The sequence below is a fragment of the Nicotiana tomentosiformis genome, chromosome 3 (assembly GCF_000390325.3).
Source record: "Nicotiana tomentosiformis chromosome 3, ASM39032v3, whole genome shotgun sequence".
Taxonomy (NCBI): domain Eukaryota; kingdom Viridiplantae; phylum Streptophyta; class Magnoliopsida; order Solanales; family Solanaceae; genus Nicotiana; species Nicotiana tomentosiformis.
Genome location: NC_090814.1, coordinates 130,560,289 through 130,704,467, shown reverse-complemented (window position 1 = coordinate 130,704,467; position 144,179 = coordinate 130,560,289). Strand labels below are relative to the sequence as shown.

Below are 144,179 nucleotides of genomic sequence, written 5' to 3'. Positions count from 1 at the left end.
ACGTGAGTTGTCCGTGCAGATTATAGCGATTGGGCTATAGGAGACCCTCCGAAGTCTATACACCCCCAGTGAGCGCGGGTACCCATTGAGAGTGAGTGATGAGGGCTGGGAGCCCAGGGAGGGATGGGGGCTGGGAGCCCCGTGAGTGATTGTTGTCCTAAGAGGTTGTACTTGATTTCCATTTGTTGCTGCACTTAGTTGCTATCTGTCATTTTTGTGAAATCTCTAGAAGATTATTGATATACGGATTACATGAACAAGAGCTGTATAAAAATTGATTTGACATTAAACTGCCAGATTTGATAACATGTTTATTCTTTACTGGAATTACTGGAAATGAACCATAACTGTGTAGCTCGTTACTATCTTCAGTTCCTTATTTATTATTATTACTTGTTGAGTTGGTTGTACTCATACTACACCCTATACTTCGTGTGCAGATCCAGGTGTCCCCGGACACAGTGGGTGTTGATCCTTTCGCGCGGTTGATTTTCAGGAGATTTCGAGGTAGCTGCCGTATTTCCGCAGACCTTGTCTCTCCTTCTTTATCTCTTTATTTACTGTATTTGGTCTTAGACTATTATAGACTATACTTTCCAGACTTGTATTCATATTAGATGCTCACCTACTCAGTGACACCAGGTTTTGGGGAGTGTTCGTATTTGTATTTGGGAGATTTTGTATTGTATTTAAATATTATATTTTCAAACTTAAAAGAAATTGTGGTTTAGTGACATTAACGACTTGCCTAGTATCGAGATAGGCGCCATCATGACGGGTGAGATTTTGGGTCGTGATAAGTTGGTATCAGAGCCTAGGTTACATAGGTCTCACGAGTCATGAGCAGGTTTAGTAGAGTCTTGCGGATCGATACGGAGACGTCTGTACTTATCTTCGAGAGGCTGTAGAACCCTTAGGAAAATTTCACTTTCTTGTATCCTATCGTGCGAAATTGTTGATTCCGGAAATTAAATTTTTGTTATTCTATTCTCTCACAGATGGTGAGAACACGTACTACCGGATCAGACGGTCAGCCATCAGTGCCACTAGTTAGGGCCGCGAGAGGCCGGGATCGTGGTAGAGGCCGGGGTCGAGGTAGAGGTCGAGGTGTAGCAGTTGGACCCGCACTTGTAGTACCACCAATTGCTCCAGGTCAGGAGCAGATTCCAAATATAGCTGAGCCGACAGGGCCAGCTCAGGCACCAGTTGTGCCCATTGAGATTCCAGGCCTTTAGGAGACTTTGGCCCAGATATTGGCAGCTTGCACTGGTCTTGCTCAGGTGGTTTCGGCTCAGGCCGCACCTGCCACTTCTCAGGCTGGGGAAGGTACTCATACCCCTATTGTTTGTACTCCAGACTAGGTAGTACAGGGACTTCAGATACCGGGGGCGCTATCAGCCCCGCCGACTGTAGCTGCTTAGGCCCCGGTAGTTCCTGTTATGGCAGATGATGAGCAGAGGAGACTTGAGATATTTGAGAGGCTTCGAGCTCCACCATTTAGTAGTACTGAGTTAAAGGATTCTTAGGGTTTTCTGGATAGGTGTCAGCGGATGCTTCGGACATCGGGTATTCTAGAGACCAGTGGGGTCTCCTTCACTACTTTTTTATTTTTTGGGGCTGCCTTCAGATGGTGGGAGGCTTATGAGAGGCGCATGCCAGTTGATGCAGTACCACTTACATGGCAGGAATTCTCCGTTCTCTGTTTGGAGAAGTTCATGCCGCAGTCTCGCAGAGAGGAGTTGCGCAGGCAGTTTGAGCAGTTACGTCAGGATGGAATATCTGTGATGCAGTATAAGATGAGATTTTCTGAGTTGGCTCGTCACGCAGTCTGGTTGGTTCCCACTGATAGGGAGAGGATTAGGAGGTTCATTGATGGCCTCACATATTAGTTGTGGTTACTTATGACTAGGGAAAGGGTGTCTGGTGCTACTTTTGATGAGGTAGTTGACATTGCTCGGCAGATAGAGATGGTTCATAGCCAAGAACGTGGAGAGAGGGAGGATAAGAGGCCTCGTGGTCCAGGTGATTACAGTGGTGTTCCTTCAGGGGGTCAGTTTTACCGCGGTAGGGGTCGTTCTTAGAGACATGCTCAGACGGGTCATCCAGCTCATCGTGGTGCATCAGCTAGCCACAGTTCTTACAGTGCACACTCAGGTCGGTCTTCATTCAGTGCACTACCAGCGTAGAGTTCTCATTATGCCTCGTCCGCTCAGGCTTTTACAGGTAATTCCTCGGGATATCAGGAGCAGTAGTTCCGTCAGAGGAGGGGTTGTTTCGAGTTTGGGGAATTTGGTCATTTCAAGAGAGAGTGTCCTAGGCTGTTGAGTGGGGCTCCTTAGCAGAGTCCTTGACTGACGGCACCAGTGCCAGCAGTTCTACCACCCGCCCAGCTAGCTCGGGGTGGGGGTCAGGTAGCTAGGGGTCGCCCAAGAAGGGGAGGCCGATCATGTAGCGGTCATGCTCGATTCTATGCTTTTCCTGCCAGGCTAGATGCGGTTGCTTCTGATGTAGTGATCACAGGTATTGTTTCAGTGTGCCACGAGGAGGCCTCTATATTATTTGACCCTGGTTCCACTTATTCATGTGTATCATCGTATTTTTCTCATTATCTAGTTATGCTCTGTAAGTCCTTAGTTTCACATGTTAGTGTCTCTATGCCGGTGGGCGATACTATTATGGTGGACCATGTGTATCAGTCATGTGTGGTAACCATTGGGGGAGTGGATACTAGAGTTGATCTTCTATTGCTCAATATGGTCGATTTCGATGTAATTCTGGGTATGGATTGGTTGTCTCCATGTCATGTTATTCTGGACTGTCATGCAAAAACCGTGACGTTGACTATGCCGGGGTTGCCAAAGGTTGAGTGGAGAGGTTCTCTAGATTATGTTCCTAGCAAGATAATTTCTTATTTGAAAGCCCAACGTATGGTTGGGAAGGGGTGTTTGTCATACTTGGATTTTGTGAGAGATGTTGATGCAGATACTCCTACTATTGATTCAGTACCGGTAGTGAGAGACTTTCCTGATGTATTTCCTGCAGACCTGCCGGGTATGCCGCCCGACAGGGATATTGATTTCGGTATTGACTTAGTGTAGGGCAATCAGCCCATTTCTATTCCTCCGTATCGTATGGCACCAACTGAGTTAAAAGAATTGAAAGAGCAACTTCAGGAACTCCTTGAAAAGGGATTTATTAGGCCAAGTGTGTCACCTTGGGGTGCACCGGTTCTGTTTGTGAAGAAGAAATATGGTACTATGCGGATGTGCATTGATTATAGGCAGTTGAACAAGGTTACAATCAAGAATAAATATCCTTTGCTGCGTATTGATGACTTATTTGACCAGCTTCAGGGAGCGAGGGTGTTCTCCAAAATTGATTTGAGATCGGGGTATCACCAGTTGAAAATTCGGGATTCGGATTTTCGAAAGACGGCATTCAGAACTCGTTATGGCCACTATGAATTTCTCGTAATGTCGTTTAGGCTAACAAATGCCCCGGCATCATTCATGCACTTGATGAACAGTATATTCCAATCATATCTTGACTCTTTTGTCGTAGTATTTATTAATGATATCCTGGTGTACTCACGTAGCCAGGAGGAGCATGCACGACACTTGAGTACTGTACTACATAGGCTGAGAGAGGAGAAACTTTATGCCAAATTCTCTAAGTGTGAGTTCTGGCTTAGTTCGGTAGCATTCTTGGGACACATAGTGTCCAGTGAAGGGATTAAGGTGGATCCGAAAAAATAGAGGCAGTTCAGAGTTGGCCCAGGCCATCTTCAGTTATTGAGATTCAGAGTTTTCTTGGCTTGGCCGGTTATTATCGCCGCTTTGTGGAGGGTTTCTCGTCTATTGCATCGCCTATGACTAAATTGACCCAGAAAGGTGCTCCGTTCAGGTGGTCGGATAAATGTGAAGAGAACTTTCAGAAGCTCAAGACAGCTTTGACTACTTCTCAAGTATTGGTGTTGCCTACAGTTTAGGGTCTTATACTGTGTATTGTGACACGTCACATATTGGTCTCGGTGCAGTACTGATGCAAGACGGTAGGCTGATTTCTTATGCATCCAGACAGTTAAAGGTACATGAGAAGAATTACCCAGTCCACGACCTTGAGTTAGCAGCTATTGTTCATGCCTTGAAAATTTGGCGGCATTACTTGTATGGTGTACATTGTGAGGTTTATACCGATCACCGGAGTCTACAACATCTGTTTAAACAGAAGGATCTTAATTTGTGGCAGCGAAGGTGGTTGGAGTTACTTAAGGATTATGATATCACCATTCTTTGTCATCCCAGAAAGGGAAATGTGGTGGCTGATGCCTTGAGTCGTAAGGCGGAAAGTTTGGGCAGCTTAGCATACTTACCGGTAACAGAGAGGCCTTTAGCCTTGGATGTTCAGGCCTTGGCCAACCAATTTGTTAGATTGGATGTTTCCGAGCCGAATCGAGTTTTGGCTCGTGTGGTTTCTCGGTCTTCTTTATATGATCGCATCAGAGAGTGCCAGTATGATGATCCACATCTTCTTGTCCTTAAGGACATGGTTCAGCACGGTGATGCCAAGGAAGTCACTATCAGAGATGACGGTTTACTATGGATGCAGGGAAGGCTATGTGTGCCCAATGTAGATGGTTTACACGAGCTGATTCTCTAGGAAGCTCATGGTTCGCGGTACTCTATTCATCCAGGCGCCGCGAAGATGTATTAGGATTTGAGGCAACACTATTGGTGGAGACGAATGAGGAAAGATATAGTTAGGTTTGTAGCTCGGTGTTTAAATTGCCAACAAGTAAAGTACGAGCATCAGAGACCGGGAGGATTACTTCAGAGACTTGAAATTCTGGAGTGGAAATGGGAGCGTATTACCATGGACTTCATAGTTGGGCATCCACGGATATTGAGGAAGTTTGATGCGGTTTGGGTGATTGTAGATCGGTTGACCAAATCCGCGTATTTTATTCCAGTTGGTACTAATTATTCTTCGGAGTGGTTAGATGAGATTTATATCCGCGAGATTGTTTGCCTACACGGTGTGCCGGTGTCCATCATTTCAGATCGGGGCACACAGTTTACATCACAGTTTTGGAGAGCAGTGCAGCGAGAATTGGGCACACAAGTTCAGTTGAGTACAACATTTCACCCTCAAACAGATGGGCAATCCGAGCGCACTATTCAAATATTGGAGGATATGCTACACGCTTGTTTAATTGATTTTGGAGGTTCTTGGGATACATTTCAGCCACTTGCGGAGTTTGCTTACAATAACAGTTACCGGTCGAGTATACAAATGGCTCCGTATGAGCCATTATATGGGAGACGGTGTCGATCTCCGGTTGATTGGTTTGAGCCGGGTGAGGCTAGGCTATTGGGTACTGACTTAGTTCAGGATGCTTTGGAGAAGGTTAAAGTGATTCAGGAGCGGCTTCGCACGGTACAGTCTAGACAGAAGAGTTATGCCGACAAGAAGATCCGTGATGTTGCTTACATGGTTGGGGAGAAGATTCTGCTCAATATTTCACCAATGAAGGGTGTGTTGAGGTTCGGGAAGAAGGGCAAGTTGAGCCCTCGGTATATTGGGCCTTTTGAGATACTTAAGAAAATTGGAGATGTGGCTTATGAACTTGCCTTGCCACCTAGTATATCAGGTGTTCATCCAGTGTTCCATGTATCCATGTCCCGAAAGTATGTCGGGGATCCGTCTCATATTCAGGATTTCAGTACAGTGCAGCTGGACGGTAATTTGACTTATGATGTGGAGCCGGTAACTATTTTAGACCGGCGGGTTCGGAAACTGAGGCAAGAAAATAGCATCCGTGAAGGTGCAGGGGAGAGGCCAGCCAGTCGGAGAAGCTACTTGGGAGATTGAGCAGGAGATGCGGAGCAAATACCCACACTTATTTGAGACTCCAGGTAATATTCTAAACCCGTTCGAGGAAGAACGTTTGTTTAAGAGGGGGAGAATGTAACGACCCAGCCGGTCGTTTTGAGTATTATAATCCCGTTTTCCCATTTACTGCTGTAATTGTGAATTACATTTGTTATTTGGCTTGCCGGGGTAATTGGTTTGGGTTCGGTGAGGTTTTGAAATGATTTGGAGCACTTAGTTCCAAGGTTTAGAATTTAAGTTGAAAAGGTTGACCGGATGTTGACTTATGTGTAATGACCCCGGAGAAATTTCGCTAAGGAAATTAAGGTTTGGTAGTGCCGAGGTAGATCAATTAGTACAAAGATTATAGAAATTGATGGCATTCAGAACTCGTTATTAGGCCTATTCGATCAGGTTGGGATCGGACCCATGCCGATCACACGGTGACTAAGATAGAAATAAGTTAAGATAGTTGGAACTCCCGAATTATAAAGTGAAGTATTCTTTTTGTAAGAAAGAAAAAGAAAGGAATTTCTTTTAGAATATTCATAACTGCTACTATGCAATTATTTTAGAATTGTTCTTAGAAGCTTTATGTTTTTCATGCACTCAGAATCTTTATTTGTAATCACTACTAAAAAATAATAAATTTGCGACTGAATAATTCCGACCGATTTAATTCAGTTGCAATTTTCAACTGATTTGGTCGGAAACTTTATTAAAAATACATGTTTATTTTTTTTAAAATTTTTGGCTCAAAATTGTGACTAATTCGGTCGCTCAATTACGTGAAAAATACCGCGAAAATATTTTTTATCGTTTGCCTCTTCTCCCCTCTCTTCTTCTGCCCCCACCCATTCTATTTGTTGATTTTATCCATTAATCTAACTATATTAGATATGATTTCCTTCTCTCTCTCACTCCCCCTCTCCCTCACCCGCTCCATTTCCCCTGTCCTTCCCCGTCCACCCCCCCTCCCCTTCAAATTTTTTGTTCCTAAGTTGTTTAACTTATTTTTGGTGCAGGAATCCGGTGTATCATCTACCCTCCGGTGGTGGTTCGGCAGCAGATCCGTTGGTTCATTTTCCAGGGTTTTTTTGCATTAATTTAGCAAAATAGTATGTACAAATTAGCTATATAATTTGCAATATAGCATAGATATATTAGCAATAATTTTTGCAATATAATATGTATATAGTGATGTTAAAAATTTATTTTCTTAGATTAATTAGCTATTTTTTTATTGTTTATATAAATTGTTGTTTAAAAGTTTTGCAATATTATAATTCTTGTTTATATAAAAAAACAACTAAAGAAACAACTTAAGTGCTAATACTTCGTATAATTTAGGTTATAATAGTTAGAGTTGAAATATATTTTAAAGAGTTAGAATTTATATAAATTCGTGTTATGTTAGTTAAAAAACAACTTAAGTGCTAATACTTCTCTGTTTCGGCTTTTCGCTTGAAAATTCTCCATGCCCTATCTATGTGTTAATTATATTATTTATTATTGAAACGAAATGAAGAAAATGTAATCAATTAAGTATTAAAGTGCTATCATATGCTAATTTGAAATAAATTAGATTAATATTTATGTTTTAGGGCTTTTTTGTCTTACAATTGTTTAATGTACATATTAATATTGAAACCACATAAGTATTATAGTAAAATATATAATTAAACTATTTAGATAACATTTGGGAGAATATAACTTAGTAAGTAGTATAAATAAAATAAATATGTCAATTTCTGCGACCATTATGCGGTCGCAGAATCACTCTGTGGACCGCATAATGGTCGCAAAGTGGATCAGTAGAGGGGCAAGATTTGAGAAAAATCTGCGGTAGTAAAGCTTTGGCTTCATCCTCCAGTACTTTCGCATTCTCGACATCGGCTGTGAGGTCAAAGCCACGAGCATGAATCTCTTCGAGAGTCTCTCTCCAAGACTGGCTCTTAGCATGCTCGGCAACGCTGGATAATCGAACCTGAGCAGCATCGGAAATTTCCTTTGTTCTAGCGTTAGCGGCTTCAGTATCGGCTCGGTAGACAGCCATGACCGCCTCCGCCTCGGATGTGGCCTTTGCAAGCTCAACAGCCAACCGAGCCTCGAGTTATTCAATGTTCTTGGCTCGGGCCAAGCTCTCCTCCTTCACGCTTCGAAGTTGATGCTCAACCGAAGATAGCTGGGCTCGAGCCGTATCTCTCTCCGAGGCGAGGCGGTCCATGCTCTGCTTCCACCCCAAAGTCTCTGTCTCTTTCACCTTAGCCTCCTCGCAAAGCTGCTCAATCTTTTCGGCCTTCTGTTGAACCTACAAGATCTAAGTGTTAGCCACCAATATCAAATTAATATGTCAAGCTCCTTGAAAATTTACGTTACCTGCTCGATGAGATTGGTCTGCTCTTTATGAGCTCTTGCCAATTCGGCTCGGAGGTCCCTGATTTCCTCTTCTTTTTGCACATAGAGGAGTTTAAGGGCGTTTCTCTCATCTGTAAACCTTTTGAGATCAGCCTCACACTGGTTCAGCTCAGCTCGGGATTTGGAAAAAGCTTCTCGATGGAGCGACACAACCTATGGAGAAAGGAAGGAAATCAGACAAAAGGAAATAAAAACAAACGCAAACCTAATAACGGGGGTTGAAATTTACATGGCTTAGGAGTCGCTGAACCTCATCAAAAATAATCGTTGCATCCAGGTCGGAAACGTCATCGACCCCCGTGAAACAACCACAGAATAAGTGAATCCGAGGGCGGAGGAGATGAAGATGAAGCTCCCGAGGAGGATTAGGCACTCAGAAGTTTTTCTCCTTTTTTGGATTTTTGTGTAAGATCATGAGTGGTCTTTGTAAATACTTTTGCATATATGAAAGATCCTTTTTCTTTCCGATTTCTCTGATTTCTGTTTCATAAAAAACTCTGTTTTGCTTTCGCCTCATGATAATACTGATAAAATTTGACTCACTTTGTTATCTTGTGAAATTTTTGTTGAAATCGGATTGCTATAGTCTCTATAATCGAGTGAGCACTTTCTCAAACTCGGAATTTGGTTAAGCGAGGGCGGGTCCTCGAGCTCAACAATGTAATGGCCCTTAGGCTCTTGAATCGGGCCGATATGGCCTCGAAAGAGTGGCTTTTTCCCCTTTTTTTGGCTTAAAAGTTTTAATAAAAATTTGTTATGCCTTAGCATAAATTTGTTCAATTTTGTACCTCTTAAGGTTTTCTAGGGTTGATGTTATCGAAACCCTATGTAAATTTGCCGAGGGTAGCGCTTTTTTAACCGGTTTCATGAGAATGTTTGAAGGCCTGCTTGATTACAGAATTCGGACGTCTCCAAACCGTGTTAGTTTGGCCGTAGCCTTTAACTCGATATCTGCCCACTGGGCTTGTTTCTCGATTATACTTCAAGCTTGTTTGAAGTATCAGTCCCCGGATGAGTGGTCGTGGCCTATAAAATCGAGGATCGCCTTTTTAAGATTTCGAAGTTGATTTTCGGATGGCAATCCCCGAATACGAGGTTAATTGCTCAAGCTTTAGTTGCGATTGGCTTTTGAGCCAGTTTCTGTAATATATCGTAAGTACAAAATTGTAAAGTAGAAATCTTACTAAGGCATGGAACATCTGGTAAGGAAAAAGTACTTCTTTCAATAGATCATTCATGTGTACATGTTTTACCATTAGGGCTCAGGCAATATACGAGGGCACGGTTCGTTTGACCGTTTGGACTTTTACAGAATATTCCTATCGAGACACTGCTGACACGATGCGTCTTCCTTGAAGACATAACATCCGAGGGTGATGCCCCCCCAATTTTTGAGGTTGATACTATGCAACCGCAGACCTATTTTGCGGTGCATTATGCGACTGCAGAACAAGTATGCGGACCGCATAATGACCGCAGACCGGGTCAGTAACGCCCAGCTTTGGAGGCCAAATTATGCGGCCGGTATGCGGACCACATACCTGTTATGCGATCGCATATGCGACCGCATAATTGCATCGGAGCTTCCATTCTTTCTAATTTTTGACCCGACCCAACTTCGATTTATAGCCCTTGAAGCTCATTTTTGAGCCAAAATCTGATATTTTAGAGAGAGGTGAGAGCATTTTAGAGAGAGAAAGTGAAGACTTAGTCATTTATCAATCAATTCTTGTTCAAGTTTTGAAGATTTCACAAGGATCTTGCTAGGGCTTCAAAGAGGTAAGAATTTCTTTTCTCAATTCTTCAATTTCGTGTTTGGAGTAAAAATGGGTGATTTATAGTATGATTCCAGGGTGTAAGAGTATTATGTATACATACCAATAAGGTTGTGGAAAGATTGTTAAGTTCAAATGGGTAAGGATTGGGTTGAAAATGGTAGAAATCTTCATAGGCTTTAATTGAAGATTTGAGGTTTGAGTTGGTGTCAGATTTTAGTGAAATTTGTATGGTTGGACTCGTGGTTGGATAAGCGTTCATATTTTGTAACTTTTGTCGGGTTCCGATACGTGGGCTCCACGAGCGATTTTTGAGTTAATTTCAAATTTTATTGGAAAACTTAGTATCTCCTTATGGAATTAATTACAATAATGGGTATTGACTGAATCAAATTAATTGTGGCTAGATACGAGGCTTTTGAAGACCAATTTTTGTGGAAAGGGCATAGCAGAATAAAGAATTACACAGTTTGAGGTAAGTAACAGTTTTAAATCTGGTCCTGAGGATATGAAACCCCTGATTTTTGTATCATGTGATTATTTTGGAGGTGACGCACATGCTAGGTGATGGGCATGCACCGAGGGGATTGTGACTTGGTCCGTCCCGTGGAAACTGTAAAGTTGAATAACTTGTTGATAATTATGTGTTCTCTAATTGTTGTGGAGATTTGACTATAAGTCAGGTTAGAAACTATGTTTAGGCTATATGTTGGTATTGTTGGGACCCACTGAGGTCTTGTACATGTTGAATTATTTGCTTAAATTATTGTTTTGTACTCAGTCATAGTTACTTGATTATTTTGTCTCAGTCTCTATTGTTCATTATTGATGTGTCATATCATTGTTGTTTGGATTGATTTCATGATTGTTGAGAGCCCTAGAGACTGGAGAGCTTTATGACTGAGTTTGGCCGAGGGCTTGATTGTGAGATATTATACTATAGCACGTGAGTTGGCCGTGCAGATCCTTATATTATACTATAGCACGTGAGTTGGACGTACAGCACGTGAGTTGGCCGTGCAGATCCAGATATTTATATTATGGCATGTGAGTTGTCTGTGCAGATTATAGCGCTTGGGCTGTAGGAGCCCCTCCGGAGTCTGTACACCCCCAGTAAGTGCGGGTACCCATTGAGAGTGAGTGATGAGGGCTGGGAGCCCAGGGAGTGATGAGGGCTGAGAGCCCAGTGAGTGATTGTTGTCCTAAGAGGTTGTACTTGATTTCCATATGTTGCTGCACTTAGTTGCTATCTGTCATTGTCGTGAAATCTTTGGAAGATTGTTGATATACGAATTAAATGAATGGGAACTGTATAAAAATTGATTTAACATTAAACTGCCAGATTTGATAGCATGTTTATTCTTTGTTGGAATTACTGGAAATGAACCATAATTGTGTAGCTCGTTACTATCTTTGGTTCCTTATTTATTATTGTTACTTGCTGAATTGGTAGTACTCATACTACACCCTGCACTTCGTGTGCAGATCCAGGTGTCCCCGGACACAGCGGGTGTTGATCCTTTCGCGCGGTTGATATTCAAGAGATTTTGGGGTAGCTGCCGTGTTTCCACAAACCTTGTCTCTCCTTCTCTATCTCTTTGTTTAATGTATTTGGTCTCAGACTATTATAGACTATTTTTTCAAACTTGTATTCATATTAGATGCTCATGTACTCAGTGACATTAGGTTTTGCGGAGTGTTCGTATTTGTATTTGGGAGATTTTGTATTATATTTAAATATTATATTTTCAAACTTAAAAGAAATTGTGGTTTAGTGACATTAACGGCTTGCCTAGTATCGAGATAGGCGCCATCACGACGGTGAGATTTTGGGTCGTGATAGTTAAGTTATTGGGAGAAGATTTTGTTATATGTCATCTTTTTAAAAACGGATATATGGAAAATTATTATGTCTGGACTGCTCATGGGGAAAATCTTGATAGCTTAAATGATGGTGATTTTCATAATTCTTTTGGTGGTGAGGAGGGTAGTCCCGTAGTGGATAATAATGTCGAAAATTCTAGATTCAATGACATGCTGAGGGATGCCTTTGAGATGTTCCCGGGAGCTCAATCTGAACCAAATGATGAGGCTAAGAAGTTTTTCAAAGAGTTAGAGGAAGCTAGTTGTCCGCTGTATGAAGGCTCAATGCATTCCAAGTTGTCTGTTGCTATTCTATTACTTCAGATTAAGTCGGATAGTTCTATTTCTCAATCGGGCATGAATTCTATCATTGGGCTTATGAATGAACTTAATCAGTGTAGCATTGACCTACCCAAAGATTTTTACACGGCAAAAAAATTAGTTTCCAAGTTGGGTCTTTCATCAGAGAGGATTCATTGCTGTGAGAATGGTTGCATGTTATTCTATAAGGATGATGTATCGCTAGAGATTTACAAATTTTGTAACAAGCCTCGTTACAAGGATGCCACAAATGATAAAAAGAAGAAGACCCCGGTGAAGGCGATGCACTACTTACCCCTTATACCAAGGTTAAAGAGGTTGTATGCATCAATGAGCTCTGCTCCTCATATGAGATGGCATTATGAGCATAGAAGAACAGATGTTGTTCTATGTCATCCTTCAGATGGAGAAGCATGGAAGCATTTCGATAGGGTGTTCCCTGACTTTGCTAATGAACCAAGAAATATTAGGTTGGGATTATGCGCTGATGGATTTACTCCATTTGCAGTCTCTGCTGCACCATGTTTGAGAAATAGACTTGATCGGCATGACGATGGAGGCATCGATCCTTCATATCCACCATTTTCCATATTCAATCAACCAGGTAAAGGCGGTCCAAAACGTTGTTCAAAATGACTTTTGAGTGAGATGGAACTAAAGTCAGCTACAACACATGTGCTTTTGAATTGCCCAGAGGTCCAACCTTACTATAAGTAAGTATACATTTATGTTATTACCGACATATATTAAAGATTCATCATCGTTTTAAGTAATGATATTTCTTATTTTGTCGGACAAGGTTTGTGGGTACATATGGGCAAGAGCTTGTTTATCCAATGTTTTCAGAATGGTTTAAAGAATTTGTAAGTGTTACTTAATTTTTAATATGGTCTTATTAACGGTAAATTATAATAAGTTATATGTATTTAAATCAGGTAATTCTAAATTATTTTACCCTTTATAGGTTCATAATCCAGTTAATGGCGTAAATGACCAATTTTTGCAAGATATAGCTTGGGACCTGATCCCAGAGTCAGAAAGATGTCTAAGTATTATATCAATGGGTACAAGTTTCATACAGAAGAATGGTCTAAGGGTAAGAAAACAAATAGTAGTGGTGTGTGTGTGAAAGCCGATGGAGATATTGATTATTATGGTGTGCTTCAAGAGATCATAGAATTTGAGTATAAAGTGGGTTGGCCGAAGAAAACATTGGTACTATTTCGGTGTAAGTGGTATGATCCAACACCAAATAGAGGTACGAAAGTGCATCCACAATACAAAATTGTTGAAATAAAGTACACAAGGAGGTATAGGCTCTATTACCCATTTATTATTGCACAAAATGTGAAACAAGTATATTATGTACCTTATCCTTTGTGTAAGAATAAGTCTGCATGGCGGGTAGTGGTAATGTCACGACCCAAAATTTTCCACCAACGGGACCGTGATGGTGCCTAACATTGACCTTGCTAGGCAAGCCAACGTTAGAGAATCATTAAACCAATTCCTTATTTTCATTCAGTAATTAACAATAATTAACTAAGATGAAATATAATAAGTGCGGAATATCATAAAAACTTTATAAATTACTACCACCCGGATCTAGAGTCACAATTCACGAGCATTCTAGAATTTACTACAAGTAATAGTCTGAAAGAAATACAACTGGAGGATATGTTTCGCGCTTGTGTCATATACTTTGAGGTTCTTGGGATTCGTTCTTGCCCCTTGCAGAGTTTGCCTACAACAACAGTTACCAGTCTAGCATTCAGATGGCTCCCTATGAGGCATTATATGGTAGGCGGTGTCGGTCGCCAATTGGGTGGTTCGAGCCGGGAGAGGCTCGGTTGTTGGGCACAGACTTAGTACAGGATTCCTTGGATAAGGTCAAGATTATTCAGGATCGACTTCGCACAACTCAGTCCAGGTAGAAGAGTTATGCTGACCGTAGAGTTTGTGATGTTGCATTCCTGGTCGGAGAGAGAGTGTTACTTTGGGTATCACCCATGAAGGGTGTAATGAGGTTCGGAAGAAGGGCAAGTTGAGCCCTAGGTATATCGGACCTTTTGAGATTCTGGAGAGATTGGGAGAGGTAGCTTACAGGCTTGCGTCGCGACCTAGTTTAGCAGTTGTTCACCCGGTATTCCATGTGTCCATGCATCGAAAGTAACACGGTGATCCGTCCCATGTGTTAGATTTCAGCTTTGTCTAGTTGGACAAAGATTTGACTTACGAGGAGGAGCCGGTGGCAATTCTAGCCCGGCAAGTTCGGTAGTTGAGATTAAAGAGTTACCCTTTAGTTCGATTGCAGTGAAGAGGTCAGCATGTTGAGGCAGCTATTTGGGAGTCTCAGTTCGACATGCGGAGTAGATATCCCCACCTTTTCACCAGCCCAGGTACTTTTCAATGTCCGTTCGAGGACAAACGGTTATTTTACAGGTGGAGAATGTGATGACCCAAAAGGTCATCTTATGTTTTAGATCGAATATGCGCTCTTAAGCCTTAAAAATCTCATTTTTACCCTCCTCAATTTGCGTGCGCAGTCCGGGTTTGTTTCCGGAAAATGTTTATGTTGAAAATTGATAAAAATAAGAATTTATGCCTTAAAAGTTAATTTTAGTAAACTTCGATCAACATTATTTGTAAACAGGTTCGGATCCGTGTTTTGATGATCCCTGTGGGTCCGTATCAAATTATGGGACCTGGGCGTATGCCCGTAATCGAATTCGGAGGTCCCTAGCTCAAGTTATGAATTTTTGATAAAAACTAAAAGTCTGAAAATTAATTATTTTTAAGAATTGATTAATGTTTGGCATTGTTAGTGCCGGGTCCGTATTCTGGTTCTGGAGCCCGGTACATGTTCATTATAAAATTTAAGACATGTCTGTGAAATTTGGTGAGAAACGGAGTTGAATTGACGTGTAAAATTAAAGTGTTCTTGATAATTTCATTTGATTTGGTGCTAAATTTCGAGTTCTAGGAGTTATTTTGGCGATTTGATCGCGCGAGCAAGTTCGTATGATGTTTTTAGACTTGTGTGCATGTTTGGTTTAGAGCCCCGAGGGCTCGGGTCAGTTTCGGATAGGCCACGAGATGTTTTAGACTTTGAAAATCTGGTAATTTGCTGCAGTAGGTGTTCTGGCATGTCCTTCTTCGCGTTCGCGAAGGTACTCTCGCGAACGCGAAGAGTAAATTGGGCAGCTAAAGTTTTCTTCTTTGCGAACGTGAAGGCTTTGTCGCGAACGCGAAGGCTTTGTCGCGAACACGAAGCGATGGGGACGTTATCCTTCGCGAACGTGACCAGCTCCTCGCGAACGCATAGCGTTAGGCACACCTGGGGGAGGGTTGGTCGTTCCTTCATCTCGAACGCGAGCAATTCCTCGCGAACGCGAAGGCCAGGGGGGAGTAACCATCGCGAATGCGAGTAGAATCTCGCGAACGCGAAGGCTTGGCAGCCAGTACCCTTCGCGAACACGACAGTGGCCTCGCGAACGCAATGCACACTGTCGCCCAGTGCATAAAACAGAATCAAACGCGGGTTTAAGCCATTTCTACAACATTTTTCAAGAACCAAACGGGTAGAGGCTATTTTCAAGAGTCATTTTCTTCCCCAAAGTGTTGGTAAGTGATTCTAAACCATTTTCTTTCAATTACCCATTATATTTCTTGAATTATCAACCTAAAATCTAGAGTTTTCATGGTAGAATTAGGGGTTGGGGTAGAAACTAGGAATTTCGAAAATTTGGGGATTTAGACCTCAATTTGAGGTCGGCTTCAAAAATCAATTATATATTCGGGCTCGGGGATGAATGGGTAAATAGATTTTGGTCCAAACCTCGGATTTTGACCAAGCAGGCCCGGGGTCAATTTTTTCGTCTTTTTGGAGGAAAATTTGAAAAATTTTAATTTATGCAATATAATTGATTCCTTTAGCAATATTTGATATTATTGAGTCGTTTTTGAATAGATACGAGTGGTTTGGAGGTGAATTTTAAAAGAAAAGCTGTGATTGAGAATTAAGTGGCCTTCGGAGCAAGGTAAGTGTTGTGTCTAACCCTGACTTGAGGGAATTAGGAACCTTAGATTACTTCCTAAGTGAAATTCATATGAGCGGGGTATATGTGAGGTGACGAGTACTTATGCGCCGCCAATTTAACTGTTTTACATGTTTCTCTATTTTTCTTATATTGTCTCATTCCTATGCCTAATGGATACGTGTTATACTAGTGTTGTTCAATTTAACGTTCTTATCATGTTTACGGATTTTCTGGTGATAATTGTGTTTTTATTTCAAAGTTGAGATTGATATTATGGAACCAAATGTTGAAGTAAGGTTTGTACTTGTTATTCTATCTCCATGTTGTTATTTATGCATTGCATTATGGTAAGGGAGAGTGTTAATACACGAAGGGTGATGCCGTGCCATATTGTGATTGTTAATGCATGAAGGGTGATGCTGTGCCATATTGTGAGTGTTAATGCACGAAGGGTGATGTCGTACCATATTGTGAGTGTTAATGCATGAAGGGTGATGCCGTGCAATTATATGAGAGTTAATGCACGAAGGGTGATGCCGTGTCGTTTCTATTAATTTTATGGTGAGATTGAGAGTAAAAGCATGAAGGGTGATGTCGTGTATTTTTTCCTTACTGTATTCACTAGTCCTGTTGATTCATGGTATATTGACTGCTCCGGTGATTCTATTGTAGTTCTTTATCTTGTATTCCCCTCAGTATGTTCCCCTCCCGACATTTCCTATTTAGTTCTTCATTTCTATTATTTGTATATACACTGTTAAATTGTATAGGTTGATTTGTAGGTACCTTGCCTTAGCCTCGTCACTACTTCGTCAAGGTTAGGCTCGACACTTACCAGTACATGGGGTCGGTTATACTGATACTACACAATTACTTTCTGTGCAGATTTTGATACCGGCTTGGGTTGATCGAGATTTCGCTATTGGTCAGTTGTCCGAAGACTCAAGGTAGATCTATCAGCGTTCACAGACCTTGAAGTCCCCGTCTATCTTTTCTGTTCTACTGTTACTTTCATTCAATCTGAATAGTACACTCAGACTGCCCGTCCGTCTGAGGATGGAATGCTGTGCTCAACTCAACCCGCGTACCAAACTCACGATGTACTGCCTTCCAAAAGTGCGAGGTAAACTGCGTACCTCAATCAGAAATGATAGACACGGGCACACCGTGAAGACGGATGATCTCCCGAATATAAATCTCTGCTAACCGCTCTGAGGAATAGGTAACTGCCACAAGAATGAAGTGCGCTGACTTGGTCAGCCTATCCACAATGACCCAAACTGCATCGAACTTCCTCTGAGTCCGTGGGAGTCCAAAAACAAAATCCATAGTGATACGCTCCCACTTCCAGTTAGGAATTTCTAACCTCTGAAGTAAACCACCAGGTCTCTGATGCTCAAACTTTTCCTGCTGGCAATTTAGGTACCGAGCTACATATGCAACTATGTCTTTCTTCATCCTCCTCCACCAATAATGTTGTCTCAAGTCCTGATACATCTTGGCAGTGCCCGGATAAATAGAATACCGGGAATTGTGGGACTCCTCAAGGATCAACTCACAAAGTCCATCCACATTAGGCACACAAATACGACCCTGCATCCTCAAAACTCCATCATTTCCAATAGTAACCTGCTTGGCACCACCGTGCCGCACTGTGTCTCTAAGGACAAGTAAATGAGGATCGTCATCCTGCCGATCTCGGATGCGCTCAAACAAAGAAGACTGAGCAACTGTACAGGCTAGGAGACGGCTGGGCTCAGAAACATCTAACCTCATAAACTGGTTGGCCAGGGCCTGAACATCCAATTCAAGCGGTCTCTCACCAACTGGAATATATGCAAGGCTACCTATACTGACTGACTTTCTACTCAAAGCATCGGCCACCACATTGGCCTTCCCGGGATGATACAATATGGTGATATCATTGTCTTTCAATAGCTCCAGCCACCTTCTCTACCTCAAATTGAGTTCCTTCTGCTTGAACAAATACTGCAAGCTCCAATGATCAGTGAATCCCTCACATGGCATGCCGTAAAGATAGTGCCTCCAAATCTTCAGCGCGTGAACAATGGCTGCCAGCTCTAGATCATGAACAGGGTAATTCTTCTCGTGAACCTTCAGCTGCCACGAAGCATATGAAATAACCTTGCCACCCTGCATTAATAACGCACCTAAACCAATACGATATGCATCACAATATAATGTATAAGATCTTGAACCTATGGGTAACACCAATACCTGTGCCGTAGTCAAAGCAATCTTAAGCTTCTGAAAGCTCGCTTCACACTCGTCCGACCACCTGAACAGGGCACCTTCTGGGTCAATCTGGTCAACGGGGCTGCTATGGATGAAAAACTCTCCACAAATTGACGGTAATAGCCCGCCAAACCTAGGAAACTACGGATCTCTGTAGCTTATGTGGGTCTAGGCCAGTTCTAAACTGCCTCAATCTTATTAGGATCCACCTGAATACCCTCTACTGTTACAATGTGACCCAAGAAAGCAACTGAACTCAACCAAAACTCGCATTTTGAGAACTTAGCATATAACTGGCTGTCTTTTAGAGTATGAAGAACGATCCGAAGGTGCTGCTCATGCTCCTCTCGACCGTGGGAGTAGATCAAGATATCATCAATAAACACAACCACAAAGGAATCCAAGTAGGGTTTGAACACCCGGTTCATCAAATCCATGAATGATGCTGGGGCATTTGTCAGCCCAAATGACATCACTAGAAACTCATAATGCCCATACCGAGTCCGAAAATCTATCTTAGGAACATCGGATGCCCTAATCCTCAACTGATGGTAGCCAGATCTCAAATCAATCTTTGAAAACACCTTGGCACCCTGAAGCTGATCAAATAAATCATCAATCCTCGGCAATGGATATTTGTTCTTGATGGTGACTTTGTTCAACTTCCAATAATCTATACACATCCTCATCGATCCATCTTTCTTCTTCACAAAAAACACAGGTGCACCCCAGGGCGAGATACTAGGTCTAATGAAGCCCTTATCAAGCAAATCCTGCAACTGCTCCTTTAATTCTTTCAACTCTGGCGGGGCCATGCGGTATGGCGGAATGGAAATAGGCTGAGTGCCCGGAGCCAAATCAATGTAGAAATCAATATCCCTGTCAGGTGGCATCCCCAACAGGTCTGCAAGAAACACCTCCGGGAACTCACGAACAACCGGCATTGAATCCATGGAAGGAACCTCCGCACTAGAATCGCGGACATAAGCCAAATAAGCTAGACACCCCTTCTTGACCATATGCCGGGCCTTCACATAAGAGATAACCCTGCTGGCAGAATGGCCAAGATTCCCTCTCCACTCTAATCGAGGCAACCCCTGCAAGGCTAAGGTCACCATCTTAGTGTGACAATCTAATATAGCATGATAAGGTGACAGCCAATCCATACCTAGTATGACATCAAAATCAACCATGTCAAGAAGTAGAAGATCTACATGAGTCTCAAGACTCCCAATGGTGACCACACACTAACGATAAACACGATCTACAACAATAGAATCTCCCACTGGTGTGGACACATACACAGGAGCATTCAAAGAATCATGAGGCATAACCAAATAAGAAGCAAAATAGGATGACACATAGGAGTAAGTAGATCCCGGATCAAATAGAACTGAAGCGTTTCTACTGCAAACTAAAACAGTAGATGTGATAATAGTGTCAGATGACTCAGCCTCAGGCCTGGCTAGGAAAGCCAAACACCGGGGATGGGCCCACCACCCTGAACTATGTCTCTGGGATGGCCTCTAACTGGCTAGTCTCCACCTCTAACGGCCTAACCTCTACCTCTAACAGTTTGCCCTCTACCTCTGGCTGCCTGACCCCTGCCTCTGGCTGGCTGAGCAGGTGGTGTAATAACTGGTGCCGGAACCATGGCACGAGAACCCTGATACTGTGAGCTGCCCATTACCCGAGGGCAAAATCTAGCAACGTGCCTCAGATCATAACAAGTATAACATAACCTCGGCTGCTGTGACTGCTGACCCTGTCGGCCTGAATAACCACCTGATAACTCTGGAGTGGAGGTGCACTAGAAGGAGCTGGTAGTGCACTGTAGACTAGCTGGTCGGAATAATGCATCTGAGGCCACGACCACCTGAGGCACCGTGGGATGCCTGAAGCATTGAATAAAACTGCCTAGGAGGATGGCCTCTACCAAACGTACTCCTGCCTCTAGATGAGGCACCACTGAACTCACCGGAATGACGAGGTCTCTTGTCAGACCCCTGACCTCCCTGATTAAGAACCATTTCGACCCGTCTGGTAACATTAGCATCCGTCTGAAAAAAAAATCTCTCTCCCAGTCTCCTTAGCCAGCTACAATCTGATAGGCTGAGCAAGTCCATCAATAAACCTCCTCACCCTCTCTCTCTCTCGGTCGGAAACAAAAGAATAATATGATGGGCCAAATCCACAAAACAGGTCTCATACTGAGTAACAGTCATACGGCCCTACTGGTGACGTTCAAACTGACGGCGACACTCCTCTCTCAATGTGATAGGCAAAAACTTCTCTATGAAGAGCTGAGAGAACTGGTCCCAAGTAAGAGCAGGCGACACAGCTAGTCTGGTCAAAAAGTAATCTTTCCACCATTTCTTGGCAGATTTAGTCATCTGAAATGCAACAAAATTGACCCCATTGGTCTCCACTATACCCATGTTCCGTAGAACCTAATGACAACTGTCAAGATACTCCTGGGGATCCTCTGAAGGAGCACTACTGAAGTGCACAGGAAAGATCTTGATAAACCTGTCCAATCTCCATAAAGCCTCAGAAGACATAGCTGGCCCGTCTCCGACCTGTGCCGCAATAACCGGCTGAACTAATCAGACTGGCTGAGCTACTCGAGCCTGATACTGGGGAGCTATCTTCTCCGGAGCGGGAGTGGTGGGTGTTTGGACTCCTCCTCAAGCGTGAGAGACTACTGGTGCCATGGGAAATGCGCCAGTCTGGGACACACTCTCCATAAGGCCCACCAAATGGACCAAAGCATCCTAAAGTACGGGGGAGGCAATGAACCCCTCCGGAACCTGAGCTGGTCCGGTAGGAACAGTCTGGGCTAGTACCTCTTCGTCAAGCTATATCTGAGGCTCCACTACTGGGACTGCTACTCGGGCTCTAGGCTGAGCCCTGCTCCTGCCTCGGCCTATGGCACGACCTCGGCCTCGACCTCTGCCCCGCGTAAGAGCTGCCACTGGAGGCTCTGGCTGATGCTCAGCTGAGGAAGCGGTACGTGTTCTTGCCATCTACTAGAGAATAAGAGTAGAAGAGTTCAATCAATATTGAGAAAGCAAAATCGCACGATAGAGAAGAATAGAAGTGAAACTTGTTCCTAAACTTCATAGCCTCTGGAAGATAAGCACAAACGTCTCCGTAATGATCCTCCATACTCTACTAAGCTTGCTCGTGAATCGTGAGACCTAGGCAACCTAGTTCTCTAATACAAACCGTCACAACCCGAAATTTCCCACCGACGGGACCGTGATGACGCCTAATATTTCAGTTGCTAGGAAAGCCAACATTAGAGAATCATTAAACCAATTCCTTATTTCCATTCAATAATTAACAATAATTAACTAAGATGAACTATAATAAGTGCGAAATATCATAAAAACTGTATTAATTACTACCACCCGTATCTGGAGTCACAATTCACGAGCATTCTAGAGTTTGCTACAAGTAATAGTCTGAAAGAAATACAGCTGTCTGAATGAAAGAAATAGTAGAACAGAAAAGATAGATGGGGACTTCAAGGTTTGTGAATGCCGACAGATCTACCTTGAGTCTCCGGACAGCGGACCAATAGCAAAATCTCGATCAACATGAGCCGGTATCAAAATCTGCACAGAAAGTGCAGAGTGTAGTATCAGTACAACCGACCTCATGTACTGGTAAGTGTCGACCCTAACCTCGACGAAGTAGTGACGAGGCTAAGGAAAGGCACCTATAAATCAACTTGTACAATTTAACAGTGTATATACAAATAACAGAAATGAAGAACTAAACAGGAAATGTCGGGAGAGGAACATACTGAGGGGAATACAAGATAAAGAACTACAACAAAATGATCACCGGAGCAGTCAATATACCATGAATCAACAGGAATAATGAATACAATAAGGAAAAATGCACGACATTACCCTTCGTGCTTTTACTCTCAATCTCACCATAAAATTAATAGAAATGGCACGACTTCACCTTTCGTGCATTAACTCTACTATCATGGCACGGCATCACCCTTCGTGCATTAACACTCACAATATGGCACGGCATCACCCTTCGTGCATTAACACTCACAATATGGCACGACATCACCCTTTGTGCATTAACACTCACAATAGGGCACGGCATCACCCTTCGTGCATTAACACTCATAATATGGCACGACATCACCCTTCGTGCATTAACACTCTCCCTTACCATAATACAATGCATAAATAACAACAGGGAGATAGAATAACAAGTACAAACCTTACTTCAATATTTGGTTCCATAATATCAATCTCAACTTTGAAATAAAAACTCAATTATCACCAAAAAATCCGTAAATATGATAAGAATGATAAATTGAACAACACCAGTATAATACGTAGCAATTAGGCATAGGATTGAGACAATATAAGAAAAATAGAGAAACATGAAAAACAGGTAAATTGGCGGCGCATAAGTACTCATCACCTCACATATACGCCGCTCACATGAATTTCACTTAGCAAGTAATCTAAGGTTCCTAATTCCCTCAAGTCAGGATTAGACACAACACTTACCTCGCTATGAAGGCCACTTAATTCTCAATCATAGCTTTCCTTTGGAATTCACCTCCAAACCACTCGTATCTATTCAAAAATAATTCAATAATATCAAATATTGCTAAAGGAATCAATTATATTGCATAAATTAAAATTTTCCAAATTTTCTTCCAAAAAGACAAAAAAATCGACCCCCGAGCTCGCTTGGTCAAAATTCGAGGTTCGGACCAAAATCCATTTACCCATTCATCCCCGAGCCCGAATATATAATTGGTTTTGGAATCCAACTTCAAATTGAGGTCTAAATCCCCAAATTTCTGAAATTCCTAGTTTCCATCCTAACCCCTAATTCTACCATGAAAACTCTAGATTTTAGGTTGATAATTCAAGAAATATAATGGGTAATTGAAAGAAAATAGTTTAGAATCACTTACCAACACTTTGGGGAAGAAAATGACTCTTGAAAATCGCCTCTACCCTTTTGGTTCTTGAAAAATGTTGAAGAAATGGCTTAAACCCGTGTTTGATTCTGTTTTACGCACTGGGCGACAGTGTGCATCGCGTTCGCGAGGCCACTGTCGCGTTCGCAAAGGGTACTGGCTGCCAAGCCTTTGTGTTCGCGAGATCCTGCTCGCGTTCGTAATGGTTACTCCCCCCTAGCCTTCGCGTTCGCGAGGCATTGCTCGCGTTCGCGATGAAGGAACGACCAACCCTCCCCCAGGTGTGCCTAACACTATGCGTTCGCGAAGGGTAACGCCCCCATCGCTTCGCATTCGCGACAAAGCCTTCGCGTTCGCGAAGAATAAAACTTCAGCTGCCCAGTTTACTCTTCGCGTTCGCGAGAGTACCTTCGCGAACGCAAAGAAGGACATGCCAGAACACGTGCTGCAGTAAAATATCAGATTTTGAAAGTCCAAAACATCCCGTGGCATATCCGAAACTCACATGTGCCCTCGGTGCTCCAAACCAAACATGCACACAAGTCTAAAAACATCATACGAACTTGCTCGCATGATCAAATCGCCAAAATAACACCTGGAACTCTAAATTTAGCACTAAATCAAATGAAATTCTCAAGAACACTTTAAAGTTCATATCTTCTCAACTGGACTTCCGAATCACGTCAAATCAACTCCGTTTTCACCAAATTTCATAGATAAGTCTTAAATATTATAATGAACCTGTACCGGGCACCAGAACTAGAATACGGACCCGGCACTAACAATGCCAAACATCAATCAATTCTTAAAAATAATTAATTTTCAAACTTTTAATTTTCATCAAAAATTCATAACTTGAGCTAGGGACATCCGAATTTGATTCCGGGCATACGTCCAGGTCCCATAATTCGATACGGACCCACTGAAACTGTCAAAATATGGATCCGGGCCTGTTTACCAATAAGGTTGATCGAAATTAACTAAAATTAACTTTTAAGGCATAAATTCTTATTTTCATCAATTTTCAACATAAAAACTTTTCGAAAACATGCCCGGACTGTGCACGCAAATCGAGGAGGGTAAAAAAAAGAGATTTTTAATGCTTAAGAGCGCAGATTCAAGTTTTAAAACATAAGATGACCTTTTTGGTTATCACAGATAAAATCTATACAGTCGGTAGAGTTGAAGTTGAGAATGCATTGGATGTAGCATACCAAAATGATATTTCAACTGTTGAAACACTAGTGGATGGTGAATTAGCAGATGAATTACAGGATAACAACGGCCTATACAAAGAATTTGATCCTTCGGTCCTATGATCAATTTTAATTGAGCATGGTAAGGGAACATCGATGGAAAATGAGGACGAAGATTCAATTGATGAAAATGAAACAAGCGATGAAGAATCATATGATGAAGAAAATGAAAATGAAACAAGTGATGAGAATTAAGATATTTATGTTTTTATAACTTGTTTAGTATTTATATGTTATGATGTGCATCATCGTAATATGTAATAAAATTACTTTATATTATTAATGACTTCTTCATTTTTTATGTTTATATTGTTATATTTATTATGTATACTTTATGTTTATATTTGTTATGTTAAATTTTTTTACATGTAAATATTTTATATGCATTACACAAATGGATTCTCGCGGTAAAGAAATAAAAAAATCTAAGAAGAAAAAACACACTTTACCTAGACCAACTCAACTTCCTCCACCAACACAAAATATGAGCCCTCCTCCTATGCCTCCTCGTCCTTCCATGCCAGCTTCACAGTCATCTGACTTTTTCAAAGTCCCTCCACCGCTTAGCTCACTTCAGTATTACTACATGCCTTATCATGGTGGCTCAGCTTCGACCACCATTAATTTTATACCCACGTCTTGTTTCTCATCTTCTTCCCCGCGTGATCCTGCTAGTTAGTTCGGTGGCTCACCACCGATTGCATCTCCAAGCCATCATAGTAGCCATCATGGTGGTTCATCTTTTGTGCCTCATATATCTCCCACTCAATTATCATCTCCATCATCATCCACTCCAAGTATATCTAACTTGGATATTGGAGGATCTCACGCAGCTGCATCCCCATCTACTAGTACTTCTATAGTTGATGGTACCGTGAGACAGTGTACTGGAGGGACTGTACAGTGCGATCATCTTCATCGGCTGGTTATCGTTCCCTATGGCGACGGGTGAGTTTTCCTTCAATTTCCTTTTAAAAACTTTCAATAAAATTTTGCATATAATGAATCTAATGACGTTTTATATGTTAAATTAAATGCAGATTTTTGCCATCCTTTCAGGCCGCGCATATGGTGATGGAATCTATGAAGCCATTTTTTCATGAGCCGTAGAATTCATGGAGACAGATACCGTACCAGATCAGAATGAATATGTGGCAACAATTTAAGGTAAGAGTAGATTAATTTTTTTTAATACTTATCCTTATTCGTCTAATAATATTTATTCAATTTTGCAGGTTAGGTGTGTATGGCAGCCAACACTTGAAAATCTGGTGAATGAGAACTTAGAGAAGAGAGCACAGAAGCGGATATCGAATTCACATCATGTTGCTAGGAAAGATGGCAACAGGCCTGATTGGATACGTGAAGATGTCTGGAATCAACTTTTGGCGAAGTGGAACACCCCTGAGTGGAAGAAGAAGAGTCAACAGGCAAAGTTAAACAGAGCTTCTACTAAGGGTGGATCATTGCATACTGGAGGTTCTATTAGTTTTGCAGCCCATCGTTTGAGAATGGTAATTTTATTTTAAAATATTCTTAGTTTTACAAGTATGCAAATTGAACATATATATATATATATATATATATATATATATATATATATATATATATATATATATATATATATATATATATATATTACTTCTTAATTTTCAGGAAAAGGAACGTGGGGCAAATGTGAATTATGCTGAGGTCTTTGCGGAGACCCACAAGAAGAAGAAAAAGGACTACACAAGAGAAGGATGGATCGAACCGCGTGCTTCAGAGACATTTGTATGATCCCAACACCAAAACTATATTATTTTTTCTTGGTTTATTTTATTTATATAACGTGTATTATTTTTATTTCAGGACAAGTATCATATTGGTCTTCATGCATGGCGAAAAACTCAGCCCGAAGGAACTCAGCTGACCCCCGAGGATATGAATGCAATTTGGACACAGACGGCTGGTGGCGTGAATAAAGGTATAAATATTATGTAATTATCTATTTTGGTATTAATTTGAAAGTTGCTTTTTTGTTTTTTTACTTCTTTTACTTTCTTTTCTTTTATTTCTCACGAAAATAATAAATAAAGGTTGAGTCTACGGGATTGGAGTACAGCCATCCTCCAGTTTCCACCAGCAACATTATTCAGTGGGGCATCGGTTTCCCAAGAAGACATGGAAGATATGCGTCAAAAAGTGGATCAAATATCGCAAGAATTTCAAGCAACTCAGACTTTGATCCAAAAATTATTAAAAAAGAAAAGCAAGAAAGGAGCTGCAATGAGTACTCTGAGTCTGAGGAGGAGACTGATTCTCAATAAGCTATTTTAATGTTTTAGAGTTGAAGTTAGAGACAACTTTGATAGTTGGTTGTTTGATATTTGGATTGTTATATTAGGTTTTTGGTTAATTGTTAGGTGTTTGGTTGGCTGTTTTCTTTGGCATGTGCTGTAATTAGAAATACAACATGATTCTGCTTAAAAATTCCCAGATTTGCGACTGAATCAGTCGCAGATTTCACCAGAAATTACCTAGATTTGTGATTGATTCAGTCGCAAACTGAAAATTTCTAACAATATTTAATTAAGATTTGCGACTGAATCAGTCGCACATGTAGAATTTTTGAATTTTTTAATTAATTAATAATTCAAGATTTGCGACTGTTTCATTTGAAATAATTAATTTAAAATTAATTTTATTTTTAAATTTTTTGACAAAATCGGTCGAAACATTAAGTTTGTATTTGTGTTTTATTTCTGGCAAGCGACTGAATCAGTCGTAAAATCAGCGACTGATTCGTTGCAAATTACTTTAATTCAAATATCCCATATTATTCAATTTGCGACTGATTCCATCGCAAATAAATTGCGACCACGTGTTTTCCGACTGACACTTTTCAGTCGGAAATCCGTCGGAAAAATATGATTTTCCAACTGATTTGATGGTCGCAAATTTGTTGGTTTTTAGTAGTGAATGTATATTTTATTAAAGTTTTGTCCCCTGTCGTCGAGACTCACTGAGTACAATGGATGGTACTGATGTTCTCTTTTGGGAACCTACGTTTGTCTGCGGTACAACGTAGGAACCGGTTTTGCAGGCGTGCAGGCTACAGGTTAGGATTTTCCTCTCTTCCATTGCTTTTGGTAAGCTCTGCTTTTGTTCGTAGAGTAATCCTTTGAGTCATCTTTATTTAGTTATTTCTTTATTTACTTGGAGAACTAGCCAGGCAATCTCATGTCCTGAGCAGTGCGTCCGTTTATCAATTGAGAGTTCATAGACACAGTTGGTGGGTTAAGATTCAGATATTTTTGATAATAACTTAGCAGTATTTTAGTAGTTACTACGAACAAAGTTTGGGAGTTGGTTATTTTAGATATTCAAATTAATTAAAAGTATTTGGTTAAAGTAATGCCTTGTTGCATATAAAATTGGAGGTTATAATAGTTTTATTAAGTGCAGATGGTTCGCCCGGTTAAATTTAGCGATCGGGTGCCGGTCACGACTTGTTCAGAAAATGGGTCATGACAAACTTGGTATCAGAGCCTCAGGTATATGGAGTCCTAGGGGTCTATGATGCCGTGTCAGTAAAGTCTTATTTATGGGTATGAAGCGTGCCATACTTATAAGTAGGAGGCTTCAAGCATTTAGGAAAAGTCTCATTTTTGCATACTTTAGATTGTGCAGTAGAGCCTACTCAAAAGAAATTATCTAATGTATTCGTTTCTCCAAAACTCGCAGAAATGGCTCGTACTCGCAACTCCGACACTGACACTCACTATGCTGCTCAAGAAACTATTGCTACTATTGTGTCTCAAGGTAGAAATAAGAAGGCTTCAACTAAGAAAAGGAAGGGTAAATCCACAAAGGTGGTTCAAGTACCCCGGGTTGAACATGAAGAAGGGGTGGAGCATGATGAGCCAGTACCTCAGGATCCAGTGCTGCCCCCAACAACAGTTCTGGCTCAGACAGCTATATCTCCAGAGGTGGGTCAGATGTTTAATGCTGTTAATAGTGCTATGGAGATGTTTAAAGCCTTCATGTCCAACCAAAACAAGAGAAGAGATGAGATTCCACCTCAATCAAATAGACAGAACAATTCTGAGTCCTCAAGAATGAATGAATTTTTAAAGCTGAGTCCTCCATTGCTCCGTGGTACTATAGTTGATGAAGATCCAATGTTATGGCTGGAGGGTGTCAAGAAAGCCCTCCGAGCGATGAAGGCATTTGATGATGAAGCTATGGAGCTGGGTGCCTACCAGCTTACAGATGTGGTTGGCGCCTGGTTTGAGATGTGGGAAAAGGAAAGAGATGAAGATGATGGTCCGTCTACTTGGGAAGAATTTGAAGAGGCCTTAATGGCTAATTTTATACTAGAAGAGGATAGGAAAGCTAAGGCTACATAGTTCGAGCAACTCAAGCAAGGAAATAAAAGTGTGCAAGAGTACTACATGGAATTCATAAGTTTGGCTAAGCATGCCCCTCACATGGTTAAGACAAAAAAAGAAAATATCCGCAAGTTTGTTGGTGGTTTGGCTTACCACATTAAGGATACGACATCAACTACAACGGTATGAATGATAGCTTTCTCCTCTGTTGTGGGATTCGCCAAGCACTTAGAAAAAGACAAACAACAAAGGAGAGATGAAAAAGAGCATAACAAGAAAGCCCGGACAATAGGCGGGTTCAATGGTACATCCAGAGGAGGTGGAAGGGGTTCCTCCAATAAGGAGTCATTACCACCATCTCAGTCCAGTTATTAGTCAGGTGGTGGATCTTCTTTAAGACGTACTCAGAGTTATGGAAACCAGTCTCGACAGAATCAGAATTTTAGGACATCATCCTCACATAGCCAGAGTCATGATGAGCAGCATTCACAATAACAAGGCCTTTATGGAACATGTAAGCGGCAACATTCAGGTCAGTGCAAGCTCGGGTTTCATGATTGCTATCATTGCTGAAACAATGGTCATATAAAGGCAAACTGCCCAAAGTTGCGACGTAATTTCAGTGGGGGATCAACTTGTCCTTCTAGTTCCTCAGCTACTATAGTTGCACCACCTCAGGCTCATGGTTCTCATAATCAGGTCGGGCATGGAGCAGGCAGAGGTGCAGATCGCATTACTCAGGGAGGGGGACAACCCCGTTTGTTTGCTACACTTGATCGTCAGAGTGCAGAGGTATCTGCAGAAGTTATTACAGGTATACTTCTAGTCTGCTCACATAATGCTTATGCCATAATTGATCCAGGATTCAACGTTTTAGTACGTGACTCCATACTTTGCAATTAACCTCGGGCTAGAACCTAAACAACTTAGTGAGCCATTCCTAGTATCTACTCCAATTGGCGAGTCAGTGAAAGCCACAAGAGTCTATAGAGGTTGTATAGTTTCAGTCCAAGGTCAAAACATCGAGGCAGATCTCATAGAGTTAGAAATGGTGGATTTCGAGCTGATCATGGGCATGGATTGGTTGTCTTCCTACTATGCCATGTTAGATTGTCGTGCCAAGATAGTCAGGTTCCAATTTCCAAATAAAGAAGTCTTAGAGTGGAAGGGTAGTTCAGCATCGCTTGTAGGTAAGGTTATTTCTTATTTTAAGGCACAACGAATGATCGGTAAGGGGTGTATTGCCTATTTGGCTCACATCATTAATCCATAATCAAAACCACCAGGTCTTCAGTCTGTACCAGTTGTTAGAGAATTTCCAGAAGTTTTCCCAGATGACCTTCCCGGACTTCCTCCTAAAAGAACCATAGAATTTGGCATCGATCTCATGCCAAGAACTCAGCCCATATCTATACCTCCTTATAGGATGGTTCCAGCAGAACTTAATGAGTTGAGAGAACAATTGAAAGACCTTCTTAACAAGGGCTTCATCAGGCTGAGTGTTTCACCGTGGGGGTGCCCCAGTCCTGTTTGTCAAGAAGAAAGATGGGTCTCTCAGAATGTGCATCGACTATCGGCAGATGAATAAAGTTACCATTAAGAACAAGTACCCAGTGCCAAGAATTGATGATTTATTTGATCAACTTCAGGGTGCAAAGTACTTTTCAAAGATAGACTTGAGGTCGGGGTACCATCAGTTGAGAATCAGAGAAGTGGATATATCTAAAACAACCTTTAGAACTCGCTACAGGCACTATGAATTTCTAGTAATGTCCTTCGGGGTGACAAATGCTCCCGCTGCATTCATGGACCTCATGAACAAAGTTTTAATGCCATTACTTGATACCTTTATTATCGTGTTTATAGAGGATATTTTGGTATATTCTAAGAGCAAGTATGAGCATGCAGACCACCTCAGGATAGCCTTGCAGACCTAGAAGGAGAATGAGCTTTATGCCAAGTTTTCAAAATGTGAGTTCTGGTTGCAGTTAGTGGCATTCTTAGGCCACATGGTATCTAGTGAAGGCATAAAAGTAGACCCTCAGAAGACAGAAGCAGTGAAGAATTGGCCAAGGCCAACAACGCCAATCGAAATTAGGAGTTTCTTGGGGTTAGCTGGCTACTAGAAGGTTTGTATAGGGGCTTTCCTTACTTGCAGCTCCATTAACTAAGTTGATTCGGAAAGCAGTTAAGTTCCGGTGGTCAGACGCTTGTGAGTAGAATTTTCAAGAGTTAAAGAAGAGGTTGACCACTGCACCTGTATTAACCTTGCCGATAGGTTCGGGTCGGTTCACAATGTATTGTGATGCCTCCAGAGTTGGTCTCAGTTGTGTTCTTATGCAAGATGAAAAGGTTATTGCTTATGCTTCTAGGCAGTTAAAGAATAATGAGAAGAACTACCAACACACAACTTGGAGCTTGCAACAGTGGTGTTTGCATTAAAGATATGGTGGAACTACCTTTATGGCGAGCATTCTTAAGTGTTTACAGATCACAAAAGCCTCCAGTACATTTTCAAGCAGAAAGAATTAAATTTGAGATAGAGAAGGTGGCTCGAGCTATTGAAGGATTATGACATCAATATCCTTTATCACCCGGGCAAAGCTAATGTGGTAGCAAATGCACTTAGTAGGAAGTCAATGGGTGTCATGGCCCATCTTGCTGTAATGACCCGGCCGGTCGTTTTGAGTATTATAATCCCATTTCCCCATTTACTGCTCAAATTGTGAATTACAGTTGTTATTTGGCTTGCCGGGGTAATTGGTTTGGGTCCGGTGAGGTTTTGAAATGATTTGGAGCACTTAGTTCCAAGGTTTAGAATTTAAGTTGAAAAGGTTGAACGGATGTTGACTTATGTGTAATGACCCCGGAGAAATTTCGCTAAGAAAATTAAGGTTTGGTAGTGCCGAGGTAGATCAATTAGTACAAAGATTATAGAAATTGACGGCATTCAGAACTCGTTATTGGGCCTATTGGGTTGAACAATACACCGATGTGTAAAGGAAAAGTTTGTCGGAAAAGGGTCATTTCTGCGACCACTATGCGGTCACAGAATCACTCTGCGGACCGCATAATGGTCGCAAAGTGGATCAGTAGAGGGGCAAGATTTGAGGAAAATCTGTGGTATGCTATGCGACCGCAGACCTGTTTTGCGGTGCATTATGCGACCGCAGAACAAGTATGCGGACCACATAATGATCGCAGACCGGGTCAGTAATGCCCAACTTTGAAGGCCAAATTATGCGGCAGGTATGCAAACCGCATACCTGTTATGCGATCACATAACTGCGTCGGAGCTTCCATTCTATCTAATTTTTAACCGGACCCAACTTCGATTTATAGCCCTTGAAGCTCATTTTTTAGCCAAAATATGATATTTTAGAGAGATGTGAGAGCATTTTAGAGAGAGAAAGTGAAGACTTAGTCATTTATCCATCGATTCTTGTTCGAGGTTTGAAGATTTCACAAGGATCTTGCTAGGGCTTCAAAGAGGTAAGAATTTCTTTCCTCAATTCTTCAATTTCAGGTTTGGAGTAAAAATAGGTGATTTATAATATGATTCCTGGGTGTAAGAGTATTATGTATACATACCAATAAGGTTGTGGAAAGATTGTTAAGTTCAAATGGGTAAGGATTGAGTTGAAAATGGTAGAAATCTTCATAGGCTTTAGTTGAAGATTTGAGGTTCGAGTTGGTATCAGATTTTGGTAAAATTTATATGGTTGGACTCGTGGTTGGATGAACGTTCATCTTCTATAACTTTTATCGGGTTCCGATACGTGGGCCCCACGAGCGAATTTTGACTTAATTTCGGATTTTATTGGAAAACTTAGTATCTCCTTATGGAATTAATTACAATAATGGGTATTGACTGAATTAAATTAATTGTGGCTAGATACGAGGCTTTCGGAGACCAATTTTCGTGGAAAAGGCATAACAGAATAAAGTATTATACGGTTTGAGGTAAGTAACAGTTTTAAATCTGGTCCTGAGGGTATGAAACCCCCGATTTTTGTATCATGTGATTATTTTGGAGGTGACGCACATGCTAGGTGATGGGCGTGTGGGCGTTCACTGAGGGGATTGTGACTTGGTCCGTCCCGTGGAAACTGTAAAGTTGAATAACTTGTTGATAATTATGTGTTCTCTAATTTTTGTGGTAATTTGACTATAAGTCAGGTTAGAAACCATGTTTAGGCTATATTTTGGTATTGTTGGGACCCACAGAAGTCGTGTACATGTTGAATTATTTGCTTAAATTGTTGTTTTTACTCAATCATAGTTACTTGATTATTTTGTCTCAGTCTTTATTGTTCATTATTGATGTATCATATCATTGTTGTTTGGGCTGATTTCATGATTGTTGAGAGCCCAAGAGATTGTTGAGCTTTATGACTGAGTGAGGCTGAGGGCCTGATTGTGAGATATTATACTATAGCACGCGAATTGGCCGTGCAGCACGTGAGTTGGCCATGCGGATCCAAATATTTATATTATGGCACGTGAGTTGTCCGTGCAGCACGTGAGTTGTCCGTGAAGATTATAGCGCTTGGGCTGTAGGAGCCCCTTCGAAGTCTGTACACCCCCAGTGAGTGCGGATACCCATTGAGAGTGAGTGATGAGGGCTGGGAGCCCAGTGAGTGATTGGTGTCCTAAGAGGTTGTACTTGATTTCCATTTGTTGCTGCACTTAGTTGCTATCTATCATTGTTGTGAAATCTCTGAAAGATTGTTGATATACGGATTACATGAATAGGAACTGTATAAAAATTGATTTGACATTAAACTGCCAGATTTGATAGCATGTTTATTCTTTGCTGGAATCACTGAAAATGAACCATAACTGTGTAGCTCGTTACTATCTTCAGTTCCTTATTTATTATTGTTACTTGCTTAGTTGGTTGTACTCATACTACACCCTGCACTTCGTGTGTAGATCCAGGTGTACCCGGACACAGCGGGTGTTGATCCTTTCACGCGGTTGATTTTCAGGAGATTTTGAGGTAGCCACCGTGTTTTCGCAGACCTTGTCTCTCCTTCTCTATCTCTTTGTTTACTGTACTTGGTCTCAGACTATTATAGAATATATTTTTCAAACTTGTATTCATATTAGATGCTCATGTACTCAGTGACACTAGATTTTGGGGAGTGTTCGTATTTGTATTTGGGAGATTTTGTATTGTATTTAAATATTATATTTTCAAACTTAAAAGAAATTGTGGTTTAGTGAAATTAACGGCTTGCCTAGTATCGAGATAGGCGCCATCACGACGGGTGAGATTTTAGGTCGTGACACTTGCGGTACAAAGGTGAATTTTGGGCTGAGAAATTCAAAAACTAGCAAATGATGGAATTAGATTGGATGAGACCGAAGAAGGAGGTATAACTGCTTATGCCTTAGTGCAATCCTCTATTGTTGCGCATGTTAAGGCTAAACAAGATGAAGATCTGTACTTAGCGAAGTTAAAAGAAGAAGTCAGAAACAAAGAAATCACTGCTTTCACTTTCGAAAGTGATGGTGTTTTGAAGTTGAATGATCGGTTGTGTGTGCGTGATGTAGATGGTCTTAGAAGGTCCATAATTGAAGAAGCTCACAACTTGAAGTATTCTATCCACCCAGGTTCTACCAAAATGTATCCTGACTTGAAAGAGTTGTATTGGTGGAAAGACATAAAAAAGCAAGTAGCAGATCATGTGGCCAAATATTTGAATTGCCAGCAAGTCAAAGTCGAGCATCAGAGGCCTGCTGGCCTAGCTCAAGATATAGAGATACCACAGTGGAAATGGGAGATGATTAATATAGATTTTGTAGTAGGTATGCCTCACACATACCGTAAGCATGATTCAATTTGGGTTATTGTAGACCGATTGACAAAATCCGCATATTTCCTACCAGTAAAGACGTCGGATTTCGTAGAGCAGTATGCGCAGTTCTACATCAACGTAATAGTTCGATTGCATGGTGCTCCAGTTTAAATCATATCTGACAGAGGCCATCAGTTCACGGCGTATTTTTGGCAGGCATTTCAGAAAAGATTAGGTATCAAGGTCAATTTGAGCACCACTTTCTATCCACAGACCGATGGCCAGGCAGAAAGGACCATTTAGACTCTCAAAGATATGTTGCGAGCATGTGTTATAGATTTTGGAGGTAATTGGGATGATCACTTGCCACTTATAGAATTTGCTTACAATAACATCTATCAGTCCATCATTGGTATGGCTCCTTATGAAGCGTTGTATGAGCGAAGGTGTAGGTCTCTAGTGGGTTGGTTTGAAGCAGCAGAGGTGCCGTTGATCGGTCCAGAGTTGTTTTGTGAGGCCTTAGAGAAAGTTCAGCTAATAAGAGAAAGGATGAAAATGGCTAAGAATCGTCAGAAGTCCTATTCTAACAAGAGGCATCGTGACTTAGAGTTAATGGTTGGTGACAAAGTGTTTTTGAAAGTTTCACCAATGAAAGGAGTTATGAGGTTTGGTAAGAAAGGGAAACTTAGTCTTAGATTTATCGGACCTTATGAAATTATAGAAACGAAGGGGAAAGTGTCTTATGAACTAGCATTGCCCATTGAGTTGTCCTCTGTTCATCCTATCTTTCATGTGTCTATGCTTAGAAAGTACATTTATGATGAGTCACACATAATACCTGCCGACACCATAGAAATTAAAGAAGGCTTGACTTATGAAGAGGTACTTATAGAAATTCTTGATAGGCAAGTAAGAAAGTTGAGGTCAAAAGTTTTGTGGAGTAATCATGATTCAAAAGAGGCTACGTGGGAGGTCGAGGAAGATATGAGGAAGAAGTATCCTTATTTATTTGAGGAACAATATATATAAACCTAGGTTTGGCTTGGCATTTATATCTCATTTATTAAATATAAGTTAACATGTATTTTTGTCCTTGCTAGATTATACTTAGTTGTTGAAGTAATTATGTTTCTATCACGGTATAAGGTTAGTGGCACGTATAAACCAATCTTTTAACGGATGGCATAGATAGGCCATTTCTGTTAGTTGAGTGACATTTTTAGGCCTTTTCCGTAATATATACTCCAAGTGGCAAAACCAAGAAACAGAGTTGCAGAAAACAAATGTTGACACCTAAATAGATTCACAAAAAGTTTATCTATTTTTATGTATTTTAATTAAACTCAACAAACTAGTCTTGGTTTTTTAAAAGAAAATAGCACTGTAGCAATCCTCTTGATGAAGACATAGTGTCGGAACACGCATAGCACTCTTTTATTCGAATGGCGAAAGAAATAACAGAAAACATAGTACATATATAGTTACTAGTAGTACAGATTTATTTTCATCTGGACTGGAAAACGAAAACTAGATCAGGTTTGGAAGTAAAAACACTGAATAACATTTTGGAACTCACAAGACTTGAATTTCTTTAACGTCTTTGTTAGGCCTCTCAGTTCTAGGAATAGTGAGGGTCAAGACACATCTTTCATCTCAGCCTTGATCTCATCAACTTTTGCATCTTCAGGAAGCACAATGCTATTGTCGTAGTATCCATAGCTTCTTGTGTGGCAATATTTTCAAAATAAATGAGTCCAAGTGTCATGACTTAAACCAAGTGTCACTACCCATAGAAAGAAACATTGGAGTAGCAATTTGTAAAGGAAGTAAGGACAAGTGTATGGACACTTGTCTATATTTAAAACTATTTATAAGCCTATAAATAGGCACTCATTCCCTAATGATGATGCAATAGAAATGCTTCCTTTTTCTACTTCTTCTCTCCCTTAAGCCTTACGCCTCTGTTCTTTCTTTCCTTTATCTTTCTTTCCAATTTAGTTGGTCTTATTCTTTTTCTTATTTGATGGATTTGAAAATTTAATTTTGCTGATTCTTGTATCTTCTAAATAAATAGAGATATACTTGTTTAATTCTGAGAAAACATTTCACATTGCTGAAATAGTTTCTTAGGACAGTGTCCAGCACGACTCAAGCCAATTCGTGTATCTGCTTACAAATAATATTATTGCAGTATTATTATTGTTATTTTCCGGTGTCATTTCCCTACAATCTAAGAAACTATTGCAAGTAATACTATACATTTAATGCATTAAAGTTATTTGCTTTTTGCTGAAGTGTTGTGCTTTAGATTTTGGTTGGTTATTGTGGTGCCTCCTTGCCGGAGTATGAGCAATTAGTTTATGAGTTGTGTATGGTGCCTATGAATGACCTGTTATGATATATTTAGTTGTGGTTGGTGTAGTTGTGGTATTTGTGACAGGGATAGTTTTTTGAATAGTCCCATTTACACGGGAGACTCTGCCGAAATGTTTGAAAATTTAGGGAGTTAGCCAAAATTTTGAGTCCCTTGGGAAAGGGAGTAGCGCTAAGAAAACTTAAGAAGTTCAAGTGAGTAGTGCTAGCAACATTCAAGGACGAATTTTTTTAAGGAGGGAAGATTGTAATACTCCACAAATCTATAAAAGTTTCAACACACGCTAATTATAGTATTTATTTTTTTAAAATCTTGCCTTGAGTGCATAAAAATTATACTTCTATTACGAATTTAAACCCTTGTGATTGATTTTGTTACTTCTCTATTTATAAATAATTGGATATACAATTAGGGGAATATTAATAATTTTAATATTATTAATTATTAAAAATAGGTATAATTAAATACTAGTTAAGTCAAAAAATAAAAGGAAAAATAATTAAAAAAAAGGACGTGACAGCTTTAGCCCATAAAGGGGTGTGCAAGGCAAAAGGAGTAAACAAAAGGCTTAATGCCTTAAACAAAACAGAACGCCTCACGTTCTGTTTACTCACACACATCAAAAGGGCTTAAAGCCTTATACGAAATAGAGGCAGCCACGAAATTTCTCACGCACGAAAAGTTCTAGGGTTCTTTACAAGTTATTAATTCTTCAATTCAGATATATAAAATTCCCTATTGTCAATTATCCTACAGTAGTAGTAGGTAAGAATCAAATAGTTAATTACCTTCTTTCTCTGTATCAACATTAAATTTTATATTTAGGTCTGAAACTTTGAAATTAAGTAAAATGCATTTCAATTACATTTTGAAGCCTTTTTTTGTTTGAATTAAATAGGTAATCACAACTGACAGCGGAAACAAGTATGAATACAACTACCACCCAAGACTGGTAGTACTGAGTCACGAACTCTAACTGAATACATGAAATGATCACGAGGACCGAATACACAATATTGTTTGATTAAAAATTAACAGTACAATGAAATAAAAAGACTTCAAGGGACTGCAACGACTAATCAGCTATATCTTGAATCCTTACGATCCCGCTTTTACTCTGCTCAAGTCCGATATCTTCAATACCTGGCTCTGCACAAAAATATATAGAAGTGTAGTATGAGTACACCACGGTCGGTACCCAGTAAGTATCAAGACTAACCTCAATGGAGTAGAGACGAGGTACAGTCAAGACACCCACTAGTCTAATAACCTGTGCAATATAATATACAAAATAATAGGAAACAAATAACATTAAGGCAACATCAAACAACCAATGATATGCACAGTAAGACAATAAAATTACTATTTAATATCGCTCAACAATTAATAAATACAATTACACCCAGTTAAATCAAGTTCTTCAATTAAATATCTTTCACATATAATTCTTACGAATAAAACTCTTTTTCAAATATAATTTCGTCGAATAAATATCTTTCAAATACAATTCGTTTTGAATAAAAATCCTTCCAAATAAATATTTTGAATATAATTCTTTCAATTAAAGAGTCACCATGTGACACCTCATTTCAAAATCATAAAAATACGGGTCTCAACCCATTTTCATATTTTTCGTAAACACGAGTCTCAACCCATTTTTCATGTTTCCATGGCACCTCGTGCCCATAATTAAATCATCATATTTTTCCGGTACCTCGTGCCCTCATTTCATATCACAACTGGACGGACAACTCACGTGCCAAATATCATTATCATTTTATCACAGCACCGCGTGCCCACATTTCATATCTCAACTGTACGGACAATTCACGTGCCAAATATCCTCATTATTTGTTTACGGCACCTCGTGCCCACATTTCATTTAATAATTCGCCTGGCAATAGCCACAGGCTCTCAATTTAAATACAAATCAGATTGTTATCATTTTACCAAAAACAAGACAAATTGCACAAGGTATAAAAATAAACACAAAAAAATCATCAACACCACAAACCCACATCATCACATGTCGTCCCTGACAATAGCCACCCTTATCGCTCTGCCCAGACAATATAAATAGCCACCCTTATCGCTCCTATTGCCACCCTTATCGCTCCTATAGCCACCCTTATCGCTCCGCTCAGACAATATTTCAACAAACACAACAACAGTGAAATGCCACCCTTATACCCACATAATATCAATGGTGAAATACCACCCTTATCTCCCCAAAATAATAACTCACACAACACAATAATTTACACGAAAAATTAATACGGCAACATAATAAAATCAATTCATATCACAATTTGCCCAATGGCCACAACTAAATTCCAAAGATAATAACAAAATTAATTAATTTTACAATAAATACCCCAAAAGCTCCACACAATATGTACAATACCCAAAAACAATCAATAGAGATTGAAATTACCCAACATAAAGTAAAGTCTTCATTAAATTCAAATTTTCAATAATTATATAAACACCTATTCTCAAGCTCATTTAATTAATTATTTGCAGAGGAAATATCCATAATGAAATTCAATTCCAATAATTATCAAACCAACAAATTCACAGAATTACATAAATAATCAAATAACAATCACATTAAATTGTCATATAACAACATATTCAACAACAACAAGAATTTAGGCACGACAAATAGATGATTAAATATATATCAATAATTACCTAATTTATCACACAATATGCTCAAGATTTTAACTTAATAAAAATTACACATATAAGCCGAGTACGTACTCGTCACCTAGCGTACACGACTTTTTACATTTCACAAATGGCACATAAGACTCGATGCCTAAGGGGTAATTCTCCCACTCGAGGTTAAGCAAGACACTTACCTTTTTGAAGTTAGGCCGATATTCCAAAATAGCCTTCTTGCTTGAATTGACCTCCACACAACTCAAATCTATCCAAATTAATTGTATAGCTTCATTAAAATTGATTGAAAATAATTCCGGATAATAATGCGTCGACTTAAAAATTTATTCCAAAAAGTCAACAAAAGCCAACGCGGAGCCCGCCTCTCGGAACCCGATATAATTTTCATGAAACCCGAACACCCATTCCGATACAAGTTCAACCATACCAATTTTATCAAATTCCGAATCCATTTCGTCCCTTAAATCGTGATTTTTTGTTTTGAAATTTTTTTTCAAAAACCACCCTTTTCCTCAACTCAAAACATAATTTAAATGATAAAAATAAAGATAGGATCATGGAAATAAATAGATTCTCGGTAAAGAGCACTTACCCAATCGATTTGCTTGAAAAACCCACAAGGAATCGCTCAAAACCGAGCTCTACAAGTCAAAATGTGATAAAAATGGCCTAACCCTCGATTTGGAAAACTTAAAATCTGCCCAAGTCTGAAAGTATCGCGAACGCGAAGAGAGGCTCGCGTTCGCGAAGAAGGAAAGTAAGGCTTCCCAGAAAAAACCCTTCGCGAACGCGAGGGAAGGAGTGCAAACGCGAAGCACAAGGGTCAGAAACCTTCGCGAACGCGAAGAAGAAACATGAGGCTACCATGAAGAGCTTCGCGAACGCGAGTGTCTAATCACGAATGCGGTAGAGGAAAAGACAAAACTGCGCGAACACGATGGGCTGAACGTGAACGCGAACGCGAAGAAGAAATATAAGGTGGTCAGCAGTAACACTTCGTGAACGCGAGGTGATCTTCGCGAACGCGAAGAAGAACACCAGAAAACAGAAACAGCAGTTCAAAAATAGAAGGAAATGGTCTGTAGCCCATCCGAAATACACCCGAGGCCTCCGGGACCCCGTCTAAACATACCAACAAGTTTCACAACCTAACACGGACTTGCTCGAGATTTCAAATCATATCAAATAATACCGAAAATACAAATCGCACCATGAATCAAACTTATGAACTTCCAATACTTCCAACTTCTAAAACTCGTGCCGAAACCTATCAACCCGGAATGACGTCAAATTTGCAGGCACGTCTCAAATGACATAACGGAGTTATTTCAACTCTCGAAATCGCATTCCGACCCTAATATCAAAAAGTTAACCCCCGGTCAAACTTTTTAAAATTTTGAGTTTCGCTATTTCAAGCTTAATTCCACTACGGGCCTCCAAATAATTTTCCGGACACGCTCCTAAGTCCAAAATTATCATACGGAGCTAACGGAATCGACAGAACTCCATTCCGGAGTCGTCTTCATATAGTTATGACTACGGTCAAAATCTTAAGACTTAAGCTTCCTTTTTAGGGACCAAGTGTCCCAAATCACTTTGAATCATCCGGTAACTGAATTCAACCATGCACGCAAGTTAATCCGCGTAATACGAAGCTGCTTCGAGCCTTATGCTGCCGGACGAGACTTAAATTCTTGAAACGACAAGTCGGGTTGTTACACCTAGCGGGTTGGGTCAGGTGTCATCACGACTAGTTGGATTTTGGATCGTGACAAGGAATTAGAGGTTGGGTTAAAAGATGGTTGGATTTTATCGGATTGGACATGGTTAACTATACATAATCAGGGTTAAAAAAATTATAGGGTCAAGTAAAGAAGAACCAGTAATATAAAGACACGTGGAAAAGGTAGAGTCGAAAAATTAATTCTTATTACGGAAAAAGCAGAATGGAACTTTTAGTAGACAATGGCATAAATAGGCCAAAAGTATAATGTCAGTGGCCTGCCAGATATCCATGGTGTTGCAAATACGTTATTGTATTAACAACTTGAGCAGACATTGATATCAAAATACAAGTATGTAAATAGACATGGTTATATATCCAATGCTAATATTAAAACCTTCAAGAAAAATGCACCTCAATGCAAGAGAAGAGTTGAGATAAATGACAATCTCACTAAGTCAAAATTAAATTTGACTAAAGCGGATAATATAATTGTTGCGGTCATTTTCCAAATAAATAATATGACCAATGTGAGAAATTGGGTAATGGACTCTGGTGCTACTAGGCACATTTGTGCTGACAAAAATGAATTTTTATCTTATACCCAAGTTGAGGAAGGAGAAGAAACTATTTATCTTGGTGACTCAAGAACAACTCGCGTTCTTGGGAAAGGAAAAACTCGTCTCAAGCTCACATCTGGTAAAACTCTAGCATTTAGTGATGTGTTGCATGCTTATCTAAACCAATTTGGTTTTTGTGGGATCATTAGGAAAAGTTGGAGTGAAGGTTTCTTTCGAGAATGATGAGGTCGTACTGGCCAAAAATAATATTTTTATGGGCAATGGATATTGTAACCATGGTTTATTTGTGCTTAATATTTTTGATACTAGATATAAAAGTGCATCTTCTTCTGCTTATATGGTTGAGTCAATTTCTTTGTGGTATGCTAGACTAGGACATGTTAATGTCGCGTATATAAAGAAAATGCAGTCACTAGGATTAATATCTAGTTTAGACTCAAATAATATTGACAAGTGTGAAACATGTGCTAAGCTAAAAGTACTAGAAAGACTTATTTTTCTGTAAATAGAGAAACTGAATTATTATCTTTAATTCACACTGATTTAGGTGATTTGAAGCAGAATATGATTAGAGGTGGTAAAAGATATTATGTGACTTTTATTGATGAATTTTCTAGATATACTAAGTTGTATTTTCTTAGAAATAAAGATGATGCTTTTAATACTTTTATTTCTTATAAAATTGAGGTTGAGAATCAACTTAGTAAAAAAAATCAAGAGAATTAGATCTGATAGAGGTGGAGAATATTTATCTTTGAATGAATTTTATGAAAATAATGGAATAATTCATGAAGTGACTCAGTCTTATTCACCTGAGTCAAATGGAGTAGCTGAAAGGAAAAATCGAATATTGAAAGAGTTGATGAACTCTATATTAGTTAGTTCTAATGCTCCTGATAATTTGTGGGGTGAAGTTATTTTATCTGCATGTCATTTACAAAATAGAATATCACATAGAAGAATTGGCAAAACTCCGTATGAAGTATGGATGAGTTATAAACCTAACATGAAATATTTAAAAGTGTGGGGGTGCCTTGCTAAAATTCTTTTGCCTGAACCTAAAAAGAGAAAAATAGGTTCTAAAACTGTTGATTGCATGTTTATTGGATATGCTGAACATAGTGTTGCATATAGATTTCTTGTTTTAAAAAATGATGTGCTTGATTGCAATACTATAATTTATAATTGAGATAAAGAATGCTGAGTTCTTTGAATATATTTATATATTGTCTGATAAAATTTCTCATACACCTGTTGAAACAAATAGTGAAATTACCTCTAATGAGAAACTGAGAAGGAGCAAAATGTCTAGAAAAGAATATTTTTTTTATGGAAATGATTTTCAAACTTTTCTTGTCGATAATGAACCATCAAATTATTTTGAAGCTATATCTTCTTCAAATGCTAAATATTGGAATGAGGCAATAAAAGTTATAATCGATTCTATTTTGAAAAATAATACATGAATTTTAACTGATTTACCTCCTAATGCAGAGCCTACTGGTTGTAAATAGATTTTCAAAAAAAAATTTAATCCCGATGGATCTTTAGATAAATATAAAGCTCAGTTAGTAGAAAAAAGATTTTCTCAAAAATAAAATATAGGTTATTTTGATACATTTGCACCAGTGACTAGAATTTTTTCTATTCGAGTTTTAATTGCCTTAACTTCAATCCGTAAGCTTTCTCCACCAAATGGATGTCAAAACTGCTTTTCTAAATGGTGATTTAGAAGAAGAAATTTATATAGTTCAACCTGAAGATTGTATCATTCATGGACAAGAAAATAAAGTTTGTGAATTAATTAAATCTCTTTATGGCCTTAAACAAGCTCCTAAGCAGTGGTATGAGAAATTTGAAAAAGTCTTACCGAGAGACTGTTTTTTTTATTGGAGATAGATAAATGTGTTTATACTAAAGTGGTAGACAATAATTATGTGATAATATGTCTGTATGTTGATGACATGCTTATATTTGGTACAAGTTTAAATATTGTGCAAAGTACTAAATTAATTTTGTCTGCTAATTTTGATATGAAAGATCTGGATGAAGTAAATACAATATTGAGAGTTAAATTTATAAGGAGTGAAGATGGAATAATATTGTCACAAGAACATTATGTTGAGAGACTTCTTAAGAAGTTTGAATATTTTAATGTCTCATCTGTGAGCACTCCTTTTGATGCTAATTCTAAGTTAAAAAAGAATAATGGTGACCCGTTGCTCAGTCTAAATATGCACAGATTATTAGGAGTCTGATGCATTTAATGAACTTTATAAGGCCTAATATAGCCTATGTTGTGTGTAGAATAAGTAGATATACTCATAATCCCAACAGAGGATATTGGTCTGGATTGGATAGACTAATTAAATATTTGAGAGGAACCATAAATTATGGTATCCTATATAGTGGATTTGTTTTTAGTTTAGAAGGGTACAGTAATGCAAACTGGATCTCTGATTCAGATGAAACAAAATCCACTAGTGATTATGTATTCACCCTTGGTGGTGGTGCAATATCGTGAAAATCAGCTAAACAGACGATCATTGCTAAATCGACTATAGAATCAGAGTTTGTAGCTCTGGAAATAGCTGGTTCTGAGGCTGAGTGGCTAAGAAACTTCTTAGCTAATATCCCTTTAATAAAGGACGTATTGCCTCCTGTGTCTATGCATTGTGATTGTCAAGCGACAATAGTTATTGCAAAGAATAAATCTTATAATTGTAAAAGTAGATACATAAAATTGAGACATGATGTCATAAAACAGCTATTGAGAGATGGAATAAATTTCATTGACTATGTGAAGTCAGATATCAATTTGGCTGATCCTCTGACTAAACCTGTGGGAAGAAAATTAATTCTTCAAACCTCAATAGAGATGGGGTTAAGGCCGACATGTTATCAATAGATATGGTAACCCAACCTATGTGATTAGAGATCCCATAAAGTAGGTTTATATGGGTAACAACAAGTCGATATTGGCACTGAAGCACTAAAAGAGAGTGCTTGACTGCTACTAATTGAGAGGCTGAGTTATAATTCTTAATGAAATTCATAGTCTGTTTGGATGGTGTATTTAAAAGCAGTATACACTTGATGAATTCACCTATATGAGAGTGGAGTGGGCCACTCTTATGAGATTTTGACCTAGTCTCTAGAGCTCTCATGAATAACCAGGCACGCGCATGGCCTATTGAGCGCAAAATCGCGTTGAACAACAAAATTACCAAAGGTCAAAATGTGATTGATAAAATCTCTAACTTACAATAAGAATTATTAGTTTATAAAAATATTATATTTCATTAGTAATTCTGTGAGTTAAATTTTATTGGTCTACATTTGGTTCATAGTCCAGAAGACACCAAACCTACTGCATGTGAACCATACAAATCTAGCAAGTCTGATTATTCTATATTTTTTTATTATTTTGAAAATATATAGAGATTGTGGCAGTATTTTCAAAATAAATGAGTCCAGGTGTCATATCTTAAACCAAGTGTCACTATGCATGGAAAGAAACATTGGAGTGGTAATTTGTAAAGGGAATTAATGACAAGTGTATGGACACTTATCTATATTTAAAACTATTTATAAGCCTATAAAAAGGCACTCATTCCCTAATGATGATGCAATAGAAATGCTTCCTATTTCTACTTCTTCTCTCCCTTATGCCTCTGTTCTTTCTTTCCTTTATCTTTCTTTCGAATTTAGTTGGTCTTATTCCTTTTTTTTAGTTGCTGGATTTGAAAATTTAATTTTGGTAATTTCTGTATCCTCTAAATAAATAGAGATGGGCTTATTTAATCCTGAGGAAACATTTCACATTGCTGAAATAGTATTTTAGGACAGTGCCCAGCACGACTCAAGCCAATTCGTGTATCTGCTTGCAAATAATAATATTGCAGTATTATTATCTTTATTTTTCGTTGTCATTTCCCTAAATCATTAAGACCATAACTCATCATTTGAACCTTCCTCCTTCTGCTCTTCGTTGTGCTCTCCTTCTATCCACAAAATTCCATCTTCCACTGTGATTTTCATGTCCTCTTTCCCGGGCCCTGGCACATCATACTTGATTATGATACTTGATTATGTAACTATTGTCTTCCTCCATATATCTATCCATAAGTTGTGAGGTACTCACCATCAGGTTCTCAAACAGCCTGTTGATGTTCTCTGAGGCTTGAATCAATGCATTTCCAAGTCCAAAGGGTAAAACATCTGCAACATTAAACAAAGTGAACATATTATCAATTTAAAACGATGAAAAGTGAATAAAGGCAAAATATGTTAAGGATGTCATGCCCCAAAGAGCAGGTGCAAAGTTAGAGTCGCGGCGTCTGTGTAATGACCCAACCGGTTATTTTGATTTTTAGAATCCCGTTCCTCTAAATAAAACTCTCTGTATGTACTTTTACTAATTTATGACTTACGGAGATGGTTGGTTCGGAATTTGGAAGTGTTCGGGTTGAAATCGGAACATTTGGTTCCTTAGTTTGGCTTTAAAAGGCCAAGTTTGACTTCGGTCAATATTTTTAGAAAACGAACCCGAAATTAGGATTTGGTGATTCTAATAGGTTTGTATGATGATTTTGGACTTGGGCGTATGTTCGAATAAGGTTTTGGATGAGTCGGGAGCGTTTCAGCGCTTAATAGTTAAAATTAACTATTTAAAGGTTTAAGGTTCTTTAAATTTGGTTTGGAGTAGGTTTTAGAGTAATTGAGGTCCGTTTGGAATTTTGAGCCTGGAAAAAGTTCTGTATGGTTATTTAAGACTTGCACGTAAAATTTGGTGTCATTCCGGATAGTATAAGTATGATTCGGCGCGTTCGGAGGAATTTAGAAACTTGAAGTTCATATTTTGATCCAATTCGGTTTTGGGGTGCGATTCTTAGTTTCGTTATTGATTTGCGTGTTTCGAGAGTTCGATCAAGTCCGTGTTATATTTTCTGACTTTTTGGTGCATTTGGACGGGGTCCCGGGGGGCTAGAGTGAGTTTTGAACCACCCGGAGCTAAGTTGGAAAAACTAGAAATTTCAGTTCTTGTTTCCTTCTTCGCGAATGCGGAAGGACCCTCGCGTTCGCGTAGAATGAAAAATAGGAGCTGGGCATTTGCCCTTCGTGTTCGTGTGGAAGGTGACTCGTACGTGAAGCCCGGGAGTTTTGGCCTACGCGTTCGCGATGGTCTATGCGCGTTCGCGAAAGAGGACTGTGACCAGCATGGATTTTCCCTACGCATTCGCGAGGGAGCTCGCGCATTCGCGTAGGGCAGGCCATTAAGCCTTCGCGTTCGTGAGACCCCAGTCGCGTTTGCGAAGGGTAATTTTAAGGCTGCAAAATTTTGCCTTCGCGAACACGAGGCACCTACTGCGTTCGCGAAGAAAGGGTTCACTGTACAAGGCAAAATGTCTTTAAAATGAGATTTCACAATTTTTAACCCCATTTCTTCCATTCTTGGGCGATTTTGGAGCTTTTTGAGAGGGGATTTCAACTAGCAACTTGAAGGTAAGTTAATTCTACACACTTTGAGTTAAATAAATAGATTATAGGCAGATTATAACTTGTAAATTTTGAAAATCAAAGGTTTAGATGAAAAACCTAAATTTTTATAAAAATGAGATTTTTACCACAAAAATGGTTATGGAATTGGATAGAAATTATATATTTGAGTTCTTCATATTATGGGTAACGTTTTTCTCTAAATATTTTCGGAATCCGAACACGCGGGCCTGGGATGAAATTTTGGAATTTTACCATTTTGGGTCAGATAATTTGTTTAATAGTTTAATTTCGAATTATTGAGCATGTATTAATTATTTTATATAACTTTTGGATAGTTTCGGATTTTTCGGCGTCGAATTGAGATTTTAACGCGATATTGAGATCGGGAAGTGGACCTTGAGACAAGGTAAGTCTCTTGTCTAACCTTGTAAGAGGTAATTTACCCCATAGATGGTTTTAATTAATAATTGTTGTCAATTGTGGGGGCTACGTACGTACGAGGTGACGAGAGTGTACCCGACCGGTCGTTTTTATAATTTAAACTCCGTTTGGAGGCATAAGGCCTTGAGCAGCTTCACATTATGTATATCGACCTGCGTGCATGGTTGGATTTAGTTGCCGTATGATTCGAAGTCGAATTGAAAGAAGGATTATAGTTTTGGAATCTTAAGTGGTGAGAATTTGACCAGAATTTGACTTTTTGTGTAAACGGCTCCGAAATGAGTTATGGATGATGTTAGCAGCTTCGTATGGTGATTTTGGAATTAGGAGCGTGTCTGGAATGTGTTTTGGAGATCCATAGTAGATTTAGGCTTGAATTGACGAAAGTTGGATTTTTGGTGATTTCGGTTGGCAGTGAAAATTTTGATATCGAGCCCAGAATAGAATTCCGAAAGTTGCTGTAGTTTCGTATTGTCATTTGTGACATGTGTGTGAAATTTGAAGTCATTCGGACTAGGCTTGATATGTTTCGGTATCATTTGTAGAATTTGGAAAATTCAAAGTTTCTTAGGCTTCAATTTGCGCTCCATTCATGTTTTTGTTGTTGTTCAATGTGGTTTGAAGGCTCGACTAAGATCGTATGGTATTATAGGATTGGTTGGTATGTTTGGTTGAGGTCCCGGGGGCCTCGGGTGTATTTCAGATGCTTAACGGATGAATTTTTGGACTTAGGCCATTGCTGTAGTTTTTCTGGTGTCTGGTGTTTCGCACCTGCGGAGTTGGAACCGCAGGTGCAGTCTCACATATACGGGGATGGAAGTGCAGATGCGAGAATTGAAAGTTGGCCTGGGGTCGCAGGTGCGAGGAGGTTCCGCATCTGTGATGCCCATAGATGCGCAGAAGGCTCATAGGTGCGGAGACTGTGGGAGTTAGTGACTTTCTGCAGGTGCGACTGGTTAGACCGCAGGTGTGGTAGGCGCAGGTGCGAGGATCGCTAGGCAAAAAAGGGGTTGGAATCGAGGGTTAGTTCATTTTCACTCCATTTTTTGATTTTGAGCTCGGGAGAAGGTGATTCTTTGAGGGATTTTCAGAGGAATCTTGTGGGTAACGATTTCTTACTCAAATTTGATTTTATTGCATTAATCTATTGTAGTTTTCCTCATTTAATCAAGGTAATTGGTTGAGAAATGTAAGAAATAAGGGGAAAAGTTCCCCAATCGAAATTCTGAGTTTTGATCGTGTTCTAGGAATCGGATTTAGATGATTTTTGTACGAGTGGTCTCGTGAGTTAATGGGCGTTCAAAATTGGTAACTTTCACCCGATTCTGAGTCGTGGGCCTAGGGAGACTCTTTGGGCAATTTTCCTATTTTCTTGCCTTAGCTTCGAATTCATTAGCTAAAGTAGTTACTTGTAGTATTATTTACATTATGCAATTGATTTGATTAGATTTGGGCCATTCGGAGTTGGATACTCATGGCAAGAGCGTGGTTTCGGATTGAGTCGAGCGATTCGAGGTAAGTATCTTGCCTAACCTTATGTGGGGGAACTACCCCTTAGGATTTGAGTCATCTATGTTGATTGTAGTCTGTGTACGTGAGGTGACGAGTGCGTGCTCGGACTTATTTATGGAAAGTTGACCTTTTAGGGTTCTTATGTCCTTATATTCACCGTGTATGATGTTGTTCTTGATATGCTTGAATTCCTATTTGATAGTTTCACCTCTACATGCTTTGATTAGAGATAATTGCTTTAGGATTCACTCTTACTGTCTATTTGACCCTTATTCGACTTAACCAAAGATTTTACTCCTTCTATCGTCGTGCTATACTTTTCATAACTGCTTATCTTTAATTAAAATTATTATTTTCTCACCCTATAATTGTTTAGTCTTAATTGGAGTTATGATTATCTTCCGCTGCTTATCCTTGCTTGAATTGTTGAATATTCCTCGTAAATGCTCAACCTCAAAAGGCGTTTAGATAACCTATATCTTAGTTGACTTGCCATTATTTGGAACTATTTGACTCATGTTGGCTTCTTATTGTTGACTTGAATATTGTGGAATCGTTACTACATTTTGTTTTGTTTTCCATTGTTAAGCTGTTCTCCTTGTGCCTAACATTCTTTACTGTGGTTATTCCTTGTGAATGAGTTCTATCGTTCTTGTAATTTAAGTTCTTGAGTTGATTTGCTCGCCGTACTTTGCATCTCTGTCATTGTTGCTTTTTGTACTTGTTGTGGTGATGTACGAGGTTTCTGTCGTGTTATAGTTGTTATCTCTGTTGTTTGCGCTGCATATTTAAATTGGGACTACGGACGTATTCCGGGAGATCTCCCAGCACTATATATTTAAATTGAGACTACGGACGTATTACGGGAGATCCCCGTGTCTTGCATATTTACTTTGGGACTACGAACGTATTTCCAGCAGATCCCCCAGCACTGCATATTTAATTTAGTACTACAGACGTATTCCGGGAGACCTCTCCCCCCCCCCCCACTGCATAATTAATTCGGGACTAGGAGACGATATCCTGGTAGATTCCCCTGTGGTTATATCTGTGTTCGGAGCTGCTAATCTTCCATTCATAGGTGTCACAGGGTGACTTATACTCGTAGGATATTACTTGAAAAGTTTATATTTGAAATGTATGTATCTTGAAGGAACTATGTTTGAAGGCTAATTAATTAAAAAGTTTATATTTGAAAGGTTTTTATCTTGAAAGAACTATGTTTGAAAGATATTTATTTGAAGGAAGTATATTCCAAAAATAATTTCTTATTGGAAAATATTATATTCTAAAGACCTCAATTTAAAAACTTACGAGTGAAAGTTTATACTTGAAGGATTTGACTAATTTATTGGGGTTTGTTGGATGAGACCTGATGTGAAAACTATTACAGTTGCTGAGTTACTACTTGCCTTTACTGTATTGTGATTTTCAGATTTGGGTTGTGTTTCCGTTCATTCTTCTGTGTCTTTCTTCTGTGTCTTATTCTGGTGTTCCGCTGTTACTTGCTGTTTTTCCTTCCTTATTGTAGTTGCTATGTCGTTAGCCATACCGTTGGGTCCTTAGATAGATGTCATGTTCTGGCATCCCTATACTTATGGTTGTTCAGTTTATTAGACTAGTGGGTGTCTTGACTAGTCCTCGTCACTACTTCACCGATGTTAGTCTTGATACTTATTGGACACCGTTGTGGTGTGCTCATACTACACTTCTGCACATTTTGTGCAGATCCAGGTATCAATCGTTAGTAGCTGTGCGGATCCTTACTGAGGAGACTCAAGGTAAACCTGCCGCTGCGTTCGCAGGCTTCGGAGTCACCTTCCTATTTTGTATTTATACTGTTTTTACTTACTTCCGAATAGTTGTATTTAGAAGTTGTAGTAAACTTTGTAGAGCTTATGACTTGTACTACCGATTTTAGAAAATTATACATTTTGTAAAGATTTCTATATCGAGACTGTTAGATTTCCTTTGTTATTATTGTTACTCATTAAATGTTAGGCTTACCTAGTCCCTAAGACTAGGTACCATCACGATACCCAACGGAGAAGAAATTGGATCCTCACAGAGAGTCCGTACGTAGCTACTAATTATGCTAAGTCCGGGTAGTTCAGGACTTAAATCATGAATTACTTGTGATAATTGCATCTTTTATTTAACTAAATTACTGGGATTATATTGTGAATTGTTAGAAGAAATAGTAAAAGACTAAAGTTTCATATACTTGAATTTTTGTACAAATATTTTGACTATTAATAGAAATTGTACATCCTTATATGTTAGCCATATAATAATGACTTCTCATTCCGGAGGTTCATAAGAAAATGTCCTCCTTTCTTGTGGAGCGGGCCGAATATCTCGGCAGTATAGATGCATCTATGGATTGTGCCACACATCCCTCAGCAGTGTACACGACACTCTGGATCGGGCCGAACGACCTCGACAGGAATCGTGCTTAATAATAATAATTACACGATACCTTGATATTTTATTACAGCTTGTGAAGCTAATTGATAAATTGAAAATTATTGAAATTTGAGAATTTATTTGATTCTGTCTGTTAAGGAAATTACTGTTGTTCATATAAATCATGTTTAATTAAATATTTTTATTTTTAAAATTTATTGACCCATAGTGAGTGCAAAGTCGACCTCTTGTTACTACTTCTTCGAGATTAGGCTTGATACTTACTGGGTACACGTTGTTTACGTACTCATGCTACGCTTGATGCACTTTTTGTGCAGGACCTGAGACAGGTTCTATAGGAGGACCTACCAGCGCGTACCTACGTTACTTAGAGTCTTAGTGGTGAGTTACCTTTCTGAGCCGTTCTGCAGCAACTAGTGCCTCTTCTTGTATTTGTATTCTGTCTATTTTATTTCAGACGGTATTTATAAATTTTATTGTATAATCTACTAGATGCTCATAGACTTGTGACATCAATTCTTGGCACACATACTAGTAAAATTTTGGATATATTCTTGGTTTTTAATTTATCAGATCTTTCATATTTTCTTAATTTTTACAAGTACGAAGAGTTTTTTTACTCGGATAATTTTTAAATAAATGAATATATGTTTAAATCACTAGTTGGCTTGCCTAGCTGTGATGTTGGGCGCCATCACGACCAATAGGAAATTGGGCCGTGAAGATAAAATTTTGGATATATTCTTGATTTCTTGCTACCTTAAGAGATTGCTACTTCACGTTTCTCTGTTTTATCTTCACCCCAACCTGCTGTGGAGAAACGTTTTACAAGTTGAGAATTCCATCTCTGTTTCTGTATATTGTCCACAGTCCTAGAGAAGGTGACTGAGGGGCTTGAGACCATCCTCTGCTGTACATTCTTTAAAGCTAAACGAGCCAAAGACATCTTCTAACTGTTGGACCTTGCGCCTTGTTATGCAGAATGCATATTAAATTACTGTTAACTTGTTTCATAAGTTCACCAGGGTACTGTCACGCCCCGAACCTGAAGGGTGAGACCGGCACCCAGTGCCTCACCTAACCTAGCGTACCAACTTGCGACTAAGGGACTTTGAACATATAATGTCATAATTTGGCCATGAGGCCACATTGCAAGACACTTTGCGAAGCAAAATATAAAACTGAACGGAAACTAGCGCTGACTAAACGTCAATATAAAGCTGGGCCGACAAGGCCGTCATAACTACTACAACTGACAAACCAATAAAATATACATACCGGGCCTACAAGCCCAACATACTGCACTAGCTGATAGGATATATCTAAAAGCCTCTACTGATGGATGTATTGTGATCGGAATAGGGCCCGGACCTACCCATAACATATATACATACAGAAGATGTACACAAAACCCTAGACCCGACAACTCTGAAGGACGTGGAGCTTACCGATCATGCTGAACTCGGAAACACCTACTGAGTAGGTCTACCTGTCTGTCTATTTGAACCTGCACGCATGAAATGCAGCATCCCCAGAAAATGGACGTCAGTACAAAATAATGTACCGAGTATGTAAGGCAATAACATAACTAAAAGCTGAAACTGAACTGATAATATAATAACTGAAAGTAACTAGGAGTCAAAGATGATTTGGAGATATACTTACCTGTTGATACTGACTCAATTCCTTCAATATAGTAATTAAAATAAATGTTCGACCCTATAAGGCTCGGTACGTGTAACTGCTCGGCCGTAGTAGGCTCTCTCATAGGCAGTTGGCCATACTAGGCTCTGTATCTTGGCCATCCTGGGCTCGCTCATATGCGCTCGACCACAGTAGGCTCGGTATATAACTTACCATCTGATCAGAGGTTTCCCAATAGGGGTCTGCCCATCGATTATAGCTCGATATTGGTAAAAATACTGTGATATTATATATATATATATATATATATATATATATATATATATAGACCCTATGCTCTATTGACTTGAAGAAAACAATACTTAACTAAATATAAAGTCCCGATAAGGGAGAATACTGTCACTTCTGAGACTAGGATAATGTGAATAAATTCATGAATACGAACTTCTCTTTATGTTTCGTTGTCAAAAATATGTAGTTACGGGATCATGCCAAAATGAAGGAAAGGTTTATCCTTAACATACCTTATCACAATCTTTCCAATCACCAAGTTGAACTCGCCTCTTCTCACCTTAATCTATAACAACGATAATAATACTATCATTAGGTTACAAAAGGTAAAACTATCGCACAATGAACGACAAGTGTATTTTGTATTAAAACGGGCAACATCTCCCCTATAATCCTTACTTTCTCCAAATTCAAGATAACACCAACAACATAAGAACGCAACAATAAAAATATATATACATTATTTTCCAACCTTATATACACCACAAAATATTACAAAAACAGCCTAACACACATGTCACGACCCAAACCGATGGGCCGCGACGGGCACCCGGTACCTTACTCAGCCGAGTACCAATGTAACGTATCTTTCTTATTACATCATCATATGCACATGACATACGGGCCTAATAGGCCAACATGATCATTTATAAACTCAACACATAAGCTGACAAGGCCGTACAATCTTTCGCGTACACAACATATGTCTACAAGCCTCTAAGACTACATAAATCTTATAAAGGTTGGGACAGGGTCCCGCCATACTAATCAGTACATGTCCTAATCGTACCAACCACATAAGCAACTCTGGAGCAAATGGAGCGCACCAACACCTTTCGCTAAGATGATAGCCTACTTGGAGGACTCCCGACCTGTCTATCAGGACCTGCAGGCATGAAACGCAGCGTCCCCAGAAAAAAGGGACGTCATACGAATAATATACCGAGTATGTAAGGCACATAAATAAGTACATAATAGACGTGGAAGAAATATAGAGTAAATGACTCAACCTGTAAGTCTCGATAACTCTGTAAATCATGAAATAATTATAGTGTCATGCATATGCGTATGAATTTCATGTCATGCATAGGTACATGTTTCATAACATCATCAAGCATCAGAGGGCATCCCATCATATCATCTCGGCCAATGTGGGCAAAATCATCAACTTATACTAGCTGATCAGGTGGTGGTGCGCATATAACGCCGTAACCTTTTTTCCATATCCCATTTAAATATAATATACATATATACGCGTATATAACGCCATCTGATCATTGGCCAATATAAATGTATAAATGCATGAAATGCATAAGAAATACGTTAATAAGATTTTTTCGGAATGCCATAAAAATCAATATACCTTTCGGGCAAACTTTATCAAATACATATTTTTCTGAGACCATAAACAGAAGATATAACAATAATTCACATAGAGAATCAAAAATATAGACACCCCTAGTATTTCTATGAATAGAGTCATTTATGAAAGTTGCGTATTTTGCTCGTTTCATTTATATTATTTGGATCATGTCATAAAAAAAGAATGGATAACCTTAACATACCCGGACCCCTTAAGCAATTAAGACCTGAGCCGCAGAATACAACAATATATTTATGGCATGTAGGCTTTTTATGCTGTAACAGAAAGATGACATTGAAAATTGAAGTATTTCAAGCTACATAGGGAATTCCTAGTTCCTTCAAAGAATCTTTGGCTTATCTTCCATATAACCCATATAATTCATAAAGATAAAACCTTTTTTTAGTCTCATCCGTCATTTTTTGTATCCAAAAAAGTGAAGCTTAGCAATTTCAAATGAATCCTTTAAAAGGGTTAGTTAGTAGGTCCCACTAGTTAGATGGCTTGGCCACAAATCTTCCCAATTTTTGCCACCTTGATATGTGACTTTAAGAGTCACAATTTGAAGCTAATCTTGCTGCCACGTGGGGTGGGGTGGGAAATTTTAATCTTTATACACTTATTAAGTAATTAGGTAATGTTTCGTTACTCGGTAATTAACCAATTATTCGCATAATTAAGAATTATCTCAAATTACTTAAAATTCTACTTATTTTTAATACACTTTATACATCTTACTATCATGGCCATGTGTTACCTTGTACAGTACTAGTCCATAAATATAAGGTATTTTAGCTCGGACCGTATTTTATCTCAAAATGACAAATTTCGACGAAACTCATTTTCTTCGATTTGCTTACCCTCTTACCTTCACGAATTTACTTATCACTTGTTTGAAATAGCATAATACTTGTAACCTCAAAATAATCTCATTCCCGAGCTTGCGTCGATTAACTTTACGGCGAAACCTTAACATACGAAAATGCGGAATGTAACATCTCATTTTCGAGCTTATATCAATTTACTTATGGCGTATTTTTACGTACGAAAACATGGAGTGTAACAACACCCCAATCTCTTCATACACAAAATGACCACCGTAGTAGTGTCAAGCAGCCTGAAAATATTACGACGAACGATCAGCCCACCACCCTGAATTTATGTGGTTTTTCTACACACCCTTCCTCCTCCAAAACTTTACAAAATAGTAGTAAAACACGCAGCCCAACAGCAACACAAAACAGTCCACAAAATAGTCCGCTACAAGTGAATAACTCGAACTCACGGCTTCCGATCACCATCCTGTGAGTTCTTACAAATATAAAACGACTTACTATGCATTTACAATAGAAAAATGGATGAAAGAGAGCAGTAAACGTACCTTATTTGTTGGATAACTCAGCTCCTACCTTGGTTCTTCAAACTCTAGGTTTTACCTCCAATTAGAACTTGAAAGGGAGAGAAAATCAATTATGGTTTGTGGGCAATTTTTGAGAGGATATTTGCAGAGATTATATCTGGTTATTATTCCTTATTATTAGTTTAATATATGAAGGAGATAGGCCTTTAAAAAGGCCTTTTTAGATGATCCGAACTGGCCCATTTTTGGGCGACCCGAACTGGCCCATTTTTGGACTCTCATTTAAGCAAGTAGGTGACAGTCTGCACAGTCTCGCAAAAATGCCCATATCTCTCTACTCCGGTATCGTATTGACAAACGGTTTAATGCGTTAGAAAATAGACTCATAATCTTCAATTTGATGGGTGGAACACCCCATAAATCTAAGTATATTGGAAGAAAATCGCAGTTATATTTGTCCCAAAGATTCAGTAAAACTTATGAACGTAACTTGTGATGACTTTTGTTCCACCATTCGCTTGACTTCAAAACATAAGATATGACTATCATACGTCTAACATAACTCATAACATAACCTTCTTATCATGTTAAGTACCCTAGTCTCACCCCAAAAGTACATGTTATAACATTCTCAACTTGTCGATTTTAGACGAAACATTATTTTCTTCAATTCCTTTAGCTTCTAAACTTTCCAACCCTCTTTGTACTTGTTGTTCATGATCTTCAATATTTGTAACCTACGAGGTAACATGATTAACTTACTTTATATACTTTCAAAGATAATCTCATTTTTAGTTCTACGTTAATTTGCTCACGACGCACTTTTACGTACGAATATATAGGGTGTAACAGGTACGAAGGCAGCAATGGAGTAGGGAAAAGATTTAAAGGTGGCTTTATAATAATATTGTAGAGATGTGTATGTTACATCTAACACCTTCTAGCAGGAACGTGATACGTCAGAAAAGAAGTCACATACACTTGATAAGCTTGAAGCTTCTTGCTGCTTCCGTTCGACGATATGCTTTTTCCAGCTGAGTATTCTAGAGTAATACATCCTCTTTTCTCAAACCACCGTATTTTGACTTTGGCCCGTGTATATCTGTGTTTTAGTAATCCGTGAATATTCTAGATGAAGAATTCTTCCTTATTGGCTAGTTTGTTGTGGGCTCTATTTCGAAAGGTTTTTAGAAAGATGAGGCTCCATTTAAAATTACTAATTCGAATACCATATAAAATCGGTGAGCAAGAATCCTAGTAGATCATTTTGATTATTGCGATATCTATCCCACATTTCACATCGTTGAACGAATTTTCCAGCTAATAAGGTGATACATCAGACTGTCCTCCAACTAAAAATTACTCCGACTACAAAATGTTTTCAAATTGATTACATTTCATTTACCCAAAAAAAAAAACAAAAAAAATCATCTGGTAACCTCCTTGTCACAAAGAAAATCAATTTTACATCAGCCTATCTATCCTATTCACTTGACGTTTCATTAACAATTCCTTGTTTACAACATGTCAATCATACAGTCCCTCCTGCTCCCAAAAATCAACAAGAAATCTACCATTTCCTGTCAGTTAACATGAGCAAAACCATAGTGTCATTCAAACATGACCATAAGGAGCAATAGACTACATAAACTCCATTGCACAATGCATACTTACAGCAAGAGGGGTAGGCTTGGGCTGTTGAATTTGACAAGATTAATGTGAACTAGTGTGAACATTTGAAGCCTCTTTGTAACGACCCGGCCGGTCGTTTCGAGAGTTATAACCCCGTTTTCCCCATTCCTACTTCTTTTTGTGTTATTCAGCTATATTATGTTATCTCGGGTTAGTTGGTTCGAGTCTGGAAGGAACTCGGAGTGAAATGAGACACTTAGTCTCACAATTGAAAACAATTTGAGCTAGAAAAGTGGACCGGATATGGACCTATGTGTAAACGACCTCGAATTTGAATTTTGATGATTTCAATAGCTCCGTATGGTGATTTTGGGCTTAGGAGCATGTCCGGAATATTATTTGGAAGTCCGTAGAGGAATTGGGCTTGAAATACCGAAAGTTTTATTTTTGAGAAGTTTGACCGGGGGGTTGACTTTTTGATATCGGGGTCGGAATCAGATTCTGAAAATTGGAATACCTTTGTTATGTCATTTAGGACTTGTGTGCAAAATTTGAGGTCAATCGGACGTGATTTGATAGGTTCTGGAGTTATTTGTAGAAATTTCAAAGTTCATTAGGCTTGAATTAAGGTGTAATTCATGATTTTAGCGTTGTTTGAGGTGATTTGAGGATTCGACTAAGTTCGTATGATGTTTTAGGACTTGTTGGTATATTTGGTTGAGGTCCCGAGGGCCTCGGGTGAGTTTCGGATAGTTAACGGATCAAAAAATTAAACTAGAACAACTCGTGCAATTTCCTTCTGTTGGAAATTGCTTCTGCCCAGAAATCGAGCCCATATGTGAGCCCAGTTCGAGCTCGGGGTCGAGGGCTAGGATCGAAGCCCAGATCGAGCTCAGGGTCGAGGGCCACGATCGAAGTCATGATCGAGCCCAGAGTCGAGAGCCACGATCGAAGGCATGATCGAGCCCAGGGTCGAGGGTCATGGTCGAAGACATAATCGAGGGCCAGGATCGAGAACCAGGATCGAGGGGCAGGACCGAGGACTAGGATCGAGGACCTCGATCGAAGGCCAAGATCGAGGCAAAACCGAGGATGTCTGGCAGAATTATAAAAACAGGGACTTCGTCCCATTTGCCATTTTTGACAAATTGGAGCTTGAGGAGAGGCGATTTTTAATATATTTTCAAGGAAAACTTGAGGTAAGTCCTTTGTGATCATTTCTACTCCATAATATTGAATTATCATCGAATAATCCGACTAGATTACATGATTTTGAGGTGTAAATCGGAGATTGGAACTTAGAAATTTGGAAATAAGATTTGTAGATTTGAGTGTCGAGTTGAGGTTGGATTTTGGTAAAATTGGTATAGGTAGACTCGTGGTTGAATGGACTTTCGAATTTTTAACTTTTGTCGGGTTCCGAGACGTGGGCCCCACAGGCAATTTTTGAGCCAATTTCGGGTTTTGGTCTAATTTTGAAGCTTTTCTTGTGGAATTCATTCCATTAGCGTATATTGATGGTATTATACTGATTGTGAATAGATTTGGAGCATTTGGAGGCCGAGTCCAGAGGCAAGATCATTGCGGGATAGAGATTTGACCGGTTTGAGGTAAGTAACGATTGTAAATCTAGTCTTGAGGGTATGAAACCCCAGATTTCGTATCATTCTACTATTTTGAAGTGACGCACATGCTAGGTGACGGGCGTGTGGGCGTGCACTGTTGGGGATTTGTGACTAGGTCCGTCCCGTAGCAACTGTAAAGTTGCATACTTTGTTGAAACCATTGATACTTATATGTTTTAGAAAGATAAATTGGGCTGAAAGCCATGTTTGGGCCTTGCGCAAATGCTGTTGGGACCCTTAGGGGCTGTTTCTTACCATCCTCTCACTGTTTTCGATTGAAAATCTATACTCAGTCATGTTTATACTTGTTTACCGCATAACTCTATTTTATGACTCTATTTTGATGCATATAAATGTTTTGGGCCGAATGCCCTATTTTACTGAAATGCCCGAGTGGCCTGATTTATGAGGATGAGTGTGGATCGGGGCTGCTCGCCTGCAGCATACTTTATGACTGAGTGAGGCTGAGGGCCTGATTTGTGAGGATGAGTGTGGATCGGGGCTGCCCACCTGCAGCATACTTTATTATTATCGCACGTAAGTTGTCCGTGCAGATTATAGCGCTTGGGCTGAAGGAGCCCCTCCAGAGTCTGTACACACCCCCAATGAGCGCAGGTACCTAATAAGTGATTGGGAGGCAAGAGTGATTGTGAGGTATGCCCGAGTGGCAAGAGTGATTGTGAGGTATGCCCGAGTGGCACGAGTGATTGTGAGGTTTGCCCGAGGGGCTGTATATGAGTGATGTTTTGCCTGGGGGTTGTTTATGATTTCATCATTTTTGCTCACCTTTGCATTGAGCCTTTGTTTGAAAAACTATTGGAAAAATATCTTTAAATGATTTTTACTGGAACTCGGTTTAAACGAGATGTTTGATTCAAATCCTGATTTTAAAAGCATGTGGTATTTTACTGAGATTTCCTTATACGAACGTTATATGCTTTATTGCTCGTCACTACTGCTCAGTCTTTATTTATTGTTGTTACTTGCTGAGTTGGCGTACTCACGTTACTCCCTGCAACTTATGTGCAGATTCAGGTATAGCTAGACACGGTAGCGGTTACTGAGTGTTCTGGTTGCAGATTTTCTTGGAGATAGCAAGGTAGCTGTTTGGCGATCGTAGCCCCTGCTATTCTCCCTCTTATCTTCCTCTAGTTGTATTTAGCTATTTTCCTGGCTGAGTTAGCCTTGTTATTGTTAGACAGATTGTAGTATATGCTCATGACTAGTGACACCCCGATGTCAGGCTTTTCTTTTCCGCACTTCTATTTTTCTTTGATTTGAACTCTTTAAATGGAGGTTTTATGTTAAATAACCTTGAAATTATCTTTGAAATGAAAATATCATTTTGTTTTGGAAATGAGTCGGCTTGCCTAGTTCCACGATAGGCGCCATCACGACAGGGGTTAGTTTTGGGTCATGACAGATTGGTATCAGAGCCTAGGTTACATAGGTCTCACAAGTCATGAGCGGGTTTAGTAGAGTCTTGCGGATTGGTATGGAGATGTCTGTACTTATCTTCAGGAGGCTGCAGAACCTTTAGGAAACTCCACATTCTTGAATTCTTGTCGTGTGAATCTGTTGATTCTAGTGACTAAACATCTGTTGTTTCATTCTCTTACAGATGGTGAGGACTTGTACTACCGGTCAGGAGGGTGAGCCACCAGTACCACCAGCCAGGGCCGCGAGAGGCCGAAGCCGCGGTAGAGGTCGAGGCTGCGGTAGAGCCCGTGGTAGGGGCAGAGGTGCAGCCCATATAACAGTTGGGGCAGTACCTACAGATCCACCGGTTGTCCCTGATATGGACCAAGTTCCAGTTGTTGATGCACCAGCTCAGGCACCACATGTGCCTATTGTGATTCCAAGCCTTCAGGAGGCACTAGCTCAGATTCTGACAGCGTATACTGGCCTTCCTCAGGCGGTCTCTATTTCGTTGGCCGCAACCACTTCTCAGGCCAGGGGAGGCACTCAGACTCCCATCGCTCGCACACCCGAGCAAGTTATTCAGGGACTTCAAATACCAGAGTCACCACCAGCCCAGCCGGTTGCTATGCCTGAGGATGATCAGCGTAGGTTGGAGAGGTTTGGGAGACTTTAGCCACCACCTTTCAGTGGCACAGAGAGATAGAATGCTCAGGACGTTTTGGACAAGTGTTAGAGGATACTCCGTACAGCTGGTATTTTGGAGACTTGTGGGGTCTCATTCACTACCTTTCAGTTTTCTGGGGCTGCACTCAGATGGTGGGAGACTTACGAGAGGCGTAGGCCTGTTGGCGCAGCACCCCTTACTTGGCAGTAGTTCTCCGTGGTACTTTTGGAGAAGTTTGTGCCTCGATCCCGCAGAGAGGAGCTGCATAGACAGTTTGAGCGGCTTTACCAGGGTGATATATTTGTGACACAGTATGAGATGCGATTCTCCGATTTGGACCGTCATGCTATCTAGTTGGTTCCCACGGACAGAGAGAGGATCATGAGGTTTATTGATGACCTCACTTATCAGCTACAGTTGCTCATGACCAGGGAGCGGGTTTTGGATGCTACCTTTGATGAGGTTGTGGACATTGCTTGGCAGATTGAGATGGTTCGCGGTCAGGAGAGGGTTGAGCGGGAGGCCAAGAGGCCTCATGGTCAGGGTGGATTCAGCGGTGCTCCTTTTGGGGGTCAGTTCCAACACGGTAGAGGTCGTCATTTCAGACAGGCTCAGTCAGCTCGGCCATTTCATCCGGGTGTATCATCTGGCTATGGTTCTCACAGTTCTCATCAGGGCCACTCATCACTTAGTGCTCTTCCAGTTCAGAGTTCGTCCCATGCTCTACCTGTTCAGGGCTCTTCCATGCCAGGTTCTTCTACCAGTCATCCCGGTGCTAGGGGTTCCCTTCAGTTTTCGCCGCCAGCACCAGGGAGCTATTTTGAGTATGGGGAGCTTGGGCATATGTGGAGGCAGTGTCCTCGTCATCATGGAGGTCTATCTCAGCAGAGGAGTCAGCCTCCGACTACAGCACCAACTACCTCACCATTCGCCCAGTCAGCTCGGGGTGGAGGTCAGTCAGCTAGGGGTCGTCCTAGAGGGGGAGGCAGATCAAGGGGTGGTCAGGCCCGTTTCTATGCTCTCCCTGCTAGACCAGATGCTATTGCTTCAGATGCTGTGATTATAGGTATTGTCTCAGTTTGTCACAGATATGCCTCGGTATTATTTGACCCTGGTTCCACGTATTCATATGTTTCCTCGTATTTCGCTCATTGTTTGGATATGCCCCATGAGTCCTTAGTTTCATCTGTACATGTATCTACTCCTGTGGGTGATACTATTATTGTGAACCGCGTATATAGGTCATGTGCGGTGACAATTGGGGGTCTGGAGACCCGAGTAGATCTATTGTTGCTCAGTATGGTTGACTTTGACGTGATATTGGGTATGGATTGGTTATCTCCATGTCATGCTATTCTAGATTGTCACGCTAAGACGGTGACGTTGGCTATGCCGGGAATTCCAAGGGTTGAGTGGAGCGGTTCTGTAGATTATGTACCAAGTAGGGTGATTTCATATTTGAAGGTTCAGCGCATGGTTGAGAAGGGTTTCCTATCTTATTTGGATTTTGTGAGGGATGTTAGTGCAGAGACTTCTATCATTTATTCTGTTCCGGTGGTACGTGATTTTCCGGATGTGTTTCCTGCAGACCTACCGGGCATGCTGCCTGACAGGGATATTGACTTTGGTATTGATTTGGTTCCGGGCACTCAGCCCATTTCTATTCCACCGTATCGTATGGCACCGACGGAGTTGAAAGAATTGAAAGAACAGCTTCAGGAACTCCTTGATAAAGGGTTTATTCGGCCTAGTGTGTCACCTTGGGGTGCACCGGTTCTATTTGTGAAAAAGAAGGATGGTTCTATGTGAATGTGTATTGATTATATGCAGTTGAACAAGGTCACAGTCAAGAACAAGTATCCTTTGCCTCGTATTGATGATTTATTCGACCAGCTTCAGGGAGCGAGGGTGTTATCCAAGATTGATTTGAGGTACGGTTATCACGAGCTGAAGATTCGGGATTCAGATATTCTCAAGACAGCTTTCAGAACTCGATATGGCCATTATGAGTTTTTGGTGATGTCTTTTGGGCTGACCAATGCCCCAACAATGTTTATGCATCTGATGAACAGTGTATTACAGCCCTATTTGGAATCATTCATCATTGTATTCATTGACAACATCCTGGTGTACTCTCGTAGCCAGGAAGAGCATGCTAAGCATTTGAGGGTTGTATTGCAGAGATTGAGGGAGAAGAAGCTTTATGCAAAGTTCTCTAAATGTGATTTTTGGCTCAGTTCAGTAGAATTCTTGGGACATGTGGTGTCCAGTGAGGGTATTTAGGTGGATCCGAAGAAGATAGAGGAGGTGCAGAGTTGGCCCAGACCATCCTCAGCCACGGAGATTAGAAGCTTTCTTGGTTTGGCAGGTTACTACTGTCGCTTTGTGGAGGGATTTTCATCTATTGCATCACCCTCGACCAAATTGACCCAAAAGGGTGCTCCATTCAGGTGGTCGGATGAATGTGAGGAGAGCTTTCAGAAGCTCAAGACTGCTTTAACCACAGCTCCAGTGTTAGTTTTGTCATCAGCTTCAGGTTCTTAAACCATGTATTGTGATGCCTCGAGGATAGGCATTGGTTGTGTTTTGATGCAGGAGGGTAGGGTGATTGCCTATGCCTCGCGCCAGTTTAAGACCCATGAGAAGAACTATCCTATCAATGATCTTGAGTTAGCAGCCACTGTTCACGCCTTAAAGATTTGGCGTCATTATTTGTATGGGGTTCATTGTGAGATCTATACTGATCACCGGAGTCTGCAGTATCTGTTAAAGAAGAAGGATATTAATTTGCATCAGCGGAGATGGTTGGAGCTTCTTAAGGACTATGATATCACTATTGTGTACCATCCAGGGAAGGCCAATATGGTGGCCGATACTTTGAGTCGCCGGGCAGAGAGTTTGGGGAGTTTAGCATATCTTCCAGCAGCAGAGAGACCTTTGGCATTAGATGTTTAGACCTTGGCAGGCCAGCTTGTCAGATTGGATATTTCGGAGCCTAGTCGGGTATTGACTTGTATGGTCTCCAGGTCTTCTCTTTATGACCGTATCAGGGAGCGTCAGTATGATAACCCTCACTTGCTCATTCTTCAGGACATGGTTCAGAGAGGTGATGCTAGGGATGTGACTATTATTGATGACGGGGTGCTGAGAATGCAGGGCCGGATATGTGTGCCTAATGTAGATGGGCTTCGAGAGCTGATTATTGAGGAGGCCCACAGCTCGCGGTATTCCATCCATCCGAGTGCCGCGAAGATGTACCAGGATTTAAGGCAGCACTATTGGTGGAGGCGAATGAAGAAGGATATAGTTGGGTTTGTGGCTCGGTGTCTAAACTGTAAGCAGGTTAAGTATGAGCATCAGAGACTGGGTGGCTTGCTTCAGAGGTTAGAGATCCAGAGTGAAAGTGGGAGCGGATCACTATGGACTTTGTAGTTGGGCTCCCACGGACTTCGAGGAAGTTCGACGCTATTTGTGTTATTGTGGATCGGCTGACCAAGTCCGCGCACTTCATTCCAGTTGGTACTACTTACTCTTTAGAGAGGTTGGCTGAGATTTACATCCGATAGGTCGTTCGCCTGCATGGTGTCCCAGTTTCCATCATTTCAGATAGGGGTACTCAGTTCACATTACAGTTTTGGAGGGCCGTGCAGCGAGAGTTGGGTACTCAGGTTGAGTTAAGCACAGCTTTTCACCCTCAGACGGACGGGCAGTCCGAGCGCACTATTCAGATATTGGAGGACATGTTGCGTGCTTGTGTAATTGATTTTGGGGGTTCATGGGACCAGTTTCTGCCGCTCGCGGAGTTTGCATATAACAACAGTTATCAGTCGAGTATTCAGATGGCTCCGTACGAGGCTTTATATGGGAGGAGGTGTAGATCTCTGGTTGGATAGTTTGAGCCGGTTGAGGCTAGGCTCTTAGGTACAGACTTGGTCCAGGACGCATTAGATAAGGTGAAATTGATTCAGGAGCGTCTTCGCACAGCGCAGTCTAGGCAGAAGAGCTATGCGGATAGGAAGGTCCGTGATGTGTCTTTTATGGTTGGGGAGAAGGTTTTGCTGAAGGTATCACCCATGAAAGGTGTTATGAGGTTTGGGAAGAGGGGCAAGTTGAGCCCCCGGTTCATTGGGCCTTTTGAGGTGCTTCAGAGAATAGGGGAGGTGGCTTATAAGCTTGCCTTGCCACCCAGCTTGTTGAGTGTGCATCTAGTGTTTCACGTTTTCATGCTCTGGAAGTATATTGGAGATCTGTCCCATGTTTTGGATTTCAGCATTGTTCAGTTGGAGGGTGATATGATGTGGAGCCGATGGTTATTTTGGATCGGCAGGTTCGAAAGTTGAGGTCAAAGGATATAGCTTCAGTGAAGGTGCAATGGAGGGGTTAGCCTGTGGAGGAGGCCACCTGGGAGATCGACCGGGAGATGCGGAGCATATATCCACGCCTATTCGAGACTCCAGGTATGTTTCTAGACCCGTTCGAGGATGAATGGATATTTAAGAGGGGGAGGATGTAACGACCCGGCTGGTCATTTCGAGAGTTATAACCCCATCTAATTTACTATATTCATTCTGGCTCTGTAATAATGTTTGTAATAACAATTCTGGGGTATTAGTAAAAATGGGAAAGGGTTCTTATTTTATACTTGCTATAAAGTGGGGGTAGAAATCCTGCATATAGGGTTAATGTTGTGATGTTGGATGTTATATGTTAGAAATCATGCTTCTAAGTGTATTATTGTGTTCATCCATTATGTGTTAGCAACCATGTCCATAGGCTCAATGTTTGGCTCAATTATGTTCCGTTACAAACCATGCCTATAGAAATGGTATGGTCCGATGTGTGTGTGATTATAGAAGTCATGTCTATAGGATTCAAAAACATTTCAGATTGTAGAAATCATGTCTATAGGATTCAAAAACTATTCAGATTGTAGAAATCATGTTTATAGGGTTCAAAACTGTTCAGATTATAGAAATCATGCCTATAGGATTCCAACTGGATCAAGTTATAGAATGCACGCCTGAATATGTTTAATGGTTATTTATGCCTGTTTACTGTGCTGCCATCCTCACTAGAAAACATGCGTGTAGGATTAAAGCGAATAATTTTAAGTCTGCTTATGTGACTGGCTACTATTTACTATCGCACAAAACACCTAGATACCAGGCTGGTAGGCTTAATCGTATTATACTAAAAATCAGTAGGCAAATTTATATAGGTCTTGGTAATCGTATTAAGAAACTAGCTTTTACATGTAACTGTCTGCTCATTCGTTCAGTATCACATAGAGATCATGACTATAGGATTCTGCGATTTTGCAATTAATAAAACATGTTAGTGCTAATCAGTTTGGCGTGCATTTGATGTCTAAATGCGGAGGGTAACTTGAGCCCATACTTGTTTCTATTTAAAAGTCCTAGTTTTCTCTTTTTGAGCAACCTAAGTTAAGGTCTAGAACTACCCTGAAATAGAGGTCCAAATGCCTTCTGGACCATAGGCATGGGACGGGTAGTGCACGCATAGGGTACGACTTAGAATCAAATAGAGCGCTTTAGGTAAACAACTTAAAGATAGTAATCGGGTAGCAGGAGATGATAGTATGTGCCCGCTAAATAATATGAGTAACACCCCGTCTTGAGGTAGTTATGAAGTATTATTTATGTTTCACGGGGTGATCCTTTAGGCTAAGAAACTTAGGACCTCCCCTATTCCTGTTAAAATAGTTCTTTCTTTGTCCAAATTTTTTCTTTTCTCTTAGACTAGTTCACATGATTTGAGTTCGGCAGGGACCCACCATTGTGGACCTCGAGGAGTGCCTAACACCTTCTTCTCGAGGTAATTTGAGCCCTTACCCGATCTTTGGTGACGCAAACTAGTAAACCTGAGTCATTTGCAAATAGGTGCCCTAACGCACCTTAATCCGTTAGGTGGAGACTCTCTCTTTTAATAACCCTTCCTTTTAAAAGAGTTGTCACGACGTCGAAGCCCAATTTTGCGAGAAAGAGGGGCACGACAGCATGGCGACTCTGGTGGGGTAAACCCCTTAGGCTCTTACCATAATGAACTTGGTATGTGTAAACTAGTCTCCCTCGATAAGCATGTCTTTATTATTTTATGCTCAAATTCACCGTTTATTTGCTACATGCACACCCCTTCCCTATTTTCCCTTTTACATGAATTTACATGCAACTTTTCGTTTAACCTTGTTCGCTGGCTTCAATCTTTATGTCTTTCCCAATCCCTACCCTTTTTACCGCTCTATTATAATTTTTCCATTATGCGAACTAACTCCTTCTTTGTTTTTATTTATTTCCTGTCTTTACAGTTATTAAATACCGCATTTATCGCTTTCATCATGCAAAATACTTGACAATGTGTTATTTATTTTTTGCATAATTACATGCTCTGCATCATATTCCACTCGTGCGCAATTAATACCATAGTGGCACTTGATGAGTATCCGCGCTCTTCCTATATCACCCTTTTTAAATTTGGAAAGGCTTATTTGCGGTAAAACTAGTCGATCAGCGGTGCAGTCGACGGTTCCGTGCCTTTTCCTCTCAAGTTGTCCGCTTGAGGGAACCGGTCTAGACTTCTATAGAAAACCCTACTCTGATGTTAAATGTGCATCCATCATGTCCAAACCTAGCATGAGTTAGAATGTTGTCTGCATAATAAATCTCTAAGGAAAGCCTTGTCCAAAGTCCATCGGGATTTCCATAATCCCAACGGGCACGATCATGATATTTGTATTATTTGGAGAAAACATGCCGATATGCTAATCATTAATGTGTAAGTAGTCAAACTCGGAGGGGGAAAGGTCTAACATTATTTGTTTTGCAGAAATGAGGCACGAAGTCCGTAGGTTCGGTATGGTCCGAAGTATCTCACCTCTATTGCTAGACTGGTGGGAAAATCTCTCGCCAAGCGACAAGAACCATGTGAAAAGAATTCTTGGAAATTTATCTTCTTTGCTGGACATTCAGCCAAACAATGTACTGATCGAGGCCACTACTATGTTCTGGGATGAAAAGAGGGATGTTTTCCGTTTTGGTAACATAGAGATAACTCCCCTTCTTGAGAAAATAGGAGGTTTTGCCGGGCTACCCTGGGATAGCCCTGGTCTGCTGGTACCGGAATGATGGGTCTTAGAAGGAATGACGAGTTAGTCTGCCTGGAGAAGTCCTACATACCTTTCGACTTCCTCTACGAGCGTTATGGGCACAACACATCCTACCGTATCTATCATGATGAGTTTCCCATCACTTCCCTGGGCTGGACTCATCGTCGGGTTTTTGTGTTCATTTTTTATTTTTTGGGTATAATAGTATTTCCAATTCAAGGAGATAGGATTCACACTCTTTGGCTATGGTTACCAAGACCTTAATGGAAGGGATTGAGGGATAGACTTACACTATTGTCCCAATGATCGTGGAAGAGATATACCGAGCCTTGGACGGCTGTAAGAAGGGATTCAGACATTTTGAGGGTCGTAATTTGTTACTGCAAATATGGTTGTTGAAGCATCTTCAAAGAGGACAGTATCGTCAGGAATTTCCGCGGCGACCATGGAATGACCACACAGCCTTTCACCATCCAAAAAGAATGACTTTCATCCTAGACAGGTTTGCACAACCGGAAAACGCCGTGGATTGGGTACACTTCTTTAGCAATTTGACTGATGACAAGGTCCATTTGATGTTCGAGTGGTTCCCTACTAGCGAGTTCATCATCAGGTCCAGGGATGTTCCTCACTTAGTGCTGATCAGGTTTAGGGGTATCTATCCTTATGCTCCTATCAGGGTCATGAGACAGGTTAGGAGAAACAAGTCATACCGCGAGTTTCTAAGATGGTTCACTACAAAGTAGACTTTCAGGGTGGTGCCATTCCATTCAAGTGTGAGGCCCAACACATGTGGCATCTGAAGATTATTGTTGAAAAGGATACCATCGAACCAGATAAGTACCACGCCGGTCATGTGTATTTCTACCTATCATGGTTGGATGATGACATAGCAGGAGAAGTCGAGCCAGGGATCGATCGAGGAAACAGAGCCATAGACGATGCTAATGAAGCACAAGTAAAATACAAGAGGTTGCGCAAGAGAATCCTTGAGTCTGCAGCCAGACATTTGGAATAACATAAGATAGACATGGAATCAATCAATGAATGGAGGGAAGTTTCTACAAAATCAACAGAGAGGTTGGAGTACTTAGAGCAGGGTCTGATGGAACTTGAAGGGAAGATGAGGAAAGGGATCGTGCATTGTCAGAATGCAAAGGGCAACGAAGGAGGATACCTAGAAAGGGAGTATCTGCTGCTGGACATGCGCGACCTGGGGAATCTGATCGATGAGGCCAAGAAGGCCAAGCTTGGAGAGGATCCCTTCGGGACAAAATAGAATAGAATTGTTGTTTATTTGCTTTTCTAGAGTCATTTTAGAAATTGATTGTAATAAGGCAAATGCCACTAGAAACTCTTTTAATTATTGTCAGTTTGAAGGTTTGATCTATTTATTACATTAATGAAATGAGGCAGTTATCGGCATCAAGTTTCTCCAAATCTATATGTCACTAGGCCTACCTCAGGCACAATGAGGTCCCCAAAATTAGGACGTGAATTTATAATTCCGCAATACATGTTTAAATACTACAAATATCCTTCAAAAATCCCCTACTAACTTGTTTACCTTTTTGCTTTTCTTTGTTTTGATTATTCCCATCCCCTAAGGTTGGTTCTTGCATACTGGCATCATCAGCATATCATATCAGATCCAGAGGCCCTCCACCTCCTCCTCCAAGTAATCCTTAAAGTAAGGGAAAGGCTAAGATGGATGACATGAGTGGTATCAGGAAAGATAACGCTGCGTATGCGGAAAATGTTGAAACTTCAGATGGTCGAAGTACTCCGGCACAGAATGATTTGGTTCTATGGTTGGAACATAAAATACTGGAATTGCAAGGGGAACTTGAGCAGGTCCACAACTTGGAAAACCTCTCCCTCACCTTAAACGTCTCGGATATTAACCAACAGAACACCCAAAACCCAGCACCTCCTCAAAACACACCAAACCAACATCCACAAAATCCTCCTACACCTCATCAATACGCCATACCTCCTCAAAATCCTAAGCCTCCACCAGTGCCAACTCCTCCTCAACACCAACATCTTCCGACTCAGTATCCATAAACTACTACCTACCATACTCCTCAAAATACACCCCAACCTACCCCCGATCCGCAGAACTCAACCAATGATCATCACTACACCCAAATCCCTGGTATCCACCAAAGTAACCCCATATACGTAGAAACTCTACCTCACCCCACTCAACAAACCCCATACACACCAGAATCTGCCGAGAAGGACCTGCTCATTAAGAATATGGAAAAGGAACTTAAGAAGCTCACAAGCTGAGTCTAGGGTGTCGAAGGGGGTAAAGGCATTGAGGGTTTGAACTATGAAGATCTGTGTATTCAGCCAGACATAGAACGGTCATAGGGTTACAAACCTCCCAAGTTTGAGATGTTTGACGGAACAGGTGACTCAAAGGTGCATCTAAGGACATATTGTGACAAGCTCGTAGGAGTTGGAAAAGATAAAAGGATTCATATGAAACTGTTCATGAGAAGCCTCTCTGGAGACGCCCTATCGGGGTACATCAGCCAAAATCCAAAGAAGTGGATATGTTGGGTAAGCATGGAATCGAATTTCATGGATCGGTTCAGGTTTAATACGGAGAATGCACCAGATGTCTTATATATCAAGAATCTCAAGAAGAAGCCAACAGAGACTTTTCACGAGTATGCTACTCGATGGAGATCGAAAGCTACGAAAGTAAGGCCGGAACTGGAAGAAGAGCAGATGAACAAGTTCTTCGTCCGGGCCCTGGATCTACAATACTACGAAAATTTAATGGTAATCGAGAATCAAAAATTCTCTGACATCATCAAATAGGGGAAAAGGATTGAAAAGGGGATCAAGAGCGGAATGGTAACTAATTTTGAGGCATTACAGGCTACGAATAAAGCTTTGCAGTCAGGGGGTATATCCAAGAATAAAGAAGAAGGGGCCATGATGGTAGCCCAAGGTATGAAGTCTCCTCTCACATACCAAACACCTCCACCCATATATCAGCCTTCACCTCCCAGATACCAACAACCTGCCACCACTTACCGTACCTTTAACACCCAACCCGCATACTACCACTCACCACCAGCCCGCCAAAACTACCAAAAACCTAGACCAAATTTCGACTGCAGACCACCCAGACAATACACCCCAATTGCTGAACCTGTAGACCAATTGTACGAGAGACTGAAGGTTGCCGGTTGTGTCACTCCCATTCCCGTTGTCGCCATGGAAAATTCATCTCAATGGGTCAATCCAAATAAGACATGTGCCTATCACTCAGGCATGAAAGGTCAAACTAATGATGAGTGTCATACTTTGAAGGATAAGATTCAGACATTAATTGACACCAAAGTCATACAGGCAAAGGAGGCTGCACCCAATGTCCGTAACAATCCTCTTCCGGATCATAGGGGCGGAGGGGTTAACATGATAGAGACCTATGAAGAATGGGACTCAGAGGGGTCAATTGGACTCGTTTGAGATGTAGATAATCCTGAAACATCTCCATTCACTCACACCTATCACGGTACAAACTCAGGCACCAATTGAAGTTGAGGTAGATGCACCAACTCCGTTTGAGGTTGATGTAATAACACCCTTCACCGTGAAGGTAGCACCCACATCGTCTTATAAGTCTAAAGCTATACCATGGGATTATGTTGCAGAAGCAAGAAGGAAAGGAAAGGGGAAAATGGAACAAAACTGGTGCAGCACATGGTATAACCAGAACTGGTAGGATTTACACGCCTGAGCATTTGGGGGGAACAAGTAAAGAAGCCGCTTCCAAGCAGCCCATCATTGAAACCGACCCGGATGATCTTTGGAGAAAGGTGCAAGCAAGGGAGTATTATGTGGTTGATCATTTGAACAAAACCCCTGCTCAGATATCCATTCTATCACTACAGCAAAATTCTGAGGCACACAGGAACGTGTTGATGAAAGTGTCGAATGAGGCTTGTGTACCCAACAACATTACCAGTGAAGAGAAGGCCAATATGGTAGGACAAGTGTTGGAAAGCCACAAGATCACTTTTCATGAAGACGAGCTAGCACCAGAAGGACTAAGTCACAACAAGGCACTGCATATCACAGTGCAATTTGAGGATAAGTTCATTGCCAGAGTCCTGATAGATGGGGGTTCGAGTCTTAACATATGTCCACTAACTACTCTGAAAAGATTGGGTAAAGGCCTACACGAGATATGAGCAGGAAGTATGAATATGAAAGCATTTGATGGGTCTCAAAGGGCCACAATTGGGGAAACCAACCTCAGCCTACAGATGGGCCCAACCTGGTTTGATGTTGAGTTTCAAGTGTTGGACATATCTGCTACCTACAACCTATTGTTGGGACGACCTTCGATACACGCTGCTGGGGCTGTAGCTTTTACTCTACATCAGGTCGTGAAGTTTGAATGAAACCATCAGGAAGTGATCATCCATGGGGACGAAAGTAATCCCATTTACACTAGTCAAACTGTTTCGGTCATCGAGAATAGAAGGAAGTTGGGTGGAGAAACATACCATCGCATCGAGCGCGTCAACGCAATTGAAATGGACAAATGGTGAAGCAGTAAGATAGAAGGCATATTGGCATGGACAGGGTATGATCCTGGCAAAGGTCTCTGCTAGAATCTCCAGGGGATCACCAAACTAATACAGCTAAAGCATCACGGCACAACTTTTGGGCTTGGGTATGAATACACCTGGCACGTGTATCAGAATTGGTCGCCACCATGGCGTGGTCCTTATTATCCTCTAGAGCAACTAGTACCACATTTGAGCCAATCATTTCACCAAGCTGACATGATATGGGAGTCCGAAGAAGATAAAGTTCTAACCGGTATAAGGAATCTGTTTCTGGATGATGGAGACATGGATTGCAGTGCGATAGTTGAGGAGGAAGAGGAGAAAGGCCTCATTATTCAGACCTTGGAGAAGGGAGCTGTTCTCAAGAATTGGACTGTTGCACCATCAAGGGCATATCGAGTTCCTGGGTAGCCTAAAAATTAACATCATTTATTTTTAAAAGAATTTTTATGAGCATTTAAGACGTTTCCAGCATTTTGTTTTAAGCATGTTTTGTTTTGAAATAATTACTCGGCTCATCAAGCCGCGCCTGTTTGACGTTTTCAAGATTTATCTAAATGTATTTATGTTTTTAGTATTTATTATTATTCTTTACATTTTTTTCTATAACATTATTATTACCTACCCCGATGAACTTACGACTGTGACATGTAATGAGACAACGCAGCATAAGGATAATGACTCAGAGGATCTGGAAGAGGATATAATACCCGAGGAAATTTTCAGAGAATTGGAAAACTTTGAAAACAAGCCTAAGTCAAATTTAGATGAGACTGAAATAGTTAATCTAGGAGACTCCAAAACAGACAAGGAAACACGCGTAAGCATTCACCTGTCACCATCAGAGAAAGAAGAATATACTCATTTTCTAAAGAAATATAAGGATATCTTTGTATGGTCCTATGATGATATGACCGGTTTGGGCAGGTTCATAGTGGCTCATAAACTACCTACCAACCCAATGTGTCCGCTAGTAACGCAGAAGCTCAGAAAGTTCAAGCCAAATATGAGTTTAAAAATCAAAGAAGAAGTCACCAAACAGATCAAAGCTAAGGTTGTCGGAGTGGTGGAATATCCAAGTTATTGGCTAACATTGTGCCAGTTCCGAAGAAGGATGGGAAAGTCAGAGTATGCATCGATTATCGGGACCTAAACAGAGCAAGTCCCAAAGATGATTTTTCGCTACCTAACATACACATACTGATCGACAATTGTTCCAAGCATGAGCTCCAATCCTTTGTGGATTGCTTTGTGGGATATCATAAGATCTGGATGGATGAAGATGATGTTGAAAAGACGGCTTTTATTACATCATAGGGGGGTGTACTGCTATAAAATAATGTCGTTCGGTCTGAAGAATGCTGGGGCTACTTATATGAGGGCCATGACAACTATTTTCCACGACATGATACACAAAAAGATAGAGGTATATGTGGATGACATCATCATCAAATCCAAGAAGAGTACAGATCACATAGCAGACTTGAGGAAATTTTTTGATCGACTTCGGAGGTATAATTTGAAATTGAATCCCGCAAAATGTGCCTTCTGGGTCCCCGCATGAAAGTTATTAGGGTTCATCGTCAGCCGCCAGGAATTGAGCTAGACCTATCAAAGGTCAAGACTATCCAGGATTTGCCACCTCCAAAGAATAAGAAAGACGTGATGAGTTTCTCGGGGCGTCTTAATTACATCAGCCGCTTTATAGCACAATCAACCGTGATCTGTGACCCGATTTTCAAAATGTTAAAGAAGGATGTCGCAACCAATTGGACTGAATACTGCCAGAAAGCTTTTGACAGAATCAAAGAATATTTGTCCACACCGCCAGTCTTGGTCCCGCCAGAACCTGGTAGACCACTGCTACTCTGTTCTCTGTATTAGATGGGGCTTTTGGTTGTGTCTTGGGACAACATGACAAGACAGGAAGAAAAGAACATGTCATATACTATTTGAGTAAGAAGTTCACACCCTACGAAGCACGGCATTCTTTGCTGGAACGCACCTGTTGTGCTTTGACCTGGATAGCCCAAAAACCGAGGCACTACTTCTGTGCCTATTCCACATATCTCATATCAAGGATGGACCCTCTGAAGTACATCTTCCAGAAACCCGTGCCTACAGTGAAGATGGCAAAATGGCACATATTGTTGAGTGAATTCGACATTGTCTATGTGACTCGAAAGCGGTTAAGGGACAAGCATTAGTGGATCATCTTGTGGAAAATCCTGTAGGAGGAGAATACAAACCACTAAAAACGTATTTGTCTGATGAAGAAGTATCATTCATTCTAGTGGCCATAATCTACTTCATGAAATGGTTTGAAGCTGCATCTTACAAAGCTGTAACCAAGAAAGTCGTCGCAAAGTTTGTCAGGGACCGTATTGATTGTCGATTCGGGTTTTCGGAATCCAGCATCACTGACACTGCCACCAATCTTAACAGTGATCTAATAAAATCCATGTGTGAAACCTTCAAGATCAAGCACAAAAACTCCACAGCATACCGACCTCAAATGGATGGAACTGTGAAGGCCGCAAACAAGAATATCAAGAAAATACTGAGGAAGATGGTAGACAACCACAAGCAATGGCACGAGAGGTTACCATTTGCCTTACTGGGGTACCGGACCACAGTTCGCACGTCAACCGGGGCAACTCCTTACCTATTGGTCTACGGTACTGAAGCCGTCATCCCCGTCGAGGTAGAAATTCCTTCTTTGAGAATTATACAAGAGGCTGAACTCAGAGATTCAGAGTGGGTAAGAAGTCTCTATGAACAATTAGCTCTCATTGATGGGAAAAGAATGAATGCCATGGTCAACTTTATCAGAACAGAATGTCCAGAGCTTTCAACAAAAGGGTCAAACCTAGACAGTTCGCACCTGGAAAGCTAGTGTTGAAACGAATCTTTCCACATCAGGATGAAGCCAAAGGAAAATTCTCACCCAATTGGCAAGGACCCTATATGGTTCACATGGTACTAACAGGAGGAGCACTCATACTCTAAGAGATGGATGGAGAAATTTGGCCAAAACCTATCAATTCAGATGCAGTCAAAAGATACTATGTCTAAATGTTTTGCATTTCTTCATATGATGTAATTGAACTACGCTTGACCTAATTCCCGTTTAAGAGGGGATACGTAGGCAGCAATAAAATTCTCATTTTTTCCCACAATCAGAAAGGCAAGCTCAGTCAACGGCACCGTATGCAGAACAGCCAGAGATTTGTATAGGTAACTGGGGCAGAATTTTGAGGATCAAAATTCCATGGCAAGAAGGTCGCAATGTCTCTAACAATGTCACAGTTATTGGTTCATCTAATCAATTTTTAAATTGCACATTATTGTGTTTTGAATAACTATGCATGCATATTTTTCAAAAACTTTATTTTTAGCCAGATCTACCCATGGTAACTCGAACAGGATTCCAATGCGGAGCGGAGAAGACAAAGGCACGAACCAACCTCCCCCCGCAAAACTCATGATTTTTCTTTGAATGCAGGAACAAGAGATAGTCGCCAGTACATGCACACCTTAGAATCACTGTCTTCACAACAACAAGGCTACCGAACTCATCCACAACTAAGAAATACTCTGCTATCACCTATTATTTATTTGCTTCATGAGACTAAGCATTGTCTCAAATCATGCATGAAGCTAAGCCCTGCTTCCTCAACTGCATAAGGCTAAGCAGTGCCTTCCATTTGCATGAGACTAAGCATTGTCTCAAATCTTGCATGAGGCTAAGCCCTACCTCCTCAACTGCATAAGGCTAAGCATTGCCTTCTATTTGCATGAGACTAAGCACTGTCTCCATCCTGCATGAGGCTAAGCCCTGCCTCCTCAACTGCATAAGGCTAAGCATCGCCTTCCATTTGCATGAGACTAAGTATTGTCTCCATCTTGCATGAGGCTAAGCCCTGCGTCCTCAACTGCATAAGGCTAAGCATTGCCTTCCATTTGCATGAGACTAAGCATTGTCTCAAATCTTGCATGAGGCTAAGCCCTGCCTCCTCAATTGCATAAGGCTAAGCTCTGCCTTCCCATTGTATGAGACTAAGCATTGTCTCAAATCTTGCATGAGGCTAAGCCTTTCCTCCTCAATTGCATAAGGCCAAGCTCTGCCTTCCCATTGCATGAAACTAAGCATTGTCTCAAATCTTGCATGAGGCTAAGCCCTGCCTCCTCAATTGCATAAGGCTAAGCTCTGCCTTCCTATTACATGAGACTAAGCATTGTCTCAAATCTTGCATGAGGCTAAGCCCTACCTCCTCAATTGCAAAAGGCTAAGCTCTGCCTTCCCATTGCATGAGACTAAGCATTGTCTCAAATCTTGGATGAGGCTAAGCCCTGCCTCCTTAGCTGCATAAGGCTAAGCACTGCCTTCCATTGCATGAGGCTAAGCCCTGCCTCCTTAATTGTATAAAGCTAAGCACTTCCTTCCATTGCATGAGGCTAAGCTCTGCCTCCTTAGTTGCATGAGGCTAAGCACCGCCTTCCATTGCATGAGACTAAGCACTGTCTCCAATATTTGCATGAGGCTAAGCCCTTCCTCCTCAATTGCATAAGGCTAAGCACTGCTTTCCCTTTGCATGAGACTAAGCATTGTCTCCAATCCTGCATGAGACTAAGCATTGTCTCCAACCTTGCACAAGACTAAGCATTGTCTCTCCTTTCATAACCACAAATGCTGCACTATTCAAAACCCTTGCGTTATTCTCTTCTCTCGGGGCTAAGCTCTGCCCCCCGGTTCTTACGCGAGACTAAGCTCTGTCTTATTTAATGTCAAGCATCATGTCTTTGTATATCATGGGCTGAAACATCACCATTTTATCCAAAGGCATCATAGTCCGAAGGCATCATCCTCATAGCCGAAAGACACCATGCCATGGCCTGAGGATCTCTCAATATTGCATATCATTATTCAAAGGCATCATAGTTCGGAGGCACCATCTTCATAGCCCGAGAACATCATTTCATAGCCTGCGAATACTTTGCCGCAAAATTCATGGGCTGGGATATCATGGTCTAAGGACGTCATCCTCACCGTCCAAAGACGATCTCCATGGTCCAAAGGGAATTTGCATCATGTTTAAATTCTTGCAATAATCAATATATATATTATGCATACATCGTGTTTTGAGTTTGCAGGTAAACCCAGGAAATAAGTGTTCTCCTAATTGGAGCAATCTTCGCTCCGGTTTCCATTCAACGTTCATATCCTTCAATTATTTTAAACGTAACCGATCACCGTCCAGAATATCTTGTTCGTTCTTATAATAACTCCATTGGTTTATTCCACCATTGGATCCGGAACTACACATGTCCTGATTCCTGTAAAACCAGGGATATGTAGGCAGCTCAGAGACCAGAGTCCGGCCTATATTTTTTTCAAATCACCCCATTCGGTCAAAATCGGTCATCATTTCTTTACCCCGACAACTCTTTCATCCTTCCCGGGTAAAGAGGGGCAGCTGTTGATTTACAAGCATACACAAGTATTTTTCATAATCTTCCATGATTTTTAAAGACTTTAAATCAATTTATTTATGCATTTTATTATATAAATATCCAATAATTACCCTCCTAATTATTTTTATGATGATTTAATCATCTAAACTTATCATTTACACCAATATGAGATTTTAAATATTTTCAGTGCATTTCATATAATTACATTTGCATTTTTCAGGGCTAAATTGCACATTTTGCAATAATAGCCCATATGTACATATAATTATATTATTTATACAAAAAATAACTTTTTATAATTTTATAATGTTAAATTATTATTTTTAATCATTTGCATGCCCAAATGATATTTTTTTTATTTATCTATTATTTTTATAAATTATTTATTTGTTAAAATTGGGTATTTATAATCTGACCCTAATTTCATAACTAATTTCGGACCTAACTACCCAAACATAGCCCGATTACCCCAAGCCCAAACCCATTAGCCTAGTATCCATACCCATTTAATTAACCCGACCCAACCCCTGCTCAAATCCCAACCGTTGATCAAAAGTGATCAACGGCTCATAAAAGATCCCTCATTTTCCTTATATCACTCATCTCCCAAACCCTAACCCCATTCCTCCAAACCCGCCGCCTTTCTACTCTCTCCGCTCTGAAGAACCCTAGCCCGCCGCCTCACAAACACTCCTCTCCTAATCCCACTTCTAATGGGATTTTCTTCATATTCACTTACCATTTCAATATATTTCCATTATTGGGTTATTCTCTACGGTATTACCTAGTACTTGCCTAGACATGGCAAGTACTCTTACTTTGATTCTATCCTATTTAACTTTCGTCTCTTGAATTTGGACGATATTGAGTCCAAACACATTTTTTTGCACCATGTGAGTCCGATTTGTTCGTATCTTGTTGATTCATACTTAATCCTAAGGTTGGGGTTTACAGATTCTCTTTGATTCGAACCAAAATTGGTTCAAGCTTTAATTTTAAGTACTATCTCATCTATGTTCGCCTTATTATGTATGAATCTGTCTATTTCTGCCAATTATTTTTACTTGCCCTAAATTAGGGTTTCAGATCTTTTTTATTTCAAACAAATCTGGTTCGATTCTGTATTTTGTGAATAATATTCATGTCTATGTTCATTTTATACAATATGTGACTCTTTGCCTTTATTTTCTACCGATTTTGTGGAGTTTACCTAAAAACTAGGGTTTCATAATTTTTCTTCTTTACTGATTGTTTGAATTAATTATATTTCCATATTTATGTGTTTAGTTCCTACACTATTTAAACCCCTCCCCACTCCCCTTTGGAAGTTCGAAAGAAAATCATTAAAAAAGCTATAAAACGAAATTTGTATACTCCTTACTCTTGAATAATCTTGTTCTGTACTCTGGTTCCCGGCCGGCTGAAAGCCAAGGCCAGAAATTCTGAGTTCTTACTATTTCGGTGATATTCACAATACTGTGGGATTCCTTTCTATCTTGTTTCATTTTAACTGGTGAGTTACCAAGCCTTTGCCATTTCATTCTGATTTATCTGTCATTTCGTTTAATGTGTTACTTCAATTAGACTCTGCTAATCAAAATGCCATTACGCCCATAGTTTGAGACATGTTTAGACCTACTTTGAGTTGATTAATTTGATTCTGCCTAACCTATATGTGACTGATAGCCACCTCTTGAAGTTTAAGTTTGTTATTATCCTGCTCTTTGAACATGCTCTCATATCTACTTCTATGGATTAGTTAACTAGGTATGGATGTATTCATTAATAGGATAACAAGTCTGTTTCTGAATTCACTATAACGTGGCATGTTTGATCCTATTTTCATCATATCTTGACATCTCTATTAACTGCCCTAATTAGTTTTCAGGATGTTATGGTCTATTGCCAATTAATATGATTTCTTCTTATGACACTAGTTTCTACACTTAGCCTAATCTGAATTCTCTTTTACCACTATAAATTTGTCTTATAACTTGCCTTGTTAGCATGTGATTGAACATATTTCCTGAAACTTGATTAAGTCTGCCTTAAGTTAAAGCATGTCTGTTATTTATTTTTATATGCTCAATTGATTCTGTCCTTCAGTGGAATCCATTGACTTCATTCTATTCCTCTACTATCTAGTCCTTTTGAATCTTATCCTTAGCCGGCTGAAAGACAAGGCTACTTAGATTCTGTCCTTTGACCTCCCTAGTGTGAGCACTGCTCAGGGTTCATTTGACACACTAGGACTTGGTCCCTAGTCTTTCCTCAGAATTATTTCTGATCAACCTCCCTAGTGTGAGCACTGCCCTGGGTTCTTGAAGCCCTTTGGAACTCTGACACACTAGGGTCTTGGGTTCTGTATGCTCAGCCTTGACATATGCTCACTAGGTGAATCACTCAACAATTAGTTGTTTTGTATCTATGAATATGAAATTTTGGAGCTGTTGTGAATTGTGAGAATGAAGGCCCGGCCTGTCCAGGTGTATTTGGGCCTGCTGTAGGCTCCCTATAGCTATATCTATTCTGTAATTTACTATATTCATTTTCGGTCTGTAATAATTTTGTAATAACAATTCTAGGGTATTTGCAAAAATGGGAAAGGGTTTTTATTTTATACTTACTATAAAGTGGGGGTAGAAATCCTGCCTATAGGATTAATGTTGTGATGTTGGATGTTATATGTTAGAAATCATACTTCTATGTGTCTTATTGTGTTCAGTCATTATGTGTTAGCAACTATGTCCATAGGCTCAATGTTTGGCTCAATTATGTTCCGTTACAAACCATGCCTATAGAAATGGTATGGTCCGATGTGTGTGTGAATTCCTGCTTGCATACTGTTTCATTCAGATTATAGAAATCATGTCTATAGGATTCAAAAACTGTTCAAATTGTAGAAATCATGTCTATAGGATTCAAAAACTGTTCAGATTGTAGAAATCATGTCTATAGGATTCAAAACTGTTCAGATTATAGAAATCATGCCTATAGGATTCAAACTGGATCAAGTTATAGAATGCATGCCTGAATCAGTTTAATTGTTATTTATGCCTGTTTATTGTGTTGATATCCTCACTAGAAAATATGCATGTAGGATTAAAACGAATAATTTAAGTCTGTTTCTGTGACTGGCTACTATTTACTATCACACAAAATACCTAGATACCATGCTGGTAGGCTTAATCGTATTATGCTAAAAATCAGTAGGCAAATTTATGTAGGTCTTAGTAATCGTATTAAGAAACTAGCTTTGCGTATAACTATCTGCTCATTCGTTCAGTATCACATAGACATTCTGCCTATAGGATTCTGCGATTTTGCAGTTAATAAAACTTGTTAGTGCTAATCCGTTTGGCGTGCATTTGATGTCTAAATGCGGAGGGTAACTTGAGCCCATACTTGTTTCTATTTGAAAGTCCTAACTATTTTTGTATGTTGCCTAATTTTCTCTTTTTGAGTAACCTAAGTTAAGGTCTAGAACTACCCTGAAATAGAGGTCCAAATGCCTCCTGGACCATAAGCATGGGACGTGTAGTGCACGCATAGGGTACGACTTATAATCAAATAGAGCGCTTTAGGTAAACAATTTAAAGATAGTAATCGGGTAGCAGGAGATGATAGTTTGTGCCCGCTGAATAATATGAGTAACACCCCGTCTTGAGGGAGTTACGAAGTATTATTTATGTTGCACGGGGTGGTCCTTTAGGCTAAAAAACTTAGGACCCCCCCCCCATTCCTGTTAAAATAGTTCTTTCTTTGTCCAAATTGTTTCTTTTCTCTTAGACTAATTCACATGATTTGAGTTCGACCGGGAACCACAGTTGTGGACCTCGAGGAGTGCCTAACACCTTCTCCTCGAGGTAATTTGAGCCCTTACCCGATCTTTGGTGACGCAAACTAGTAAACCTGAGTCATTTACAAATAGGTGCCCTAACGCACCTTAATCCGTTAGGTGGCGACTCTCTCTTTTAATAACTCATCCTTTTAAAAGAGTTGTCACGACGTCGAAGCCCGATTTCGCGAGAAAGAGGGGCGCGACAAAGGGTACGCTCAAAATGAGGGAATTGATTACAATGAGGTATTTTCTCTAGTCGTGAAACACTCCTCCATTAGAGTTTTGTTGGCTTTGGTAGCACAGTTAAATTTGGAACTAGTTCAGTTAGATGTAAAAACTGCATTTTTACATGGAGACTTGGATGAGGAAATCTATATGACTCAGCCAGAAGGATTCAAAGTTGTTGAAAAGGAAAATATGGTGTGCAAAATTGAATAATCGTTGTATGGATTGAAACAATCTTCTAGACAATGGTACAAATGATTTGACAAGTTTATGTTGCGGAAGATGTACAAAAGATGCAAATACGATCATTGTGTGTATTTGCGCAAGCTTGAAGACTGATCTTTCATATATCTTATCCTATACGTTGATGATATGTTGATAGCTTCCAAAAGTCAAGAGGAAATTGAGAAGTTGAAGATTCAACTAAGAAAGGAGTTTGAGATGAAGGATTTGGGTGAGGCAAAGAAAATTCTTGGCATGGAGGTAAAAATAGATAGACATTCAAAGAAACTCTATCTATCTTATAAAGAATACTTGAAGAGAGTAATAGATCAATTTGGCATGAATGAGAACACGAAGTCGGTTAGCACTCCTTTTGCTCCTCACTTTAAGCTTAGTGCTGCTATGTCGCCGAAGAATGAAATTGAACGAGAGTATATGTCAAGAATGCCATATGCGAATGCCGTTGGTAGCTTGATGTATGCAATGGTTTGCACAAGACCTGATATTTCACATGCTATCGGAGTTGTAAGCAGGTATATACATGATCCAGGAAAGGAGCATTGGCAAGCTGTGAAATAGATTCTACGGTATCTTTGTAATACTATAGATGTTGGATTGATTTTTTAGCAGGAAGATAGTCAGTATCTGGTTGGATATTGTTACTCAGATTATGCGGGTGATTTGGACAAGCGTAGATCAACTACTGGTTATGTTTTCACTTTTGCAAATGCACCAGTTAGTTGGAAGTCTACTTTGTAGTCAACGGTTGCTTTGTCTACTACTGTGGCAGAGTACATGGCAATTACGGAGGCTGTAAAGGAGGCAATTTGGCTTCAAGGGTTGCTTAGAGAGCTTGGTATTGGTCAAGAAAGCATCACACTATTTTGTGACAGTCAGAGTACTATCCAATTAGCAAAGAACCAAGTTTATCATGCAAGGACGAAGCACATTGATGTTCGATATCACTTTGTACGAGATATTATAGAAGAATGTGGAGTCATGGTGCAGAAAATTAGGACTACAGACAACCCTGCCGATATGCTAACAAAAGTAGTGACTGCGATCAAGTTTTAACATTGTTTGAACTTGATCAACATTGTTGAACCTTGAAGATTGAAGTTGAAGACAACCAAAATTTATGAGTGAGAGAAAATTGAAAAAGTCGAATCTTGCCAAGGTGGAGATTTGTTGAATTTGACATGATTAATATGAACTAGTGTGAACATTTGAAGCCTCTTTTTGGGAAGCAATTGGTAGATGCATTTTTCATGCATTTACATTGCATGATCACACTTAATATGATGTCATGCATGACATTATTAAGGCCATTTCCCTTCTATAAGTAGCAAGGGATTTGTTCATTTATAAATATCTCTCACTTGCCTTCTTATCTCCTAAGGCATTAGAATCTTCTTTCTCTCTTGTAGTATTTCACTTGTATTTTTTGGAGTGAAATAAAGTTTGAGTTGATTGTGTCCGAGGACTGGGCAAAAATCAAATTTTGCCGAACCTCTTTAATTTCTGATGTTCTTTTTATTATTGTCTCATTTACTATTTATTAGCTACCTTTAGATATAGTAGTTATGATTTAATCACTCTCTATATATTCGACTTCCACAACATGGGTAATGGTTTGTTGATTCTGAACTATCATATGTAGCATTACAACTGCAAAGGCAAAAATTCTTAAACAGAAAGTACAGACAAAAAGGATCATAAACAAGCTTAACTTAAGCAGAGAACAATATGTCTAAGAAAAGCTCAGTTCTCATAAACTGCCTAGGTAGATTATGACACAAGTTGGTACTCCTGTAGTCCTGTTACTAAGATATCCCAACATGCTCCACAGTTTAGGTATTGAAAAGTTGTTCTAGGGTTTCAAAAAGAACAAGGTTAAAGGCTGGATTATGGGCCATCGCAATGTGAAACACTATTTTCTCTCTGGATCCATAATTACACTTGATATATGAACTCTTCGAAACTTTTCTCAATGGGAAACTTATATGACGAGACATTTACACCATAACAAAAGAGATTCTCATTCCCATTTTACCTGATGTCCTGGCAGGGATAAGAAAAGAGATTAGTTGAGCAGCTTATAAACAGAAACTGTTATTTGGTTATTTGCTGTTATTCCAGCACTTTAGAATACTAAATAGTTTATGAATGGAATTTATTACATAAGACCATTAAATCACCACCACCCGAAGCTCGCATCTAGTTCAAAAAGTAACACATCATTCAGATTCCAACCTTTGCATCTATGCTAAATACCTACTACTATATGTTATGCCTCTATATCAAAGAGTAAGATTCATACCCAACAATATGAATGCCTCACTTCTTTTTTAAGGGTATATGACATTTCATTGATGTCAAAACAGCACCAACTCCTGGGGCATTTACAACATCAACAATAGTACAAGGTTAAAGAAAAGGAGATCAGAGAGCAAAAAACAGAAGATTAGAGCCTCAGCACAATATGGATGCCTCACTTATTGAATACTCCTAAGAAGTAAAGACCTCCTATTACTATATAATTTGAGCCATTCTAGTTCTAGTAAGAAGGTGCATGGATCTGAACCAAATCAGACAATTCTGAAAATCTCACCTTAGTTTAGGTTCACACAGATGTTGTGGTTGATTGTCAGGCTTCTTATGTCCGATCTGGGGGAAATGAGAGCTTCTACAATCCATATTGTTGTCTAAATAAGAAATATGGGTCAGTCAAAACTATACGAGTTCACCAGCAGGGGCAGACCTACATTGGTTCAAGTGGGGTCAATTGAACCCGCTTCGGGTGGTGCTGAGATGGTTCAAGCGGGTACATAATATGTAGATGGTCGCGAGATCTAAACCGGGTCTCGCATTGTTCTTGTCTTTTTATTTTTCCATGACATTTTTGGCCTTTATGTTTCTTTGTTTTCGCATGTGCTAAACAAAGGAAAGCCACATAAAGTCATAAACACCATTGGATCCCCTCTAGTATTATCTTCAATAGAGTGTTTGATATGTTCCATGAGGACCGTATACGGTCGAAATCGGGCATGTCAGAATTTATAGGCACGAGAAGCTGCTTCGAGAGTAAGCTCATAATAGACCAGGCTCAAGCTCAATGGTAGAGTATGGAGCATGAAGATCGAAGTGCTCGCTGAAGATCGAGACCGAGCATGACCGACTTCGAGTACGGCGTAATAAAGGAATGGCGCGATATTAGCAACCGACCGAAGATCTCGGCGGAAATCCTGGAATAGATCAAATCAAGCGGTTATTAACGTCAATCATGGGAATTGCTTTTCGTTATTAGAATTGTACCTTATTTAGGATTCCTCCACTATATAAAAAGAGACCCTATTCATTAGTAAGGGGCGTTGATTCACTGATAAAGATATACGATGCTCTCTATTTCACTTACTATCTACTACTGTCCATCATTGTTTATTTTTCTGTTCTTTACTGTTCTCCTTATCCAACCTCGAGACCATCTCGAATCGAGGTCGAAAGCTCTACTAGAATACTGGTTTGATTTATTTTATTATTCAGATTATCTATTCAATTCTTTGTTTATCAATTGGTATTAGATTAAATCATGTATCCTTAAAACCACTAAATAAGTTTAATTGTTACACGAATTTTAGGGTAAACAGTTTGGCGCCCACCGTAGGGCTAAGGATAATAGTGATTGTTCAGTACTGATTTTGGTAAAACACACTATTTTACGATTGTTCTTGTTGAGTGCCTTTGCTTTCAGGTTAAAACATGTCAAACTAGCAAAACGCATCCACACACGGTAACAATGGCCTCGGATTCAAAGATGAAAACGAAAATGTGATCGCTCTAGGAGTCGAGGTGCCACAGTCTAATCTCGGGGCAGCACCGGTTGCCAATCCAGTCGATGTTAGTTCGCACGTTGCTCTAAATGAGGACCTAGGCACAAATCTCGATGGGAGTGTACGCAGAGAAGGCTGATCTAGTGGCAAAGGAACACAGGGCAGATGAGACGAAGGAGTCAGTCTCCAATTAATATTCGAGATGCTTCAGGCTCAGCAAGCCACTATTGCTCAGTTACAAAATCAACATAGAGCTCCGAATAGGGTCGAGCCAAAAATTACTTGTCGTACCGAGCCAGTACCGGAAAGGTCGAATGTTAACGAATCAGAGACTAATCCTGCGGTAATGAAAATGCTTGAGGAGCTCACCAAATAATTGAATCAGGGGAGAAGAGAATCGAAGCCAACGATAAAAAAGTGGATACATACAACTCTCGAGTTGATCAGATATCAGGGGCACCGCCAATCTTGAAAGGGATGGATTCGAAAAAGTTTGTACAAAAGCGGTTTCCTCCAAGTGCGGCTCCGAAGCCTATTCCAAAGAAGTTTCGTATGCCAGACATACCCAAATATAATGGGACTACCGATCCCAACGAGCATGTTACTTCATAAAGGATTTAAACAAGGCATGCCCCAAAGATTCTTTTCCACTGCCTAACATCGATCGCATGATTGATGCCACGGCCGGCCACGAGATCCTTACTTTTCTCGATGCCTATTCCGAATACAATCAAATCCAAATGAACCCGTAAGACGAAGAAAAGACTTCATTTATCACCAAGTGTGGAACATATTGTTATAATGTAATGCCCTTCGGGATAAAAAATGCAGGAGCTACTTACCAACGCCTAGTGAATAAAATGTTCGAAGAACAGATAGATAAATCAATGGAGGTTTAAATTGATGACATGCTAGTTAAGTCCCTGCGTGCAGAGGACCATTTGGCTCATTTACAGGAAACGTTCGAGATTTTAAGGAAATACAACATGAAGCTCAACCCCGAGAAATGTGCTTTCGGGGTTGGTTCAGGCAAGTTTTGACTTCATGGTATCAAATGGAGGGATCAAGATCAACCACGATAAAATTAAGGCCATCGAAGACATCACCATCGTGGATAGTGTAAAAGTCGTACAGAGGTTAACTTGACGGATAGCTGCCTTAGGCCGATTCATTTCGAGGTCATCGGATCGAAGCTACAGATTATTCTCTTTACTAAAAAAGAAGAACGATTTCTCCTGGACCCCGGAATGCCAACATGCATTGGAAGAGTTGAAGCAATACCTATCGAGCCCACCACTAGTTCACACTCCAAAGGAAGATGAGAAACTTTACTTGTACTTGACAGTATCAGAAATCGCGATAAGTGGTGTCCTAGTTCGAGAAGAGCAAGGTACGCAATTTTCCGTCTATTATGTAAGTCGAACCTTTAGGAGAAAAAGAAACTAGATATCAACACTTAGAAAAATTGGCTCTTGCACTGATAAGCGCCTCTAGAAAGTTAAGACCATACTTTTAATGTCCCTCCGTATGCGTATTAACCACTTACCCACTTTGTAATATTTTGCACAAACCCGAACTGTCGGTCCGATTGGCCAAATGGGCCATCGAACTCAGTGGGTACGATATCGAATATCAACCCCGGACGGCCATCAAGTCTCAACTTTTAGCGGACTTCGTGGCCGATTTCACGCCAACCCTCATGCCCGAAGTTGAAAAGGAACTCTTGTTAAAATCGAGCACATCATCGAGGGTATGGACCCTTTTCACATACGGTTCTTAAAATGTGAAGGGGTCCGGGGTAGGCATCATTTTGAAGCCACCCACGGGTAGCACTATTAGACAATCTGTCAAAACTTCTAGGTTGACTAACAATGAGGCCGAGTACAACACCATGATTGCAGGTCTCGAGCTAGCTAAAAGCCTGGGGAAGAAGTCATTGAAGCCAAGTATGACTCTTTACAGGTAGTGAACCAAGTAAACAAAACCTTCGAAGTTTGAGAGGATAGAATGCAAAGGTATTTGGACAAGCTGCAGGTAACTTCGCACCGTTTCAAGGAATGGATTTTACAGCATGTACCTCGAGAACAAAATAGTGAAGTCGATGCACTTGCAAACTTGGGGTCATCGGTCGAGGAAGATGAGATTAGCTCAGGGACTGTCGCTCAACTCTCGAGATCCGTGATCGAGAAAGGTTATGCCGAGATAAACTCTACAAGCTTAACCTGGGATTGGAGGAATAAATATAGTGAATTCTTGAAGAATGGAAAGCTCTCATCGGACTCTAAAGAGTCGAGGACCTTACGAACCAAAGCTGCTTGATTCACATTGGCTGAAGATGGAGCATTATACAGAAGAACATTCGATGGACCATTGGCAGTGTGCTTTGGACCAGGAGGCACCGATTATGTTTTACGAGAGGTCCATGAAGGCATTTGTGGGAACCACTCCGGCGCCGAATCACTGATTCACAAAATCATTAGAGAAGGATACTACTTGGATAGCGTGGAAAAAGATACTAAGGAGTTTGTTCGAAAATGTGATAAATGTCAAAGGTTTGCACCGATGATCCATCAGCTCGGAGAACAACTTCATTCAGTCCTATCCTCATGGCCATTCGTGAAATGGGGGATGGATATCGTCGGCCCTCTTCCATCGGCCCCAGGTAAAGTTAAGTTCATTTTATTTATGACTGACCATTTCTCTAAATGGGTTGAAGTACAGGCGTTCGAGAAAGTGAGAGAAAAGGAGGTTATAGACTTCATCTGGGATCACATCATGTGTCGATTTGGGATACCCGCAGAAATAGTATGCGACAATGGTAAGCAATTTATCGGCAGTAAAGTGACGAAATTTCTCGAAGACCATAAAACAAAAAGGATATTGTCAACACCGTATCACCCTAGTGGGAACGGACAGACCGAATCGATAAACAAGACTATCATCCAAAACCTGAAGAAAAGGTTGAACGAAGCTAAAGGGAAATGGAGAGAAATTCTACCCGAAGTCCTTTGGGCATGTCAAACAACATCGAAGTCCAGTACAGGGGCAACTCCGTTTTCCTTAGTGTATGGTTTTGAAGCCTTAATCCCAGTAGAAGTCAGAGAACCCAGCGCAAGGTTTCGACATGTATCAAGGGAATCAAACCATGAGGCTATGAATACTAGCCCCAAATTATTAGATGAAAGACGAGAAAAGACACTTGTTTGAATGGCTGCACAAAAGCAACGAATCGAAAGGTACTACAATAGAAGAACCAACCTTTGCCACTTCAGGGTCGGGGACTTAGTCCTAAGAAAGGTCACCATCAACACTCGAGATCCTAATGAAGGGAAGTTCGGCCCGAATTAGGAAGGACCATATCAAGTCCTCGATATAATCGAAAAAAGGTTCTTATAATCTCGGAACGATGGACGGCGAACCATTACCAAACAACTAGAACATATCACTTCTCAAAGGATATTATTGTTAAGGTATGATTTTCTCCTTTCTTTCGTTTATATATATTAGACGCTAACTCATTGCAGGAGTTCGACCAAAGACATCGAGACCTCAGGTTTTAAAGTACACATTGCACTCTTTTTCCCTTAGATCGGTTTTTATCCCAATTGGGTTTTTCCGGCGAGGTTTTTAATGAGGCAACAATTATTTGCTACTTGAGGACAATTAGTATCCAAGGCTTCTTTGCAATCAACCTCGAATACTGGAGGGCATAACCCTCAGATGTTGTATTCTCTATAATAGTACTTCATGTCAAAGGGCCTCGATACGGAAGCTTTGTAATGGAACAAACGGTCAAGTGAACCGTGTCCATATAAATTACACGAGCCCCGATGGCAAAACATGTGCGCATGTATAAACTATTCAAAGAAGCATTCTCTCTTCATTTAAACATTTTGTGTCTCGAAGAAAATTATCTACTATACAAACCTCATACTTATGATATTGCAAGAAACAGCTCAAGAGCTAAAGTGCAAATATACGCTCGGGGACTTCCATTGATGATAGGCATATTTGAGTTATCTAAACACAAATGCATAAGACCTCAAAGAGGCACCCCTCGATCTATAGGCCAAGGCCACCATTCTCGAGGACTGACATTTCAAACAAATCCGAAATGTTATGGGAAATAAGCCTAAGAGGCGTACCCGAAGGCTACAGCCAAACTGAAGGCTACAACCAAACTAAAGTCTATGGCCAAACTAAAGGCTACGGCCAAACTAAAGGCTACATCCAAACTAAAGGCTATGGCCTAAATAACGCGGCTCGGAGACGTCCGAATTCTGCAATAACAATAGGCCTTCAAATTCTTTGAAAAAACGGTTAAAAAAGGCTACCCTCGGCAAAAAACCTAAGGGCTTCGATAAAATCAGCCCTCGAAAAACCTTAAGAGGTATCAAATTATCTTTAACACAAACGTGCTAAGGCACAAAAAGCAAAAGGGTTTCAACCGACATCGGACCCTCAAAAAATCCAATGGGTAATAAGCCGAAAGGGGGAAATAATAGTCGTATTTTAGAGGCCATATGGGCCCAACCTAAAAGAGCCTAAGAGACAATACATTTAGAGTTCGAGACTTTGTTCTCACTCAACTCGGACCTAAGGGTTCCACTATTCCGAGTTCAAATAAAGTTGATTTGAACTTAGCTCAAGGATCCGCCATAAAACCTTAAGGGGTATGTTACTGTAAGTTCGAAAACTACCCATTATTTGATAAAAACCTAAGGGTTTATTCTATTCTAAGTTCGAAACATACTCGAACTCAGTTATAAAAATAGTGCAGTCATGGCATCGATCCATCCATCTAAAATCTTGAATATATTATTGAGCTCGGGGACTCGCCCTTGCTTGTCTAAAAAACCTAAGGGTTTTTGTTCTATGTTCAAACTAGTGTTCACTCGATTACGGAGGCTGCAACAACAAAACTTTTACAAGGAAAATGCAAAAAACACGTTTGAACATAAAATTGAGAAGACATTCAAAAGAAGTTTTTCTATTATATATTGATAGAAAAGGTTATGTACAAGAGACTGATCAAGGTCTTACAAAAAGAGAAACTAATTCCTAACTACGGCCAGTCTCGACCTCTTCTTCGAGAGCAACTTCTCCTTCAGGCCCCTCATCGGATCCATCTCGACTGCCTTCTTAATCATCGTCTTCGTCGTCAAAGGAGGCAAGATGCCTGGCTTCAGCCTCAAGCACCTTGGCTTGGGCTATCTCCTCGGAGAGGTCAAAACCTCGAGTATGGATTTCCTCGAGGGTATCTCTTCGGGATTGACACTTTGCCGAGTCAATGATCCATTGCTCTTGGTCAGAAGCCTCCCTTAGCTGCATTTGAGCAGCCTCAACATCGGCCCGGTACATGGCAATGGACTTGTCTGCCATGACTTTTTTCTTCTCGATCTCCATATTGGCCTTAGCAAGCCCGGTTTCAAGCTCCTCGATCCTCTTGGCTTGGGCCGAACGTTTCTCTTTGATGCCCCGAAATTGAACCTCGGCCAAGGTAGTTTCTTTTTCCGCAGCCAGGCGGTCCATATTCTCCTTCCACCGATCACAATCGGCCTTTTCTTGATCGACTTCTCCCTAAAGTACCTCGATCCTTTCAACCTTTTGCTGCAGCTGAGATAATGAAGTATTAGCCTCCACAGTTGGGTCGAGTCCGTACTTTATCAAAAGGATGCTCACCTGCTTATCTAGCTCGGCCTCTTCCTCATGAGCCTTGGCCAGATCCGCTTGAAGGTCCTTTATAGTTTCATCTTTTTGGCCGCAAAGAAGTTTCAAAGCATTCCTATTCTCCGAGACCCTTTGGAGCTCGGTTTCACACTGGCTGAGGTCAGCTCGAAACTTGGCGAAAGCCTATACAAAAAAGGAAAATACAAGTCAGATTTAGAGAAAAAAGAGTAAAGAAAAAAAGTGCAGTAAACTGATTCTTACACGAGATAAGTGACGTTGGGCCTCTTCTAAAAGAATAGAGGCGTCACCGATATCAGAGGCATCATCGACTCCAGTAAAGCAATCCCGAAAGGGATCCCCTACACTGGAGCCTTCACCTATATCAGGGGTCTTCAACTCTCGAGCTTCCCTTAGTGCCTCCTTAGAAAAGGTTGGAAGAGAAGGCAAGTGACCTGCTGTCATGGTCCCGAGCAAGTCGCTCGGGACGCTCTGATCGATCTTCGGGGTCTCAGAACCGGCCCCGTCCGGTGTAGTTGTAGATGTTCGAGAAATGGTCTCGACCTCTGGTAATTCGGGATCCACACCCGATTTCTTTTTGGAAGCCTCCTCGACACAAGGCTTGGTTTTAGCAGCCGTCGTCGGCTCAAAAGGTTTGGTGACCTCGACGGCTTTCCTAGGTCGGACCGTCAATGCCGAGGCATTTTCCTCTTCTTCCTCCTCTTCATCTCTCAGTTTTTGGACCGAGTCCATTGTGAGAGCGATTACTTTCCTTCTTACCCTTCTTGGACTTGGGGTCCTCAGACTGCGAGGTAGTTTTCCTCTTCCTATCTTCTCCCGGCTTCGGAACCGGGGACTTGGTTTCTTCCTCAACACTTGAAGGCCTCAAAATGGCATCCTTGGTTAGACCACCATGAAAGAAAATTAGTGATGAATGGAGTATAAAAAGTGTTTCACAACATGAAAAAGGAGATCATTACCGTGGTTCTTGGCCTCCCATCTGCCCTTTGCCAAATCACGCCATGCGCGTTTGGCATATGTGAAAGTTGAGTCTAACTTCCGAACCCAATCTTCGAGGTCAGGTACTGCTTGAGGCATCCAAGGAATGGCTGCATATCGAAAGGGATATCAGGCGAAGTTGAAGAAGGTACGAAGAACAAAGTTTATTATATCACTTACGGTCGAAGTTCCACTCCTCAGGGAACGACATCTTCTTTTCCTAGATAATGTCGTAGGTCCTCACCCTTACAAAATGGCTCATACAACCCCGATCCTTGTCTTCATTGATGCTCGAGATCAAGGCCTTCGTTGCCCGGTGTTGGAGCCTGATTAGTCCTCGGTAGATTTGAGGTCGATACAATTGCATGAGGTGATTTAGAGTAAACTCTAGCCCCTCGGCCTTGCTAGAGAAGAAGCGCATCATGATTACTATGCGCTATAGAAAAGGGTGGATTTGGCCTAGGGTGACTTGATATCTTTTACAGAGATCAATAATCACTGGGTCGAGGGGACCCAATGTGAAGGGGTAAGTGTAAAAACTTAAGAACCCCTCCACATAAGCGGTGATGCTCTCTTCGAGAGCAGGAAATGTGCACCACGACCTCGGGACCCCAGTTGCAGTCCCTCTTCACGGCTTCGAGGTGGCTCTTCGATATTGAGCACATGTACATCGACACATGCTCACATCGGCCAGGGATCGATGAAGGGTTTTCGACCTTAAAGTCGGATTTTAGAGTACACGGGCCAGGAACATATTCATGGGGAAGTGGCTTCACCGGTGCCTTGCCGCCGGACGACTGAGAAAAGGAGTAAGAAGCTTTCTTCTTCTGCGGTACAGTCTTTGAGGTTTTCTCTATTTTTATAAATAAAGAACAACGAAGAAAGATGAAGAACTAATGGTTTCAGTGCTAACGACGGTGGCTCTACAGACGGCGAAAAAGAAGAGATGAAAAGAGTGAGAATACTTAAAGGTTTGATTAGAGCAAAAGTAAAGTTTGATTCAATGAAGGAGCGGGTATTTATAGGTTCGCCGTCGACGGTTCGGTGGCATTAGTGGCTGACTTGTAACTGACAAGCATTTATGATTTGGGGAACTGAACTGACGGGATGTTTCGATCATATATGTCACTTACGTCATAAGGACGACATCATGATCGAGGTTTTGGAAAATCAAGGCTCAAACCGTTTCTTATCATTTTATTCCAAGAAACGCGAGGACTATCTGTATACGGTCGAAATCGGGCATGTCAGATTTCATAGGCACGAGAAGCTGCCTCGAGAGTAAGTTCATAATAGACTAGGATCGAGCTCAATGGCAGAGTATGGAGCATGAAGATCAAAGTGCTCGCTGAAGATCGAGACCGAGCATGACCGACTTCGAGTTAGTCGTAATAACGGAATTGCGAGATATTAGCAACTGACCGAAAATCTCGACGGAAATCCCGGAACAGATAAAATCAAGCGGTTATTGACGTCAATCATGGGAATTATTTTTCGTTATTAGAATTGTACCTTATTTAGGATTTCTCCACTATATAAAGAGAGACCCTATTCATTTGTAAGGGGCATTGATTCACTGATAAAGATATACAAAAATGTTGCTCTCTATTTCACTTACTATCTACTACTGTCCATCATTATTTATTTTTCTATTCTTTACTGTTCTCCTTATCCAACCTCGAGATCATCTCGAATCGAGGTCGAAAGCTCTGCTAGAATACTGGTTTGATTTTTTTATTATTCAGATTATCTATTCAATTCTTTGTTTATCAATTGGTATTGGATTAAATCACGTATCCTTTAAACCACTAAATAAGTTTAATTGTTACTCGAATTTTAGGGTAAACAAGGACAAAAGATAATCAATGGTTTGGATTTTGTTTAATTATTCAGGATAATATTTTTAGTGTAAATATTCCTTTAAATTTTATACCATGGAAGTTACCGGATTCTTTTCCACTTTACCCTAATTCTTTATTTATTGGGCCATTTTCAATACTTTTTTTTTTTTAATAATGTCAAAATTCATCTAAAATTCTCTCTTCCGACTGAAAATTTAACCAAATAATGAACTTCAATACTTACCAATAAATTCAAAAGCATTAAAGTTAATCAGAATAAAACTATACCCCATCAGTACATCAAGAAATCACATGTTATTTTAGGAGGCGTCATTAATTATATAACTAAATTACAATTAACAAATACTTGGTAATGCATTATAAAAGAAATAAAAATTATATTAGCACTCTTGTCATTTAAAGTTTAAGTTTGCCTTCCGTGTTTTATATAAAGTAAGGACGATATTATACTATTCCTTCACTTTGTTAGAATATAAGTTTTGATTTTTTTTTTGTTTCGTTAATAGAGAGGATTAAGGGGCCATGAATAATGAAACAAAATCCAAACCATTGATTAACTTTTGTCCATGTGTCACATATCAAATACTCTATTGAAAATTAATGGGCAAAAATAGTACTAAAGGGGATCCGATCCCATTATACACCACTTTAACATTCTATTTTCGTAATTCTTTGCAAGAATTATATCGTGATTTTTCGTGTGTTTTTGGGTTTAAGAATAGAGCTATTGAGAAAGAATATTTTAAAGGACCCCAATATACATAAATTATTCAATTTATATAAATGTATAGTTATATACATAATAATTTTCATTTTTGATTTTTCCTTCAAATATTATTCTATCCAAACTTGACAATCTTTTTGTATGAAACATTTCATATTATTTTAAACTATTTTACTTGCCTCTTTATTATCGAATTGCATCGCTGCTTCTTCTTCTTATTTCTCTTATTATTTATTTTATATTAATTTCTTTTCATAGTTTTGGAACTTTTTATATTGAAATTATTAATTTAACTTATTTTATAACTCTCTTATATTATTTTTGATTTATAGTTAGCAAAAATTAAATTATGAGTTTAATATTTTAATATAGATCAAATTGATATTTGTTCTGGTAAAATTTATAAAATAAGCTCTAATAAATTGTAAAATTTGTAAGATAAATACATCTGCTGTTAAAATCTAGGTAAATGTTTATAAAACAAGGCGACTTCGAAACGAAATAAAAAGTAGCGAGCAATTCTTTTTAACATTTTTTTAAGAACCAAAATAAAGGGAGCAAGGTAAACCTTGTATGTTAACTTAGAGTCGCTTTTACTGTTTACTGCTACCGAGAATTTAGTATATATCTGAATCCGCTTACATAAAATTCTGGGTCCGCCACTGTTCACCGGAGATTCTATAATGAATTCCCCCAAGTAATATTCAGTTCAAATGCCTCTAATTAATTCAGTAAGAAATTGGAAAGCACAGAAACGCTAATTGAATGGGAAAACTTAGAAAAAAATATAACAAAACCCAAAGCAATTAAGTAATGACAGGGAACGAAGATGAGTACCCCATGCATGCAATGAATTGGACAAAGAGAAACAATATTGTTATTTGCTACCATAGACCGCCGATTCCAGAAAGGAATTTTTTCAAAAAAAGCCCTGCAATTATAAATAAATTCAATCAATCATGCACTAAGAATTTTCCAAGGAAAGAGATGGAATACCTACTGATGTTTGGCTATAATTATATAATTTTAGTGCATTACTTACCTTATATTTAGGTGCTTTAATGCTAAATTGTATTATATGTGTGCTTAATTAAGTTTATTTTATGTGTAGATACGTTGGAGATGAAATTGGGAGCAACTAAAGATTTTATGTGTATTTTATACACTACAAGAATGGATTTATAATTATTTAATTATGAAATATATAAGGATTAAAGTTAACAAATAAAGGAAGATAAAATAAACAAATGCAAAGAATTGAAAAGAAAGGAAAAGAAGAGAAAACGTGACATGCAGAAGTTAGGCAGCAAATTGGTAAATGAAGCAGCAGCAGGAGACGCGAGGGTACAAGCTCGCGTTAGAGCAGGCGAAGCAAGACCATTTCCTAGCGTTTTGCCTCGCGACGCGAGGGGTGCAGCAAGGTTCACCGCGCGTTTTGCCTCGCGACGCGCGGTCTGTCGCGAGGGTGTTCCGAGTTTCATACCTATTTGTCTCCTATTTAGTTTTGAATTTGGTTATTTCATCTAGGTTTTTACCTACACATATAAATAGTCATTAAACACTATTTTGAGAGGGGATTGGACCTAAGGAGGCAAGAACACACTAGGAGCAAGGCGGGGAATTCTTCTACGAGTTTTTCACTTCTTTCTTCTTATTTTCATTATTGTTTATGAATTCTGGTATTGTAGTTTTGCATACTAGTATGAATAGCTAATTTGTTATCTAGAGTTTTGATAGAACCTTTTGTATGATAAATTCTTGTTATGTTTTTATATAATTGAGTCGTTGGATTTCTCTACTTGTTCAACTACGTGTTATTGTTATTGATTGAATGGCAATCAATTAACTGTGCCTATTTAGTATGTATTGCATGGCGAAGGGTACATATTTAGGTAGTTGTTGAACAACATCACTCCTGACGTATGTGAGGAATCAATACGAAGGGTTTAAATGTAGTGTGGTAGTATTTTCAAAATAAATGAGTCCAAGTGTTATGCCTTAAACCAAGTGTCAATATGCATGTAAAGAGTTTTTACATGTGGCTTATTTTGTCCAAGTGTCCTCTTGCATGTTTGTTCATAGACAAGTGTTAAACCACTTGTCAAGATTATCATCATTATTCTTGCCTATATATAGCCACAATCTACCCATCCGAATGAGTATCAATAAAAGAAAGAAAATTATCTTCTCATTTGTATATCAATCATTACCTAGCTACATAGCCATTATCATAGCAATTATTAAGCTTTCTTCTATAGTCCCATTTCGGCCAAATTCTCATTCACAAGTTATTTCTTTTACAAATTTTCAACTTGCTGGATTTATTATTAATATTTTGTCGATTTCTGTATCCTCTAAATAAATAGAGATGTGCTTGTTTAATCCTGAAAAAATATTTTACATTGCTGAAATAGTTTCTTAGGACAGTGTCCAGCACCACTCAAGTCAATTCGTGTATTTCCGCTCACAAATATTATTGCAGTATTATTATCGTTATTTTTCAGTGTTATTTTCCTACAATCTAAGAAACTATGGCAAGTAATACTACTACGGAAATTTTTGATGGTGCTACCAATTTTGGTATTGTCTCCGCTGCTACTGTTCCAGCTGTCCTGCCAGATATCCACGGTGTTGCAAATACGTTATTGCATCCACAACTTGAGCAGACACTGATATCAAAATACAGGTCTGTAAATAGACATGGTTATATATCCAATGCTAATATTAGAACTTTCAAGAAAAATGCACCTCAATGCAAGACAAGAGTTGAGATAAATGACAATCTCGCTAAGTCAAAATTAAATTTGACTAAAGCAGATAATATAATTATTGTGGTCATTTCTCAAATAAATAATGTGGCCAATGTGAGAAATTGGGTGATAGACTCTGGTGCTACTAGGCACATTTGTGCAGAGAAAAATAAATTTTTGTCTTACACCCAAGTTGAGGAAGGAGACGAAACTATTTATCTTGGTGACTCAAGAACAACTCGCGTTCTTGGGAAAGGAAAAATTCTTCTCAAACTCACATCTGGTAAAACTCTAGCATTGAGTGATGTATTGCATGTACCTAATATCCAAACCAATTTGGTTTCTGTGGGATTATTAGAAAAAGTTAGAGTGAAGGTTTCTTTCGAGAATAATGAGGTCGTATTGACCAAAAATGATATTTTTGTGGGCAATGAATATTGTTACCATGGTTTATTTATGCTTAATATTTCTGATACTAGCAATGAAAATGCATCTTCTTCTGCTTATATGGTTGAGTCAATTTTGTTGTGGCATGCTATACTAAGACATATTAATGTCGCGTATATAAAGAAAATGCAGTCACTAGGATTAATATATGGTTTAGACTCAAATAATATTAACAAGTGTGAAACATGTGCTGAAACTAAAAGTACTAGAAAGACTTATTTTTCTGTAAATAGAGAAACTGAATTGTTATCTTTAATTTACACTGATTTAGGTAATTTGAAGCAGACTATGACTAGAGGTGGTAAAAGATATTCTGTGAATTTTATTGATGATGTTTCTAGATATACTAAGTTGTATTTGCTTAGAAATAAAGATGATGCTTTTAATACTTTTATTTCTTATAAAACAGAGGTTGAAAATCAACTTAGTAGAAGAATCAAGAGAATTAGATCTGATAGAGGTGGAGAATATTTTTCTTTAAATGATTTTTGTGAAACGAATAGAATTATTCATGAAGTAACTCCGCCTTATTCACCCGAGTCAAATGGAGTAGCTGAAAGAAAAAATAGAATATTGAAAGAGATGATGAACTATATGTTAGTTAGTTCTAATGCTCCTGATAATTTGTGGGGTGAAGCTATATTATCTGCTTGTCACTTGAAAATAGAATACCACATACAAGAACTTACAAAACTCCTTATGAATTATAGAGAGGTTATAAACCTAACTTGAAATATTTAAAACTATGGGGGTGCCTTGCTAAAGTTCTTTTGCCTGAACCTAAAAAGAGAAAAATAGGTTCCAAAACTGCTGATTGCATACTTATTGGATATGCTGAACATAGTACTACTTATAGATTTCTTGTTTTAAAAAGTGATGTGCTTGATTGCAATATTATAATTGAGACAAAGAATGCTGAGTTCTTTGAATATATTTATCCATTGTCTGATAAAATTTTTTATTGTCACGACCCAAAATTCAACTAGCCGTGATGGCACCTAACCGAACCCGCTAGGTAAGCCAACTTTCAATTATCCAATTCCAATAATAATTATTAAAACAATTTAAGTAAATAAAGATCTTAATCTTATACAATCCCCAAGAACTGGTAGTACAAATCATGAGCTTATAGAGTATACAAAGCGAAAATAAAATAAATACATAGTCTGTTTAAATAATACATAAACGGAGCTTTTATAAATCTAAGGCTATCCTGAATAAGAGGCAGCTACAAAAGGAACGCAGGTACATCTTCAAGTCCCGCAACCATCGAGCACAGCAACAACAACAGCCAACATTTACATGCAATGTGCAGAAGTGTAGTATCAGTACAACCGACCCCATGTACTGAGTAAGTAACAAACCTAGCTATAGGTTGAAAGTAGTGACGAGCTTCTACCAAGGGTGGGTCCATAACCAATAGTCCACAACAGTCCATAATAACATAAATCAAATAATACCAGAAGTAACTCAGAGATAAAATGCTCATCCAAATCATGATTTAAAAAAGAAATAATAGTTCTTCCTTTCAAATACATCAGTGAAAACCCAAATCGTTTGCCGAAGTTTCCAAAAATATGAATAGTTTAAAAATAATAATTTCTCCCAAAATCTTTTCAATAATAAATAAGATATTTATTTTTCCTTTGGGATAACCCATGTAAAACAAATGCATCACTATGCCCATCTATAAAAATGTGTGAGAAATCATGCATGATGTGATATTGTACAGCATGAGAAAAATACATCTCTATGCCTGTATGTCATGTGTGCATGCCAATGCGATGCAACTCAGTGATAAAATCATAAACAGCCCCTCGGGCAGAACATCACTCATATACAGCCCCTCGGGCAAACCTCACAGTCACTCATGCCTCTCGGGCATACCTCACAGTTAATCATATCACTCGGGCATACCTCACAATCACTCATGCATCCTAATCACTCGGCACTCGGCACTCGCACTCATTAGGTACCTGCACTCATTGGGGGTGTGTACAGACTCCAGAGGGGCTCCTACAACCCAAGTGCTATAATCTGCACGTATAACTCACATGCTGCATGGACAACTCACGTGCTGCACGGACAACTCACGTGCTATAATATCATATCAGAATCCGCACGGACAACTCACGTGCCATAATAAGCTAATAAGGCCTGCTGCAGGCGGACAACCCCGATCCATATAATAGTAACAATATATATAAAGCAAACATGGCATGTTGCGGAGTGCAGCCCGATCCCAAAATATCCTCACAATCAGGCCCTCGGCCTCCCTTAGTCATCAATCTCTCCAGTCTCTCTCTCATGGGCTCACAAATGTCATGAGAATAGCCCAAAAATGATGATATGATGCATCAATAAATAATAACAGAGACTGAGATATGATATGCAATGAAATGAATATGATTGAGTATGAATTTTCAATTTAAATAAATAATTCACAGCAATATGACCTCTGTGGGTCCCAATAATACTGGCACATAGCCTCAGCATGATTTTTAATATGCTTTTCAGCTCAATTTCTTTAACTCATAAAATCGCATGAAAAATGCCAAGATCATTTAACTAAACAATTCCACAGAAACAATTATGTCACAATTTCTATAGAGCACGCCCACAAGCCCGTCACCTAGCATGTGCGTCACCTCCCAACAATTCACGAAATACATAAATTCTGGGTCCATACCCTCAACTCCAAGATTAGAAGACTTTCTTACCTCGAACAAGCAAAATCCAATGTCGAACAAGCTAAGCAATGCTCCAGAAATTCCATTCTGCGCGTATCAATTTCCAAACGGCTCGAATCTAGTCAAAATCAATTTGATTCAACCCACAAAAATGATAGGAATTAATTCCATATGAAAATACTAATATTTTTCAAAAATCCGAAATTACGCCCCAAAAATCACATGTGGGACCCACGTCTCGGAATCTGATAAAAATTATAAAATCCAGAAGCCCTTTAAACCAGGAGTCTAACCATACTAATTTTACTAAAATCGGACCTTAACTCGACCTCCAAATCTTCAAATCTTATTTTCAAATCCCTAAGTTCAAACCCCCGATTTATACCTCAAGAACATATAATCTAGTCAGATTATTCGATGATAATTAAATATTATGGAGTAGAAATGATCAGAAGTGACTTATCTCAAGTTTCCCATGAATTCTCTCTCAAAATCGCCCCAAACACCGTGCTGGAAGGCCCAAAAATGGCAAAAACTCGGAACCCATCTGTTTTTAACATTTGGTCCAGGATTTTCGCACCCGCGGTCTTCGCACCCACGGTGATTTATTCGCGCCTGCGGTCTACGCACCCGCGATGATTTTTTTCGCAACCGCGGTGCCTGGAAAGCCTATGCATTTTCGCTTCTGTGAATCATTCCTCACATCCGCGAGGTCGCACCTGCGGCCCGTTTTCGCGCAGGTGCGATCACACCAGTAGCCCAGCTGCTTCAGCTCCTCCTCCAAATCCAAATTCGATCCATTAAGCATCGAAAACTCACCCGAGGCCCTTGGGACCCCGTCCGAACATACCAACAAGTTTCATAACATAACACGGACCTACTCGAGGCCTCAAATCATATCAAACAACATCAAAACGACTAATCGCACCTCAATTCAATCCGCAATGACCTCAAATTTTACACATAAGTCATAAATGACATAACGAAGCTATTCAAATTTCTAGAATCAGATTTCGTCCTCGATATAAAAAAAGTCAACCCCCGGTCAAACTTCCCAAAATTAAATTTTCGGCATTTCAAGCCTAATTCCACTACGGACCTCCAAATAATTTTTCGGACACGCTCCTAAGTCCGAAATCACCACACGGAGCTATTGGAATCATCAAAATTAAATTCTGAGGTCGTTTACTCATAAGTCAATATCCAGTCAACTATTTCAACTTAAGCTTCCACCATGAAAATTCATCCTTCCAAGCTAACTCCAAAATACCTTAAAACCAAAACCGACAATTCACACAAGTCATAATACCTTGTAGGAAGTTATTCAAGACTTCAAATAGTCGAAAGGAGCGTAAATGCTCAAAACGACCGGTCGGGTCGTTACAATCTCCCCCACTTAAATATACGTTCGTCCTCGAACGTGCCATGAGTTGTTTTCAAGCCACCAAATCACTATTCCATCTTATTACACACGTACCCGGGGGTGAATCCATGTCACCCTATTCCATATGAGCTTGACAACACAATACAACTGAAAATCCTTAATTTAACCTTAGCCCAAAAATCTTGGAATTCAATTCCCAACTTTCAGAATTTCTTTTCAAGACACGAATGTTACATTTACACGATGTATGAGTCTAAAAAAGCTACATCGAGCCATAAATATAATCACAAATATAATTTACCCAAAATATTAGACAACTCGCCCGCTCGTAGCACCATTCATGATCACAGTTACTACTTCAAACCAACCAAGTACTAGCATCAAAACCCATATCAAACAAAACCTCATCCCCACACCTTCGTACACTGTTGATAATAAAAGAAACATGCAGAATCTCGTAACCCCTTATAAGATCAACAAGTCATGGAGATCTCTCGGCCCAACCAGAACCATAATCACTTTCTGAGCCAACTTTCAATATTATACTCCCGAATATATCGAAATTAATCCTGATAGTACCCATTCTAGGTCCAATGACCTTATATTACTAAACATAACTATTCCACAGACATACCACACCAATATAACTCGGAGCCACAACCCGTGCCATCCGTGCACCAATACACAACATTCAAATGTACCCAGAATAACGACGGAGAGGCAAATGACAAAAATACCACACAAAACCTGAAAGGACATAACCATTACGCTATCGATCATGCAATACCCAAATACTCATCACATTCAAATTCCGCTATAAAGCTGAAATAGAGCCGCACCATCTGTGCACATAACCAGTGAATCACAACTCCTCGTAGCATAAATGAGTAATTCACAGATCATTTGAGAACACGAATAAGTTCAACATCAACCGAATGACACATCCCTCAATAATAGCAGTATGGAGCCAACCATTCCAACTCAGTGTAGAATACACATCTTAATTGGGCCTACCTATGGAACCCAAATCAACTCGGGTTACCCACAAATAGATAAAAATCCCTCCGAAAATCCATAATGACCGAATCATAACACATTTTATCATCTGGCTAGCTCCGGCCACAACTTCACAGTCCACAACCATGAAATAATCTGCTCCTGAGAACTCCCAATATCCAAATCCACAGAACACGCGAATCACCGTATTCGATTCCATCTCCACTGCCCGAATGCCTAACACCTCTCTCATACACGATCATCCCACAAGAAATACTTTAAAAGTTCTTCCATGCCACTTGACAAAATTTGAATATCAACAATCTATCAACCATGTGAGTATCGCAATACTAATTTATACATTCGTAAGTCAAAATACAATGTGCCTTCTGAAGTATGCCCCCTTCTCATACAACACCAAGTAGTAATAGTATTCAACTAGTTATTTGAAACTGTCCATGTTGTCCAACATTCATTACCTTCTCTTCAAGACTGTACTGCCACCTTGTACATGAAAATCTAGCTTTCCTATAACACATAACATCTATCTTTCCATCATGTGAAAAGCATAATAATCTTATTATCAGCTTTGAGTCACCAGTAATTTACATACCATTTTAGTTAGAAACCTTTCTCTTGCTTCTTTCCAGGAGGAAATCACAATACCCAACACGTTCTCCACACCGGTAGAAACCATCAAGAATACTTTGGAATCCATTTGCACATAATCAAGCCCTTAAAACTAAATTCCTCTAACTCGACCAAGCCACGCAGGTCGCCAAGTCCAGGTGTATTGCCACAAAGCACCTGTAGAAAACCCCCACATCATAAGCACCCAAAGAACTGATCATATCCATTACCATACTGATCCAACCTACTACCCAGTTGTCCTATTTTCTCTGAGTACCTTCCGAATTTGTCTTCAAATTGATACTTCTTCTTTTTAAAATACCACGATCTTTAACCACAACTCACCCTACAAACCTTAGCATAGAACCACAACGCCCTACGGCCCATAAGCAATTGTATTCTTCTTAAGCACCTTCAAAAATACCACAACCATAACACTCACTCTGAGAATACCTTATGTGAATTTGAAATTGTTCTTCTTACCTTCCTTATACAAAAATGTAGAATCCATAGTCATATAGAATTTTCGCAAGTCCAGGCAGCATCAAATACAAATCTCGGATTTTATCCATACACAAGTCCCGAAACATTCTCAATTGCTATATATAATTCTCAAACCCACTGGAATTTTCTCGGGAGTCACCCACTTTGCTCACATCTAATTACACCGCCCAAATGGGCCAAAAGACACGTGCCCCATTAGCACCACAACACTCAAAGAAGTAACTCTACTTTAACACCGTATATCAAATTCATACTCCGTGCGCACTACATAATTCACCAATAACAACTCACTCATCCCACGATTTTTCATATACTCATCCGTGAAATATAATACATAACCAGGAATTTTCCTTATTAGAGTCACTTTCGAACTCCACCTTTGCAAGTCATCACTAATTCCCAAGTATATTTTAGACCCAAACAAAATTTGACACATACCCATGAATTGATTTGTCTATAGCAGGCTCCCCAACTTGGCTCAAAGCCATAGATTAAAACCAACTCACCATACTCATACTCTATTACTGTCATGATGCCACAGTCAGTTCAACAAAACCTCTTCTCGAACTCATGCAACGCCAACCATAGAAATACCCCAAATCATCTGCTAAACTCGCAATTATTCTCTTGACACTCAAGTCAACTTTCTCAGCCAGATTCACACTCAAATCTCCACCCATACGCCTCGTCGGCAGAAAAGAAACTCTCTACTCACATCATAAGGAATACACCTACGTAGATACATACTCCGCAGAGGATAACCCACCTGCTTAGCCTCAAACTGGTATCTTGTCACAATTACTATGAAATCACTTACTCTATCTGAGTCCAAACTCATTAACCAGACATGAGAGTTTAATTTGTCCCAAAAGTTAACAATGTGAAAGATCCTTCAAAACATTCATTACTCGAGACTGTTCGTCACATCAAATCGAAAATCAAGCACCCAATGGCCTTTTCCTTTACATTTCAAGGAAACACTTCTCGTTATATTCCAATCATCTTAACATATCTCGCGGTTACATCATATCGATCACACCGCCATTCCACCGCTCATCGAGCCACAAATTCCACTATAGGGTCATTACCGGACATATAAGTCCAATTGTACGAGTTACAACTAAAGCTACCGAGCTTAAGCTGTGATCTAAACCTGGCCTCAAGTCCCCCAGACTTGCCCATCACCAAACATAGAATACTCATCTCGAACTTCGTTCATGGAATCACAAGCCAGCGATGCATAATTGATACTGAGCACTCAAGTGCGCATACAAATACGTGGAAGGAATTCAAAGAGTTTGTGTCTCAAGCTAAATCAATCTCGCACGATAAGGAAAGAAAGATGGGAAGTATATGTCCTAAATGCCCTGTAGCCTCTCGAAGATAAGTATGGACGTCATCATACTGATCCGTAAGACTCTACTAGACACTTGCTCATGATTTGTAGAACCTATGAACCTAGAGCTCTGATATCACCTTGTCACGACCCAAAATCCAATTAGTCTTGATGGCACCTAACCGAACCCGTTGGGTAAGCCAACTTTCAATTATCCACTTCCAATAATAATTATTAAAGCAATTTAAGTGAATAAAGATCTTAATCTTATACAATCCCCAAGAACTTGTAGTACAAATCATGAGCTTCTAAAAATAGAGTATACAAAGCGAAAATCAAATAAATACATAGTCTGTTTGAATAATACATAAACAGAGCTTTTATAAATCTAAGGCTACCATGAACAAGAGTCAGCTACAACAGGAACGCAGGTACATCTTCAAGTCACGCAACCATCAAGCACAGCAATAAGAGCAGCCAATATCTGCACGTAATGTGCAGATGTGTAGTATCAGTACAACCGACCGCATGTACTGAGTAAGTAACAAACCTAGCCGTAGGTTGAAAGTAGTGACAAGATTCTACCAAGGGCGGGTCCATAACCAATAGTCCACAACAGTCCATAACAACATAAAGCAAATAATACCAGAAGTAACTCAGAGATAAAATGCTCATCCAAATCATGATTTAAAAAAATAATAATAGTTCTTCCTTTCAAATACATCAGTGAAAACCCAAATTATTTGTCGAAGTTGCCAAAAATATGAATAGTTTGAAAACAATAATTTCTCCCAAAATCTTTTCAATAATAAATAAGATGTTTCACTTTCCTTTGGTATAACTCGCGTAAATCAAATGCATCACTATGCCTATCTGTAATAATGTGTGAGAAATCATGAATGGTGTGATGTTGTACAGCATGAGGAAAATACATCTCTATGCTTGTATGTCATGTGTGCATGCCAATGCGATGCAACTTAGTGATAAAATTATAAATAGCCCCTCGGGAAGAATATCACTCATATACAAACCCTCAGGCAAACCTCATAGTCACTCATGCCTCACGGGCATACCTCACAGTCACTCATGCCACTCGGGCATACCTCACAATCACTCGGCACTCGCACTCAGTAGGTACCTGCGCTCACTGGGGGTGTGTACAGACTCCAGGGGGGCTCCTACAACCCAAGCTCTATAATCTACACGGATAACTCACGTGCTGCACGGACAACTCACGTGCTATAATTTCATATCAGAATCCGCACGGACAACTCACATGCCATAATAAGCCAATAAGGCCTTCTGCAGGCGGGCAACCCCGATCCATATAATAGTAATAATATATATAAAGTCAACATGGCATGCTGCGGCGTGCAGCCCGATCCCAAAATATCCTCACAATCAGGCCCTCGGCCTCCCTCAGTCATCAATCTCTCCAGTCTCTCTCTTATGGGCTTACAAATGTCATGAGAATAGCCCAAAAATGATGATATGATGCATCAATAAATAACAACAGAGACTGAGATATGATATACAATGAAATGAACATGACTGAGTATGAATTTTCAATTTAAACAAATAATTCACAGCAATATGACCTATGTGGGTCCCAATATTACTGGCACATAACCTCAACATGATTTTTAATATGCTTTTCAACTCTATTTCGTTAATTCATAAAACTGCATGGAAAATGCCAAGATCATTTAACTAAACAATTCCACAGAAACAATTATGTCATAATTTCTATAGTGCACACCCATACGCCCGTCACCTAGCATGTGTGTCACCTCCCAACAATTCACGAAATACATAAATTCAGGGTTCATACCCTCAACTCCAAGATTAGAAGAGTTAATTACCTTGAACAAGCAAAATCCAATGTCGAACAAGCTAAGCAATGCTCCAGAAATTCCATTTTGCGCGTATCAATTTTCAAACGGCTCGAATCTAGTCACAATTAATTTTATTCAGCCCACAAAAAGTATAGGAATTAATTCCATATCAAAATACTTACATTTTCCAAAAATCCGAAATTATGCCCCAAAAATTACCTGTGGGGCCCACGTCTTGGAATCTGATAAAAGTTATAAAATCCGGAAGCCCATTCAACCACGAGTCTAACCATACTAATTTTGCCAAAATCCGACCTCAAATCGACCTCCAAATCTTCAAATCTTATTTTCAAATTCCTAAGTTCAAACCCCGATTTACAACTCAAAAACATGTAATCTAGTCGGATTATTCAATGATAATTCAATATTATGGAGTAGAAATGATCACAAGTGACTTACCTCCTATTTTCCTTGAATTCTCTCTCAAAATCGCCCAAAACCACGTGCTTGAAGGCCCAAAAATGGCAAAAACTCGGAACCCCTCTGTTTTTAACATTCTGTCCAGGATTTTCGCACCCGCGGTCTTTGCACCCGCGGTGATTTCTTCGCGCCTGCGATCTTCGCACCCGCGGTGATTTCTTCGCACCTGCGATGATTTTTTCGCGACTGTGGTCTTCGCACCCGTGATGATTTTTTCGCACCCGTGATGATTATTTTTGCACCTGCGGTGCCTGGACAGCCCATGCATTTTCGCTTCTGCGAATCATTCCTCACATCCCCTAGCTCGCACCTACGGCCCTTTTTCTCGCAGGTACGATCACACTAGCAGCCCAGCTACTTCAGCTCCTCCTCCAAATTCAAATTCGATCTGCTAAGCATCTGAAACTCACCCGAAGCCCTCGAGACCCCGTCCGAACATACCAACAAGTTCAATAACATAACACGGACCTATTCAAGGCCTCAAATCATATCAAACAACATCAAAACGACGAATCATACCTCAAATCAAAATCTATGAACTTTGAACTTTCAAATTCTATATCTTGTGCCGAAACATATCAAATCAATCCGGAATGACTTCATATTTTGCACACAAGTCATAAATGACAAAACGAAGCTATTCAAATTTCCAGAATCAGATTTCAATCTCGATATCGAAAAGTCAACCCCCCGTTCATATTTTCCAAAATTAAATTTTCGGTATTTCAAGCCTAATTCCAATATAGACCTCCAAATAATTTTTCGGACACGCTCCAAAGTCCGAAATTACCATACGGAGCTATTGGAATCATCAAAATTAAATTCTAAGGTCGTTTACTCATAAGTCAATATCCGGTCAACTATTTTAATTTAAGCTTCCAATATGAAAATTCATCCTTCCAAGCTAACTCCGAAATACCTTAAAACCAAAACCGACAATTCACATAAGTCATAATACCTCGTAAGAAGTTATTCAACACTTCAAATAGTTGAAAGGAGCGTAAATGCTCAAAACGACCGGTCGGGTCATTACACTCATACACCTGTTGAAACAAATAGTGAAATTACCTCTAATGAGGAATTGAGAAGGAGCAAAAGGCCTAGGAAAGAATATTTTTCTTATGGAAATAATTTTCAAACTTTTCTTGTCGATTATGAGTCATCAAATTATTTTGAAGCTGTATCTTCTTCAGATGCTAAATATTGGAAATAGGCAATAAAAGTTGAAATCGATTCTATTTTGAAAAATAACACATGAATTTTAACTGATTTACCTCCTGATGCAAAACCTATTGGTTGTAAATGGATTTTCAAAAAGAAATTTAAGCATGATGGATCTTTAGATAAATATAAAGCTTAGTTAGTAGCAAAAGGATTTTCTCAACAAAAAAAATATAGATTATTTTGATACATTTGAACCAGTGACTAGAATTTCTTTTATTCGAGTTTTAATTGCCTTAGCTTCAATCCGTAAACTTTTTATCCACCAAATGGATGTCAAAACTGCTTTTCTAAATGTTGATTTAGAAGAAGAAATTTATATGGTTTAACCTGAAGATTGTGTCTTTCCTGGAAAAGAAAATAAAGTTTGTAAATTAATTTAATCTCTTTATGGCCTTAAACAAGCTCCTAAGCAGTGGTATGAGAAATTTGAATAAGTCTTACTGAGAGACTATTTTTCATCAGTTGAGGTGGATAAATGTGTTTATACTAAAGTGGTAAACAATGATTATGTGATAATATGTCTATATGTTGATGACATGCTTATATTTGGTACAAGTTTAAATATTGTGTAAAGTACTAAATTATTTTTGTCTGCTAATTTTGATATGAAAGATTTGAGTGAAGTAAATACACTATTGGGAGTTAAAGTTATAAGGAGTGAAGATGGATTAATGTTGTCACAAGAACATTATGTTGAGAGACTTCTTAAGAAGTTTGAATATTTGAATGTCACATCTGTGAGAACTCCTTTTGATGCTAACTCTCAGTTGAAAAAGAATAATGGTGACCCAGTTGTTCAGGCTAAATATGCGCAGATTATTGGGAGTCTGATGCATTTAATGAATTTTACAAGGCCTGATATATCCTATGATGTGTGTAGACTGAGTAAATATACTCATAATCCCAACAGAGAGCATTGGTCTGCATTAGATAGACTAATGAAATATTTGAGAGGAACCATGAATTATGGTATCCTATATAGTGGATTTCCTTCTACTTTAGAAAGGTACAGTGATGCAAACTGGATCTCTAATTCAGATAAGACAAAATCCACTAGTGGTTATTTATTCACCTTGGTGGTAGTGCAATATCGCGGAAATCAACTAAATAGACGATCATTGCTAGATCGACTATGGAATCAGAGTTAGTAGCTCTGGAGTTAGCTGGTTCTGATGCTGAGTGGCTAAGAAACTTCGTAGCTAATATCCCTTTAATAAAGGACGTATTGCCTCATGTGTCTATACATTGTGATTGCCAAGCGGCAATAGCAATAGCAAAGAATAAATCTTATAATTGTAAAAGTAGACATATGAAATTGAGATATGATGTCATAAATCAGCTGTTGAGAGATGGAATAATTTCCATTGACTATGTGAAGTCAGAGATAAATTTGGCCGATCCTCTGACTAAACCTGTGGGAAGAAAATTAATTTTTCAAACCTCAAAAGAGATGGGGTTAAGGCTGACATGTTGTCAGTAGAGATGGTAACCCAACCTATGTGATTGGAGATCCCATGAAATAGGTTCATATAGGTAATAATAAGTCGATATTGGCACTGAAGCACTAAAAGAGAGTGCTTGGTTGCTCCTAATTGAGAGGATGAGTAATATGTCTTAATGAACTTCATAGTCATTATGGATGGTGTATTTAAAAGCAGTATACACTTGATGAATTCACCTATATGAGAGTAGAGTGGGCCGCTCCTATGAGATTTTGGCCTAGTCTCTAGAGCTTTCATGAATTACCAGGCATGCGCATGGCTAGTGGCGCAAAACCGCGTTGAACAACAAAATTATCGGGGGTCAAAATGTGATTGATAAAATCTCTGACTTACAATAAGAATTATTGGTTCATAGAAATATTATATTTCATCAGATATTCTGTGAGTTAAGTTTTATTGGTCTAAGTTTGGTTCATAGTCCAGAAGACACCAAACCTATTGCATTTGGACCATACAAATCCAGCAAAGTCTTTTTATTCTATCTTTTTTATTTTGAAAATATGTGGGGATTGTGGTAGTATTTTCAAAATAAATGAGTCCAAGTGTTATGCCTTAAACCAAGTGTCAATATGCATGTAAAGAGTTTTTACATGTGGCTTATTTTGTCCTAGTGTCCTCTTGCATGTTTGTTCATGGACAAGTGTTAAATCACTTGTCAAAGATTATCATCATTATTCTTGCCTATATATAGCCACAATCTACCCATCCTTATGAGTATCAACAAAAGAAAGAAAATTATCTTCTCCTTTGTAGTTCAATCATTACCTAGCTACATAGCCATTATCATAGCAATTATTAAGCTTTCTTCTATAGTCCCATTTCGGCCAAATTCTCATTCACAAGTTATTTCTTTTACAGTTTTCCAACTTGCTGGATTTATTGTTAATATTTTGCTGATTCATGTATCCTCTAAATAAATAGAGATGGGCTTATTTAATCCTGGGAAAATATTTCACATTACTGAAATAGTTTCTTAGGACAGTTTCCAGCACGACTCAAGTCAATTCGTGTATTTCCGCTCACAAATATTATTGCAGTATTATTATCGATATTTTTCGGTGTCATTTCCCTACAGGTGGGATTAAAAATAACGAAACCTTGGTGCGATCTTAGTGAGCAGTAAACTAGTACCAACTAGCGTAGTTCAGAAGAATATGTCTAGTAAATTGTGGTAGTTGCTCGGAAGAGAATTATGACACCTGAAGTACTCACGATCGGTCGAAAATACTTAGGCAAAATTATAGAAGGCATAGCGGGAAGGATTCCGACAATTAGAAAAATCATAACTCTAGACCTCCTTAGTCTTGTCTCAAATTTCATCCATGTTAGTTGATAATTTTACTGCTTTATAATAGTTGTTAGTTAATTAGTTAGAAATAAATATTATAATCTCTATAATTAGAAAATTATTTGGACTTGTGTTTCTTAGCAATATTGAATAGTTGTAGCTAAGCTTTAGTTCTCTGTGGGATTCGACTCCGGACTTATAAATTAGATTGTATTTGCAATGACAGCTTAGTCCTTTTTATAAGGCATAGTTGGGCGTTATCAAATTTTGGTGTCGTTGCCGGGGAACTAACAGTGTAGCTGTAGGTGTACATATTGCTAGGTTTCAAGTTTGAACTTTATTTTGTTTTATTTTGTTTTGTTTTGTTTTATTTTATTCTACTTGTTAATTTGAGAAACATGATATCTTGGAATTATGGGAGTTTAGGTGTTGGTAATTCTACTATCGATCCTTATGTATATTGTGGAGGAAACCACCCATTGCAAAATTATCAAAATATTTTCGAGAGCGAGTTATTGCACCAACTCAATCTTATATGTGGAATGTGTGTGATATGTGTGGTGGTCAAGATGGTCACTTTCATGGTTGTGCTTATATGTCTTATTCTTCCCAACCCTTTACTTTGATGGTTCGTCGTTTTCTTGTGAAGTTAATAGGAACAAAGAACCCAGGGATGATGACCTGAAAGATATCAAGGATATGCTAAAGTGCCTTGTGGAACAAAATAATAAGAAACAATTGCACATACGAAGGCAAGATGTTGTTATTCGCAACCTGGAGGCACAAATGAGTTAACTAGTTGAAGCATTTAATGCTCAACAAGCCAATATTGTAGATAGTAGCCAAGAGGAGCATGTATTACTGTCACAATCCAATTTCCCCTCTGTATGACGTCGTGACGGCACCTAGTCTCTACAACTAGGTAAGCCTAACATTTTGCGGAATAATGAAATAAAAATATAAATTTAACCAACTATTAAAAAATACACAACAAATCCCAAAACCCGAAAAATCGTGAATCACAAACTATAGGAGGAAACAAATCTAGTGTCTCTATACATCAGAATCTAATAAGAAAAATATAGAAGATAATGGACATGAGAAAGAGTAGAAGGGGACTCCAAGGTCTGCAAGCGCAGCAGATATACCTTGAAGTCTCCAAAAACGTCTCGGCTCACTGATAGTGTGACTGATACGGTGCACCTGGATCTGCACACGAAAAATATGTGCAGAGAGTAGCATAAGTACACCATAATCGGTACCCAATAAGTGCCAAGCCTAACCTCGATCGAGTAGTGACGAGGTCAGGTCAGGGCCCTACTGGTAAATATATAATAAAAAAAAATATAGAGTGTAATACCACAATAAAATAAAGGCTGAAATTTAACAACAATGAAATCATAGAAGGTAACGGCTTAGTACACAGAAACACAACAAGGGATCTCCCGAGATACCGTCTCGTAGTCCCAAACATAAATGTGCAGGGGATCTCCAGGAATACCGTTCCGTAGTCCCAAAGTAAATATGCAAGACACGGGGATCTCCAGGAATACCGTTCCATAGTCCCAAAGTAAATATGCAAGACAGGGGGATCTCCCGGAATACCATTCCGTAGTCCCAAAGTAAATATGCAGTATAGGGGGATCTCCCGGAATACCGTTCCGTAGTCCCAAAGTAAATATGCAGTACAGAGGGATCTCCCGAAATACCGTTCCGTAGTCCCAAAGTAAATAAGCAGTACAGGGGGATCTTCCGGAATACCGTTCCATAGTCCTAAAGTAAATATGCAACGCGAACGATAGAAATCCAACTACATCACGGAATTCTTACGATTTAGACTAAGTTCCAGTCAGGGAAGAAGCAGGAAATTCACTAAGCGTGTTTCACATAATTCTCATAAACAATTAAGGCATGTAGACATGTTGTATTAGACTAAACATGATAGCTACACATATTGGAATAACTCAATTAAGAATGAAAATAGATTAGTACTCATTAAAATGGTAAAACTCAAAATAACAGGAAAACATGTTGTTGTTCATGAAGAAAATCGGGTTTTACCACAACTAGCCCGTGTACGTACTCGTCACCTCACGTACACAGCGCTCACATATCACAATAGTTCCAAATCTTAAGGGGATTTCTCCCACACAAACTTAGGCAAGCCACTTACCTCGAACCAAGCTCAATCAATCGGTCACAATGCCTTTCCCACGAATATCTGGCTCCGAATGGCCCAAATCTAGCTAAAAGCAATTACATATCATAAATACAACCATAAAAGACTCATATAATTAATGAAATCGACACTTTAACAAAAATTCCAAAATTAACTCAAAAATCGCCCGTGGGACCCATGTCTCAAAATCGGGTAAAAGTCATAAAATACGAACACCCATTCACTCATGAGTCTAACCATATAAAAATTACTCAAATCTGACCACAAATCCCCTTTCAAAACTCGAAATCTTTGTTGAAGGCGTTCTTCCAAATTTTTCCCAATTTCAACCTCTAAATCCGAAATTAAATGATGAAATCAAACATAGATTTGTAGAATATAACCATAAAGGAGTTAGGAATCATTACCCAAAAACTTTCACCGAACATCTCTCCAAATTTTGCCTTCTACCGAGCTCTCAATCAAATTTTTGACAAAAATGGCAAAACCCCCATTTTTGGAGACTTTAACACTGCCTAATGATTCCTTAATCGCGATCGCGGAAACACCCTAGCGATCGCGAAGAACAACTTCGCTGTCCCATTATTTTACTCTATGCGAACGCGTAACTCTCCATGCGAACGCGATGAAATAGCTCCTCTGATCTCACGCGATCGCGAAGAACAACACCCAATTCCACAGCTGCCTTATTTCTTCTTCGCGAACGCGGCCTAGCCCACACATTCGCGATGCATAACCTGGCGAACCTACGCGATCGCATCCCATTCTTGACGAACATGAAGAGATAATCCAGCTGGTCTCCCAATTACTCTACGCGATCGCGAGCCTTCTCACGCGATCGCGATGAAGGAAACCAGCTGCAGAACACCAGCAAAAACTGCCAACTCCTTAAGTCCAAAAATCACCCGTTGAGCACCCGAGACTCACCCGAGGCTCCCGGGACCTCAACCAAACATACCAACAAATCCTAAAACACCATACGCACTTAGTCGAGCCCTCAAACAACATCAAACAACGCTAAAATCACAAATCATCCTCTAATTCAAACTTAAAGAACTTGAAACTTCCAAATTCGACAACCGCCGCCGAAACCAACCAAACTACGTCCGATTGACCCCAAATTTCGCACACAACACATATTCAACATTACGGACCTACTCCAACTTCCGGAATCAGAATCCGACCCCTATATCAAAATTCTCACTACCGGCCCAAAACTCCAAAAATTAGACTTTTGCCAATTCAAGCCTAAATAAGCTACGAACCTCCAAAACACAATTCAGACATGCCCCTAAGTCCAAAATCACCTAACGGGGCTAACAGAACTGACGAAACTCCATTTTAGAGTCGTCTTCGCACAGTTCCGACTATGGTCATAATTCTAAGACTTAAGCTCCCATTTTAGGGACTAAGTGTCCCAAAACACTCTAAAAACTAAAACGAACCCTCCCAGCAAGTCACAATAGCAGAAATAGATATGGGAGAAGCAGTAAATAGGGGATCAGGGCTATTACTTTCAAAATGACCGGTCGGGTCATTAATCCTCCCCCTCTTAAAACAATCGTTCATCCTCGATCGAGCATAGAGACTTACCTGAAGTGATGAAAAAATAAGGATAACGGTTGCGCGTATATCCTGCTCGGTCTCCCAAGTCGCCTCCTCGACCGGTTGTCCCCTCCATTGAACCTTCATAGAAGCAATGTTCTTTGATCTTAGCTTTCTGACCTGCTTATCCAAAATAGCCATTGGCTCCTCAACATAAGATATATCCCTGTCCAATTGGACTAAGCTGAACTTCAATACATAAGTCGAATCACCGTGATACTTCCAGAGCATAGAAACGTGGAATACTGGATGAACTCCTGCTAGACTGGGAGGCAAGGCAAGCTCATAAGCAACCTAGACGCAACACCTCAAATGGACCAATGGACCTTGGGCTCAACTTGCCCTTCTTTCCAAACCTCATAACGCCCTTCATAGGCAAAACCCGGAGCAAGACTCGCTCCCCAACCATGAATGCCACATCACGAACCTTCATGTCCGCATAACTCTTCTGTCTGAACCGGGCTGTGCAAATTCTATCCTGAATCACCTTCACCTTTTCCAAGGCATCCTGAACCAAGTCCGTACCCAATAATCTGGCCTCACCAAGTTCGAACCAACCCACTGGGGACCGACACTGCCTACCGTACAGAGCCTCATGCGGTGCCATCTGAATGCTGGATTGAAAACTGTTATTGTAAGCAAACTCCGCAAGTGGCAAGAACTAGTCCCAAGCACCCCCAAAATCTATCACACACATACAGAGCATATCCTCTAATATTTGAATAGTGCGCTCGGACTGCCCGTCCATCTGAGGGTGAAATGTTGTGCTCAACTCAACCCGAGTACCCAACTCATGCTGTAAAGCTCTCCAGAACCGTGATGTAAATTGCGTACCATGGTCAGAGATAATAGATATCGGTACGCCATGAAGCCTGACGATCTCACAGATGTAGATTCGAGTTAGCTGCTCGGAAGAATAGGTAGTCATCACAGGAATGAAATGAGACAACTTGTTCAGCCTATCCACAATCCCCCAAACTATATCAAACCTCCGCTGAGTCCGTGGGAGTCTAACAACAAAATCCATAGTGATCCGCTCCCATTTCAACTCCGGAATCTCTAACTTCTGAAGCAATCCACCTGGTCGTTGATGCTCATAGTTTACCTGCTGGCAATTCAGACATAGAGCCACATACTTTACTATGTTGTTCATCATTATTCTCCACCAGTAATGTTATTTCAAGTCCTGATACATCTTTGCGGCACCCGGATGAATTGAGTACCGCGAACTATGAGCCTCCTGAAGAATCAACTCACGCAAACCATCTACATTGGGCACACATAGCCTGCCCTGCATCCTCAATGCACCATCATCTCCAATAGTGACCTCCTTAGTATCATTGTGGTGGACCGTGTCCTTAAGGACAAGCAGACGGGAGTCATCATATTGACTCTCCCTGATATGATCATAAAGAGAAGACCGAGAGACCACACAAGCCAATACTCGACTCGGCTCAGAAATATCCAATCTCACAAACTGGCTGGCTAAGGCCTGAACATCCAACGCCAATGGCCTCTCTACTGTTGGTAGACATGCTAAACTCTCCAAACTTTCTGCCCGGTCACTCAAAGCATCGGCCACCACATTGGCCTTCCCAAGGTGGTACAAAATAGGGCTATAAAAATCCTTAAGCAGCTCCAACCACCTTCGCTAACGTAAGTTAAGATCTTTCTACTTAAACAGATGCTGCAAACTCTGATGATCGGTGTAAATCTCACAAGGAACACCGTACAAATAATGTCGCCATATCTTCAAGGCATGAACAATAGCTGCTAACTCAAGGTCGTGGATATGATAGTTATTTTCATGCACCTTCAGTTGTCTGGACGCGTAGGCAATCACCCTACCGTCCTGCATCAACACCAATACTGGGGCTGTAGTCAAAGCTGTCTTGAGCTTCTGAAAGCTCTACCCACATTCCTCTGTCCACCTGAACGGAGCACCCTTCTGGGCCAGACTAGTCATATGTGCTGCAATAGATGAGAATCCCTCTATAAAGAGACGGTAATACCCCGCCAGACTAAGAAAACTGTAAATCTGTGTAGCTGAGGACGGCCTTGGCCAACTCTGCACTGCTTCAATCTTCTTCGGATCCACCTGGATCCCATCACTCGATACAATATGACCTAAGAATGCCACTGAGTCTAGCCAAAACTCACACTTTGAAAATTTTGCATATAATTTCTTTTCTCTCAAGGTCTGAAGTAGTCCTCACGTGCTGCTCATGATCCTTCTGACTCCGGGAGTATACCAGAATGTCGTTAATAAACACAATGACGAATGAGTCAAGATAGGGCCGGAACACACTGTCTATCAAGTGCATAAAAGCTGCTGGGAATTGGTCAGCCCAAAAGACATCACAAGAAACTCATAGTGACCATATCTGGTCCTGAAAGTAGTCTTCAAGATATCTGGTTCCCGAATCTTCAACAGATGATATCCTGAACATAAGTCAATCTTGGAAAACACTCTGGCACCCTGTAACTGCTCAAATAAGTCATCAATACGAGGCAATGGATATCTGTTCTTCACGATGACTTTGTTTAACTGGCGGTAATCAATATACATCCGCATAGAACCATCCTTCTTCTTCACAAATAAGACAGGAGCACCCCAAGGTGACACACTGGGCCAAATGAAGCCCTTATCAAGAAACTCATATAACTACTCCTTCAACTCAAGAGGAGCCATATGATATGGAGGAATAGAGATGGGTTGAGTGCCCGGCAACAAATCAATGCCAAAATCGATATCTCTGTCGGGTGGCATGCCCAAAAGATCAGCTGGAAACACATATGGAAAGTCCCTCACTATTGGAACTGACTCAACTGTAGGGGCATCAATACTGACATCTCTCACATAAGCTAGATACACGTCTCACCCCTTCTCAACCATTCGTTGAGCTTTAAGAAAACAAATAACTTTGCTAGGAGTATACTCTAAAGTACCTCTCCACTCTAATCGTGGTAAACCTGGCATAGCCAGCGTCACGGTCTTAGCGTGATAATCAAGAATAGCATAATGGGGCGACAACCAGTCCATGCCCAAAATAATATCAAAGTCCACCATGCTGAGCAATAATAAATCGGCTCTGGTCTCAAAACTACTAAGAGCAATCAAACACGACCGATACACGTGGTCCACAACAAGAGAATCTCCCACAGGAGTAGACACATAAACAGGGGAACTCAAAGAATCCTGCGATACACCCAAATATGGGGTAAAATAAGAGGACACATAGGAATATGTAGAGCCTGGGTCAAATAATAGCGACGCATCTCTATGACAGATTGGAACAATACCTGTAATGACAGAATCAGAAGCAACTGCCTATGTACAAGCAGGAAGGGCATAATATCTGGTCTGGCCTCCCCCTCTATGGCGACCTCCACCTCCCCAACCTCCACCTCGAGCTGGCTGAGCAGTTGGGGTGGCAGCTGGTGTTGTAATCATGGCCTGAGGACCCGGTGGGGAAAGATGTGGCTGAGAAGTTTGTGGAGGTGAACTCCTACTAAATCTGGGGCAATCCCTCACCATATGGCGAGTGTCACCAAACTCAAAACAAGCTCTGGGAGGGCGTGGCTGCTGTGACTGGCTCGGGCCAGGTCTGTTGAACTGGCCACTAGGAACACCCCGTGCAAGAGGCACACTAGATATTGGCGGTGCATAATAAGGCTCATGGGGCCTAGAAGGAGCTGGAACACCACTGGAGGCTGGAAGAGCTGAATGAACGGGGCGAATCACATAACCCCTACCATGGCGAGCTGCTGGGACACGAGCTCCAGAATAATAACCAGTCGCTCGAGACCTCTTGGCCTCCCTCTCCTCTCTATCCTAGGCAAACATGCCCTCAAATCTCCTGGCAATACTCACAACCTGCTGATAAGAAATATCCATCTCCATCTCCCTGGCCATACTACTCCGGATGCTGGGATGAAGTCCCTCAATAAACCGTCGAACCCTCTCTCGAACTGTGGAAACTAAGGCCGGTCCATGTCGGGCATCACTGAAGTGAATTGCATATTCTAACACAGTCATAGCACCATGGCGCAGCTGCTCAAACTCCACGCGCCATGAGTCCCTAAGGCTCTAAGGGACATACTCTCTCAAAAACATGTCCGAGAACTGAGTCCATGTAAGCGAAGCTGCCACAGCTGGACTACTCAACTCATAAGCACGCCACCACTGATAGGCTGCTCCTCTAAGCTGGAATGTACTAAAAGAAACCCCGCTCGTCTCCTTTATGCCCATAGTACGGAGAATACAATGACACTCCTCCAAAAAACCCTGAGCATCATATGTAGCCAATCCGCTGAAAGTAGGTGGGTGGTACTTCTTGTACCTCTCAAGTTTGAGCTGCTCCACCTCAGAAGCTGATGCCCTAACCTCGGGCTGAGCTGGAGCTACCGGCTGCATTGGTACAATCTCTGGAACCTGGTCGATCTGAACCCACTGCTCTGGAGTACCGGCGACGGGAGTCTGTGCTCCTCCCCCGGCCTGAGATGTGGCAGGAGCAAGTAGAATCAATCCAGTCTGAGCTAAGTTGCTGAACATGCTCAGAAACTGGGCTAGAGTCTCCTGGAGGGAAGGTACAGAAACAGGTACCTCAGGTGTCTGCTCTCCAACTGGAGCTACTGGGGGGCTCGTCTATAGCAGCTCGTGCGGTTGCTCTGGCTGCACCACGTGGACGTCCTCAACCTCCACCCCGGCCCCGGCCCCGGCCCCGACCTCTCACGGCTCTAGCAGGGGGCGCGGGTGCCTGGTCATCAAATCTGCTTGTACGTATCCTCACCATCTGTGAGAGAATAGAATACAGAAGTTTAGAATCTTTGAAGTCAACAATTTTTGCACGACAAGGAATCAAAGTAGTGAAATTTTCCTAACAGTTCCATAGCCTCCTGAAGATAAGTACAGACGTCTCCGTACTAATCCACGAGACTCGACTAAACCGGTTTGTGACTCATGACACCTATGGACCTAGAGCTCTGATACCAACTTGTCATAACCCAATTTTCCCTCTGTGTGACGTTGTGACGACACCTAGTCTCTACAACTAGGTAAGCCTAACATTTTGTGAAATAATGAAATAAAAATGTAAATTTAACCAACTATTCAAAAATACACAACAAATCCCAAAACTCAGAACATCGTGAATCACAAACTACATGAGGAAACAAATCTAGTGTCTCTATACATCAGAATCTAACAAGGAAAATATAGAAGATAATGGACATGAGAAAGAGTAGAAGGGGACTCCGAGGTCTGCGGACGCTGAAGATATACCTTGAAGTCTCCAAAACTGTCCCGGCTCACTGATAGTGCGGCCGATAAGATGCACCTGGATCTGCACACAAAAAACATATGCATAGAGTAGCTTGAGTACACCATAATCGGTACCCAGTAAGTGCCAAGCCTAACCTCGGTCGAGTAATGACGAGGTCAAGTCAGGGCCCTAGTGGTAAATATATAATAAAAATAATATAGAGTGTAATACCGCAATAAAATAAAGGCTGAAATTTAACAACAATAAAATCATGGTAACGGCTCAGTACACATAAACATAACAGGGGATCTCCCGAGATATCGTCTCGTAGTCCCAAACGTAAATGTGAAGGGGATCTCCCGGAATATCGTTCCGTAGTGCCAAAGTAAATATGCAAGACAGGGGGATCTCCCAGAATACCGTTCCGTAGTCCCAAAGTTAATATGCAGTACAGGGGGATCTCCCGAAAAAATCGTTCCATATTCCCAAAGTAAATATGCAGTACAGGGGGATCTCTCGGAATACCGTTCTGTAGTCCCAAAGTAAATATGCAGTACAAGGGGATCTCCCGAAATACTGTTCTGTAGTCCCAAAGTAAATATGCAGCGCGAACGATTGAAATACAATTACATCACGAAATCCTTATGATTTAGACTAAGTACCAATCAGGGAAGAAGCAGGAAATTCACTAAGCATGTTGCATAGAATTCACATAAAGAATTAAGACACGTAGACATGTTGTATTAAACTAAACATGATAGCTACACATATTGGAATAACTCAATTAAGAATGAAAATAGATTAGCACTCATTAAAATGGTATAACTCAAAATAATAGGAAAACATGTTGTTGTTCAGGAAGAAAATCGTGTTTTACCACAACTAGCCCGTGTATATACTCGTCACCTCACATACACAGTGCTCACATATTACAATAGTTCCAAATCTTAAGGGGATTTCTCCCACACAAAGTTAGGCAAGCCACTTACCTCGAACCAAGCTCAATCAATCGGTCACAATGCCTTTCCCACGAATATCCAGCTCTGAATGGCCCAAATCTAGACAAAAGTAATTACATATCATAAATACAACCATAATAGACTCATCTAATTAAGGAAATCGACACTTTACAAAAATTCCGAAATTAACTCAAACATCGCCCGTGGGGCCCACATCTCGGAATCGGGTAAAAGTCCCGAAATACGAACACCTATTCAATCACGAGTCTAACTATATAAAAATTACTCAAATCCGACCATAAATCCCCTTTCAAAACTCGAAATCGTTTTTTAAGAAGTTCTTCCAAATATTTCCCATTTTCAACCCCAAATTCCGAAATTAAATGATGAAATCAACCATACATTAGTGGAATATAACCATAAAGGAATTAGGAATCATTACCCAAAAACTTCCTCCGAAAATCTCTCCAAATTTCGCCTTCTACCGAGCTCTCAATCAAATTTTTGATAAAAATGTCAAAACCCCTATTTTTGGAGACTTTAACACTGCCCAGTGATTCCTTAATCGCGATCGCGGAAACACCCTCGCGATCGCGAAGAACAACTTCGCTACCCTATTATTTTAAACTACGCGAATGCATAACTCTCCATGCAAATGTGATGAAATAGCTCCTCAGACTTACGCGAACGCGACTGACCTCACGCGATTGCGAAGAACAACACCCAATTCCATTGTTGCCTTATTTCTTCTTCGCGAACGCAGCCTAGCCCACGCGTTCGAGATGCTTAACCTGACGAACCTACGTGATCGCGTCCCATTCTTGGCGAACGCGAAGAGATAACCCAGCTGGTCTCCCAATTACTCTACGCGATCGCGAGCCTTCTCACGTGATCGCAATGAAGGAAACCAGCTGCAGAACACCAGCAAACACTGCCAACTCCTTAAGTCCAAAAATGACCCGTTGAGCACCCGAAACTCACCCGAGGCTCCTAGGACCTCAACAAAATATACCAACAAATCCTAAAGCACCATACACACTTAGTCGAGCCCTCAAACCACATCCAACAACGCTAAAATCACAAATCATCCTCTGATTCAAACTTAAAGAACTTGAAACTTCCAAATTCGACAACCGACGCTGAAACCAACCAAACCACGTCCGATTGACCCCAAATTTTTCACACAACACATATTCAATATTATGGACCTACTCCAACTTCCGTAATAGGAATCCGACCCCGATATCAAAATTTCCACTACCGGTCCAAAACTCCAAAAATTCGACTTTCGCCGATTCAAGCCTAAATAAGCTACGGACCTCCAAAACACAATTTGGCCACGCCCCGAAGTCCAAAATTACCTAACGGGGCTAACGGAACCGACAGAACTCCATTCCGAAGTCGTCTTCGCACAGTTCCGACTATGATCACAATTTTAAGACTTAAGCTCCCGGTTTAGGGACTAAGTGTCCCAAAACACTCTAAAACTAAAACGAACCCTCCCGGCAAGTCACAATAGTAGAAATAGATATGGGAGAAGCAGTAAATAGGGGATCGGGGCTATTACTTTCAAAACGACCGGTCGGATCGTTACAAGAACAACAACAATCTATCCAACTAGATGTTGAAGATGTCGTTATTGTAGAAGAGATACTATAGTCTACCAAGGATATTGAGGATACATATTTAGTTGACTCTAGTGTCATTGGTGTTGAGGGTGTAGACAGTCCCAATATTCATGTAGTTGAGCGCATTGGTCCACACTCCAAGCATTTTTTCACATTGTGTTTGGATGATGATATAGAAATAGAGTCATCCGAGTCACTTGAGGAGTCAAGGAATGAGGAACAAGGTGCCTACGTTCTAGAATTTTTTTCCAGAAAGTCAGAATTACACACCTCATCTAAAGGCCAAGAAGTACAGAATATTATATTATTTCCTTGGGCCAGTTAGATTCGTTCCACCACCCCAAGAGCATAATCATAAGCTTGAATCAAAATTTGGGGTTCAATTCATAAGCTCGAGGTGGAGGCAAAAAGAGGTTCATATCCTGCAGCGACGTTAAATCAAGCACTTGTTGGGAGGCAACCCAGCTTTACTTATTTATTTATTTATTTATTATTATTTTTATTATTGTATTATTCTTGTAGAGTCAATTTTTGATTTTCTAGGAGCATGGAAAGCAAAACCATTAGAAGGATGCAACAACAAACCAGATGGTTGGAACTAAGTGTGAGGTACCCGCACGAAGGACCGGGCCTGGGAGAAGTCTGAGTACCCCATGAGTTGCTAGTGCTTCGGTCTTTGGCCTACCAGAGAGTTTCTGTTAACCTCTTGTATTTATGGGTGTGATTTGGGGATAATGCACAATTTTAAGTGTGGGGTGAGGAGATTGTCTGGGTGATTTTCTATGCTATTTTAGTTGTGTTAGTTTAATTCATTAATTGTTTTTCGAAAAATAGAAAAGATTGGACTTTTTCCCGACGATGGATCTCCAAGACATCTTTCTTGAGGGATTTAAGTCTAAAGAAAAAAAAAAAGAAAGATTTTCGTTGTAGGTAGTGTAATAATCCCCCGTGGTTTTTTTTTGTGCCTCCGTTCTTTTCCATGGGATGTAGTTTGAACCGGGTCATAATTTTTTTATTTTTAGAGTAGAATAGGATTTAGGGAATAAAAGAAGGAAGATGAAATTCCTAGGCGCTTTTTGACTTGTTTGATAGTAGCGTATTTAGGCTCTAGCATGTGTATTATCTTCCCTATAGTTTGAAATTGCTTATGATGCATTATTGAGTCAGATAGCAGGTCTATTGACGCCTACGTCTCATTTTCTTGGCTCGTGTTCACTTTGTGCTTAATGCTTAATATTTTGTGGCTCCGTGAATACTTGCAATTATTTGAGAATCGGAATGGAACCGTCCTTAGTGAGTCATGTGCCATGTGTGGTGAGAAATTGTATAGTCCGTGTCATTGCATTAGAGTCTAGAACTTGCCCGGCATGTGAGTTGAAGCGAAATTTTAGGCTTTGCTCTATTTGAAAAATGATTTTAGGCTTTATTTGATTCTTTTGAACTTAATGCTTACCACTGTCACAACCAAAACTAACCCTCCGTAAGTTGTCGTGATGGCACCTAGTCTTTACGACTAGGTAAGGCTAATATTACGAAAAATATAAAGAAAACACAACATTTAAAAGATAACCAGCATATTGTGAATAGCCAAGAGTAGTACCACTCGACATATACAAAATAATTTCCCCAAGACCCGGAATATCACTAAGTCACAAGCTGCTATAATCTATGTAGATCTATACAAAAGTCTGAAGATAATAAAGAAAGTCTCTAGGCGAGGGAGTAGAAGGGGACTCCGAAGATCTGCGGACGCAAGCAGAAGTACCTTGAAGTCTCTTAGAATCAGCAGCACGCGCTAACCCCAAGGCTGATAGCTCGTACCTGGATCTGCACACAAAAACATGTGCAGGAAAGGGCATGAGTACACCACAATAGTACCCAGTAAGTGCCAAGCCTAACCTCGGTCGAGTAGTGACGAGGTCAGGTCAAGACCCTACCAAAGTAAATATAATAATTTAAACAGTAAAAGGTATAAGTAAAATATACGGTAACCCAGTTAAAGAAACTCTCAAAAAATTTAACAGTTAAGGGAGTCCTCGACTCAGAAAAAGGTAACACAGTGGGGAATCTCCCGAGATACCGTCCCGTAGTTCCAAATGAATATGCATTATAGGGGGATCTCCCAGAATACGTCCGTAGTCCCAAAGTAAATATACAGTGCTGGGGGATCTCCCGGAATACGTCTGTAGTCCCAAAGTAAATATACAGTGCTGGGGGATCTCCCAGAATACGTCCGTAGTCCCAATTTAAATATGCAACGCAAGATAAAATGGCAGGTATGGCATCGAGTTATACAGTTTATACTGAACACATATAAGGAAAGTAGGGACTTAACTAAGCATGGCACACAGAATGTCAAATAGGAAGTTAAAACACGTAAGCATGCCTCTCTAGCCTAAGTTTAACAATTAAACATATTAGTGCAATTTAATAAGGAAAAATAGTTTATGATTTAGAAGGGAAAAACGGGATTTTGGCAATAATAGCCCATGTACGTACTCGTCACCTCACGTACACGGCGCCTACACATCAATTAATATCAAACATCTTAAAGGAAAGTCCCCAACACAATGTTAGACAAGCCACTTACCTCGAACCGCTCAAATCACCTCGATAACACGTTCTTGCCACGAGTATCCTACTCCAAATGGCCCGAATCTATTCAAATAAATTGCATAATGTAAATATAACTACAAGTAAATAATTTAGCTAATTAATTCGAAGCTAAAGCGTGAAATTAGGAAAAACGCCAAAAAAGTCTTCTCGGGCCCACGTCTCGGAACTGGGTAAAAATTACAAATTTTAAACACCCATTCACTTACGAGTCTAACCATATCAAATTTACTAAAATCCGACACCAAATGGTCCTCCAAATCCACAAATCAAACTTCCAAATCCCTAGCCTCCAACTTCCACCTTAAATACACACTAACTAGGTGGAAAAATATATTGTAAGGAAAGATTATTGATCAAAAATAAGCACAAGGGACTTACCTCAAGAAATGCCTCGAAAATGCTCTCAAACATTGCCCTAAACCGAGTTTGCAAAGTCAAAAATGAAAACAATTGCGAAGCCCTTCGGTTTTAACCACCGCCCAGGTATTTCCGCACCTGCGGAACCTGGGCTCGCACCTGCGGGTGCGCTTGTGCGGAAAAAGTGTGCATCTGCGCAATTCACTTGCCCCCCTCTGCCTTCGCACCTGCGACGAAAGGGCCGCACCTGCGCGTGCGCGTGTACGCATGTGGAAATCTCTTCCGCTTCTGCGTAACTTGCGCACTTGCGAACAGTCTTGCGCATTTGCGGGCATCGCAAATGCGGCCTTTTCCCACGCACCTGCGACCCCTGACTAATCCACCCAACTGCGCTTCTGCGCGGATTTTCTCGCACATGCGGGCTCACACATGCGGGTAGCTTTGCGCAGGTGCGATTACAGCAGAACCATTCCGTTAAGCATCTGAAATACACTCGAGGCCCCCGGGACCTCAAACAAAAATACCAACCAATCCTAAAACACCATACGAACTTAGTCGAGCCTTCAAACTACGTCGAACAACACTACATCGAGCCTTCTACAAATGATGCCGAACCACATCAAATCTAGTCCGAATAACCTCAAATTTTACACACAGGTCAAAAATGACATTACGAACCTACAGCCACTTTCGGAATTCCATTCCGAGGTCGATATCAAAATTTTCACTATCGGCCGAAATCGCCGAAAAACTAACTTCCGCCAATTCAAGCCTAAATCTACTACAGACCTTCAAAACATATTTTGGACGCGCTCCTAACCCCAAAATCACACAACGGAGCTAACGGACTCGACCGAATTCCATTCTGGACCCATCTTCTCATAGTTCCGACTACGGCCCAAATTCTAAGGCTTAAACTCACAACTAGGGACTAAGTATCCCAAAACACTCCGAAACTCAAAACCAATCATGCCAGCATGACACAATAACATAAATAGATATGGGGAAATCAGTTAATAGGGGTTCGGGGTTCTAACTCTCAAAACTACCGGCCGGGTCTTACATCCTCCCACTCTTAAAACAATCGTTCGTCCTCGAACGAGTATAAAGACATACCTGAAACTGTGAAAAGATGAGGGTACTGGCAGCGCATATCCTGCTCGGTCTCCTAAGTTGCCTCCTCGACCGGCTGACCTCTCCACTGGACCTTTACTGAGGCAATATTCTTTGACCTAAGCTTTCTAACCTGCCTGTCCAAAATGACTACTGGCTCCTCAACATAAGATAGATCCTTGTCCAACTGTACTGAGCTGAAATCCAATACATGAGTCGGATCACCGTGATACTTTCGGAGCATAGACGCGTTGAATACTGGGTGAACTTCTGCTAGGCTAGAAGCCAAAGCAAGCTCATAAGCAACCTCCCAACTCGCCGCAATATCTCAAAAGAACCAATGAACCTCGGGCTCAGCTTGCCCTTCTTCCCGAACCTCACGACGCCCTTCATAGGCGATACCCGAAGCAAGACCTGCTCATCAACCATAAATGCCAAATTACGAACCTTCCGGTCCGCATAACTCTTCTGTGTGGACTGGGATGTGCGAAGTCTCTCCTGAATCACCTTCACCTTATCCAGGGCATCCTGGACTAAGTCTGTACCCAACAATCGGGCCTCACCCGGCTCAAACCATCCCACTGCGGACCGGCACCGCCTACCATACAAAGCCTCATACGGTGCCATCTGAATGCTGGACTGGTAATTGTTGTTGTAAGCAAACTCTACAAGTGGAAAGTATTGGTCCCATGACCCTCCGAACTCCATCACACAGGCACAGAGCATATCCTCAAGAATCTAAATCGTGCGCTCGGACTGCCCATCTGTCTGAGGGTGAAAGGCAGTGCTCAACTCCACCCTAGTACCTAACTCCTGCTGTACGGCTCACCAAAACCGTGATGTGAACTGTGTACCTCTGTCTGAAATGATGGATGCTGGAATACCATGAAGGCGAACAATCTCTCTAATATAAATCTCATCCAACCTCTCAGAAGAATAAGTGGTCAATACTGGAATAAAATGAGCTGACTTGGTCAGCCGATCCACGATCACCCAAATAGCATCGAACCTTCTCAAAGTCTGTGGAAGTCCAACTACAAAGTCCATGGTGATCCGCTCCCACTTCCACTCTGGGATCTCTAACCTCTGAAGTAATCCACCCAGCCTCTGGTGCTCATATTTGACCTGCTGACAGTTGAGACACTTGGCCACAAACCCAACTATATCCTTCTTCATCCTCCTCCACCAGTAGTGCTGTCTCAAATCCGGATACATCTTCGCGGCATCGGGATGAATGGAGTACCGCGAGCTGTGGGCCTCCTCGAGAATCAACTCCCAAAGCCCATCTACATTGGGCACACAGATCCGGCCCTGCATCCTCATCACACCGTCATCACCAATAGTCACATCTCTGGCATCACCTCACCGAACCCTATCCTGAAGAACTAGAAGATGAGGATCATCATACTGGCGCTCCCTGATACGTTCATAAAGAGAATACCGAGCAACCATACAAGCTAATACCCGGCTAGGCTCTAAAATATCCAATCTCCCGAACTAGTTCACTAAGGCCTGAACATCCAAGGCTAAGGGCCTCTCAGCTACCGGAAGATATGCCAAACTCCCCAAACTCTCTGCCCGGCGACTCAAGGTGTCGGCCACTACATTGGCCTTCCCCAGGTGGTATAATATAGTGATATCATAGTCTTTAAGTAGCTCCAACCACCTCGGCTGACGCAAATTAAGGTCCTTCTGCCTGGACAAGTACTGCAAACTTCGGTGGTTAGTATAAATCTCACAGGGAACACCATACAAATAATGACGCCAGATCTTCAGGGCGTGAACAATAGCTGCTAACTCAAGATCATGAACCGGATAATTCTTCTTATGCACCTTTAACTATCTAGACGCGTAGGCAATCACTCTGCCGTCCTGCATCAATACCGCTCCAAGGCCAATCCTCGAGGCATCACAATAGATAGTGTAGGACCCTGAACCTGTAGGCAACACTAATACTGGGCTGTAGTCAAAGTTGTCTTGAGCTTCTGAAAACTCTCCTCACACTCCTCGTTCCACCTGAATGGAGCACCCTTCTGGGTCAGCCTGGTCATAGGTGCTGCAATGGATGAAAATACCCCCACAAAGAGACGGTAATACCCCGCCAAACCAAGGAAACTGCGGATCTCCATAGCTGATGACGGTCTGGGCCAACTCTGCACTGCTTCCACCTTCTTCGGATCTACCTTGATCCCATCACAAGACACTATGTGGCCTAAGAATGTCACTGAATCAAGCTAGAATTCACACTTAGAAAATTTTGCATACAATTTCTTCTCCCTCAAAGTCTGAAGCACGGTCCTCAGGTGCTGCTCATGATCTTCCCGAGACCGGGAATATACCAGGATGTCGTCAATAAACACAATGATGAAGGAATCAAGATAAGGCTGGAACACACTGTGCATCAAATGCATAAAGGCTGTTGGGGCATTGGTCAGCCCAAATGACATGACAAGAATCTCATAGTGACCATTTCTGGTCCTTAAAGCAGTCTTCGGGATGTCCGGCTCCCGAATCTTCAGCTGATGATAGCCAGAACGCAAGTTAATCTTGGAAAACACCCTGGCACCCTATAACTGATCAAATAAATCATCGATGCGAGGCAAAGGATACATGTTCTTCAATGTAACCTTGTTCAACTGCCAATAATCAATACACATACACATAGAACCATCCTTCTTCTTCATAAATAAGACCGGAGCACCTCAAGGTGATACACCGGGCCTAATGAAACCCTTATCAAGCAACTCCTGCAACTGCTCCTTCAACTCCTTCAACTCAGGAGGAGCCATACGGTAAGGAGGAATAGATATGGGCTAAGTGCCCGGCAATAAATCAATGCCGAAATCAATATCTCTGTCGGACGGCATGCCTGGAAGATCAGCTGGAAACACATCTGGAAAGTCCCTCACTACTAAAACTAACTCAACTGTAGGGGTATCAATACTAACATCTCTCACATAAGATAGATACGCGTCACACCCCTTCTCAACCATTCGTTGAGCTTTATGAAAAGAAATAACTCTGCTGGGAGTATACTTTAAGGTACCTCTCCACTCTAATCGCGGTAAACCTGGCATAGCCAACGTCACGATTTTAGCGTGATAATCAAGAATAGCATAATGGGGTGACAACCAGTCCATGCCCAAGATAAAATCAAAATCTACCATACTAAGTAATAACAAATCAGCTCAGGTCTCAAAACCACTAAGAGCAATCAAACACGACTGATATACGCGGTCTACAATGAGAGAATCTCCTACAGGAGTAAATACATAAACAGGGGAACTCAAAGAATCCCGAGATATCCCCAAATACGGAGCAAAATAAGAAGACACATATGAATACGTAGAGCCTGAGTCAAATAATACTGATGTATCCCTATGACAGACAGGGACGATACCTATGTTGACTGAATCTGAAGCAACGGCCTCTGAACGGGCTGGAAGGGCATAGTACCTAGCCTGGCCTCCCCCTCTAGGGTGACCTCGACCTCCTCGACCTCCACCTCGAGCTGGCTAAGGAGGTGGGGTGGCAGCTGGTGCTGGAAGAATGGCCGGAGGACCCGGTGGAGCACGTGGAGGCTGATAAGTCTATGGAGGTGCACCCCTCCTGGCTCTGGGGCAATCTCTAACCAGGTGATGAGTGTAACCACACTCAAAACAACCTCTCGAAGGACGCGACGGCTGAGACTGGCTTGGACTTGGCCTGCTGGACTGGTCGGTAATAGCACCTCGAGTAGAAGGCATACTGGATACTGGCGGTGCATAATAGGGCTCCTGAGGTCTAGGAGGAGCTGGAACACCGCTGGCTGCTGGAAGAGCTGAATGAACAGGGTGACTCAAAAAACCCCTACCATAGCGTTCTACTGGTGCACGAGCTCCTGAATAATGACCAGTCTCTCGAGACCTCTTGGCCTCTCTCTCCTCTCTGTCTCGGGCAAACATGCCCTCCACTCTCCTGGCAATGCTTACTGCCTGCTGATAAGTGATGTCCATCTCTAACTCCATGGCCATACTGGTCCGAATACTGGGGTGGAGTCCCTCACTGAAGCGACGAACCCTCTCTCTGACTGTAGCAACCAAAGCTGGCGCATGGCGAGCTAACTCACTGAAACGGACTGTATACTCCGACACAGTCATAGCACCCTAACGTAATTGCTCAAACTCTATGCGCCAAGCATCCCTGAGGCTCTGAGGAACATACTCAAGCAAGAACATCTCTGAAAATTAAGTCCAAGTGAGTGAGGCTACCTCGTCCGGACTACTCAGCTCATAGGAACGCCACCACTGATATGCCGCTCCCCTTAGCTGGAAAGCGGTGAAAGAAACCCCACTCGTCTCCACAATGCCCATAGTGCGGAGAATACGATGACACTCCTCAAGAAAACCCAGAGCATCATCCGAAGCTAGTCTGCTGAAAGTAGGTAGGTGGTACTTCTTGTACCTCTCAAGTATGAGCTGCTCTACCTCAGAAGCAGCTACCCTGATCTCATGCTGAACCGGAGCCAGTTGGGGCATAGGAATATACTCTGGGGCCTGATCAACCTGGACCCTCTGCTCAGGAGTACGGGTTGCGGGAGTCTGTGCCCCTCCCCCGACCTGAGATGTAGCGGGAACTATCAGAAATAGTCCAGCCTGAGCCAGAGTGCTGAACACGCTCAAAAATCGAGCTAAAGTCTCCTGGAGGGCTGGAGTAGCAATAGGGATCTCCGGTGCTGGCCCTCCAACTGGAGCTGTTGGGGGATCCTCTAACATAGCTCTCGTAGGTGCTCGGGCTGCACCGCATGGTCGTCCTCGGCCTCTACCCCATCCTCGGCCTCTCACGGCTCTAGTATGGGGCTCGGGTGCCTGATCGTCGGTCCTCCCAGTACGGGTCCTCACCATCTGTGAGAAAGAATAGAATAGAATCTTAGAATTTTTGGTGTCAATAACTCGCACGACAAGGAAATCAAAGAAATATGATTGTTCTTAACAGTTACATAGCCTCCCGAAGATAAGTACGGACGTCTCTGCACCGATCCGCGAGACTCTAATAAACCGGCTTGTGACGTGCGACTCCTATGAACCTAGTGCTCTGATACCAACTTGTCACAACTCAAACTAACCCTCCGTAAGTTGTCATGATGGCACCTAGTCTTTAAGACTAGGTAAGCCTAATATTACGAAAAATATAAAGAAAACACAACATTTTAAAGATAACCAGCATATTGTGAATAGCCAAGAGTAGTACCACTCGACATATACAAAATAATTTCCCAAGACCCGGAATATCACTAAGTCACAATCTGCTATAATCTATGTAGCTCTATACAAAAGTCTAAGGATAATAAAGAAAGTCTCTAGGCAAGGGAGTAGAAGGGGACTCCGAAGATCTGCGGACGCAAGCAGAAGTACCTTGAAGTCTCCTAGAATCAGCAACACGCGCTAACCCCAAGGCTGATAGCTCGTACCTGGATCTGCACACGAAAACATGTGCAGGAAAGGGCATGAGTACACCACAATGGTACCCAGTTAGTGCCAAGCCTAACTTCGGTCGAGTAGTGACGAGGTCAGGTCAAGGCCCTACCGGAGTAAATATAATAAATTAAATAGTAAAAGGTATAAGTAAAATTTACGGTAACACAGTTAAAGAAACTCTCGAAAATTTAATAGCTAAGGGATTCCTCAACTCAGAACAAGGTAACACAATGGGGAATCTCCCAGGATACCGTCCCGTAGTTCCAAATGAATATGCAGTATAGGGGGATCTCCTGTAATACGTCCGTAGTCCCAAAGTAAATATGCAGTGCTGGGGGATCTCTCGGAATACGTCCGTAGTCCTAAAGTAAATATGCAGTGCTAGGGGATCTCCCGAAATATGTCCTTAGTCCCAAAGTAAATATGTAGTACAGGGGGATATCCCAAAATATGTCCGTAGTCCTAATTTAAATATGCAACGCAAGATAAAATGGCAGGTATGGCATCGAGTTATACAGTTTATACTGAACACATATTAGGAAAGTAGGGACTTAACTAAGCATGGCACACATAATGTCAAATAGGCAGTTAAAACACGTAAGCATGCTTCTCTAGCCTAAATTTGACAATTAAACATATTAGTGCAATTTAATAAGAAAAAACAGTTTATGATTTAGAAGGGAAAACCGGGATTTTTGCAATAATAGCCTGTGTACGTACTCGTCACCACATGTACACGGCGCCCACACATCAATTAATATCAAACATCTTAAAGGAAAGTCCCCAACACAAGGTTAGGCAAGCCACTTACCTCGAACCGCTCAAATCACCTCGATAACACATTCTTGCCACTGGTATCCGACTCTAAATGGTCCAAATCTATTCAAATAAATTGCATAATGTAAATATAACTACAAGCAACTAATTTAGCTAATTAATTCGAAGGCTCTAAAGGGTTGACTAGGGATAATTTTTATTTGTGGTTGTAACGACCCGACCGGTCGTTTTGAGAGTTAGAGCCCCGAACCCCTATTAACTGCTTTCCCCATATCTATTTCTATTATTGTGTCATGCTGGGATGATTGGTTTTGATTTTCGGAGTGTTTTGGGACACTTAGTCCCTAGTTGTGAGTCTAAGCCTTAGAATTTGGGCCGTATTCGGAACTGTGAGAAAACGGATCCGGAATGGAATTCCGTTGACTCGGTTAGCTCTGTTGTGTGATTTTGGGGTTAGGAGCACGTCCGGAATATATTTTGGAGGTCTGTAGTAGATTTAGGCGTGAATTGGCAGAGGTTAGTTTTTCGACGATTTCGACCGATAGTGAAAATATTTTGCATACTAGTATGAATAGCTAATTTGTTATCTAGAGTTTTGATAGAACCTTTTGTAGGATAAATTCTTGTTATGTTTTTATATAATTGAGTCGTTAGATTTCTCTACTTGTTCAACTACGTGTTTATTATTGTTGATTGAATGGCCATCAATTGACTGTGCCTATTTAGTATGTATTGCTTGGAAAATGGTATATATTTAGGTAGTTATTGAACAACATCACTCCTGACATATGTGAGGAATCAATACGAAGGGTTTAAAGGTGGGATTAGGAATAACGAAACCTTGGTGCGATCTTAGTGAGTAGTCCAACAAAGCCTTTCTGGCAAGAGCAACTACGCTCTCTGGTTCAAAGTTCATTAATTTCTCTCCCTTGTCGGAAAGAGATTCCGTATCCAGAGTTAGTGGTCCTTTTTCCTTCAGATGATATGAAGAAAATCTACCAGCAAAAACCACAAAGTAAGTTTAGCAAATGACTGCACTATAAAGAATGCTATGTGCACAATACTGATTCAACACGTGTAAATTGTAATCACTTCATCTTACAAATATGATAGACCAGGCGAACGAAGTACTAATGCTAATGCTTATGACCATTTGGGGTGCCTGAGAAATTATAATGAATTTGCTTCATACCACAATAGGTACCTGAACAGAGCTCTTGTAAATCTACGACGCGAGTTCCCAAATGTTGGAATGGTCTATGGGGGTTACTACGAGGCGCTTTTGACTGTTCTTGGCAGTCCTTCCTTTGCATTTAAATGCAGATTTCTCCGGGTTCAACTTCATATTGTACTTCTTCAATATGCTGAAGGTTTCCTGCAAATGTTTCAAATTATCCTCTGCTCACACGGACTTAACCAATATATGGTTAATGTAAACCTTAATTGATTTTCCTATTTGTTCTTCGAACATTCGATTTACTAGGCATTGTTAAATGGCACCGGCATTTTTTAGTTCGAATGGCATCACGTTATAGCAATAGGTATCGTACTTAGTGATGAAGGAAGTTTTTCTCCGATCGTTGGGTCCATCCGAATTTGGTTATACCTGGAATAAGCATCGAGAAAACTAAGGATCTCATAGACGGTTGTTGCATCAATCATGTGATCGATGTTAGGCAAATGGAAAGAGTCATTGTGACATGCTTTATTCAAGTCTTTATAGTCTACACACATTCTTAATCTGCTTCCCTTTTTAGGGACTACTGTTATGTTTGCTAACCAGCCCAGGTATTTAACCTCCCGGATGGACCCTATTTTAAGGAGTTTAGATACCTCGTCCTTGATGAAAGCATGCTCGACTTCGGACTGGGGCCTCTTCTTCTGATTGACCGGGTGGAACTTTGGGTCCAGGCTCAGCTTGTGAGGGGTTATTTCCGCGGGATCCCTGTCATGTCAAGCTGGGACAAAGCAAAACAATATATGTTAGCTATAAGGAATTGAATGAGTTTTTTCCTGAGCTCGGGACTCAACCCCGTGCCTAGGTATACCTTTCGATCGGGCAAGTGCTCGATCAGTACGACTTGCTCCAGTTCCTCGACTGTCAATTTGGTAGCGTCGGAATTGCCAAGGGCTATGAAAGACCTGGGAACTCTGTAGTCGTCATCCTCACATGTTCCCTGCTTTTCTGGTTCGGTCAGGGCCGGTGTCAGTAGTTGCTATTTGGTTTCTCCCTTGGCGGCCAAACTCGGATCCTTTGGTGTAGAAAGTACGGATATCGGGACTACCTCGTCGACCGCGAGCATCTCCTTTGCGACTGGTTGTTCTCCGTAAATTGTTTTTATCCCTCCTAGCGTTGGGAATTTCAACACTTGGTGTAGAGTCGAGGGTGCTGCCCTTATGTTGTGAATCCACGGTCTCCCGAACAAAGCGTTGTACCTCATGTCCCCTTCGATCACGTAGAACTTCATTTCCTGAATGGTCCCGGTGGTGTTCACCGATAATGTTATCTCCCCTTTAATGGTATCACATGCCATGTTGAATCTGTTTAGAACTCGTCCTCTAGGCACGATTTGATCTTGTAGACCGAGTTGTTCCACGACCCTTGATCTGATGGTGTTGGCCGAGCTTATTGGATCAATTAACATAGGATTAACTCGAGATTTATTTATGAGTACAGATATTACCAGTGCATCATTGTGGGGCTGCACCATCCCTTCAGCGTCCTCGTCGTTGAAAGACAAGGTTCCCTCTGGCACGTAATCCCGAGTTTGTTCTTCCCTTGTGATAGATACTTTTGTGCGCTTCATCATCGGCCCCTGGGGAATGTCGACCCCACTGATGATCATGTTAATGACGTGCTGAGGTTCCTCCAGATCGATCTATTTATTAGAATCTCTATTCCTGAAATTATTCTTGGATCGATCGCTCAGGAACTCTCGTAGATGTTGGTAAGTGCCAGCTAGCAAAATTCGGAAGAATATGTCTAGTAAATTGTGGTAGTTGCTCGGAAGAGAATTATGACACCCGAAGTACTCACGATCGGTAGAAAATACTTAGGCGAAATTATAGAAGGCATGGAGGGAAGGATTCCGACAATTGGAAAAATCATAACTCTAGACCTCCTTAGTCTTGTCTCAAATTTCATCCTTGTTAGTTGATAATTTTACTACTTTATAATAGTTGATAGTTAATTAGTTAGAAATAAATACTATAATCTCTATGATTAGGAAATTGTTTGGACTTGTGTTTCTTAGCAATATTGAACAGTTGTAGCTAAGCCTTAGTTCTCTGTGGGATTCGACTCCGGACTTGTAAACCAGATTATATTTGCAACGACCGCTTAATCTTTTTTATAAGGCATAGTTGGGCGTGATCACCTACTCTCGTTGAAAACCTTCCCAAAATCGAATAATAGAACGCCCCGATAGTGTTAAAAATGCCCTGTCGGCGACCAAAATGGGTATTTGTACTCTTTTAGTCTACAGTTAGCCTTTTAAATTGTAAAATGTTAACAGAGCAAGCTGACGGGCGTTAAGGCCCATAGCAAATCATAAAAAGTTAACGGAACTGGAGGTAAGTGCCAGTTAACCATTTCGCCTAAACAACCAGCGACGTGCATTTAATTAAAATTTATGATATTGAGAAAAATGTTACGTACACACTATGCTCCTCATACCCTACATGTGTAAATATACTATAAGTATGTTGTTGTTGTTGTTAGAAAAAGTACAATCCATTTGTGTATTTTAGTTTGTTTTTAAGATCCATTTTGGCCCTTCAAAAAATAAAAAAAGATCCATTTTTTGGGCATAGACTCAAACTTTAGACGGCTTTTTCAACTTTCTTTAAAAATAATAAAAGTAAAAACTCTTCCTTTTAATGTGTACCTTGTTCTTTTTATTTTTTCCCTTCAAGCATGTAACAAACTAAGAGCAGGCAACTCTCTTTCAATAGAACTGATCGATTATATTGAACATTGAACACGAATTACAAAGAAAACACTAAATAGAGTAGGGAAGATTGCAATAAAACTAAGAAGAAAGGGGATGAGAAAGACTGATACATAATTGGAGATGGGAAGATACCAGAAATGCCTTTGCATATAATTCACGATAGCCTCTGAATATGATACCATATGTTATTTAACGACAATACCAAGTGCCCTCAGCCTGAATCCCAAATTAACCTTTGTGAAGGTCTGGCCCAATTGCTTCTTCTCAGCCCAAGATCTATTAGTGCGACATACTTGGTGGTATTCTTATTGGGTTGGGATTGATTCATAATAATACTCCCTCCCTCAAAAAGAACCTTGTCCTCAAGGTTCGAGGACAATGGTATCGTAGTGGCGACATTCACTGATGGAGCTTGAAGTAACGCTGTGGAACAGTCTACATAGGAAAATGCAATGACAACATCTCCAAAAGTCTCAACAAAGTTACTTGTCCCCAACCATGTTCGTGAGTGTTCATATGTAAAGCCTCCACCACTACTAAGGTATTTGATTTGCTCACTAGTACTACCGGATGTAGCCTTGGAGATTGCCAATGAAGCCTTCATATTTTGTAGCAAGTGAACAAAACCGGCCACAATCACACACTGAATTTGCTCCACATGGCTTGCTGGGATGTTTAAAATTGTCCAATTATTGTGGTATCCAAATGATGCCAACTGAAAGTTGGTAATTCTGTTATAAAAGAGTCCAACCAACTCAGTTATACAACAGCTCCTGGCTACTAAAAGCAACTCTCCTGGTGTATTCCACAACCTTGGATACATTGATTTCCTTGATAGTAGAGGAAAGCTCATATTGTTTACTACAATTTGACTGGACAACTCAACAAAAATAGATGAATCAATAACATGGGAATGTCTAAATCTACTTTTCTTCCTTGTCATCTCAACTCTATCTACCCTAACAATAAGTTGCTCGTCATCTCTCCTAAACTCAAAAGGCTCATCTCCATTCTTCTCGCCATGGCCCTCTTCGATGAGGTTTGTGCCATCTTGCAACCTTCTGGTCAGTTTGACATCTGAGATAGTCTTCCATGAGATCAAGCCGAATTATATTTCTGTTGACATGACAGTAGGCGAGATTGGTCCTCTATAGCTAAAGGTTGGTTTTCTTTTCGTCCCAACACTATCTTGTGGCGTCACTGTCAGCTGGCCCTTTTCACCTCTTGCTATATTTTTCACAACCGTAGTACGAACATAGCAGAAATGACTAAACAGAACAGTCAACTCTACTTCATCTAATTTATCTACAACCATGTTAACCTCGAGAGCTTAATACTTGACTAGAACATCGTCAAGAACATTACTAAAATTGTGTTCCCAAACTGGTATGTGTTTGAAATCTGCCACCAAAATGTCATATTTTACATCAAAATACTCATCTAAGATTGGAATACCTGTGAATGCAATGTAGTTATAGACAACAGAGAACTCATTGAACAAGTAAGAATTCACACACCATGGTTGTCCAGGATCCCACACTCTACTCGTAGAATTAGAATATGCAAATAAGAAAGACTTGCCAGTGCATCCCAGCAAAAGTAGTTCCTCTACATTCTCAATATACCTTGGCTTGAGTAAAACTTCACCACCTGCTTCTGTTATAACTTTGAGTATGTAGTTCGCTGAAGTATCCTTATCCAAGTATTGCACTGTAGTTTCATCATGCAAGGCAAATAATAAAACAAGAAGGTTCAATCTCCAAGGTAATACCATTCTTGGTTCCAACTCTATCAAGTCGGATGAAGGGTCTTTTTCAGCATTATAACTGTGATAAAAAGTTGGAGATGTAGTTGCATCCAATATCGAACTAAATTGTAAGATGTAGGCATTCGAACACCATTCTTGTCCGGGATCCCACACTATAGTCATGGAGTTAGAATGCGCAGTTGAGCAAAACTTGCTAATAGATCCCAACAAAATTAGTCCTTCTACATTCTCTGAGGAACCTGTTAGAGCCATGAATATAGAACTTATTCCTGGATCCCAAATACAAAGATCAGTCGCAACAGGATTAAATGGAAACTGATTCCAAATACGTTGATCAGTGAAAATGGTATCAATATGACAAGCTGATTTCCTATGGATTCCCTTGAAATCATTCACCACTATGTTTGAACAATCCTTGCACGGACTGTATACCTTCATCTGAAAAGCAAATTGTGGTACACTCACCATGTTGTCTGCCCAGATTGGAAGAAAACCTTCATTATATTCTACTCCTTCATTGGATTTTCCATGCACAGCTTCAGGCATTAATTTATCAGAAGGCATTGCACTTGTTGGAATGCCATCCTCATTCTCCATAAAGAATTTATCAATGTCACGACCCAAAATCTCACCCGTCGTGATGGAACCTATCTCGATATTAGGCAAGCCGTTAATGTCACTAAACCACAATTTCTTTTAAGTTTGAAAATATAATATTTAAATACAAATACAAACACTCCCCGAAACCTGGTGTCACTGAGTACATGAGCATCTAATATGAATACAAATCTGGAAGAGTACGGTCTACAATAGTCTAAGACCAAAATACAGTAATACAGAGATAGGGAAGGAGAGACAAGGTCATGCGAAACACGACAGTTACCTCTGAATCTCCGGAAAATCAGCTGTACGGAAGAATCAACACCCGCTATGTCCGGAAACACCTGGATCTGCACACGAAGTGCAGGGTATAGTATAAGTACAACCAACTCAGCAAGTAACAATAATAACTAAGGAACTGAACAAAATGATGAGCTACACAGTTATAGTTCACTTTCAGTAATTCCAGCAAAGAATAGACATGCTTTCAAATCCAGCAGTTTAAGTCAAATCAATTTTATGCAGTTCAAGTTCATGTAATCCAGATATAAAATCCTTTAGAGATTTCATAACAATGACAGATAGCAACAAAATGCAACAACAAATGCAAAGCAAGTACAGCCTCTCAAGCAACAATCACTCAACTCATCACAACGGCTCAACCACTCGGCTCTCAACCCTCAGCACTCACACTCAATGGGTACCCGCGCTCACTGGGGGTGTACAGACTCCGGAGGGGCTCCTACAACCCAAGCGCTATAATCTGCATGGACAAATCATGTGCCATAATATAAATATTTGGATCCGCACGGCCAACTCACGTGTTGCACGGCCAACTCACGTGCTATAGTATAATATAAGGATCCGCACGGCCAACTCACGTGCTATAGTATAATATAAGGATCCGCACGGCCAACTCACGTGCTATAATATAATATAAGGATCTGCACGGTCAACTCACGTGCTATAGTATAATAAAAGGATCTGCACGGCCAACTCACGTGTTATAGTATAATAAAAGGATTTGCACGGCTAACTCGCGTGCTATAGTATAATAAAAGAATTTGCACGGCCAACTTACGTGCTATAGTATAATATCTCACAATCAGGCCCTCGGCCTCACCCAGTCATAAAGCTCTCCAGTCTCTGTGGCTCTCAACAATCATAAAATCAGCCCAAACAACAATGATATGACACATCAATAATGAACAATAGAGACTGAGACAAAATAATCAAGTAACTATGACTGAGTACAAAACAACAATTTAAGTAAATAATTCAACATGTACACGACCTCTGTGGGTCCCAACAATACCAACATATAGCTTAAACATAGTTTTAACATGACTTATAGTCAAATTTCCACAACACATAGAGAACACATAATTATCAACAAGTTATTCAACTTTACAGTTTCCACGGGACGGACCAAGTCACAATCCCCTCGGTGCACGCCCACACGCCCATCACCTAGCATGTGTGTCACCTCCAAAATAATCGCATGATACGAAAATCTGGGGTTTCATACCCTCAGGACCAGATTTAAAACTGTTGCTTACCTCAAACCGTGTAATTCTTTATTCCGCTATGCCCTTTCCACAAGAATTGGTCTCTGAAAGCCTCGTATCTAGCCACAATTAATTCGATTCAGTCAATACCAATTATGGTAATTAATTCCATAAGCAGATACTAATTTTTCCAATAAAATCCGAAATTAATTCAAAAATCGCCTGTGGGGCCCACGTATCGGAACCGACAAAAGTTACAGAATATGAACGCTCATCCAACCACGAGTCCAACTATACAAATTTCACCAAAATCCGATACCAACTCGACCCTCAAATCTTCAATTAAATCCTATGAAGATTTCTACCATTTTCAACCCAATCCTTACCCATTTGAACATAACAATCTTTCCACAACCTTATTGGTATGTATACATAATACTCTTACACCCAAGAATCATACTATAAACCACCCATTCTTACTCCAAACACAAAATTGAAGAATTGAGGAAAGAAATTCTTACCTCTTTGAAGCCCTAGCAAGATCCTTGTGAAATCTTCAAACCTTGAAC

At 40.4% G+C, this 144,179-nt stretch overlaps 3 protein-coding genes and 1 pseudogene across 3 annotated transcripts; 2 read left to right on the top strand and 2 right to left on the bottom strand.

Moving 5' to 3' along the window:
• Window positions 1-25,522: 25,522 nt before the first annotated feature.
• On the top strand, window positions 25,523-27,078 carry LOC138908499 (uncharacterized). Its single transcript, XM_070199171.1, has 6 exons — window positions 25,523-25,717; window positions 25,810-25,936; window positions 26,005-26,283; window positions 26,426-26,542; window positions 26,621-26,725; window positions 26,848-27,078. Exons 2-6 carry the CDS (start codon window positions 25,913-25,915, stop codon window positions 27,076-27,078), a joined length of 756 nt encoding a protein of 251 aa, XP_070055272.1. The 5' UTR covers window positions 25,523-25,717; window positions 25,810-25,912.
• Window positions 27,079-46,254: 19,176 nt separating this feature from the next.
• Window positions 46,255-53,137, bottom strand: LOC138908498 (26.5 kDa heat shock protein, mitochondrial-like). The gene is made up of 3 exons (XM_070199170.1): window positions 52,999-53,137; window positions 46,454-46,530; window positions 46,255-46,380 (listed from the first exon to the last, which is right to left on the bottom strand). Exons 1-3 carry the CDS (start codon window positions 53,135-53,137, stop codon window positions 46,255-46,257), a joined length of 342 nt encoding a protein of 113 aa, XP_070055271.1.
• Window positions 53,138-75,455: 22,318 nt separating this feature from the next.
• Window positions 75,456-76,991, top strand: LOC138908497 (uncharacterized; annotated as a pseudogene).
• A 15,660-nt stretch (window positions 76,992-92,651) lies between these two features.
• LOC138908496 (eukaryotic translation initiation factor 5B-like) lies at window positions 92,652-93,929 on the bottom strand. Its single transcript, XM_070199169.1, has 3 exons — window positions 93,441-93,929; window positions 93,192-93,362; window positions 92,652-93,089 (listed from the first exon to the last, which is right to left on the bottom strand). Exons 1-3 carry the CDS (start codon window positions 93,927-93,929, stop codon window positions 92,652-92,654), a joined length of 1,098 nt encoding a protein of 365 aa, XP_070055270.1.
• Window positions 93,930-144,179: the final 50,250 nt, after the last annotated feature.

Coding starts and splice junctions, on each gene's coding strand:
- LOC138908499 (XM_070199171.1), top strand. CDS start 25,913: ATGAATATGTGGCAACAATTTAAG. Junction 26,543..26,620: donor CGCGTGCTTCAGAGACATTT/GTATGATCCCAA, acceptor TTTTTATTTCAG/GACAAGTATCATATTGGTCT. Junction 26,726..26,847: donor GGACACAGACGGCTGGTGGC/GTGAATAAAGGT, acceptor TAATAAATAAAG/GTTGAGTCTACGGGATTGGA.
- LOC138908498 (XM_070199170.1), bottom strand. CDS start 53,137: ATGTCTTTGGCTCGTTTAGCTTTAAAGAATGTACAGCAGAGGATGGTC. Junction 46,531..52,998: donor AAAACGTTTCTCCACAGCAG/GTTGGGGTGAAG, acceptor TTAATGTTGCAG/ATGTTTTACCCTTTGGACTT. Junction 46,381..46,453: donor GGCTGTTTGAGAACCTGATG/GTGAGTACCTCA, acceptor ATCATAATCAAG/TATGATGTGCCAGGGCCCGG.
- LOC138908496 (XM_070199169.1), bottom strand. CDS start 93,929: ATGGACTCGGTCCAAAAACTGAGAGATGAAGAGGAGGAAGAAGAGGAA. Junction 93,363..93,440: donor CCCAACGTCACTTATCTCGT/GTAAGAATCAGT, acceptor TTTTTTGTATAG/GCTTTCGCCAAGTTTCGAGC. Junction 93,090..93,191: donor AGGCCGAGCTAGATAAGCAG/GTGAGCATCCTT, acceptor GAGGTACTTTAG/GGAGAAGTCGATCAAGAAAA.